The sequence below is a fragment of the Zalophus californianus genome, chromosome 3 (assembly GCF_009762305.2).
Source record: "Zalophus californianus isolate mZalCal1 chromosome 3, mZalCal1.pri.v2, whole genome shotgun sequence".
Taxonomy (NCBI): Eukaryota; Metazoa; Chordata; class Mammalia; order Carnivora; family Otariidae; genus Zalophus; species Zalophus californianus.
This window is the reverse complement of record NC_045597.1, coordinates 182,828,204-182,972,382: the sequence shown is the minus strand read 5'-3', so window position 1 is coordinate 182,972,382 and position 144,179 is coordinate 182,828,204. Positions and strand designations below refer to the sequence as shown.

General features: G+C 37.5%; 1 long non-coding RNA gene and 1 pseudogene across 2 annotated transcripts; both read right to left on the bottom strand.

Annotated features, from left to right (window-relative positions):
• Positions 1-33,650: 33,650 nt before the first annotated feature.
• On the bottom strand, positions 33,651-117,111 carry LOC113919384. Of its 2 annotated transcripts, none has more exons than XR_003518979.2 (3): positions 117,003-117,111; positions 55,648-55,809; positions 33,651-33,763 (listed from the first exon to the last, which is right to left on the bottom strand). It is a non-coding gene; the product is annotated as an uncharacterized LOC113919384 (long non-coding RNA). The 2 variants fall into 2 exon arrangements; XR_003518978.2 differs by lacking the exon at positions 117,003-117,111 and adding an exon at positions 76,407-76,525.
• An 18,861-nt stretch (positions 117,112-135,972) lies between these two features.
• LOC113921166 lies at positions 135,973-136,056 on the bottom strand (annotated as a pseudogene).
• Between the last annotated feature and the right edge of the window lie 8,123 nt (positions 136,057-144,179).

Here is a 144,179-nt window from a genome sequence, read left to right as displayed (position 1 = left end):
TAGTCAATATGCATGGATGAGACTTGACTTTGTTAACGTATTTTAAAGAAATTTTCCTTTTTGGTTGGTAAATAGTCATTGCCTTGAGTTCCAAAAAAACTGAAGCGACCACAATTCCTACTTTACCCAGGACAGTCCTGGTTTATACTTATTATCCTGGTGACATTAAGAGAGTGTCCTTGATCACTCTCAAAACTGTTTTAGTTTGGGTGATAAGTTATGTGGTTACTCTACCAAGGGTCCTCCACCGTATCCTCCCCTCGGATCTCCCTACAAAGAGAATAGGAGGGTTAATGGCAATGCAGGCAGGCCATACAGAAGGGAGCATGGCCCAGTACCAAGGCTGGTAACCCTGCCTCATCAGTTAATAAATATTTTGACTATTATCCCTGCAGATTTAGTCTTTTTCAGATTTTCAAATTCTACAGACGGTTGAGAGAGATTCTCCTTTAGCCTATGGCTATAAACCGCACCCTCCCTTCCTTCCCCGTAGAGAGGAGGACTCAAGTCCTCTCTTGGCTTACAATGCCCTGGATGATGTGGCCCAGCCCATATACCCATATCTCTCTCCAGACTCACCCTTATTCTCTGTCCTCTTGCCATGTGGGCCTCCTCTCAGTTTTATGAGAGCAGCTCTTCACTCTTATTATCCCCATAATGGTCCATCTCTTTCCTCATCTAGCTAAGGCAGCTTTTAGTCTCAGATTCATGATGACTTCCTCAGGCAAGCTTGTCTTGGCACACTGTGGTAGCAGAATTATAAGAGGTACCCAAGAAATCTGCCCCCAGTATATATAAACCTTGTCCTAGTTACTCAGTTTTACCCTAATGTAGGTACTGCTGTCAAGGGATTTTGCAGATATGATTAAGGTCCCAAATAAGTTGACTTTAAGATAGGGAGCCTAATTTTGGTGAGCTTAACCCAATCAGGTAAACCCTTAAAAGGGACTTGTTCTTCTGAAAGAAAGAGCTTTAAATCATGAGAGATTTACCACAAGGAAGATTTTCTGTTGCTTGTTTTAAAGAGGGAGACAACTCTGTGACCAGGGAAGTAGGTAGCCTTTAGGAGTCAAGCACAGTCCCCAGCTGTCAGCCAGCAAAGAAACATGAACTTCAGTCCATCAACCACAAGGAATTGATTTTTTCCAACCATCTGAATGGAGCTTTTTGGTTAATTTGTTCCCCAGAGGCTCCAGACTAAAAGTCAGTCTGGCCGACACCTTGATTTTAGTTTCTAAGACCCTGGGTAGAGAATCCAGCCATACTGTGCCTGAGTTTTGACTTACAGAAGTTTGAGATATTAAGTGAATATTGTTTTAAACTGCTAAGCTTGTGGTAGTTTGTTACATAGCAAGTGAAAACTATATCTACAGTTTAGCTCACATTTTTTTCTTATCCTGGTATAAGATCATATTCTTTCCTTAGTCTCATTTAATTTCTAGTTTTTTTTTTAAAGATTTTATTTATTTATTTGAGAGAGAGAGAATGAGAGATAGAGAGCATGAGAGGGAAGAGGGTCAGAGGGAGAAGCAGACTCCCCGCTGAGCAGGGAGCCCAATGTGGGACTCGATCCCGGGACTCCAGGATCATGACCTGAGCCGAAGGCAGTCGCTTAACCAACTGAGCCACCCAGGCACCCCTAATTTCTAGTTTTGTATTAAGATGTGTGGTGGATTGAATGGTGTTTCCAAAAAATTCGTATCTACCAGGAACCTCAGAATGTGATCTTTTATGGTGATAGGACCTTTGCAGATGTAATTAACTAAGGATTTTGAGTTGAAATTGTCCTGGATTTGGGGTAGGCTCTAAATATATCTGTTCTCCTCATAAAAAAGAGGGCACAGGGACACAGAGGAGAAGGTGATGAAAGTAGAGACTGAATGAAGTGTTTATAACCCAAGAAATGCCCGAAGCTGGAAAGACAAGGAAAGATTCTGTCCTAGAACCTTCAGAAGGAGCTGGGCCCTGCCAACATCTTGACTTCAGAACTGTGAAAGAATAGATTTCTGAGGTTTTAAACCACCTAATTTGTGGTACTTTGTTATGGCAGTGTTGAGAAACTAATATAAGGTATATGATTTAAAAATTTTTGGACTCTCTCTGTCAAGCTCCTTGAGTTAAGGGTTGGGTCTATTTTTGCCCAGGATGGCATCTCCAGTGCCTTACCCAATGGGGTGAGGCATGGAATAGACACTCAAAAAGTAATTGCCATCTAATTAATGTGTATATGATTGTATGAATGGAAAATGACTAAAAGCTTTGCCCCACTTCTCATTATTTAATTTTCCTTTGCAACACACTGGGGAATAAATATCTCTAAAGAAATAAATTGCACAAGTCCAATTTTGAGATCAGTCAGGATGCTGTACATTTGGGGACCACAGCCTCTAATAGCCTCCTCTTGGATTATTCCCATTCAGTGCTAGATGTGGATTTTGACAAAAACATACCTTTAGTCCTGGACATTGAAGGTACTGTGGACTACTCAAGTGCCTGTGCAAATAGCTCAGTGTTGTTCAGACTCTGGGGCTGCACTCGCCAGAAACTGACCTTGACTAATGTAAGCAATAAAAGAAAACAATGGGTATACACTGAGTAGACCACAGAACTGAAGGAAGAGTTGAGCATCTAGACATCTTGAAGGGTAGGAACCAAAGCCTCAAAGATACTTTGGGTATCTTAGAAAAGCACTCATGGCCATCCCATTACATTGTCTGACTCAGCTCCAATCACTTTTTATACCTCAGAGCTAAAGGTTACATTTCCCAGGAGGGCAGATCTGATTGGCTAACCTGAGTCATCTGTTCATCCAGTGGTCATGGTCCCATGATTGGCAGCTCCACTAAACCATGTTCCATAAATAGAGATGGTACTATTACCAAAAGACAGAGAAGGGAAGCTGGACAGATAACAAAGGCAACTTCTTCTTTACCCTCCATGTCAGTTCATCCTCAACTTCAGTGACCTGACCAAAAGTTTTTTCTGTGATTTTTACTTTTCTAGAGTCCACCTTCCCTTATGGTATCAGTGTCCTCTTATTCTTGGACAAACACTTTCTGCATCCGTTTGGTGTGAATGGAGTTCCAGATTTGTATAGGAGACCCTAGCCAGGCCAATTCAAACCAAGGAGTGTCCAAGGATTTTTGTGTTGTTTGTTTTCTGGGAAGTATTCGAGAAAAAGTATTCTTTTTCTTCTGGATGTTGCTAAGAATTTAACTCTTGAAGTCTAATTTCCATACAAAGGGAGGAGACTAGCCGAGAGTGGGCCAACACAGAGGAAATCAGAACTGAGGAAGAAGGGGAACAAAATTGAGCCATAATGATGTGATTTGTGTCCCAAATCGGACCCAAATTCTGGACTTTTCAGTTGAATGGGGCTTCTTCCTTCCTCCCAATTTCCCACCTGTTTTCCTCTCTTCTTCCTTCTTTTTCCTTCCTCTTTCAGCTTCTTTTTCCTCTTTTCAGCCTTGAGCAAGTATGAATTGTAGTTTCTGTTACTTGCAACCAAAAGAATTCTGAGTAAACGGGAGGAAGGGAGAGACAATTCCACTCATACACAGTGAGTCCCCCAACTGGTTTCTGTGGATGCTCACTCTGCTATGGTGCATACAGACAGCGCTGTCTTCCACCTTCTCTCCTCCAGCTCTGACTGATTGTGTCTAATCCCTGGTGTCCTCTGATATGGCCCCTTGAATGGTCTCCCTACTCTTTCTGCAGCTGCTTTGACAGTTGCTTTCACTCAAAAGTCGCAAATGTTTCTCACTGTTGATCTGAAAAGTGGCAATGGTGCAGAGAGGTGATATCTGTCAGCATAGCATCATTGTGAGATTGGCTTGCCAAGTTGGCGAGACCCTTCACATTGTTTCCCTCGGAGTGTGGAGCTTTGTGAAGGTCTGTTTTACTTTTTCTGTAAAGAAGTCAATGCAGGAAGGCACGTGTGCCTGCCCTGTATGCAGACAGCACCTGCCTGCAGCTGTCTGGGTCACAAGGAGGGCCTGCGTGAGGACCCAGCGTCATCCATCACTTTTGCTACAGCTCCTGGCCTCTGCTTTGAGAAATGTGATTTGCGAGCTAAGACCCTGATCTGAGCCATGGTCGAACTAGGAAAGACAAAGTTAGGAGAGGGCTTCCCTGTTTATCCTGGAGCAGCTGTTGGCATGGATGTAATTTCTTGCTGCCTACCTCTGACACAGAGGCCTAGTGACCGTTAGAATGATTGGTGACTAAGTGGAGAGCAGCCATTTGATGATAAAGTAGAACATCGCCTTTATGGAACCTCGAATATATTGTTTTAGCAGACAGGTGGCCTTCCAAATCCATTCCTATGGAGGTGGGATGCCTTTCTCTGTGCAGTCATGAAAGTGGGAGTCTTTCACTACTGTACCGTGTTCATGGCTTTTATTATGATCATGACCTTTGTCTGAACTGATAGAACCATTTTGTTTGTAAGCCCAAAAAACAGCAGTTGCTTTTTCATTTAAAAGAAAGCTTTACATTTCTATCAGTAAGCTGTTAAATCTCTCATGAAGAAATTCTCCATTATAAACAAAAGGCTCCTCAATGTTCATTTATTTATAATTTATAAATTTATTCTTACAAAAGGTATTCTGGTAGAGCTCCCGGAAGAGCATGGAGGGTGCTCTGAGGACGCATCAGGAGTCTCAGAGGGTATTTTGGAGAAGGCTTCTGGAGGAGAATGATTTAGGGAAAGGCAATAAAAGTCACCCAGGTGGAAACAAACAAACAAACAAACAAACAAACAAACAAACAAAACAGCAAGGGCATTACAGACAAAGGCGATGACAAAATAAACATGGTCTTTCCAAACATTCCCATAATATTCATAAGATTCACTCTTAAGAATGCAAGATGCAACAGAAAACTCCTTGACAAATTTTTTCATACAAGAATATTAGAAGTTGGTATTAAATTTTCCATGAAAACTTTCTATCACTTGGACACTTTAAAGCAAATAAAGGAGAAAACACTGTCCTATGTCATGCCAATTACCCTTCATTTGAAGAGAGAACCGGGCATGTCCATCTCCAGGGATGAGCCCACAAATCTGTGCTCTCAGGTAAGGAAGCTCCCTGTCTTTCCAACCTGCACAACCTGGAGAGATCAGACCCAGATTTCACTTTCTACTAGCTCTCTGATCTTTGAAAATTGTTTAACTTATTTAAATGCATTTCTTCATCTGTAAAATGGAGCTAATTATTGGTATCTCCTGAGCTCTTGCTATGGTCAAATAAGAAATTACATTTAAAGTGTTTGTCACTGCCTCTATAGAAAGAATAAAAATAGACCACTTCATCCTTAAATATAACTAAAGAAAAAACCTGAAAGAAAGTATGGAAAATGGTATAACACAGATAAAAGCAAAAATTGTGAATTAAGCAGAAAGCTGACTTGATAAACTCAAGACATTTTTATATTGGGAAAAAAAACAAGATGAATATTCAAATGTAACAAAAACTAGAAAAAAACACAAAAGACAATTTTATGTATTAAATGCTTTAAACGACTCACGTACTTTGATCCGGGATTTCCGATTCTAGAAAATTCTCATGAGAAAATAATCACAGAAGCACATGAAGATTCACAAATGTATTATTTGTTTTAGTAAAGTAATAGAAACAACATCCATTAGTATGAAACTGATCAGATACATTATGTAACTCATTAGGTAAGTAATGGCAGAGCCAAACAATCAAAATCTACGCCGAATATTTATGGGTATAGGAAAAGACTCATGATATAACCAAGTGTAAAATTAAGCTAAAAAGCTATCTACTTGGATACCAATTTGATTTTTTAAAAATCGATATGGATTTGTAGGCATAGGGGATGGGTGTTGGGGGTTAGGTAATCATAAAGCCTGGGATATTCAGGTGCAATGGATGATAGGATTATATAGTGAGTCTGATTGTCTTCTGTATATTAAAAAGATAATTCTAATTTTGGGGCGCCTGGGTGGCTCAGTTGGTTAAGCGACTGCCTTCTGCTCAGGTCATGATCCTGGAGTCCCGGGATCGAGTCCCGCATCGGGCTCCCCGCTCGGCAGGGAGTCTGCTTCTCCCTCTGACCCTCTTGGATCTCGTGCGCTCTCTCTCTCTCTATCTCATTCTCTCTCTCAAATAAATACATAAAATCTTTAAAAAAAAGATAATTCTAATTTTGTGCAATAAGCCTATATTGCTCTAGTATCAGGGAAAAAATACTGAAAGTTGCCAATTTTTTTAAGCCATACTTCAACATAGAAATAACTGAAACATCTGTCTCCCTCCCCCCCTTTCTCTCCCTTCCTTTCTCTTTCTCTTAATTCCCTCCCTCCCTCTCTCCCTCCTGTAAGACACTTTGCTGGATGGGGTAAAGTCCAAGGATTCTTGCACAAACAGGCATTGATGTGAAGAAACTTCTAGGTACAAAAATGATTGCTTTTCAAAACTCTTCAAGGAGCTATGGGGGCGGGGAGGGTGGATGGGTTGAAAGTGTCCATCATTCCCGTGCACATTTCTCACATTCATTTATTTCCTTTTATACTGATTTGAATATCAAATCATATTCACATGACTGCAAATGCAACTTGCATGCATAACTGGTTAATTTTTTAAAAAGCCACCTTCATATTTTGGGTCTCTTTTCATTTAGGAAATTTGGATGGAAAATTAAGTCCATTCAGCAGTTTCCTGAAGAAGTCAGGAGAAAGATCCAGTTTCTACAAAGTCACACAAACTTCATACAGTGGATTCATATCTCTATACGTACGCTTATTTCTTAAATTGGTTTGCATTTCACACTTTTAAGGTTTGTATTTCCTATCAATTTTATTGCCTGTACCTTACAGCAAGGGAGTCCAGCAGAGCAATAAACACGGGGCAAGGGTTGAGTTCCTTGGGTCGGTACAAGGAAAACACTGGATCTTCCTGTACAGCAACATTCTCTTCTGTAAAAGGAGAAGTTTATTTGCGTAAATTCTCTCTTGGTTGTTCTGGAAGGATTAAATAGCCAATGTCTGGAAGCAACATGAGCAATTCTGAAAATAAGGCCCTGGGAATCTGTGATTTTCTTTCTCAGAAGGATTTATTGCTTCAGCATTGGAGCTTGCGTGCATCGTGTGTACAGAGCTGGGAGTGACGTTCCTGGTTCAAGAAAGAAATCTATTTCTTTAACAAACACATGTGTAGTGCTTAGGATGTGCCAAGGGCCATGCTAAGGTCCTTACACATTTTAACTCCTTGAATCCTTGCAGTAACCCTATGAAATAGGCACTATTATTTCTTTTTTCATTTTATAAGGTAAGGAAACTGAACCCCGGAGCAGTTAAGTCATTTGCCCCAAATGTTTCACTTACTGAGTGACAGAACCAGGTTGTAAACTAGGCTACCCGTCTCTAGATGCCATGTTTTTAAACCATGATTCTAGGCTGCTTCAAAGGAAGTTTTGAGAACGGACTGAAAGTCACCATTTTATATTGTCGAGGTCTGTTTGTTTTAAATATAATCTGACTAATGCTGCCTACTTACTGATTTCTAGCTTATATTTATCCCACATGGGAAAGTGATTCCTGAACTTAACTTCCAAGGGTGATTCTTCCTCTTCCGTGAACTCACGAAACTCTTTTCATCACGCGTACTTGAAGGTATTTGAACTCGTAGTTGAGAACTACCGAAGGGGAGAGAGGGAAGGTCCGCGTCTGGATCCACAGAGGAGGAAGTCAGCGCGACTCTCTCCATCAGAGAGCTCAGAGCATGTTGCAGCTAAGCTGTTCTGAGTATTTTAAATCCATGAGCCCAGCAGATTCCCCACTGCACCAATGGACAAGATTCTCTGGACTAGCCCTGCCTCAATGTAACACCATCGGCTTGGTCCTCAGTGGAAATTAGCTTGGCTGTAGATGATATTCGGCATGTAAGGCAGCTGCAGTTCCAAATAACATTTGCTTTTTTTTTTTTTTTAAATCTGTTTGCTGTTTTACCTAACATGCAATGTGGGCCCATTGTGGTGATTATTATTATTATTATTATTAATTATTATTATTATTGCTTTGAACAAGTAATGCAAATGGAAGTACCTCCTTTTTCAATTTAATAAAAGAAAAAAATCCTGAAATGTATGTTGCCATCAAATTATCTCATTTCTTTCTGAATACACACACAAAATTAAGTGCCACCAATCTCAAAATTGACTCTGGGGAACAGAATAAAGCAATCTCCTTGAAATAACTGCTATCTGTAAGAGCTATAATAAAACTTGTGAACATCCTCTTCATCTTCCCTAAGTGACTTGGTATGATATTCTTAGTCTTGGTGGCCCTTTGCAATCGGAATTGTTCTATAATAAACTCTTCCCTAACAACCCCACACCACTCATTCAATAATTAATTTCATAATCCACTTAAGGGGCAGATGAATATTATTACCTTTATAATTCAAAGGAAAAAATTGTCAATTACTATATTTTCAAAGTGGTTGTTAGTGTTAAGGCTATAATAATGAATAACGGCGACAAAGACAATGTTAAAAATCAAACATAGAAGAGACAATGGAACAAAAGAGCTGTTTAAAAACTTCTACAGACAATGGACAATACTTCTTATTTTTATTTTAAAATACTTAGTTACAGAATGCCTCTAACCAAATTCCTCCGTTTCTTTTATTTTTTTGGTGGAACAGTTGTTTTGTGTAGGTCTAGGTTAAACCAAGAGATTTCAAGTAAATTGACAAGGGTGGTATATACTTCTGCTGTAGTAACACTGTTGTTTAATTACAGATTAGATCTAAAGGCTCCTAAGCAACACTCTTGCCTTTTATACTTGCTCTCTGGAAACAGTGTCTCCAACATCTCTGCAGCCAAGGGAGGCTGTGAAGTCCAGCCCAGGGGTAGTGCTGTGCTTCTGCTCTGTGGGTATCAACCCTGATTCCTTTTTGCCTCGTATTTGCTCAACACCTCTTTAAACAATTTCTTGTATTAATGCCCTTCTGTTTAAAATGACTCAATTTTCCTGAGCGGATCCAAAGCTTAATTTCAGGACACTCAAAAAATGAATGGTATTTCTTTGATTTTAATGATATCACTTAGAAACTATTCTTCCACTGGTGCATATTTTTATAAGAAGCTCTTAGAGATATGCTAATAGCATTTAAAAGTTGTTATCAGGCAATGATTAATTAATTGCATTTATTCATTAAACATTTATTGAGGTACACAATATTATATTTACTATATACATCTAATATTTAGTTCTAGATTTTACTGAACTTTCTTCTCTTATTTCTTACTTAGGTTTAACAAGATTATAAAATACGAATTTGATCAGAAGCAGAAATAAATGCTAATTTTTATTAAAACCCTTGTTAACAAGGAACAGTGTAACTCTGATCAATCTAAGCAAGACAGTTAAAAATTTGGAACTGTCCAAGGAGCTTGAAACGTAGCTAGAAAACTGCCAAGCATCTATAAACTTCTAAAGTACATTTTAAAACACCTTCAAAGAAAATAAACATTAATTCTAAAATGAACTTTGCAATTTTCTAATAGTAATATGGTGTTTTTAGATGCAGAAAGTACTGCTTTCAACTTCTCTAAGGCTCATATAAATCTCAAAAAAAGTGGAACTGGTTAATGGTTGGCTTGGAGAATAAGAGAAGCAGACTCAGGTGCCCAGAGGCAGGTGTGGAATCTGTCTGAGTCAGTATCCCGGCCCTGCCATCATTACTTATGAGCTGTGCAGTGTAGATTTCCCATTCGCAGGCGATGACTATGATTATAATAATAGAAAAAACTCACAAGGTTACGGCAAAAATTACATCTAAAGTACTTAGAATAGCATCTGGAAAATAATAAACACTCAGTAAATGTTATTATTAACAATGGTTATTATGGCTGGTATGATCGTGGAGCACAGGCAGCCTAGACATTAGTGAGTAATTTACCTCTGAACAGTATGCTCACCTCAAACCTCTGCTTTCCTCCCTTCCTCCCTCCCTTCCTTCCTTGCCTTCCTGCCTTCCTTGCCTGCCTTCCTTCCTTCCTTCCTTCCTTCCTTCCTTCCTTTCCTTTCCTTTCCTTTCCTTCCTTCCTTCCTTCCTTCCTTCCTTCCTTCCTTCCTTCCTTCCTTCCTTCCTTCCTTCCTTCCTTCCTTCCTTCTTTCCTTTCCTTCCCTTCCTCTCCCTCCCACTTACTCTCTCTCTCTTCCTTTTTCTCTCTGTGAGTGTCATTCTGTCTCTTTCTGTTTTCTTTCACCTCTTTCTTTCCATTACTCTGCCTTCTTCTCGCACCGACTTTCAATCTTCCCACTCCTATTTTTCCCTACCATCTTCCTCCCATTCCCATCAATTTCATTAGTGTCTTTCCCCAACTTGTTATGATCTGCTTGAAATGCCTGTTCCATCACTTAGTCTTTCTAAATAATCCAAAATTTTTATCTCTCTCTTTTACTTCTTCAAAAACAAAGCCCTCAAAACCAACTGAAATTATTTTACACATGCTATGTCATTGCCCTGGTTGGATATTTTTCTTCATGGGGCAATAGCAAAGAAAGTTTTCTACCCCTTCACTGTAGTAAAGCATCAATGGCTTCCTACCCTCAAAACAGTAAAGAGAGAAAAAGGGAGATGGAGAAGTTAGGGCATCTACAGGGTCTAATAGATTAGCACGTGCAGTTTGAATGTCACTGAAACACACGGTCAGGAAGCTGGGCAGCTTGCAAATCTGGGGCCACATGCTCCAACCAGTGAAGGGCTGGCCAAGTAGAGAATGGCCAGCAGCCACGACCAGGCATGTGGCAGGGGAATTCCTGTCTCAGGAAGAGGAGAACCAGAGGCCTTCCCATGACCCTTCTTGGACATTATGAAGGTAACATTTCTGTGTTTTTTAGGTCGACATATCTGGAGTGATGCTTTTCTCTCTTCTTGCCTATATTTCAGAGCAACTAAGACCTTCAACACGATTCAGGATGAGAGGACTAAGAGAAAGTTCAAGTACATTCTAAGTGCTCATGATAACACCAGTATTTGGGAAAGCATATATCTGTGTGCATTCACTTATTTAGTGGAAGGTCTCATACGATACGGAGACAGGAAACTTTTTATTATGAAGTACTTATGTAAAGATACTTTATGAGAAGAGATTATTTTTTCCATAATTTTTTTATCATTATTTCTATAGCTTTTAATAATACACAAGCCTCTCTGTTATAAACAGAAGGGAAGGGGCACCCGGGTGGCTCAGTTGGTTGGGTGACTGCCTTCAGCTTGGGTCATGATCCTGGAGTCCCGGGATCGAGTCCTGCATCGGGCTCCCTGCTCAGCGGGGAGTCTGCTTCTCCCTCTGACCCTCCCCCTTCTCATGTGCTCTCTCTCTCATTCTCTCTCTCAAATAAATAGATAAAATCTTTAAAAAAAAAAAAAGAAGGGAAATTGAAATGGAAACAAAAGTCGCTTTTCCTTCCCCACTGAAAAGCTTTCTACTTGGCACCTCATTCATCTGTGGGTGTCGCAAGATGATGCAGCCTCTATCCAGGTCCCATGGTATGCTCAACAGAATTAAGATGGAAGCCCAAAAAAGTATCAAAGCTAAAATCACTAGCAGGATAACTGTGCAGCAAACTAAGTGTCTCTATGTCCTTATACATTATGTTTTCATCAGAATTCTTAATAGAAAGAGTGATTAAAGGCGGTGGCTGCTAAGTTGCTGTCTTCCGGAACACCTGGTCTTGGATTCTGCCGTGTATCTGACATTTACAGTGTTGCTCACAGCACCCTTCCATCTTTCCACTACTTTGCATTTGTGGAACATATTTAGCTTCATAAAGATCTTTTACATGCATCATGTTATTTTCCATTTGTGGGGTACTTTAGCATTTATGAAGCTCCTTCACCTACATGGAGGTATTTGAGTATCACAGCAATTGTGGTGCATTAAAGAGGGACCCACTGAAGACCAGAAATGATATATCATCCCTAGGTCACACAGGGAAGAGGTAACTCAATCTCCGAATAAGGGCACATTTGGAGACAGGGCTTCTGATTCCTTTTCTCACCGGAAACCACGAATCAGCACAAAAAAATCTTGCACGTTTGTGCAAAGAGGGAATAGTGAACAGAATATGAAGAGAGCAGAAATCACAACATAAAATTCCTCCAGGTGAAGTGCAGCCCTGACTAAGGGCAGAGGTGTTGCCCTTTTCCATATTAAATCATTCCAGCTATATGAAATGCATCAAGATGACGCCAGCAGAGCACTGACTTGATTTAGAACGGAGCCACACACCTGTTCTTCTAAATATAAACAAATTTGCAACCTGAGCCATTGGCAGTCCCTGGAGGGTAAGCGAGTGAGAGCTGGGGCTGGGGCTTGCCTGCAGCCTGGCTCTGGGCTTGCAAATGCACGAGGGCCAAGGAAGCATGATACCAGGCAGGATATTTGGGATTGTGATCTGCTGGTCACAGTGACCTTTCATCTCACCGGAGGGATAATAATTAGCTTTATTATCCTTATTGTTATTTTTAAATGTGCTTAGTTTATTCTTGTGGCTTGGCCTGTACCCAGCTTGTTGCACATTACCAGTCCTCTTGGTTTATATATATGAGCATTGCCTGAGTTGCCATGTTCTAAGGGAAGTTGTTTGCTGAGCTCCAGAACACTAAATTAAATCATGAGGTATTTTTATTGTCTTTGTGAAGGCAATGCTGTTTTGGATTCTATTCAAAGTATGTGACTACTCCTTAATATTGATTGTCATGCCTCTTTCTATTCTTGCTCAGAGGGAACGAGATCATGCTGAGGTCCTCAGAAACATTCTACATTATTCTTAACTGGCAGGATACTACAGAGGTGATGTGGACATGAGGAGCCCAGTGACAGACATGTTATTATGCATGTGGTGGAATATACAGAACTGGAAGCCTTGATTGATCTCATTGGCCACAGCTCTTGAGATGGTCCAGATTATGATCGTCAGTAAGTTCTGAAAACATTATTTCTAGATGCCCAGAATCAGCAATCCCTTAATTCTCTTTCAAAATTAGGAGTTTAAAATCTTTTTTTGTGCAATGGCAGGAGTCTTGCATGTTGAATTTTTGAGTATACAGAAAACTAAAACTATTGCCATCTTTTGTTTGCTTATATGTTCTCCCCACCTCCAACCCAGTAATTTGACGAATTCTACTAGAATGTCTTTTAATGTGACTAAATATTTGAATTCAAGGGGTAAATCTTACTTGTGTATGATGAAATGTTACATATTTGGCCATAGATAGAGGTATGGAGATTGGTATATTCATGTAGCTTGATCCAGCTGTGGTGACCAGAGAGGTATAGTTCATTTCTGCCATTAGTAGTTGGTGGACAGTGTCGGTTGCTGCACCTTGGAATCCACCTTAGTATTAAGGCTCTGGCCGCCTTCTCTTAGTCTGTTCTTGGCCAATGACTGAGCACAGCAGGAGGATTAGAATTGGGCCATCCTGGGGCACCTGGGTGGCTCAGTCGTTAAGCGGCTGCCCTCGGCTCAGGTCATGATCCCCAGGGTCCTGGGATCGAGCCCCGCATCAGGCTCCCTGCGCAGCGGGAAGCCTGCTTCTCCCTCTCCCACTCCCTCTGCTTGTGTTCCCTCTCTCACTATGTCTCTCTCTGTCAAATAAATAAATAAATCTTAAAAAAAAAAAAAAAAGAATTGGGCCATCCTCCCTCGTTCCTCTCCTCCACCAACAGGGTAAATCAAAACAGTATTGTAGCCCAGGGGAATGGTGAAGCTTAATGCCACCATTAATGAGCTGAAAGATACAGGGGCGGTGCTCTTCACCATCTCCTCATTTAATTCACCAGTCTGGCCCCTGCAAAAACTGGATTAATCCAAAAGAATGACTACAGACTGCCACAAGCAATCAAGTGGCTCTGATCACAGCTGCTGTACTAAATATGGTATCATTGCTAGAGTAGGTTTGTAAGGCCTTATGTACATGGCATGTGGCTATTGATTTGGTGAATGCATTCCGTTTTATTCCAATCAAAAGACAGGGGCAGAAACAGTTCACATTCATGAGGAATACATGAATGTGATTAGTTTTGCCTCATGGCTATGTTAACTCTCTCTCCCTCTTCCATAATACAATCCAAAGAGATCTTGACCATCTACATATTCTAAAGAACATCACATTGCTAGTAAATCAATGACATCATGTCGATGTGACAGACCGAGCAAGACGTTGTTAGTACGCTGGAGAACTTGGTGAGATCACATGCACTCTAGAGGCTGGGAATTAAAGCCAGTGATGAATCAGGGATCCATTTCTCTAGTAAAGGTTTAGAAATCCAGTTGGCAGTAGAGTTCCAAGACATAACCTTCAAAATAAAAGCCAAATGGCGACATCTTGCACTGCCTACTACTAAGAAAGCAGGGAGCACAGCTCTTTGCAAACTTCTTCAGGTTCTGGAGGTAACACCCCAGTCCTAGTAATGCAGCTCTGTCCCATGTGCTTGGTGACATGAAAGGCTGCCAACTCTGAGTGGGGCTTGCAGTAAGAAAGGACTCTATAATTGGTCGGGCTGTAGTGTATGTTGTTCTGCCATTTGGGCAATAGCACCCAGTCAACTCTATGTTGGAAATATCAGGGATAGGAAAAGATAAAGTGTGGAACTAAGAGCAAGCCTGACGGGGAGAATTACAGAGAAAATCCTGAAGTTCTGAAGCAAGGGTACTCCATTTGAGTGAGCACCATATGCTTTTTGAAAAACAGATCTTGACATTTGACTGGGGTCTGGTAGAGGCAGAACACTTCACTATGGGACAACAAGTGATCATGCATCTAGAACTACTTATTATGAGCTAGATCCTATTGGGCCACCAAGTGATGCAGTCAGCTGGGCACAGCAGCCATCCATTGTAATGCAGATCGTACATCCGGGATGGAGCCCAAACAGGACCAGATACTATGAGCAAGCAGCATGAGCAAGTAGCTCAGATTCCCATATCTTCCACCAAAGTTGTACCAGCATCCCTCTCTCAGTTTGTTCCTCTGCTACACTGTAGGGAGGGGTTCCCATATGGCCAGCTGAAGGAGCAGAAAAAGCCCAAATGTGATTTGCAGGTGGGTGAGCTTGATAGGTTGGTGCAAACTAAAAACAAAAAGAGGGCTCGTTATTGCTACTCTCAGAGGTCACTCTGAGAGTCAGATGAGAAGAAAAAAATCTTTCCAAAGATGGAGCTGTGGGCAGTGCTCCCATGCCAAAGGAGAAGTAACTGAAGGTGGAGAAGTAGCTAAAAGTGGTCAGAGCCTGTGAGAGAAAGGATGGGAAAATTGGAGACAAGGAGGTCTGGAGCAGAAGCATGTGGATGGACATATGTGTGTGGGCATGGGGTGTGATTTCTGTATGCCTGTCACAAAGCACCGACCTCTGAAAAGACACTGGAAAACTAGGGAGACAGATGATTCTGCCAGTTCATATTAGCATCCTGAGCCGTCCCAGAACTGGCAGAGTGGGGCCTATGAACTGAGTGGCTGAGGTAGAAGCTACGCATGGACTCCCATTTCCTGTAGTCAATGCTACCTCTGCCTCTGAAGGTTCAACCTATTAGGAACAGAGACCAGTGCTGATATCCAGTTGGATACTTTTCTCCGAGAATCTCCTTCTCTACTTGGTAGCAAGCTGGCTACATTGGGTGTCTCCCATTTTGCAGGGCAGATCCTTGCAGGGACAGAGATTTATTTGGTATGGTTTTGCCTTTCTCACCCAAAGGACCTCAGCTGGCACCACTTGTAGGGGCTCATGATTACCTGTTCCACAGACACAGGATGCCACGTAATATAGAATCCAACCAGGATACCCACATCCCAGCCAAAAGGGTGTAGGAGTGAGCCTGTTACTATGGAGTCATGGGTCACGTTGTATACCATCCAGAAAGAGGCAATCTAATAGCACATTAGAATACCCTACTGAAGGCAGAGCTGAAATGTTAGCCTGCTTGCAGTCTTCTGTGAGGCCAAGTGCTATATTTCAGGATGCACGTGCACTGAATAGGAGAGAGTCTGTATGATGCTGTGTCCCCAACAGGAAGACTATGAGTCCACAGGCCAAAGGGGAGAAGCAGGGGCAGTTTGCTAGGGACACTACTGAGTTTCCATTTATATATAAACTATGGCTGGCCCCAGTGCATGGACTCGGGTCTGCCCAGGGACCAGCAGGTAAAAGGAGGTGTTGCTTTCAGTCTAGAGGCAACTGACCCTGACCAGCCGGAGAATGAAAGGCGGCTTTTACATAATGGAGAAACACGTATGGAACCCAGGTGCTCTTCTGCTCCACTGTAACTATGAACAGATTTGTTTAGCAATCCCAGGCTGAGGCTGGTGTCATGACCAAGGGCTCATACCCCAAGGAATAAAGGTTTGGATCACCCCACCAAGTAAACTACCAAGACCAGCTGAGGAGATAGATGAGGATGAGGAGAATTTTAAGTAGAGGTTGGAGAGGAAGAGAATGAGTACCAGATACGGCCCTAGGTCCAGCCACAGAGATGGGGGCTGCCTTTTATCCCACCGACTTCCTTCTCCTGTGTGTGTCCCCAGGAGGAGACGCTGTAGGGACTGTGGTCCTATTGCTCCCTGACTGAACGTTTGAAGTGGGTTCATGAGATGAGAGGGGTGTGTGATGATGGCCGTCAAGTTGTGTCACCAGATGTCACTCTAAGAGAATCGGGTGGGTCCAGTGTGGTTGGCTGACAGCCCCCGGGTGCTGCACTTTTGGACCCACCACCGTGTTCAGGCCATGGCCATGCTCTCTTCAGGTTCCTCCCAGCCAGTAGCTGAGCAGGCAGGCGTACTGGAGCCCAGCTATTCCTGCCCTTCATGGGCGTCCTTTGATTTCTTTGCTCTGGGGCTTCTCATCGGTCTGGCCAGGACTTTCTCTGAGCTGCTCTGCAATCTAAGTCTCTTCCTACAGAAATCTCTTTGCTTGCCTCACGGCTTCAAGTGTCATATCAGTGGTGCAAACTGAAGGCTCTTCCTGTTCTCTCTGGATTCCTCCTCCACTTACCCTTCACAGGCATTTCTCCTTCATGTCTAATCACATCTTGGCGGCCCCTCTGTAAAGACCTGAAGTGACACCTGCGATTTAAAGCTTCAACACGGGCTTCCACACTTTCTCTGGTTCTCCCACTGCCACTCCCTCCCTCAGGTCTGCTTTCCTTCTGTCAGACTTTCATCCTCAGGTCGGCTCTCTCCACCTGGTGGCCTGGACAGCTGCAGGCAGGGCTGGCCTCAAGGGCACGCAAACTGTGCAGTGGCACAGGGCCCCGAGCTTAGAAGGGCCCAGTGTTTGCTTTAATTCTCTGTTGTCACTGTATCTGTCTGCTAGGGCGGCCGGAACAAAGTACCACCAACTGGGGGGCTTATACAATTAAGTCCGGAGGCTGGAAGTGATCGCTTGTTCAAGATCAAAGTGTTGGCTGGGTTGTTTCCTTCTGAGGCTGTGAGGAAGAATCTGTTCCAGGCCTCTCTCCTAGCCTCTGCTGGTTTGCTGGCAATCCCGGGTGTTCCTTGGCCTGTAGATGCATCGCCATGATCTCTGCCTTCTCGTTCACAGGGTGTTCTGGGTCTCTGTGTCCAAGTTTGCCCTTTTTACAAGGACACCAGTCATATTGAATTAGGGCCCACCCTAATGACCTCATCTTAACTAATTATATCTGTAATGACCCTCTACCCAAACAAGATCGTATTCCGAGAGACTGGGGATTAGGACTTCAGTGTATGAATTTGGGGGGGACGCAATCCAACCCATAACAGTCATTTTAAAATTCCTAGTGATTTTCATTTTGGATGGGTCTCCACAAATTATGTAGCCAGTCCTGGCTCTGGACTGTTAATTCCAGGCTTTAATTGGCCTTAACATCTTGGATCCCAGGAGAGAGTGCTTTTTTTTTTCCCCGATAATTACAACAAGTCTCCCTAGAAGACTTGATTTGCTTCGACTGCATCATCTGGACGTTTCTAACCGGTTGTATGGCCACAAAGACCTGGGACTCTGGACAGCCAGGCCGGGGGCTTGTGACTCCCAAATCGCATCACTTGCCCACGGGAAAGGGGATGGCAGCAGTCTTTGGTCCACTAGAGCATTCTTGTCAGGATTTGGGACCAGGTTTATGCTCGTTTTATGGAATAGGGTTAATAGCTTTCCTATAATTTTTTTTTAAAGATTTTATTTATTTATTTGAGAGAGAGAGAAAGCACATGAGATGGGGCGAGGGTCAGAGGGAGAAGCAGGCTCCCCGCCGAGCAGGGAGCCCGATGCGGGACTCGATCCCAGGACTCCAGGATCATGACCTGAGCTGAAGGCAGGCGCTTAACTGACTGAGCCACCCAGGTGCCCAGCTTTCCTATAATTCTTTGATCTGGAATGGTTTATGTTGCTTAAGAAATATCTGTGATTTGAACGTTTATTAAAAAAGCATGAGTGAAGTCCTCTGTTTCTCATTTCAAGATATTTTTTCAAAAATTTGATACATTTTTACATCATTACTCATCTCAGAGTTTTCTGTTTTTTGAGTCAAAATCTAAAATTTGCATTTTCCTTAAAAATTTGCTCATTAATGAAATGGCCATTTTAACATTTTCTCCTATGTGTAGCTATTTATGCCTGTTATGGGCTGAATTGTGGTCTCTCAAAATCCCTATGCTGAAGTCCTAACTCCCAGTACCTTAGTGACTATTTTTTGAAGATAGGGTCTTTACAAAGGTTATTAAAGGGAGGTCATTAGAGTGGCCTCTAATGCAGTGTGACTGGTATGTGTGGAAGAAGAGGAGGCAACATAGACATTTCTGTGTACAGAGGGAAGACCATGTGAGGATACAGAGGGAAGACAGTCATCTATAAGCCTACAAGAGAAGCCCTCTGAAGAAACCAACCCTGCCAACACCTTGATTCTGGACTTCTAGCTGTTTAAGGCAGCAAGTCGAGGTTCCTTGGCTATGGCAGTCCCTTATAAACAAAGACAACGCCTAGGAGTTGTGCTTTCTTATATTTTCTCACTTAAGTCTCTTAAACTTACATTTTTTCCCCCAGAAAATATATTTGGTTGAAGAAGCTCCTGAGGCTTCCCATGTTTGAAAATATCTGCTTCTCTTCTCTCATCTTGCTATAAATTTCTTCTTTCACGGCCATTTTTCATCAAAATTCTGTGGACATGGTTTCATTGTTTCTGTCATGTTGCGCTATGAAAAGAATTTTAGTATAAAATGAATACTTCACCCTCTGCAGACAACCCCTTTATTATTCTCTCTGAATTCATTTGGAATGTTGTTTTATTTCTGAAATGAAAACATATCATAAGAATATGTAGCTTTTTTCATTTGTTTTGTCTGGCAATCATGGGCCCCTTCGACCCCAAGCCTCAAACCTGTCTTCAGGTCTGGCAGAGTTCTCTCTGATGGTATTTTGAGTCTGCCTCTCATCTGCCTCCTGTTTTCTCTTGAAACTGCTGCTACACTTGTGTCCTGGTGCCCAGATATCTTTCTGTGTCCCGTCTTTTCTCTCATCATCTGCAGATCTTTGTTCTTAACTCATGGTTATTGAGTAGTCTCTGAACAATCTCCCTTTATTTAATAAAAAAGCTCATCTCTTCTCTAATCAGCAAGGGTTTTCAGGATTCTCATGAAGGTGGTGCTGCCTCCATGGTGCTTGTAAATCTAGAAATCGGTATCCCTTCTAGATCTCCAAGATGGCCGACTCATACTTCGTTAATATTATAGATTCATAAATGCAATATTCTCTTTAACTTTTCCTCAAATCGTTCTCCTTTCATTGCAGTAAATCCAGTGACATTGAGGAATATTTGCTTGATTTCTTGGAATATTTGCTCATTTCTTTTGGACTGAAGTCTCTTTTTTTGTGTTTGGTTATTTTTCTCTGTTCATCTTTACATGTCCAGGGTTGTCTAATGTCACAGATTTTGGTAAGTTTAATAAATATTGTATGGTCCCTTGTTAGATCTTATAGGCTCAGATGAGGGAAAAGGAACACTTTTATATTTATGATAATTGTATTCACCAGATAGAGGCACAAAGTGTGAGGGATAGTGAGGTAATGAGAGCTTAGCCCTTCTGTCAAGCAGTTTGTTTTGCTTCTTTTCCTTTCTTTTTATTTTTTTTTCAGCTTTACTGAGGTATAATTGACGAATAAGTTGTAAGGTATTTAAAGTGTACAACATGATGATTTAATATATGAATACATGGTGAAAATATTCCCCCCAGCAAGTTAACTAACCCATTAATATCTCACATATTTATCTATTGTGTATGTGAGAGAACATTTCAGTTCTACTCTCCTAGCAAATTTCAATCATACAACAGTGTTAACCAACTATAGTCACCATATTGTACATCAGATCCTCTGGCCTTATTCACTTCATACCTGAAAGTTTGGAACATTTTTCTCTCTCTTTCCCCCACCCCCAGCTGCTGATGACCACTTTTCTATTCTGTTTCTGTGATTTTAATTTTTTTAAAGATTTTATTTATTTATTTGACAGAGAGAGACACAGTGAGAGAGGGAACACAAGCAGGGGGAGTGGGAGAGGGAGAAGCAGGCTTCCCGCGGAGCAGGGAGCCCGGTGCGGGGCTCTATCCCGGGACCCTGGGATCATGACCTGAGCCGAAGGCAGACATTTAACAACTGAGCCACCCAGGTCCCCCAACTGTGAATTTAATTTTTTATTTCTTTTTTTTTTTTAAAGATTCTATTACAAGTGATACCATGCAGTATCTGTCTTTCTCTTTGTGGCTTATTTTGCTTAACATAATGCCCTCTAGTTCATCTATGTCATCATGCCTGACAGGATTTCCCTCTTTTTTAAGGCTGAATAATATTCCATTGTCTAGATGCCACATTTTCTTTATCCATTCATTACACTGACAGACACTTAGGCATGGATTATAGCAAATAATCTATAATGAAATGGGAGTACAAATATCTCTTTGAGATAATGACTTTGCTTCCTTTGGATACATCCCCAGAAGTGGGATTGCTAGATCATAAGGTAGTTCTATTTTTAATTTCTTGAGGAGCCTCCATATTATTTTCAATAGTGGTGGCCCCAGTTTACATTCCTACCAACAGTGTGCAAGTGTTCCCTTTCTCCACATCCTCACAAACACTTATTAGCTCCATCTTTTTTTTTTTTTTTTTTTTTTAGAAAGAGAGAGAGAGCAAACACAAGCAGGAGGGGAGAGGGTCAGAGGGAGAGGGAGAGAGAGAATCTTAAGCAGGCTTCACCCCCAGCCATGGAGCCCAACGCAGGGCTCAATCCCACAACCCTGAGATCATGACCTGAGCTGAAATCAAGAGTCAGATACTTAACTGAATGAGCCACCCAGGTGCCCCATTACCTCTTGTCTTTGTGATAATAGCCAAGACCAGTGTCAAGGAGCTTACCCATTAACTTCAAATGTGTGAAGTGATACCTCAGTGTAGTTTTGATTTGCATTTCTCTGATAATCAGTGATGTTGAATACCTTTTTATGTGCCGCTTGGTCAGCCGTGTGTCTTCTTTGGAAAAAATGTCTATTCAGTTCCACTGCCCATTTTTTAATTGAATTATTTGTTTTGTTGCTATTGAGTTGTATGAGTTCCTTGTACTTTTTGGATATGAACCTTTTATCGGATATGTGCTTTGCAAGTATTTCCTCCCTTATCATAGTTGTCTTTTCATTTTGTTGATTATTTCCTTTGCTCTACGGAAGCTTTTTAGTTTGATGCAGTCCCACTTGCTTCTTTTGGCTTTTGTTGGCTGTGCTTTTGGTATCTTATCCAAGAAATTATTGCCAAGAGCAGTGTCAAGGAGCTTACCCATTTGTTCTCTTCTAGGAGTTTTTTGATTTCAGGTTTATGTTTAACTCTCTAATTCATTTTGAGTTGATTTTTGTGTATGGTGTAAGATATCAATCCAGTTTCATTCTTTTGCATGTGGCTGTCCAGTTTTCCCGACACCATTTATTAAAGAGACTATCCTTTCCCCCTTGTATGTTATTGGCTATTTTGTTGAAAATTAATTGACCATACATACATGGGTTTATTTCTGGAACTCTATTATGTTTTATTTTTTTTGTTTGTTTTGAGAGAGAGAGAGAGAGAAGAATGTGTGTGAGTGGGGGGACGGCGGGGGGTGACTGGGAGGGGAGGGGCAGAGGGAGAGGGAGAGAGAGAATCTTAGGCTCCATGCCCAGAATGGGGCCCAACACAGGGCTCAATCTCACGACCCTGATCTCATGACCCGAGCTGAAATCAAGAGTCAGATGCTTAACCCACTGAAGCATCTAGGCGCCCGTCTATTATGTTCTATTAACCTATGTGTATCTTTATGCCAATGCCATACTGTTTTGATTACTATAGCTTTGTAATATGGTTTGAAACCGAGAAATGTGATGTCTCTAGCTTTGTTCTTCTTTCCCTGTGGCTGTTGGGGTCTTTTATGGTTCCATAAAAATTTTAGGATTTTTTTTTTTTTTTAATTCTGAAAAGATGCCATTAGAATTTTGATGGAAATTGCATTAAGTCTGTAGACTGCATTGGGTGTATGGACATTTTGACAATATTAATTCTTTAAATGCATGAGCATGGAATATCTTGTCATATATTTGTGTCTTTTTCAATTATTTTCATTAATGTCTTACAGTTTTTAGTGTACAGATCTTTTGCCTTAGTTATATTTATTCCTAGGAATTTTATTCTTTTTGATGCAGTGACAAATGGGAGAGTTGTCTTATTTTTTCTTTCTGATAGTTTGTTGGTGTATAGAAAGGCAAGTGATGTTTGTATATTGATATTTTTATCCTTTGACTTTTAAAAATTGTTTATTAGTTCTAACAGTATTCTGGTGCAGTCTTTAGGGTTTTCTATACATAATATCATGTCATCCACAAATATAGACAGCTTTAATTCTGCCCTTTTTATTTGGATGGCTTTTATTTCATTCATTCATTCATTTATTTATTTATTTATTTATTTATTTATTTATTTATTTATTTATTTTACCTTAGTGCTATGGCCAGAATTTCCCATAGTATATTGAATAAAAGAGTTGAGAGAGGGCATCCTCATCTTTTTTATGATCTTAAAGAAAAAGCTTTTGATGTTCCACAGCTAACTATGATGTTAGCCAGGGCCTTTTCACTTATGGCCTTTATTATGTTGAGATATGTTTCCTTTATCTTTGGTTTGCTGAGAGTTTTTATTATGAAAGGATGTTGAATTTTTTCAAATTCTTTTGTCAGCATCTATAGAGACGATATGACGTTTATCCTTCATTTTGTTAATGTGGTGTGCACTTTTATTGATTTGTGGATGTCAAACCATCCTTGCATCCCTGAAATAAATCCCACTTGATTGTGTCGTATGATCCTTTTAATATTGTTGAATCCAGGTTGCTAAGATTTTGTCGAGGATTTTTGCATCTATGTTTATCAGGGATATTGGCCTGTAATTTTCTTTTCTTGCAGAGTCCTTGTCTGGCTTGGTGTCAAAGAAATGCTGGCCTCAAAAAATAAGATTGGGAGTATTCCCTCCTTTTTAACTTTTTTGGGAAGAGTTTGAAAAGGATTGGTATTATTTCTCTTTAAATATTGTGTAGAATTTGCCAGTGAAACCATCTGGTCCTGAACTTTTTTGGGGGGGGATGTTTTTAATTAACAGGCTCCTTACTAGTAATTGGTCTGTTCAGATTTTCTATTTTGTCATAATTCAGTCTTGGTAGGTTGTATGTTTTTAGGAATTTATCTACTTCTGGGTTGTCTAATTTGTTGGCATTTAATGGTAATCTCTTATGATCCAAAAATTTCTTTAGTATCAGTTGTAATTTCTCCCCTTTCATTTATAATTCTGTTTATTTGAGTCCTCTTTCTTTTTCTTGGGAAGTCTAGCTAAAAACTGTCTATTTTTTTCCTCTTTAAAAAAACCCAGCTTTTAGTTTCATTGATTTTTTTTAAAATGTCCTTTTAGTCCTTATTTCATTTATTTCCTATCATTTTTCTTTCCTTACTTGTGTTAACTTTAAGGTTAATTTGTTCTTTTCTTCCTAGTTCCTTGGGGTGTAGTTAGGTTGTTTATTTTAGATCTTGTTTTTTTTTTTTTCTTTTTTACATTTTTCAGTGGTTTTCTTATTTTGACTATATAAAAACTATTGTTAGGGCAAGCATTTTGCTATTGTTACTTTTTATACATCATGTTTTTTTCCTGTAGTTAACAACTGCATTAAAAAATGAGATAATTATAGATTCCTATACAGTTATAAGATAATACAGTAAAAACTTCTTTATATTTTGCCCAGTTTCCCCCAATGGTAACATTTTACAAAACTATGGTATAATATCACAACCAGAGTATTGTTCTGTACGATTTCATTACTGGTGTAGGTTCATATGTTCACCACAACAGTCAATATTCTGAACATTTCCCAACACCACAAAGATGTTTTTGTGTTGCTCTATTATAACCATGTGTTTCTCTCTCGCCTTTAATTCTGTGCCTAACCCCTGGTAACCCTAGTATTTTCTCCATTTCTAAAATTTTTCCTTTCATGAATATTATATAAATAGAATTATACTGTATGGAAACTTTTGGAATTGCTTTTGTTTGCTCATTACATTCCCTAGAGATTGACTGAGGTTGTTTTGTGTATCAATACGTTATTTCTGTATACTGGTGACTAGTATTCGTGGTTGTAGAAACAACATTTATTCCATTCACCCACGGAAGTACATTTGGGTCACCTGCAGCTTGAGGCCATTGCAAATAAAGCTGTCATACACATAAACATTACTGTACAGGTTTTTGTGTGAACATAAAAGCTTTCATTTCTCTGGAATAAATGCCCAGGAATGTCATTGCTATGTTGTATGGTAGTTTTATGTTTAGCTTTAAAATAAACTGCCTAACTTTTCCAGAATGGCTCTATCACTCTACCCTTTTACCAGCAACGTGTGGGTGATCCAGGTTTTCAGTGTCTTCACTAGCATTTGTTGTCACTGCTTTTTATTTTAGCCACTATCATAGGTGTATAGTGGTATCTCACTGTGTGAGGTCTTTTTTTCTCTTTTTGTAGGTATTTATCACCAGAAACTTCTTTCCTATAACTGCTTTTGCTGCATCCCATAAGATTTGGTATGTTGTGTTTCCATTTTCATTTGTTGCAAGATATTTTTTTAATTTTTCTTTTGATTTCTTCTTTGACCCATTGGTTTTTCAGGAGCATGTTGTTTAATTTTTACATATTTGTGAATTTTCCAGTCTTCTTCTTGTGATTGATTTCTAGTTTTGTAATATTGTGGTTGGAAAAGATGCTTGATATGATTTCAGTCTTAAATTTATTAAGGCTTGTTTTGTGGTCTAACGTGATCTCCCCTGGAGAATGTCCCATGTGCACTTGAGAAGAATATGTATTCTGCTGCTATTGATGGAATGTTTTGTACGTGTCTGTTAGGTCCATCTGGTCTAACGACTAGCTGAAATCCAATATTCCCTTATTTTTTTTGCTTGCTTGTTTCTTTATCTTGTTGAGATAATAAAATCAGAGAATTCTTCCATTCTCTATTATTGCTCTCATCACTTGGAAACATGGTGGCATTACCTTCACTTTTGGGGCTAATAAATCAATCTGGGCTGAATTTACATGTGTTTGAATGAATGTTTTTGAGGAACTGGTCTGTTTCTGTGGTAGGTGTTTATTCTACTTACAGTATCTATAAAGCTACCTTCTCCATGCCATCCACGGCCCCACAGCACTGTCTTACAGATGGTGATTTCTTCTTCAAATTTTGATATGCTGTTGGGTTCAAGTCAGTGTGCTCCCTCTTACTTGTGTTTGGGGCATTTCTTTAACATATAGTAAACTGTGTGTTGGCTAATCATCCCTTATTTTAGATTTATCAATACCCTGAAGAAATTCTGTGTTGAAGAAATCCTGAAGTTTCTGGCCTATCAACAGCATATTTCCCTGACTTCTAAAACTTGCACAGAATTTCCCCAATTTTATATTTCTTTGGACTGTTTAAACACATGAGTTTAAGCTGTCAGTAACAGTGTAACGAATCCTTAATGAACTTCATTTTGTGTGAAAATATTTATGATGAGTCACTTTCTTCCTGGCAACAGTAAGCCTAAGAAATGCCTCTTCATTCTGTGATCACAGTAGTTATTACTGATAGCAAATGTGATGATTAAAGACTTTATTTATTTATTTATTTATTTGACAGAGAGATACACAGCGAGAGAGGGAACACAAGCAGGGGGAGTGGGAGAGGGAGAAGCAGGCTTCCCGCGGAGCAGGGAGCCCCATGCGGGGCTCGATCCCAGGACCCTGGGATCATGACCTGAGCTGAAGGCAGATGCTTAACGACTGAGCCACCCAGGCGCCCCTGCAAATGTGGTGATTAAAAGGGCATATGCTTTGGTTTCAGACTCACATACCTGTTTTCAAATCCCGCGGAGTCCCTTACTAGCTGTGAGCCCTTAGGAAAATTATGAAGATTCTCAGAGCCTCAGGACTCCCCTTTAAAAATCAGTAATAACAATAATTCCCTTGCAGGATGTTTTTGGCAAGTTCACAATCATTGCAAATACACATTGATCACTAACTATGTGCAAGCCATTGCTGTAATATATACATGTGTGTCTATACACATATAATGATAAATGTTATGCATAACATATATTATATATAATCTAATGTTATTATATATGATATGTATTATGTTCAACAGAATATTATATTTTATATTTATAAAATTATATTTATATTTTTTATTTTATATATTTATTATGAGATACATAATCATTAAGCCTCACAAGAACCCCATATTAATTCCCCATTTTATAGGTTATACAAATGAAACATAGGAAGGTTATACAGGAGGTAAGTTAGCACAACTGTTGAGTCATGGAACCAAGATATGGCCAAGACTGGTTGGCTCTTAAGCACCGACTTCAAACATCTAGCACAGTCTATCTACCTTACAAATAATATATGCTCCAAATAAGAAAGTAATTTAAATTCAAGTAAGTACCATTGTACTTACTTAGGAGTACCATTGTATAGCCAATGTGTTAATGTGCATAAACATATACACACAAACACACATATAAAAATAATACAAAATCTTGTCTTTATAATATGCACACTTCTAATATAATAGATGAATAGTACAGATGCCAAAATGTTAACCATGACTTTTTAAATTGATTATTGATGATTAAAACATAGGATATTCTTTTTTAAATAAACCTTTTTTTTTGGAACAATTACAAATTTACAGAAAGATTACTAAAATAGTATAGAAAATTTCCATATGCAAGGATGAAGGTGTACATCCTTCATTAGTCTAACACATTTGTTGCAATTTATAAACTGATGCTTATACATTATTTTACATAAAATGCGCATGTTATCTGGATTTCCTTAGTTTGCACCCCAGTTTTTTTTTTTTTTTCCAAGATTCCGTATCAGCTATCTCATCAAACTTAATTATCGTGTGTTGTTAGCCTCCTCTTGGCTATGAGTTTCTCAGACTTTCTTTGTTTTTGCTGCCCTTGACAGTTTGGGGGATCACTGGTCAGGTATTTTGTATAACTTTCCTCAGTTGGGATTTGTCTGACGTTTTGCAGCACCATTTGTTGAAAAGATCCTACTTTCCTCATTGATTTGCCTTTATTTCTTTGCCAAAAACCCACATTTATTGTTATTTATTTGTTTATTTATATTATATTTATTAGTTATTTATTTATTTGAGAGAGAGGAGGGAGGGATGAGCTGGGGGAGGGCTGAGGGAGAGGGAGAAGCAGATACTGCTCGACAAGCAAGGCGCCAGACTTAAGTTTGATCCCAGGACCCTGGTATCACGACTTGAGCAGAAGACAGATGCTTAACTGACAGAGCCACCCAGGCACCCAAGTATGTCTTTTAGTAGGACATTTAATAGGAAGAGTGAGAGAGAACATCCTTGCCTCGTTTCTAAATGTAAAGAGAAGGTGTCCAGTTTTTCACCATTAAATATGTTATCTGTAGAATTTTTTAATGGATGTTCTTTATTCAGTTGAGGAAATTCCACTCTATGTTTGCTGAGTTTTAGGTAACAAATGGTTTTGTATTTTGTTGTATGCTTTTTCTGCATCAGTTGATATAGTCATATGATTTTTCTTCTCTAGCTTATTGATGAGGGGTATTATGTTGATTGATTTTGGATTGTTGGAACAGTCTTGCATATTTGGAACAAAGCTCACTTGGTAATAAGGCATAATTCTCTTTACATTTTGCTGAATTCTATTTGATAATACTTTGTAGAGGATTTTGCTTCTATGCTTATGAGCAATATTGGCCTGTAGTTTTCATTTTGTGTTGTGTTTGTCTGGTTTCGATATAAGGATAGTTTCATAAAATTAATTGAGCATTGTTTCTTCCTTTTCCATTTTGTGGAAGAGATTGTGTAGATTTGGTGTTAATTCCCCTTTAAACCTTTGGTAGACTCTCCACAGAAATCTGGGCTTAAAGATCTCATTTTTAGTAGTTTCTAAATCATTAATTCAATTTTCATAATAGTAGTAGGGCCATTGAATGATTTAATTCACATTGGGTGAGTTATGGTAGTTTTTGTAATTCTTATCTTTGTTTTTCTATGGGTAAGGTGTTTTTTCCTCTGGCTTCTATGAAATTTTTTTCTGTGTTTTGTTTTCTGCAGTTTGTTTATATGTAACTGTTTCTTTTTTTTATTTTTGATGTTTATTCTGCTTAGTATTCTCGCAGTTTCTTGGACCTAGGTGTTAGTGTCTGTCATTAATTCTGGAATGTTCTTGGCCACTGTTATTTCAAATATTTCTTCTGCTCTGTTCTTTGTTTTCCTTCTGATATTTCAATTGTGTGTATGTTATACCTCTTGAAATTGTCCCATTAGTCTTGGATGTTCTGTCCAAAACCATTCATTCTTTTTTCTCTTTGCATTTCAGTTTGGGAAGTGTCTGTTGACCTATTTTCTCATTCACTAATTCTTTCCTCAGTCTGTTGATGAACCCCATTCAAGGCATTCTGTATTTCTCTTCCTTTTAATTATTTTTTTAGTACTTCTATCTTCTGATATCCAGTGTACTGATGAACCCATCAAGGGAACTCATTTATAGAATTTCCTTTGATTTTTTTTTAGAGTTTTCATCTCTCTGCTTACATTACTCATCTGTTCTTGAATTTTGTCTACTTTTCCATTGAATTTTTGACATATTAATCATAGTTATTTTAAATTCTTGTCTAAATAATTCCAACCTCTGTATCATATCTGAGTTTGTTTCTGATGCTTGCTATGTCTTTTCAGACTGTTCTTTCTTCCTTCCTTCCTTCCTCCTTCTCTCCATAGTTCCTTCCCTTTCTACTTCCCTCCTTTTCTTTCTTTCTTTCTTTCTTTCTTTCTTTTTTCTTTCTTTTTTCTTTCTTTCTTTCTTCTTCTTTCTTTCTTTTCTTTCTTTTCTTTCTTTCTTTTTTTTCTTTCTTTCTTCTTCTTTTTTCTTTCTTTCTTTCTTCTTTCTTTCTTCTTTCTTTCTTTCTTTCTTTTTTTTTTCTTCTTCTTTCTTTTTTCTTTCTTTCTTTCTTTCTTTTCTTTCTTTCTTTCTTTCTTTCTTTTCTTTCTTTCTTTCTTTCTTTCTTTCTTTTTCTTCTTTCTTTCTTTTCTTTCTTCTTTCTTTTCTTTTTTTCTTTCTTTCTTTTTCTTTTTCTTTCTTCTTTCTTTTTCTTTCTTCCTTTCTTGTTTGGAATGCCTTAAACTCTTTTGAAAGCTAAATATCTTGCATTGGGTAATAAGAACTCAGGTAAATAGGCTTTTAGTGTGAGGACTTGTGCCAATATGGCTAGGAATTTGACTGCATTTACTGTTTGCTGTAGCTGCAAATACCCAAGGCTCCAAATTCCTCTACTGTCCTTGCTTTGGTTTTTGTCCTTTGAGTTTCCCTAAATACTCCTCCTCACTGAGTGTGCACACTGTTATCATAACTGCCATTAGTTTGATGGTTTGTGTGGGGTAGAGGGAGTGTTCTGTAATCTTATGATTAAATCTCAGTCGTACAGTGGACTTGCTTCTCTAGGCTGTGAGCTTCCCAAGTCTTTTTCTAGGTGGTATCCCTCCTTTCCCTTTAGGTGAGATGAGAAACCTGAAGAGGGCTACAGTGAGGATAATGCCCTTTCCAGCTGGCATAAGGCCTGGTAAATGCCTTTTCCTCAGGGAATAGACCTTTGTTGTGGAGAACTTTCTGGGTGAATTTCACAATGATTTCTCTTCTCCTCCCCTTGTCTGAGCCAGGTGGGGATCTTTTGGGGGATCTCCACTGGAAATACCTTATGTGGTTCCTGCAGGTAAAACCCACAGAAATATGGGGGATCTTCTTAAGTTTGCAGACCCAGGGGTTTCTTATTGTAGTGAACATTCAGCCTCCAGCAACTTATCAAAACTATACTTAAGTGTCCTACTAGTTTATGTGTCCAGCAGTCATGGCTATCTGCTCCAGGTAAGCAACTCTGACTCTAGATTTTTCTCTCTTTCCAGATTTTGGGATGATGGTTTGCTCTGCAACCTCAGTTTTCTGTTGGTTCTGAGATTTTAAGTTTGTTCAGCTATTTTCTCTAAGGATAGTAGTGAAAATTTTCAAGATGTTTATTATGTCAAGGTTGATTATTGAAGTCCACATGTTTTTTGGTGCATTTTCTTACTTCCATCTTTGAATTATACATAGTTATGCTTAATGCTTATATAGTAGGAAGTAATTGTGAAAAAACGTTGTTTTAAATGTGGGAGATACAGCACAAGAAAGAATTGGTACTTGAATGATACAAATGCTTTTATATTATTTACTAGGTCTCAGTGTGCTAAATATCTTCCTTTAATCCATTTAGTCTTCATAACAACCTTATGAAGTAGTTTATTCTCATTTTATAGATGAGGAAACAGAGGCACAGAGATGTTAAGTCACTCTCCTCTATTCTTGCAGCTATGAAATGGCAGAGCTGGAACTTGAACCCTAGTAGACCACCTCTAGAGTCTGCTTGGTTAAACACTACTGCATGCAATCTCTTTTCTTTGTTAGCTGAACACGTCTAAAAGTACAAAAACCTGTAAACATTGTACAAATACCAATGGTAGATACACAGTCTCTCTTAAAGTCCTGATAGTACAGCAGAAATATTTTACTGGGCAATTTTGATCGCACTAGGTTTGTTATTGCTTTAGATGATTTACCTACTTATAATCTTTAAAGATAGTTTTATAGTATTAAAACTACATACAAGATAAAAATACATGTAAGGGAGAAATTGATGAACTAAGAAAACATAAGGTGCACTAAGGGTTAAGTTAGCTCCCATGTTGCAAGGCTCTGCAGGGCTAGAGCTGGCATAATGTAGGTGAAGCATCCTGAGTGACTCCTTGGTTCTTGGGCTTTATGTGCCTCATTGACCTCACTCCAGCTGTCGTCCTGAGGCCATTCACAAAGATATGGATTATGGACTTGTCTGGACTGGGTTTTATAGCAATAAATACAAAAAGGGAAATGTGATAAATTCTACAACTCACAACATTCATAGGATGAAAAACAAAATTAGTAACTTAGGAGAAACAGAAAAATTGTTGGAACCTGAAATAAGAAGAAATTCTCCGATGGTTTCTCATAGAGAGACATTTGTGTAATATCACACACACACAAAAAAATGTTCTCAACCACATCAGAGTGGTAAAAATGAGGAGTGTCATGGGAAGAGGCCCATGGCATGATAATCTAAACGTAATTCAGTTATAGTGGTGACCTCATATGAGGTTTTAAGGCAAGATTGTTCCATGGTTTAAAATTATCCTTTATTGCATTACTTACTTCTAAGTCCCATCCAGGGGAATAAAGGTCTTAAATTTTATTGACCCAGCTTGTTGATTTTATTTAGCGTGACCAAATATAGTGAATAATCATAATGTGTGTGTGTGTGTGTGTGTGTCTGTGTCTGTGTGTGTGTGTGTGTCTTTGGGGTTGGGGAGAGTCAGGACTCCATCACATTTATCTTCAATTCTAACAATATGAAGCACTTCTGAATGACTTTAAGGGTCTTTAACAATAGTTCAGAATACAGGATTGATAAACACAAAATTATATCTAACAATAAGAGGAAATGTGTAATTACTGGAGATGTAGTGGCAGCAAGAACAATAGGAAGCTAGAGACAGTAGCGAACTAACACTGACTTGGCTTGACTCTTGCAATGCAGGAAGCCCAGAAGGAATTAATTGGATAAGTTCTTCAATCACTTATTTATTTAATGATCAGTCATATTTAGTATCATGACAGATGGTAGAGTTCTGTGGAAATCAAGAGAGTTTTGAATAAGGAAATGTGTGAAAACTCAGTAGCTCCTCCTACAAAAACTTCATTAATATTCAGTAATTAGATTTAACTTGTGGTTGAATGTGTGCATGGTTGGGGCTCGGGCTTGTTAGAGATGGAAGCATTTCTGTAAAGCAGCACCAGATTACACAGTGGTAAAGAAATTTAAGTGCTCACACTGTTGGGTATGGGGCTAGGGTAATATTCTCTTGAAGAAATCTGCTTCCTCCCATTACAATTACACTTTTAATTGGAGTTTATGCACTCCTATGGGATTGAATTACTTCTGTTGTATAATTCAAGAGATAAAGTAAAAAGAAAATTATTTCTTAGACTAATCAGACTTTATATCTTTGGGGCAACGTTACTAGGATTCAGCTTCTGTAATTCTCTATTCTCCATTTTGACCCCTACTCTTGAAGGGCAATGCCGTGGTTTTGGAGAGGAGACATATTTTGGGTGCCCATAAAAAGTGAATATTTTAAATGAGAAAGAGTTAAGTGGGTCACAGGGGCTCCATGACTGTATCTGATACAGCAGGGCTGGTTTTACCCACAGTGTTTCCCTTTCTAAGGGTAGAATGGTCCAGCAGCAATTTGGTTACCCCTCTATTCCTCAGGAAAGGTAAAATATCAAAGAATTTAGACTATATATTACATTTAACATCTCCCGAGCACATAAGGTTTTCTTCTTGTTATTCTCCCTTGACATGTTTGGTTTTTATAGGTGGGAGTGTGAATTGCATAACGGATTTGTTCTATTACCCAAATTTTATTCTTTGGACTGTGAGCTTTGCATGGGGGTGGGATGCTTTACCATAGAAACCCTTAGCATAACAAAATTCTGAGTTGTGGATCACATTGTGTTTTTTGGAAACATCTGACTCGTTTATTTCGGTTGATTTCAAATCTCTTCTTAGATTCAACTGAAGTGCTAACCCTTCCACATATTCTTTCTTAATTCCTTTTCCCTATAGCAAATCTTTTAATCTTTCATCCTTACAGTGTTTTTTTTTTGCTTTCTTCCCTGCATTGTAAGTAACAGTGTCAGGGTCTTGTGTCCTTATTATACTGTGTTCCACTTGAAGGCAAGATGGACATTTGATTCAACACTGGATTCTTAAAAAACCTAGCTGTGTCTCCTAGAGTTGGTGTTCAATGTACATTATTGAATGAATACACAAAAGGTGCTAACTGGCCGATGCAAAGACAATGAGTGAGAAAAAGGTAGTCAGCTTTTAATGGGTTTTGAGAATCTTTTGGAAAAAAGGATTTATTCCATACATGGGATATAGCTGAAACTACTGAAAAATGCCATAAGTGACCCAAATGTCAGTTATACCTTCTTCTTCCTCTTGAAATTACCTGTTCATGTTCTCCACATTCTAGTAAGAGAAAATCAAGTGTTAGTGTAGAATCGATTGAAGATGTGCTTTAAAAAGCACAGAATTGGGTTATAGCATAAACAATTTAAAACTTAGAAAAAGTTCATGCATTGGTCTTTCCTTGTTTTCTTCTCCCAAGTTCCTCTTGTCCCTTTACATCTTTCCTTTCACACAGCATCCAGCTTTTCCTAAAATACAATCTCCTTCTCTCAAATATTTCTCAAGGTCTCCAAATCCCTTGCCCCTCTATTAAATGTAGAAATTTGCTTCTCTTGGCTTATTACAGTGTTCAGCAAAATGCCCTCTGGTTAGCATCATCTAACCTCCTTAAACGGTATTGGGGGATTATATTCATTCAATAGTTCAAAATAACCTTTATTAAAATGATTAAATGTTATTAATAATTAATGCTTTAACAAAAATTAACATTATCTGATAGTATGCCTGTCCTAGATGTGGCAGATAGGAGAATTCTGTAATATACACAGGATTATAGTCATTTTTTTTGTTTGAAGAAGATTAAAATAAATGAGCCCAAGGAAAATGCAAGTTATAACCCATCTCAGGAATCTTTCAATTTTGTGGGCCTAAGTGGAAATGAGCAGGGAGTCCCTAATTCTTTGTGAACACCATTTCTGTTAATGAAATACACCTTTACATGTTTGCTGATGGTCAATGGGAATAAATTACTTGGATATTGCTCAACAAGAATAAAGAACATGTGAACTCCATGAAGCCATTTTAAGAAAGATTGCCTGAAGCAAAATTTGGAAGAAGGTTTTACTGTTGTTTGCAGTACCCCCAAGCTCTTTTCTTTCCATACTTTTATCATAAGATGCCCCTGCCTCTATTCTTTTTTCTGCAATGTATTTGATGACTCTGAAAGATAATCTAATTGGTATTAATTTGCATAATGCTTCATTATTTTGCTTATTCATATATCAAATATAATGATTTCCTAGATATTATTATTTTTATCATTATTATTTTTATTAGTTTCAGAGGTAGAATTTAGTGATTCATCAGTTGCATATAACACCTAGTGCTCATTACATCAAGTGCCCTCCTTAATGCCCATCACCCAATTACCCCTTCCTCCCACCCACCTCTCCTCTAGCAACCCTCAGTTTTTTCCCTAGAGTTCAGCATCTCTTACGGTTTGCCTCCCTCTCAATTTTTTTTGCAAATGGCATGGCAAATGGCAAGATTTCATTCTTTTTGATGGTTGAGTAATATTACTCCATATATATTATATATACCACATTGTCTTTATCCATTCATCTGTCGATGGACATCTGGGCTCTTTCCATATTTTGGCTATTGTGGACATTGTTGCTATAAACATTGGGGTGCATATGCCCCTTTGAATCACTATGTTTGTATCCTTTGGATAATTACTTAGTAGTGCAATTGCTGGATCATAAGGTAGCTCTATTTTTAACTTTTTGAGGATCATTATTATTTTTAAAGAGCACAGTTAAGTTCACCATTTTTCAGATGCTTTGTCTTGCTGCAGATATTCTACTGCAATAGATGGTTTCCAATAGATGACTTGCCTTCTCACAAGAAGCTGTAAATGAACCACCCTATGGCTCTTTGTACCTTTTCCTTCCAACTCTGCTTGCCTTAATTCTACTTCTCTACTGTGATCTTTTGAGACCATCAAGATTGAATTTATTTAACATTAACCTGGAAGAATGGAAAAAAATCTCGGTTGGATTTGGTCAGGAAACTGACAGCAGGGGTGTAATAGAGGTTGGCCCATGAGGTTACATGCCTTTATCAGAATGAAAAGGAGCCGAAGGGTTAAAGCAAGAGTAGCCCACTGTTGGTTAAATGTGTCTACTCTTCTAGTTACCAAGGGGATCTCCTTGACCACATTTTAAGAAATAGTCCGGTAGGTTGATAGTCACAGAGTGATTAAAAGGGAGCAAGGTGGCTAAGAGTAGATGACCAGAAGGTAGGCAGGCTTTTAGAAGTATCCTCCCATCTCTACAGGTGCCTCTGTGTAAGAACCACCTGATGCTGAGCAATCACAACTGGAGTGACTCATCCAATGCTTGAAGTAAAATGGCAGAGCCACCAAAAACAAAACAAAACAAACAACAACAACAAAAAACACACACAGAAGCTACAAACCCGTGGTTACTTTTCTGAATTCCCTGTCCTTTCTATGGAATCCCCCATGAATGCCTTTGGTCAGTCCTACTACTGTTCCATCTTATAAATTTAATTTTAAGGCAAACAAATTTCCCTTAAAGGACATAGAGTTAAACACGCTTTATTTTTTATAAGAACATCACTGTTAAAGACATATTTAAACAAACTATAACAAGTATGAAGTCTTTTCCCACACTGCCTTATGGATAACCATAATTAAAGTCATCTTCAAATATGAAGGACAAACGCTTCTCTATTTTAAGAAATAAGTATTTGGGAGTAATTTACACTCCAATTATCTCAACCTGAATGTCAGTTGCATTTAGTCTGCATTGCTGAAAAGGTGAAAAAAGCCAGCTGCTAAACCACTATGATCATTTTTTTAGAAATATTTCTTTTATTAGGTCAATTGAAGAAATTGAAACATCTTCGTTTTCATTCATTCTTTTTTTTTTTTTTTTGAGGAGCAGAAGGGGAAGGCATTACAGAGACAGGATGGCTGATGAATAAGGAGGAAATGCCTATGTCCAGTGTAATAGTCATTGAGGTATCTTCAGTGTGTTATGAAGTTAGGTAGTAAGTAGGTCAGTGAACATTTTGAACTATAATATGATGATGCCAAATGTATCTCTATGGTTCAATTTTAAGAAAATCTTCATTCTTATACATATAGTAGTATTTATTTGTGTAACTTAAAATGTTTTCTTACATTTTAATTTATTTTACAAAACTAGTACTTGGAAAAATATAAGCTCTAAACTTTCTTTTACTTTCTTTACTTTTTACTTTCTTTACTTTTACTTTTACTTTACTTTACTAAACTTTCTTGGTTAAATGTGTCTACTCTTCTAGTTACCAAGGGGATCTCCTTGACCACATTTTAAGAAATAGTCCGGTAGGTTGATAGTCACAGAGTGATTAAAAGGGAGCAAGGTAGCTAAGAGTAGATGACCAGAAGGTAGGCAGGCTTTTAGAAGTATCCTCCCATCTCTACAGGTGCCTCTGTGTAAGAACCACCTGATGCTGAGCAATCACAACTGGAGTGACTCATCCAATGCTTGAAGTAAAATGGCAGAGCCACCAAAAACAAAACAAAACAAACAAAAAAACACACACAGAAGCTACAAACCCGTGGTTACTTTTCTGAATTCCCTGTCCTTTCTATGGAATCCCCCATGAATGCCTTTAGTCAGTCCTACTACTGTTCCATCTTATAAATTTAATTTAAGGCAAACAAATTTCCCTTAAAGGACATAGAGTTAAACATGGGATAATAACACGGGAGAAGGAGAATTTACTGTTATAGTAATTGATGGATATCATTAATCTCAACTGAGTGCTCAATGGACAAATGCAGTTCATTGAAACTGCACGAGAAGCACAAATTTCTGCATTTTATGTATAAAATCTAATTTACTATTTTACCTGGAAACACATTGCAGAAAGCATGCTTTTTGTATCATAGGGCTTTCCCTTTGTAGGCACTGAACAGTTCCTCCACTAATAAAGATCTCCTTGCATCCCAAAACCTCGCCCTTTGTGAGAACATTGCTTTCAGCGCACACATGGCAGTGCTGGAGGAGTGAGCTGAACTGGATCCTTAGGGCTGAGTGGTGGGACAGAAAGAGCTATCTAAAAGAAAGCCCTGAGACCTAATGCAGGAATCTCAAACCATGAGGTGGAACAGAGGAGAGACTGCAACTGTCAGCAGGTTGTTAACTGGCTTCATCATCATGGATTCATAAAATCCCAAAGCCTTCTTTGATTTACATTAAACAAGCAATAAATAAAATAAGCAATAAATAAAAATCTCCTTTAACAATCTGTCTTCCTTGCCAAAAATATAAATATATTTTAAATAAGGTATTTAAGAAATGGATACCAATTGCATATGTAAATAACTATGCATATATATTCGAGATTGGGCTATAATGCAAACAAAAATCAGTTGGATTGTGGCATTTTCCCTCAATGTTCTTTAAAGTTTTTGGATATGTTTAATAAGTACAAATTTTAATTTCTAAAAGCATAAGAAATACATGCTGTTTCTTAGTTGCCTTTTACATTATAACTCTACAGAAATATCTGTTTCAATAACCATAGACGTATGACATTTCAAACTGCTACGTATTATCCCCCGTATCATTATATAGTACCATAATTAATTAACCAAATCACTATTAATGGATATTTACAGTGTTTCTCATGATGTACTCAACAACTTGTTACTATACATCTTTGAATATTATTTGTCTGCATATTTATTTTAAGGATAGATTCCTACAAGTGAAATTTCCGTGTCACTGTGGATAGGTGAAAATTTTAATTTAGTTTTCTAAAGTGCTCTCCAGAAATAGCAAATTTACACTTGTAACAACAATGCATGAAAGTGACTTCCCACATGCATACTGATATCATGTGATATGATTCTTTTACATTTTTGCAAATCTGAATTTTACTTTGATTTGATTTGCTTATTTTACTTTTTATTATCAGTGAGTATAAACATCTTTTCAGAAATATGTTGGCCATTTAGTGCATTATCTTTTCATCTTTCTGTGCTATTTTTATATTGTGGTTTCTAGGGTTTTTTTCCCCTGATATGTAAGAATAATTTGTGTAGTAGAGATATTAACACTGTGTCACAAGTTGCCAGTGCTTTTCTTGCGTGTCATTTGATTTTTGACTTGGTGGGGTTTTTTTGTTTGTTTATTTTGGAAGGAGTTTGTTGTGTGATAAAAGTTTTAACTGTAAGGTAATCAGTCTTCTCCATGATGACTTTTGAAATTAGTGTCATGTTAAAAAACGGTGAAATAACAATTTGGTCTTGGTTCATACTTATATTGTATTAAGAATATATGTTTATATTTTTGGAGTATATTAGCAGTGTATGGGGAGGGGAAAATATGTGAGAAATTAAACTGCCATCTTGGAAAATTGAAAAGATCTTTTTATTTATTTTTAATTTTTTTAAAGATTTATTTATTTATTTTAGAGAAGAGAGTGTGTTTGTGCAAGCAGGGGGAGGGTGGAGGGAGAGAAATTCAAACAGCCTGCCCTTTGAGCAGTGAGCCCAACGTGGGGCTTATTCTCATGACCCTGAGATCATGACCTGAACTGAAACCAAGAGTCGGAGGCTCAACCAACTGAGCCACCCAGGCACCCTGGTATCTTTTTATTTTTAATTAAAATAAGATTATAAAATTTAAACAGTTTATGGAGAGTCCCTTATCCTCTTTATTTATTGTTTAAAGAGGAACAAAAAGTACTTTGAATTCCCATTTTGCATCAATGTATATTAAAAGAAAATAAATCAGTGATTATATGAATGTAAGTGTTTTTTTTCCCTCAATATTTTTTTCATCAGAAGACTGAATTCAGTTATGTTTCCATTATTGGAAAAGTAAGTAGTTTTTAAAAGAGACTAAAATAGTCAATTAAATGGGTAGGTTTTGTATTTAGTTCGCTTTGTTAGGATAAATAGAATTATATGTTATGGCTGGCAAATGAAGGATTAGGCAGATGTTATATAAATTCACATTAGTACTTACATTACTGTGTAATGTAATGAATCAAATTGGCACATTCAATATTTATTAGTGACTTTACAGTGGATTCTTCAGTCTTTGTTGAAAGGCATGATCTAAGTGGTACAACTTAATAAATAGTCTGCACCTAGAATTAATGATGTTTCTTTATCCTTATATTTCATGGGGAAGAGGGGGAGATGACCAGGAATCTCTAAAAATTATCTATTTCTTAGTCCCTGCCCCAAAAGTATGCTTTCTAATGAGAGGTTAAGAATGTATAGAATCCTTAGGGAGTGGGCCAAAGAAAGTGGAAAAACAGTGAGAAATTGTGGCCTGGGCTGAACATTCCACCTATGTATGCTCTCCCTGATCCCTGAGTCCTCCTGGGTCTCTAAGTGATCACCTTTGATAGTGGCATGCCAGCAGACCAAACAGAGGCTGCTGTCGACTTGGCTCCTTGGAACGTTCATTGACCAACAAACTGAATATGCAATGGGCAATCTTTAAATTCTACTCCAAATAATTATATTTACACAGTAGAGATAGAGTACTCATGACAAGATGGAGGGGAGGTACCGAAGGGCCCTGAATTAGCCACTTTGATCTGTGCAAGTGATGGATATATTCCCCACTGCAGGGTAGAACCACGCAGGTTGAGGAGCTTTATCTTCTATTTCAAAACTCTATGGACAAATCTATCAGGATATTTGACAGGTAAATTAAGCAGAGTTCTAGCTTCCAAGAAGCCCAACTCATATTCCTACCTGGCAGCAACAAATCACAGTCCTTTCCACCCACTGGGCTCCCTGTTTAAGAGCTTAACTGGCTTTAAAGCCAGCCTGAGAATTTATGCCTCTAAGTCTTCTTTACCATCCGAGCCAGGTCATTGAGAGCCACCCACAGCTGTTTCTCCTGGATGTGGCTGTTCCCGGAACAGGTAGGCTTTTCTTCTTGCACAACCCACCCAAAGGGCATTTCATTCATTCGCTGTGCTTGGGGAAAGCTGTGGCAGTTGCAAGACACATGACACTGAAATAAGTGAATTCCATTGGGAGCAGAGACACCCAATGTCTTCCACTTAATTTCACTATAATTGGAGAAGAAAACACCCCCAGCGAAGAGGAGGAGGAAGGGGAGAGAAGGGGGAAGGGGGAGGAGAAGGAGGGCTACAGAGGTCAATTTTCTGAAGAGAGGGGCGCCTGGGTGGCTCAACTGGTTAAGCGTCTGTCTTCGACTCAGGTCTTGATCCTGGGGGTCCTGGGATCGAGCTCCACATTGGGCTCCCTGATCAGTGGGGTGTCTGCTTCTCCCTCTGCCCCTCACCCCACTCTCGTGCTCTTTCTCACTCTTTCTCTCAAATAAATAAATAAAATCTTTAAAAAAAATTCCTGAAGGGAGACACTCTGTAGGGAACAGGAAGGCAGTAATAAGCAAACTCTATGTCAGATATTTATTAAACATATAGTGTATCTGAGTACCTGAGACACGATGGTGAATGGTGAATAATACACCTGAGGCCTTATCCACAAGGAATAATAAAATCCCCAAGCCTTATATATATATATATATATATATATATATATATATGTCTTGAAAGAGCTAATATCTAACTAGATGGCTAAGGGCAACGTAAAGAAATACCTGGTCACGGTAAAGAAAAACACCCTAAAGAAATAACCTCTGCCTTTTTCATCATGTGGCTACAGTCTTTCTTCCTTTCCATGAGCCTAGCTCTGAACTAAATATCTTAGTCTAATTTAAGCCTGTAAAACCCTATCAGTTATTTATTATCAGTGTGACTTCACAGGAGAGGAGACTGATGCTCAGTATGTTTCTTTCATCCATTCCTTTCTTTTCTTCAACCTATGTTGTCAGCTATGTGCCAAACACTGTTCTGGGGTCTGGGGGACTCCAAGGTCTCTCAGGCACTAAGCTATCCCTTCCCCTGGTAAGTATGCCCCATTCCATGGTGGAGGGGTAGGTCTAGGCTGGGCCATAATTAGGGGCTCTTGAAACAGGTTAACAGAATGGGAATCATCATTAAACTGAAGGCGGTTTCTATCGCGCCAAATTCAAATGTGGTTTTTTGATTCCCATTTGAGAAATGGGACTTCCGTTGGATTCCTTTGGGCCCTCGCTTTGTGTCTGAGTCCTCTGAGGAAACTGACATGTTGTCTTGATAAGCCACCTGGTGATCTGGTGGTGTTTAAATTGAGGTGCTTTCTGGTTCTTGCCAATCCTCCCAAAGACTGGATTCCTGTACTCACTCCCCAGCTCCATATTAGGAGGTCATCACCACCTCCCACCCCCCTCTGATGGTCTACTCATAGCTCAGAGTCATGTGTATGATCTACTGAGATGCCAGATATACAGAAACCTAGGGGTCATCCTTGACCCCTCCCTCTCCTTCACCCCATAGGCAATCCACCAAAATTCCCTGTTTAGTCCACTATAAAAATAGCCCTGTCCACCTCCCAGCCAAAGTTACTATCATCTCTTTCTGGGCTCCTGAGGAGAAAGACCTATTTTGATCTTCCTGAAGCCAGAGGGACCTAGGCCGTTCTGATAGCTCTCTTCTTTCTGGCCACGCTGCCATGCTCAAAATTTTTTTTTATATCTCTATGTTCTTCTTAGGTAAAGACAAAACTCCACAACTTTTTTCCCCTTTAGGCTACTTTTTTGTTGTTGTTATTTTATTTTAGCAATAGACTTTTGGAATATTTTTAAATTTATATAAAGAAGTTGCAAAGGAAGTACAGAGAATTCCCATACCTTCACCCAGTTTCCCTTAAGGGTAACAGTTTACTGTGGTGTATTTGTCAAAATTAACAAATTAACATTGATGCATTACTGTTAACTAAACTTCAGGCTTTATTAGGGTTTTATCTGTTTTTGCCCTAATGTCCTTTTTCTATTTTAACATCCAATGCAGGAAATATACTGCAGTTAGCCTAATTTGGTTTTTAACAAAGAGAACTATAGAATTTAATGTCTGATCTAGGATATTTTTGAGGAAGGAGACACCATGAGAAGCAGGTGTAACATGATATTGTCCCAGATCACCCTATCTAGAATGGCCAGAAGGTAATGCTCCTCCTGCCTTTAAACTCATCTCACACTCTCAAGGCCTCCATGTTCAAGAAATGCCAGCCTTCTTTCGCTCCTGCTACTCATTTTTCCTTCCTTATATGCTCTTCCCACACATCTTCAGCTAGTCATGAGCCATAAACCTTCCCTGACCTCCTGCACTAGGTCAAATCTCCATCCTCACATTTCCATAGCACCATATGCTTTCATTTCTAGCTTGTCAATTGCAATTCTACTGATTTTTTGTGAGATTATTTGATTGCCTTCTATTGTCTCCTCCATGCCAAGAATACAGAGTGGGTATTGAGAACTCTTTGTTGAATAATTGAACGAAGAAAACTTTTTGACATTCTAGTGCCATTCAACACGTGTCATATTTTCCTAGTAGCACGCTCCTTCTTCTTGGCAGGCATCCCTCCCCCTGGGGTCCTTTGTTAAGCCTTTGATTCACTACTGGGCATGTCTAGTTTTCATGCTTTGTCCATAGTAGGTACTGGATACATAGTTGTTCAGTGAATGAATGTCTATTTTCATATAGTTGTCTTTGCACCCTGTATGAGTCAGGACTCTTTCAGCTGTAAGCAACAAATCCCTATATGTCTGTCAAAAATGATAAGGAAGAGGGAAGTGTATATATATATATCTATATATATATATATATATAGATATATATATATAGGAAGTGTATGGGCTGGCTAGTTTCCATTCTGACCTTGATTCAGGTACTTAGCTGAGGCCACCAGGATGCTCTCTCTCCATTTCTCTCTACTCTGTTTGCCTTTGTGTTGACTCCATTCTGAGATTGGTTTTTGCCACATGGTGAAAATGACCAGTGGCTGCTTCAGAATTACAAGGTCCTTAAGAGTCAAAACTCAGAAGATGAAAAACTTTCATCCTATGAATATTAATCTCCATTCCCCACAGAAGATTCTGATTTGGCCTTACTTGGCTAGCAAGCCCACCCATGAATCAACCTCTATGGCTGGGGACATGACTTATTCTAAGTGGCCACTGGGAATGACACACTCACTTCTCTGGAGGGGAAGCCAGGCCAAGTAATTCACTCTTCTGCTGGATGGGAATGGGAAGATGAAGAAGAGCTGTTATCTGTCATCCTTGGCTTCCAGAAGTCTCACAATAAGAAATATATTTTTAATCCTCTATGTTACTTATTTTTACTAATTTTGAAAAAGTTTTAATAATGGTGATTTTTTAAAGAAAAAAGGAATGAAAGATAATGTTCATTTATATGAAGTAAACTAGTGTTTTTCTGTGTAAAGTACTGATAAACATCTGTACTGACAAACATTATAGAAAGAAATAATTGAGGTAGTGTACATTAATGGTTTGAAAAATCCCATCCAGGTCAGTTTTCCCTGGCTACCTTTCAAGCTATCGACCTTGAATTTATGCATTACTGGTGTTTGGACTCAGTGTCCCGTATTTTATCTGGTATTTTTCTGGCAGTAGAAAAAAAAATTACAATGCTCCTGTTTCTAGTACCCCATTGGGAATCCATTTATTTTCAGAATTTCATTTAAAAGGCAAGTTTGAAAAGAATAATCTCCTAGGTGAGATAGGTTTCTGTTTCCTAGAGTAATCATACAATTGCCTATTATGATTAATTTAATATTCTGGTTAACTTGGATTTACCTATGATACCATTTATAGATTCTCATTCATTCTCTTTATAAAAATAAGGACTCAAATGACCTACTCTTTCATATGTGATCAGGAGGCACTTTAGACACATGTATGTCCTTTAATTTGAGCATCACAGGCAGGTCTCTGTGAGAGCATTTTGGACTTTCTGATTGTTTTGATCAGGAGTTGGCAGTATTTTCTATAAAGGGCGAGATGGTAAATATTTTAGGCTTTGCAGATCGTATGATCATTATCTTACCTACTCAAGAGGGCCAAACAACTGCCATAGACAATAAGTAAATACATGAAAGTGGCTGTGTTCTAATGAAATTCAGTTTGCAAAAACAGGAAGCAGATGTGTTGGCCCATGGGCCACAGTTTGCAGAACACTGTTTTAGATTCAGCATGAACAAAACGTATGGTTGGTATTTTGTGGTCATGGTCAAATGTTGTGTAATTGTTTGCTGTTTCCCTTGATAGCATGGTTTAAGTAGAAAGCCCTGGAGGATAAATGAGCTCAAGGGGTCCTGGGTGTGTATGTTGACTTCAGCCCAATGTCTTAATCCCTTCAAGACTTGATTTTCTAACTTATAAAATGGAGCTAGCAATAACTATTTGACCAATATTCAAATTGATAATCAGATAAGGGGATGTTCAGGAAAGGGAGTGGAAATGTAAACGTTTCTTGCTACTCTAAGGTATTATCATTTTAACTTTGCGACATGGCACTTGTCAAAATATTTGAAGAAAAGGGAAGCATATGCATGAAAAAATAATATGTGTATCAGTTAGGGACCCTGTAGAAACAGTTGGACACTTACATTTAGATGACTTTTGTAGGGTTTTATGAAGGGACTATTTAGAAAGATATGGGCCAAATATGAAGGGACTTACAATGGATAGTGCAGTATTCTGGAATGAGTTACCTCAGAGCTTTGCTGGCCTAAGATCCAGAAGGAGGGAAGAATGACAGGGCTTCCATGAGAGTAGTCATGTCCTCTGGTAGAGCAACACAACTCAGTAGACCCTGGGGAGTGAAAATCCTGCCCTCATCCTCCTTCCCTTTCATCTCCTTTGAATACCTCCAAATGGTAGAACCCAACCAGAAGCTAATACACGGGGGTCAGAAAGTCAGGGCAGGGCAGGATGATAGTTAAGAGAGGGTATGAAGGCACGAATAGAAGCAATCCAAGATGACATGTATATCTTCTTGGCAAGCCTACATACAGCTTATTGATAACATTTGGTGTGCTGCATTTCTCCCCTCTTTCCTTGCTTGCATGTTTACTTGTCGTATAGCATTATTACCTACTAAACCCCATTTTTAAAATGATATGGATTAAAGAGAAGACTTACTTGTACAAGGTTAGAATACCTGAAACTAAATAAATTGGTGAAATTTTAAAAAATAGCCTACAGGTAAAATAAAATTTTGGCGAAAAAAGGAAATTGGATGAAAGGTTCCCTACTATTTGTCCTTGTCTTCTCATATTACTCTACTACTATTACTACATCACTATATATAATTATATTCTATATTGTAGTGAATGGGAAAATCTGGTAAAAGTTATAATGGATTTTTGTAAATAAATGGTTGGGTTAATGAGAAAACTCCTCCCCTCCTTTAGTTACTAATAAAAAATTATCAGTTAAAAATTTGATCAGTTTATGTGTTTATATCATTTTATCATATTTATCAAATTAACCCAAACTCAAGTAACTATGATTTTCAATTTGCTTTTAGAAATAAACTCAAATTTTAAGAGAAAAGATGTAGTTTTATTTTTTTAAATTTTTATTTTTTGTGTTCCAATAAAACTATTTTGGACACTATTTGAATTTCATATAATTTTCACATGTCACAAAACATTGCTTTTATTTTTTAAATTTTTTCAAACATTTAAAAAAGGGGTGTTTCTAAAAAGCCCATATTAAAAATTGGTTCTGGAAACCCTGACAATTTCCATGGCCCAGGATGAGCCTCTGCTCATCTCTGTCTGTTATGCCTTAAAGTCTATGCCAGAATCCAGCATTGGGTAGGAGGCAGGACCTGTCACTTTGGAGATTCCTTCAAACCCAGAGAAAGCAGGAAGCCCAGACTGAGGACTGGAAACAGTGATGCTGGGCATTATAGGGTCCCACAAATAATCATGATTAAGTATATGAAACCAAGGGAGTAAAGAGGGCTACTGCATTTCCACGAAAAGGGACAGAAACAAAAGTAGCTTCCTGGTCAACTCTTAATCTTCAGAACATTCAAATAACCCAGATTCCACATTCCCAGAACATTTTGATTACAATCCCTTGCACATATGCCTTCCCATTCTTCTTAGCTTGTTAGAGTGAGCTCCAGTACTACCACTTTAGAAAGTACTTCTCTGACCATTCTAATATAAGCAAGGTTGTTATACACATACAGGTCTAAGTATATAGTATAGGTTGATCTCTAGAGGTCTGGTTTTAAATAGTAATTATTCTTAGTTATTTGCTTACTTGTTTTTTCTTTTGTTTTTTGTCTGTCTCCCCTACCTGACTGTAAATCTGTGGCTTGTTCCCCATCGTATCTCTTAAACTTGGCTCAGTGCATGACAGAGTGGACCCTCAATAGATACGCTCTTGAACAAATGGATATTTTATCCACAGGTACAGGGCCAGTCAGCATGGCAGTCTATTGAACACATGTGAGGGTAGAGCAATTATTAGACTTGTCTGAATGTCTGTCTTACTGGGGTCTGGAAAGACACCGGGCTTTCTATATTACCCGCTTGCTTTCTTCATTATCATAGACAATGGAGGCTGCTGTTAAATGTGGCTTGTGAAAAGAATGCATATGTCAGGTTCTAAAATATGCAGTGCCACAAATCATGAGGATTGACACACAGACAAAATCTATGTAAATGAATCCCGGATCAAAGATAAACTTGTTAGGAAAGCAGACTTTCCATGACACCAATCTATACATTTCTGGGGTTTTCACTGCATTATTCATTTATAGAAAGTGTTCGTGGGTCTTGGCATTTACTTTTAAGAAAAGTGTATAATAGATAGACTTTGGAAATGTCTTTTCAAACATACTCTTTTCTAAGGGCACGATTTAGAACATTTTGGGATAAGACTATTTGACATATGTTATTTAAACAGGTTTTGGAATCAAACTGCTAAGTTTCAAATTCAGGTGTTATGTGTTATTTAATCTCACTAACCCTCAGTTTTAGTAATAGTAAAAGTGGAAGGATAATATGACAACAGCACTTATCTAATTTGTGTTCTTCTGTGTGTGTGTGTGTGAAAGAGAGACGGACAGACAGATAGAAAGGGAGAGAGACGGAGAGAGCTGAGAAGATCTTGGTAAAAGTACTTAGTACAGTGTTTGGCACTCCCAGTTAATACACTTTTATTTGGGTTCAATTACATGAAGGGGTTTTCTAAAGCTTGTTATTAAGCATCTATTTGTATGAACATATTTCCCTTCCATTTCTCTTTTCTTTTCTCTTCCTCTAATTTACTCCAAAATACAACCATTATTTGACCCTTCCAGGAAAAGGCAGGCCACTGTTTCAGAAAAGTTGAAGCGAGAACATGTAGCTTCATAAGACATGCATGTGCTGGTGGTGGTGTGTGGGTGGGTGAACCATGAGTGATCTCATCCAATGAAGTCATTGTCATCTTTTAGATTAGTTGTCATGTTAGGAAGTACAGACTCCAGTGCCTAGCAGGGCTTGTATTCTTGATTGATTTATGGAATTCATGGTCATCACTCTTCAGTCATCCCTGTAACCATTCTCTTTGTCATGTGAGTTGTAGTGCCTCTCATGAAATACCTGGGGTGTGTTTCCCCACCCTCTTTGTTCTGAGTTGGCCATGTGTTTTTCTCTGAACAAAAGAATGTTAGTGGATATGACTCTTGCAGAGACTTAAAAAAGCTCTTACACGTTTCTCTTCTTATTCCTCTACCTCCCTGTGAGAACATGCCCAGAGTTGAGACACATGATGTAGTCTCCCCAGCCAAAGTCATCCTAGAACAGCTAATTAATGACCAGCAGACCCCCAGACATGTCAGTGGGTCCAGCTGAGACCAAAAGAATATGCAGCCTTCACCCACCTGAAGATTCACGAGCCAAATAAATATTCATTGCTTTAAGCCACTGAGAGTTGGATAGTTTGTTACTCAGCATTATTGTGGAAATGTATACCTGATATTGAATATGTGATGAAGAGTCTCCTGGAATCCAACGTAGAATCTTTCCAGTGTATACCTAATTCTATCGTGTCATATTTAAATGGCTCTACATTAGTTAGGCCCTGCCTGTGTCATACCTTTTCACCCCTATACCCCAAACACTATACTTCTCTCAAAATAATACTTGTATTTCTGAATATAGCTTATTACCTCAGTATCAGGCCCTAGATTGTGCTGCCTGAAAAGATTTCTTCCATTCCCAGTGAATTAAATTTCATTTGTCTCTGGTTTTCATTTTAGGGATCATTTCCTTTGGAAAACCTACTCAGGCTCATTTTTTAAAAATTTGTATTTATTTAAATTCAATTAGCCAACATATAGTACATCATTAGTTTCAGCTGTAATGTTCAATAATTCATCAGTTGCATATAACACCCAGTGCTCATCACATCACGTGCCCTCCATAATGCCTATCACCCAGTTACCCCATTCCCCACCCACCCACCTCCTCTTCAGCAACCCTTAGTTTGTTTCCCAGAGTTAAGAGTCTCTCATGGTTTGTCTCCCTCTCTGATTTCTTCCCATTCAGTTTTCCCTCTTCCCCTATGATCCTCTGCACTGTTTCTTATATTCCACATATGAGTGAAACCATATGATAATAGTTTTTCTCCTATTGACTTATTTCACTTAGCATAATACCCTCCAGTTCCATCCATGTTGATGTAAATGGTAAGTAGTCGTCCTTTCTGATGGATGAATCGCTTATCCATTCATCTGTTGAAGGATGTCTCAGCTCCTTCCATAGCTTGACTATTATGGACATTGTTGTTATGAACATTGGGGTGCAGGTGTCCCTTCGTTTCACTACATCTGTATCTTTGGGGTAAATTCCCAGTAGTGCCATTGCTGGGTCGTAGGGTAGTTCTATTTTTAACTTCTTTTTTTTTTAAGATTTTTTTTATTTATTTGACAGAGAGATACACAACGAGAGAGGGAACACAAGCAGGGGGAGTGGGAGAGGGAGAAGCAGGCTTCCCGCAGAGCAGGGAGCCTGATGCGGGGCTCGATCCCAGGACCCTGGGATCATGACCTGAACCGAAGGCAGATGCTTGACAACTGAGCCACCCAGGCACCCCTATTTTTAACTTCTTGAGGAACCTCCATACTGTTTTCGAGTGTTTTTACCAGCCTGTATTCCCACCAACAGTGTAAGAGGGTTCCCCTTTCTCCACATCCTCAGGTTCATTAAAAGAAGGTTACGTGACTCTCATTGAGTGCCCATGGTGTTCTGTGGTTTCCCATTCCTGGTACTTATCATATGTTGGTGTCAGTGCCTGTTTCCCATTCTGCCCCCTGGGGTCCATGTTCTTAGAGGATAAAAAACATGTGCTTTGTGTTTTATGAGCCATTCTATCCTAGGATGAAGCTCAATTCCTGACACACAGTATGTGCTCAACTAACAGTCAAGGACGTGAGTGAATAGATATTGAATTCATGGGTAAATGGGGAAAAGATGATATTGTGAGGGCCCCATGCCCCAAAACAAAGATAAGTGGAACTGACAGAAAAGAGAATGTTAGGCTCATCTGCAACCTGGTAATATTCAAACTGCATAGAATCGCTTTCCACTCTGTGGATCTCTTATATAGGTTTCAAATAAAGATCCAACACCATCCAGAGTGCTAAAATAAAATTAGAATTTTGGGTTTATAAGTAAACCATCTTAAAAGGAGTAATCGGAATGGCATCTGCAAGCTAGGCAGCAGGGACTGAGCTTCAATTTCTTCTCGAAGTTAAAGAAGATGAAAAAGAAAGATCCTGTTTAGAATTCCCTTTACAAAGAGCCACTTCCAAATTTTGGATATTATTTTAGGCATTGCATGTACAGATTTAAAAACAAACACAAAGAAAATGAGGGACACAATCTTCTTTGCAATAAAGATCTATTCTTATGTTAACAGGAGAATTCATGAGTCAGTGACTTAGAAATGCATAATCTTATGGCCATAGGATTTTAGAGAAAGAGAAAAATCATTAGTATGATCTAACCCTGAGTGTTTTGGAAACTAGTGGAGCATATGTTTGATGCCTTATGTCTATTCTGACCCACTTCTGCTACAACAATTAGAATTCAGCCCCTCTAGGCCTTTCCTTTGGACCCCTTACCCTTGTTTTCTTGAGAATTTAAGCCATTAAAATTTGAGTTTTGACCCACTAGTTGAGTGTTCCCTTTCTCACTTTCCAGATAAAGGAAATAATTCACCAAAGTTGTGATTGCCGGAGTTAACCCAAATGGTAATGAGAAAGGTAAAATCCAGATCTAGAGACTTGCAGCTTATCCAGTACTATTTTCACTATGGTGCACTCTCTTTGACCCCTTTCCTCACACATTCCATTGAGTTGTACAGAATCTGCATGGCTGGAATGAATACAAGTTGAAGGGGAAGTTAAATCCATCTAAACTTTAAAATGTAGGGGAGATTTAACATCCTTATGTCCTTTGGAATGCTATGGTGCATTCATGGTTCATGCAGTCAGCAAACTAAAGGTCGGGCTTTAGTTGGTATTCAGCATAAAGTGTGTCGTAACATCGACAGGCTATATTTATACAGTGGTGCTGAAAGATTAAAATAAATATATACCAATGTTGATCCTAACAAATGTATTCACTGCAGCTGATAGAGTTCACATCAGTTTTTGAGTTTGTAATTGTTTACCCATATGTTGCAAATGGCAGTTTTTCCAAGATATAATAATTTGGCACTTCATTCTGTGGTTTTTTTTTTGGAGGAGGAGACTATAATATCTTTAATATTGGAAGGCCTCGATTTCTAGACAATATTAGCGAGGGGAAAAATTAGGGCTTGGCTTTCAATCAACTCTTCAACCAGTTTTATGAGAATTCCATCCCTACAAACCTTTGTAGACAGCAATTTACACTCCTCCAAGTGCAAAAGGAATAAATACTGCACGCTCTCTAATTTTTCACAAGGGAGCACGTCAGGGGTCTATGGTCTTTGGATCTGTAGGATAATGTATTACTTGTGCTCCCGATCTGTGCCCACATTTCTTTTGTCCCTGGTGCCCCAGGGACCCCAAACTCCTGACAAAAAGGTTGAATCCATACTCCACTTTCTGCTCACATCTCCAAAGCTAATGACATGGTTCCTATGCGTCTCTTGAGAATAACTGCCCCCAGGACAAAAGATTATTCTTTTTCAAGATGATGGTTCTTTTGGTTCAACTGGTGTGAATCTCTCAGCACTAAAAGGTTGCCTTGTCATATCCACTGTGGAGCTCTTTCCTATGAGGTCGTTGACAAAGAAGCACATCTGGTAGCTATTCAGTACAGCTCCACTGGATCCTGCTGCCTGTGACACAGATTCAGTGTCTCACAGCTGTGCACATGCCCTTCTTCTCCTCTCCATGTCCCTGTCTCACTGGGGGACACTCCCGAAGAGCTGACAGCCTTCAGCTTCCCTCCTTTGCATTCAGTCTTAAGCCTAATGATCCAGGGAGCATTCCTTTTCCCAAGCAGCTGAGTGTATGTCAGGCAAGTTGTACCTCTGGTATCCTTCACTGATATCCAAGAGCTCTTGAGATCCTTCTCTGGTTTTCTATATTGGTGATTCCCACCCCCACCACCCCCCGTGCCAGGTGAAGTGTCTACATTGACATTTTAATATGTGCTGGGGATAATGTTTAAATTGGATATAAATGTGTGATTGTATGGAAGGCTATGTAGGCCAGTATAAGGGCGGTATACTATTTAATAGGCTCCTTATCTTTAGACTTATCAAGAGATTTAAAATTTCCATCTAGGAGACTATTTCTATTGTTTTTAACAATCTCTTCCTGGACTACTTTTCCAATCTAACATTCTAGTTTTTCTTCCTTTCTAATTCTTTATCTATATGTTACCATCCCCTATGTTCAGTTGAAGGAGGCATTTGTTTGTCTTTACTCATGGTGTTTCCCACCCAAAATGCCTTTCCTGGATTTTCCACTTAATGAAATATATTTAAATGACAGGACACAGGCAGATGTCCCAGAAGTTATAAGCAAACACTTACTCATTATCAGTCAGAAGGAATTGTTTCCTCCCCTGTACTCCAACTGCATGTTACTCATATTGCTTGGAGTTTGTTTACCCTATCATGTACTGTTATTTGTGTTGGGTGTATATATATAATATATTGTATGTATATCTATAATAGTTAATATTGTGTATTTATATATAATATTATCATGGATTCACACAGGGCCTTAAAAATAGAAGGTTCTCAAAAACTATTAAATAAATGGATATTTTGTGGCAGGTAATTGAACAGATGATTTTATTTCAAACCAACTTGATTAGATTATTTTAATGAACAAATATTAAAATGAGTAGAGGTGACTATTTTGCTAACAGCCAATTGTTGACCATGATTCTCATGAGAGTAACCTATGTCTTCTAGAAGCTTATATTCATTCTGAATTTCCTAAACAAAATTTTAACAAAGCACTCAACTCTGGACCCACATCATTTCATAGAAAAATAAAAAATAGTATAGACATTTGCTGATAAAGTTTAATTCATGAGTGTCCATGGGAATTTTTTTCCCCTCTTATAAATGTGCTGTCCCCATTGGATTAAATATTGGTGCAAACATTTGTGTCATGGAGCACCATAATAGGAAAAAAGGCAAGGGGATTACTGAACAGAGATGAAAATATTGTATTCTACCAAGAGCCATGGATTCTCTCTTTAATAATAGAAAAATAGCAAAGACATAAATAAATAATAGTTTAAAAAAAGAGATCAGGAAGGTGTCGTCTACAGATGGCTATAATTTTTGTGCTGACAAATTAGGCAGAAGGAAAATCACTATTAGCCCCTTGACTTTCAAGTACTGAACACAAAACTGTAGACACTATGAAGCCTAAGAAAGCATTTTCATTAACAAAGGTTGCAGGCCTCTCCAGCTACTTGGCATCTTCTTGAGTTTTCTGTGCTTTCTGTCAGTTGTTCCAGGCAACCCAGGACAAGATAGAGAAAGGTCTTTGACTAGGTGAAGTGCTGGAGAAATCACCCATGGTGACCACCCATTGAACTGCTTTCATCACCAACTGAGCTATGAAGAGACTAGAGTACAGGACAGTAGTGTATCATTATGGAATTCAGGTGGATCTGGAAGAATGGTTGTTGTTTGTGAAAAATATTTATTTATAAGCAATGTTATGGTAAAGAAATATACTTATTTGGAGTTTAGGGTTTGTCAGTTATTTTCCTTATTGGAGTCTCATTTATCCTAATCTACAACATGGGGTCATACTACCTACATGGTAGAGTTGCTCTGACAACTAAAATAATATATAAAGTGTTTAGCCTTGCACTTCAGGCATAAAGCATTTTCAGCTCATGCTTGTTCTCCTAATGACAATAACATTGACTTAACACTTACTCTTGCAGGTGGTGTTTTAAGGACTTCATTCTCTTAACAAACTCTCTGAGTCCCCCAAATGCTAAATATAAGAAGTTTAGTGTAAGCTTTGTCTGCTGATTGCTAAAGTGGTATATGTAAAATATCCTTCCATAATTTAGTGCTCAACGATTAGCTCATAGAGTCAAAGAAATTCTACTAATGGGGCTAGAGCATATTATGCTCATTATTAGAAATATTATGATAGCATAACAATTTCTTTACAATTGTTTTACAGTTATAAAAACTTTTCTCAATTAATCTTCAGAATAGTTTTAGTGAATAGGAAAAGTGGTTACTATTGTCACTCTTTACATTTGAAGGCACTGAAACTCAGAGATAAAGCAATCTACATTATCACATACTAGAAATGAAAAACCAGGTCTCTAAATTCTCGTGACATTTCAGGTGTCATAATGGTCCAAATCATAGCATCCCCCAACATTCATTCAATAACTAGTTTATCATACAAGATTTATCAACCATCTAGCACTCCCCAGGCCCTGTGGCAAGTGCAAGGGTATTGTGGGCTACCTTACTATGGGAACTCCCTGGATGGGAAACCAACTCTTTTCAGAGAAAGCCAGACTACCCTGTTTCCAAGATCTATATGCATTTCCCAAACACACAGCTAAACCACATTTCCCAAACTCTCTTGCCATTAGATATGGCCATGGGCATGCATTCCAGTTGATAGAACGTGAGCAGAATTGTCATGCAGCTTCTTCAATTTCATTTGTCCTTCACTGTCTCAGTTCAGATGATTACAGGGATTGTGGAAGCCACAAAATGGAAGAAGTCTCTGTCCCTGAATCACCGTGTGAGGAAGCTGGCCAGGGATACTTCAAACAGGAACTGAAATTATTACCTAAGTGAAAAATAAGCTTCTCTTTGTTTGAGCCATTATACATTTTGAGACTTAAGTGTGCTAGAAAGCCTTCCTTTTCTGAAACTCAGGGACTATTAGGAGGGGCTTCCTGAAGCAAGGGATTACTACTCAGAAATCTAGGAATTACATAGGTAAAGCAGATGGGGAAGAATAAGAAAACACATAAAAAGTACAGCAGATGTAAGAGCTTAGGATCAGAGAGAATGTGATGTCCATTCAGCCTTGCTACTCAAAGTGCATCAGCTTCAGTGTCACCAGCTTTTAGAAATGCTGAATCTTGGGCCCCAGGTGAGACCTACTGAACCAGGATTGCATTTTAAGAAGATTCCAGGGCAATTCATATGACACTAAAGTTTGAAAAAAAAAATGCTTTAGGATGGTGTAGTTGGCACACAGAGGATGAGGTGTGGGAGAGGGAGGCAATAAGCCGTAGAAATAAGTAAAGGCCCAAACTTCCAGGGTCTTGCAAGTGATTCCTATACTAAAATAAAAGGAGTGTCTTACTCAGCTAAGACTGCTATAACAAGATAACATAGACTGGTGGTTTAAACCACAGAAATTTATTTGCTCAACAGTCCTGGAGGCTGGAAGTCTAAGATCAGAATGTCAGTGTGGTCAGGTTCTGGTGAGATCCTCTTCCTGGTTTGCAGATGGCTGGCCACTTTCTCACTGTGCTTTTTAAGGTGGAAAGAGAGAGAGAGATCTCTGGTTTCTTTCTCTTCTTATAAGGACACTAATGCCATCATGAGGGTCCCAGCCTCATGTCCTCATCTAAATCTGATTCTATCGAAAAAGCCCCACTTCCGAATACATTTACATCGGGGGTTAGGGTTTCAACATATGAATTTTGAGGGAACAAAAACATTCAGTCCGTAACAAGGAGTTAATATTGCCTTAAAAAATAAGTTCATTAAATTTTTGTTACATACCTGGCACTATGAGGGACATAAAAGGCAGAAAACATGATTCCAACTGTTGCCAAAACAACTTCCCTGGCTACGTGCTGCTGGTTGAGCTGGGAGTCACCCTTGTGTTTGCCTTGAAACTCCAAATCCTTTCTCTTCAGTCCCACTGACGCCACGATGAGAAGCCTGGATGAAAAATGCACACTGAATTGAAGATTTAGGATTGTAGCCAGTAGGAATTAGTTAACGTTATCAGATCTTGAACAGAAAACAACTACATTGGAAGTGATAGTTCAGAAAATTTAACAGGGGAGATGTGTGCAAGATCACTTATAACTTATCCCTCAGATAGTTATTGAGTACCTACTATGTTCTGTGCATGTATCACTTCCAGCCTACTCCTATATGTATCTTTCATGTCTATGTGCTTCCTTACTAATGGAAGATCAGATGTTTCTGAACGGTAGAGAACAGAAGAGGAAAGAGAGTATTGGGAAGGGGAGGGAGAGAGAGGGAGAAAGAGAGAGAGCAGAGAAAGGGGGAGATATTGAAATGAGAATTTTTTCACATGTGCATACAAGCACACATTCTTATAGATCTTGAACAGTAATCTTATCTTGGAGATATATATGTTCAACGTCTAGAATATATACAACAGATGAGACTGCATGACACTTTCAATGATGAGAGAGACTTTAGAACATGTTTATTTCCCCCCATCCCTTCTACTCATGCATGAAGAAAATTAAATTATTTTCCCAGGGGAACTTATGCAGAGACTGGCAGACATGAGATTGGCAGTCAGGTCTCTCCACTCTCAACCAGAAATATCACTAGATATTCAATGAAACACTATTTCTACAATGAAACAAAGGGTTTCATGGACACATACATTTTGGAACATTCTGGGTTATACAATGTATAATAGGTTCATTTGCAGCAGAACCTCTCAGGGCCTTAATTTAATGCACCAATGAGCTCTGTGAGTCTCCCAGAGGGCAGCACACAATTTCAGAATTTTCCAAAGTAATTTGTTACTGGAAATCAGTGGTCCACAGGACATACTTGGGCTCCACTGCACCACACTGAGCTTTTTCTCTAATTTATACACTACTTCTCTGTGTGGTGAAAAAAGGAGGCAAGATCTCTTTACTGTCAGATTGACTCTAAGCTGGCAACTAGTTATTTCTTTGGGTCTTAACTTTCCCATCTATAAAACAAAGGGACTTATTAAAATAGTTTTCTTCTAAGGATTTCATTATCTGTGCTAAATGTAGATCAGTTGTATGAAGAGGCGAACCATGCATGTCAGGATATCTCAGGGTCAAGTTCTGGCTCTGTCACTGTCAGTAACAAGCCTGGTGATTCATAGAAGTTCATAGTACCTCTCCAGGCCTTGGCGTTTTTATCTGAAACCCAATGGCATTGAACTACATAGTCTAGTCCACAGCAACTTGCTTGAGAGGCCAAAGGCTACATGTCCTACAGAGCCTAGACTCATACTAAAAAAGTGAGTTAAAAAAAATAATGAAATATACAAAATTGATGAATCCAACCTCAGGTAAAAGGGAGACTGCTAATGTTTGGAATAATGTTGCCTGTGTAATAGGAGAGAAAATGGTGGTGGCCCTTTTTTTTTTTCTGAGAAGGAGGGAAAAAGAGAAGAATGAAGGAAATCAAAGATGGGTGTGTAAGTATAAAGGGGAAAAGTCAAGGTGTTGTTAGAAGTGTTTTGGCAACTTTTGAAATTAACTCCTTTATCTCCTATAACATCACAAATTTTATAACATGAAAAGGTAAAATCAGAAAGTGTAACAACTTTACATAATTGAACTGAAACTAACATAATCAAAAAATGTATTATCAATTCAAATGACTTAGCTGAGACAAACCAGGTTCCAAATAAATCAATGTCTAAAATATAAGCTAACAAACTGTAAATATTGCCCAATGCATAATTACTAGTTTTGGGGAATGGATAGTGTTCTCTGATTACAAAGTATTAGTACATGCTCATTAAAAAGATTAGATAATACAAAAAATATAAGGAAAAAAATGAAAATTATTTGTATTCTCATTAGCAAACACAGTTAATATTTAGTTACAAATTCTTAGGTTTAATTGTGCCTATTTATATATAAATTCTACATTGATAGCATATATTGTTATTAAAATTACAATAGAATGGAACCATACTATATATAATATTTGACAACATACTTTATTCATTTAAAATATATAGAATTTTATATATAGAATTTTTCACATCAATAGATATGGATTTCCTAATTTTTATTAGCTAAATGGTATTTGATGATATGCCATTATATATATATTTTTTTAATCTTTTTAATATTTTTTTGAAGATTTTATTTATTTATTCATGAGAGACACAGAGAGAGAGAGGCAGAAGCAGAGGGAGAAGCAGGCTCCCCACTGAGCAGAGAGCCCGATGTGGGACTCAATCCCAGGACCCTGGGATCATGACCTGAGCCAAAGGCAGATGCTTAACAAACTGAGTTACCCAGGTGCCCGATATACCATTATATATTTGATCAGTCTCTTATGAATGTCCATTATAGCCACTCTAATGGACATCTTGGTGTTACATATGTTTTAAATATATTTGTATATAAATATGTGTATTTATCCCATTATCTCCTTGTAATAAAATCCAAACAGTGGAACTGCTAAGGCAGAAGCTATGAACACTTAAAATATTGACATGGATTACTAAACTGCCCAGTAAAAAATTGTACCAATTTTATTGCCACTGACAATAGACAATAGAATCATTTATTTATACCATTTCTAGTACAGAGTATTTTTTATTTTAATTTTTGTTAAACTAAAAAGCAAATATTGTCATCTAATTACTTAATGAGAACTTAGTTATCAACATGGTTTAACCTCTTTCTGTAAATGTATTGAATATTTACATTCTTCTGCAAGGTTTGTTCACTTCTACTCATTTGGGGTGTTGGTCTTTCCTTTCTAATTTGTAAAAGTGCTTTCTATATTAATGTTGTTGATTACTTGTACATATATTGGGAATACTTTCCCCAGGTTATCACTTAGTGTTTGATCCCTTATATAATTTTACAATAGAAAATATTTTTTAGAAATAGATGTCCTTTACGGAATTTCCCATTGATGCTGTCCATACAAATTTCTCTCACTTTAAGATTATAAAAGTATAATTTGTATTTTCTTTAGTTTATGGCTTTTTTTTTTTTCCAATTACATTTTTGATCCATTTGGGAGGGTTTTTCTTTGTGATAAGGAGTAAGGTAAGGATAACCTCCCTCTTTTTCCCCACATGGCTAGCCATTTGTGTCAAAACAACTTACTTAATAAGGCGTTATTTTTTTCACTAATTTAAAACGCCTTTCAAAAGAAGGAAACTACAAAGAAAATAAGGAAGTAACATTTTTATGTAGTTAAATCATCAATATTATCCTTTGTAGTTTATTTAAAATTTTTTAAATTTTATTTTATTATGTTAATGTTAATCACCGTACATCACATCATTAGTTTTTGATGTAGTGATCCACGATTCATTGTTTGCGTATAACACCCAGCGCTCCACGCAGAACGTGCCCTCTTTAATACCCATCACCGGGCTAACCCATCCCCCACCCCCTCCCCTCTAGAGCCCTCAGTTTGTTTCTCAGAGTCCATCCTCTCTCATGGTTCGTCTCTCCTTCCGATCCTGCCCCCCTTCATTTTTCCCTTCCTTCTCCTAATGTCCTCCATTGTAGTTTAAATTCTGAAAGAAAACTATTTCTTCTACTAATTTTATGAATGTGTATTTTACTTTGTTTTCCAAAAGTTATTTGTAGTAAAAGGCATGAGAAAGAAATTGTTTTATTTATTATTTATTTATTTTTCTTTGCCAGTGTTTACCCAGTTCTTTCAGGACCATCTAACCATCCTTCTCCCACTGATTTCAAATGTCATCATTCTTGTACAATAGAGTTTGCTTTTGTTCTTTCTGCTTTATTTATGTGCCATTATTACACCTTTGAAATTACTGTAGATTCATAAGATATTTTGATATCTGATTGCTTTAATTATAAATAGCTGGTAAAGTCCCTCTCATTATATTTCTTTTTTTCTCTGAATACTCTTGGCTATCTTCATATTTATTTTTAGATGAAACTTATTATCCTTTTTTTAATCTCAGTATATACAAACATTATTAGATGTAGAGATTTTCATGTCCTATAGGATGTTCTGAGATATAATAGGGAAGTTCTTATAAAAAAAAACTTATAGAAGTAAGTCCCTTTGCTTTTGATCAATAATCTGTCTGAAGAAGAGCAGAGGACACTTATAACAGCAAGATTTGGTTTCAAGGACTCTGTCTATATATCACAGAATAACAGAAAATATTACTAACACTCAGCTTGTATGATGCCCACAATCTCTCCCTTCCCTTCCCCACTTACAAACAGATCACCAGTTAACAGCTATTCTTGTGGTTCTATTTCGTTTTCTTTGAGCACTATTATAATAGCTCTTTCTGATGATAACCAGCTTAAGTAGAAAAGAAAAAAGTGAGTGAGAGTTTTCCTATAAACCAAATAGAATCAAGGATGCCACAATCAAGGATTAGCAGTGTGCTATACTGAAAGAATCATGTCTAACAACCAGTATTATTACAAATTAGTGCCAATTTTTACTTATTTTTTGAAGACTTTTAAAATGGATTCAAGAAATCGTCCCAAACACAACTTCTTAAAATCCTTTTCCTCTGTTCCACCATTCTCTGAAGCCCAAAAGCTTCCCCAGAGTCTGAGTATTCAGGGTCCTCCCGTCTATCCACAGTATTTTCTTCACTAATAACCTTACCTGCATAAAGTCTGTCTCCTCTTTTCTCACTTTTTAAACTTACTTTTCTTTTTCTCAGTGTTTCATTTTTAGTTTCCAGTCCTTTCTATGCTCTCAAGTCTGCATCACATGATTATTTTTTATTGAAGTATATAACTGATGTATAACATATTAGTTTCAGGTGTATTATATTATGCTTTAATATTTGTGTATATTGCAAAATGATCACCAACAAGAAGTCTAGTTAGCATCCATGGTTTTATAAACTAACCAGACTTAACTCTTCTTTAAAGAGTAAAGATTGGTGGTAGGAGGAAGGGGTGTGATGAGCTAATACAAGATTCTCCTTGACAGATTGGCAGGGCAGAGATAGTTCAAAGCTAAGAAAACCTGCATATTAAATAATTTTGTCACTGTCACATTTGTACAGATTAATAGAATCCTGTCTAGGTCATATCACGTTGTGCAATTAAGACTGGCATCTGTCGAAGGAAAAAGACATTCATAATTATTGCTATCTTTTACTTAAGGAAAGGATTGAAGTTTTCTGAAGCACAACTTGGGAAGAAATAAGACAAATAAAAGATGGGGAGAGCTAGTAATAGCTCTGATTTATGAAGTGATTACCACATTCTATGCAGTGGGCTAAGCGCCTTATGTCATAAACAACAAGACTTTGTGTATTTGTTCTTTTCCCAATTTTTCAAGGACAAAACAGATAACCAGAACTATAATCGGGTTGTCTCAAAGAATATAACTAGCAGCTGGTGATCAGTCTTTCGTTGTATGTTCTCTGGTTCTACATTTATAAGAATTCCAACAGACAACAAAATAGGCAGACTATAGTCAAAGTAGAAAATAGAAAGTAAAAGCAGCTATTGTAAAATATCCACAAAATTTTCAGTGAAGAAAAACTGTATACTCTTTCTAGTACTGAGAACGTTCAATGTTTTTCAGTGAAATGAATGAATAAATGAAAAGACAAATTTCCTTAATCATTGGGACTGTGAATCTATTGTATTGTATTTCATGTTCTGGCTGATTTTGTTTATTTTTTCATCTTGCTATATTTTATGAAGCACTAGAAGTTACCTTAAATTATCTTTGTAATGATGAAAGGGTTGTAAATAATTACATGCAGTTTTAACAAATCATGTGAGTCAGTTTATTGGGCATAATTCAGAAGTGTTTACTGTTGGATTATTTCTAATTTTTACATTGCCTTGGAGATATTATTGTGAATCAAGCAAATCAAGAGCTATCCACTTAAGGCTTTTCCTCAGAATTTCTGAGAAAAATCCATAAGATGTTAAATTCCCTGTTGGAATAGAAGCTCATGTTATTCATAATCACATATTTGGATATAATCAGGTTAATATGTAAGTGACTTTGAATGTGATCTATGGTGTCCATATTTTCTTTCAAAGCTTCGGCAAAGTCTGTGTTCTCCAGAGACAGTGTAGTCAATATCTGTGACTTACACGAGCCAGACATTTAAGGAATCGAGTGCCATAGAAGAATGGATTCTGTTCTCATTTGCACACTGCACAAAGATTAGCAATCATAGTAAAGATGACACCAGCATGAAAAATCCTTCCTCCCGATTGTAGGCTGGACTTGCTCTTCCATTAGTTCAATACAAATTATTTCTGAGCAATTCCCCCTGCAATTACCTGATTAGCAATCCCAATTGCTTCTCCCTGTTTCGAAGACCTTGATTAAATGATATCCCCTCCTGATTACTTTATCAAGTCCAGCTACTATGGATTATTGACAGCTCTGTGTTAACTCTCTTGTTTCTTTGGCAAGCCGCCAGGCAAATGGCAAAGCAGCTGTTTCTTGAGATGGGGAGAAGAGAAATGCCCATTGATAGGATCCTTATGGTTTTTGCAAACTGACAGACCATTAGCTGACCTTGAAATTGTTTTGGTGGTTGTTATGTGTTTGACATCCCTTTGGATTACCAAAGATTGACAACTAGATAGCAGAGGTGGTTGATACTCTGATCAAACCCCCATCACGTTACAGCTTGTAGAAAGCAGGCATATTACGGGTTGTTCGGGAGGTTTGCGTGATGGAGGAAATGAACTGCTTTAGCCTACTTCTCACAGTTTCGACTGCACAGATTGTCCAAAGCCACAAGGCTTAAATTCAACTTTTGCCTTACTTTTCTGTGGAGCTGAAATCATGTGTGAAGGCTGCTGAACATGCTGATTCTTATCAAATAGCTCTATAGAGCAGGGATGGCTATCTTTTTGTATATCTTACAAACTGACAGAGGCTTTGACACATGGCCAAGGATGACTTAAATCTCTTTTTAATCATCCTCCCACATGATCTTTAAGTATAGATTATTTCATTTTTAGTTGTTTTTTTCTCTTTCAAAATATTAAGTCCCTTTTTGTGTCGTCATCTCCTCCTCCCCCTCCCCCTCCCCCTCCCCCTCCTCCCCCTCCTCCCCCTCCTCCTCCTCCTCCTCCTCCCTTCTTCTTCTTCTTCTTCTTCTTCTTCTTCTTCTTCTTCTTCTTCTTCTTCTTCTTCTTCTATTTCTTCTTCTTTTTTCCTATTCCAAATGGCCCTTCAATCTGAATCTTGTAGAAGGTGGGCAGGCAAAATGTTGAGAAAGAAGGCAAATGTTGAGAGAGAATAAGACCAATGTATTATTTAAATACAACAGTGATGTTTGCCTTTCCTTGCATTTCAACTACACTTTTTTCCTTTTCTTTCCCTCTTTTTTTTTTGTTTAAATAAACTTTATTTCAGAACAGTTTTGGATTGGCAGAATTTTTTCCTTAAATATCCTATATTGGTATGGAATATTTGTCATACTTGATTAACCGAAGGTGATAAATTATTACTAAATAGTTTATTCATATTTCCTTAGTTTTTACCTAATGCCTTCTTTCTGTCCCAGGATCCAATCCAACATATCATATCATATTTAATTGTCATGTCTCCTGAGGTTCCTCTTGGCTGTGAGTTTCTGACTTTCTTTGTTTTTGATAACCTTGATAGTTTTCTTTTTTAAAGATTTTATTTATTTATTTGACAGAGAGAGAGACAGTGAGAGAGGGAACACAAGCAGGGGGAGTGGGAGACGGAGAAGCAGGCTTCCCCCCAAGCAGGGAGCCCAATGTGGGGCCCGATCCCAGGACCCTGGGATTATGACCTGAGCCGAAGGCAGACGCTTAATGACTGAACCACCCAGGCACCCCGATAACCTTGATAGTTTTGAGGCATACTACTCAGATATTTGGAGACTGACTGCCCCTACATGTAAAGATTTTACAGTGGAGAAGCCTAACAAACATACCTCAAGCCAGATGAACAAGGTCAACATCAACAGTTATAAATCTTGGTGGTGGTACGTACTCTTGATATGATGTAATGGGAATAGCACTTTATATCTGTGGTTTTCTTTCCCAAAACCCATTATCCCAATCTAGTCATGAGGAAAATATCAGAGAAATTCTAATTAAAAGACTTTCTATAAAATTCTTGAACAGTACACCTCAAAACTGTCAAGGTCATCAAAACCTAACTAACTAGATAGATGATAGATAGATAGATAGATGATAGATAAAGGAAGGAAGGAGAATAGACAAATTTCTTGGACAGAAGAAATTTATGTAGATATTTCATCTTTACTATGAAATTATGAATATTTATTTTGTACTTTGGGTTAGAGTCCAATACCACTGTACTTATTTTTTTACTTACATTCTTGCAATTTGAACTCTTTTAGGTGACTCTTGCAAGCCTTTGACATATCCCCAGCATTGTGGGTGGTGGTTTTTTTGTGGGAGGGGAGTACTTTACTACTCCAATAACATTTTTTTAATTTTTTTATTGTTTTATTAATCACCATATATTACATCATTTGTTTTTGATGCAGTGTTCCATGATTCATTGTTTGTTCATAACACCCAGTGCTCCATGCAGAATGTGCCCTCTTTAATACCCATCACCAGGCTAACCCATCCCCCTACCCTCCTCCCCTCTAGAACCCTCAGTTTGTTTTTCAGAGTCCATCATCTCTCATGGTTCGTCTCCCCCTCCGACTTACTCCCCTTCATTCTTCCCCTCCTGCTATCTTCTTCTTTTTCTTTTTTTCTTAAAATATGTTGTGTTATTTGTTTCAGAAGTACAGATCTGTGATTCAACAGTCTTGCACAATTCACAGCGCTCACCGTAGCACATACCCTCCCCAATGTCTATCACCCAGCCACCCCATCCCTCCCACCCCCAACCACTCCAGTAACACTCAGTTTGTTCCTGAGATTAAGAATTCCTCATATCAGTGAGGTCATATGATACATGTCTTTCTCTGATTGACTTATTTCACTAAGCATAACACCCTCCAGTTCCATCCACGTCGGTGCAAATGGCAAGATCTCATTCCTTTTGATGGCTGCATAATATTCCATTGTGTATATATACCACTTCTTCTTTATCCATTCATCTGTCGATGGACATCTTGGCTCTTTCCACAGTTTGGCTATTGTGGACATTGCTACTATAAACATTGGGGTGCACGTACCCCTTCGGGTCCCTACATTTGTATCTTTGGGGTAAATACCCAGTAGTGCAATTGCTGGATCGAATGGTAGCTCTAATTTCAACTGTTTGAGGAACCTCCATACTGTTTTCCAGAGTGGCTGCACCAGCTTGCATTCCCACCAACAGTGTAGGAGGGTTCCCCTTTCTCCACATCCCCGCCAACATCTGTCGTTCCCTGACTTGTTAATTTTAGCCATTCTGACTGGTGTGAGGTGGTATCTCATTGAGGTTTTGATTTGGATTTCCCTGATGCCGAGCGATGTTGAGCACTTTTTCATGTGTCTGTTGGCCATTTGGATGTCTTCTGCCCATTTCTTGATTGGATTATTTGTTCTTTGGGTGTTGAGTTTGATAAGTTCTTTATAGATTTTGGATACTAGCCCTTTATCTGATATGTCATTTGCAAATATTTTCTCCCATTCTGTCGGTTGTCTTTTGGTTTTGGACTGTTTCTTTTGCTGTGCAAAAGCTTTTTATCTTGATGAAATCCGAATAGTTCATGTTTGCCCTGGCTTCCCGTGCCTTTAGCGATGTTTCTAGGAAGAAGTTGCTGCGGCTGAGGTTGAAGAGGTTGCTGCCTGTGTTCTCCTTTAGGATTGATGGACTCCTGTCTCACGTTTAGGTCTTTCAACCATTTGGAGTCTATTTTTCTGTGTGGTGTAAGGAAATGGTCCAGTTTCATTCTTCTGCATGTGGCTGTCCAATTTTCCCAACACCATTTGTTGAAGAGACTGTCTTTTTTCCACTGGACATTCTTTCCTGCTTTCTCAAAGATAAGTTGACCATAGAGTGGAGGGTCCATTTCTGGGCTCTCGATTCTGTTCCATTGATCTATGTGTCTGTTTTTGTGCCAGTACCATACTGTCTTGATGATGATAGCTTTGTAATAGAGCTGGAAGTCCGGAATTGTGATGCCGCCAGCTTTGCTTTTCTTTTTCAAGATTCCTCTGGCTCTTCGGGGTCTCTTCTGGTTCCATACAAATTTTAGGATTATTTGTTCCATTTCTTTGAAAAAAGTGGATGGTATTTTGATGGGGATTGCATTGAATGTGTAGATTGCTCTAGGTAGCATTGACATCTTCACAATGTTGGTTCTCCCAATCCATGAGCATGGAACGTTTTTCCATTTCTTTGTGTCTTCTTCAATTTTTTCCTGAGTATTTTATAGTTTTCTGAGTACAGATCCTTTGCCTCTTGGTTAAATTTATTCCTATATCTTATGGTTTTGGGTGCAATTGTAAATGGGATCGACTCCTTGATTTCTCTCTTTCGTCTTGTTGTTGGTATAGGAATGCCACTGATTTCTGTGCATGGATTTTATAGCCTGCTACTGACTGAATTCCTGTATGAGTTCTAGCAGTTTTGGGTGGGTTTTCCACATACAGTGTCATATCATCTGCAAAGAGTGAGAGTTTGACTTCCTCTTTGCCGATTTGGATGCCTTTGATTTCTTTTTGTTGTCTGATTGCTGTGGCTAGGACTTCTAATACTATGTTGAATAGCAGTGGTGAGAGTGGACATCCCTGCTGCGTTCCTTGACCTTAGGGGAAAAGCTCCAATAACATTTTTAATTGTGGTAAAGTACACAAAACATATGATATATATACCATCTTAACCATTTTTAGGTATGTAGTTCAGTAGAGTTAAGTATATTCATTGTTGTGCGACCAATCTCCAGAACTTTTCATTTTGCAAAAATGAAACTCTGTACCCATTAAACAACGACTCCCTCTTTCTTCTCTCTCCAGCCCCTGGAAGCCACCATTCTAGTTTCTGCTTCTGTGAATTGGACTACTCTAGATACCACAGACATCATATCAGTGGTATCATACAATATTTATCTTTTTGTGACTGGCTTCTTTCACTTAGCATAATATACTCATGGTCCATCTATGAGTCAGAATTTTCTTCCTTGTTAAGGCTGAGTAATATTTCATTGTGTGTATATACCACATTTTGTTTATCTATTCATCCATCAGTGGACACATGGGTTACTTCCACCTTGTGACTACTGTGAATAATGCTGCTATGAACATGAGTGTACACATTTTTCTTCCAGACCCAACTTTCAATTACTTTGCACATATGACCAAGTGGAATTGCTGGATCATATGATAATTCTATTTCTGTTTTTCTTTTTAGAAATTGCCATACTGTTTTCCATAGTGGCTACACCATCTTACATATCCATCAACAGTGCACATGGGTTTCAATTTCTGCACATCTTGCCAAACTTGTTATTTTCTCTCTCTTTCTTTTTTTATTTGATAGTAGCCATCCTAATAGATGTGAGATTATATCTTATTGTGGTTTTGGTTTGCATTGTGCTAATTATTAGTGATATTGAGCATTGTTTCATATGTTTATTGGATATTTACATATCTGTTTTGGAGGAATATTTAAGTCTATTTCAGTCATTTTCCCATTTTAAAATCAGGTTATTTGTTTTTTGTTGTTGTTGACTAGTAAGATTTCTTTATATATTCTGGATATTAATCACCTATCACAGATATATGATTTGAAAATATTTTCTCCCTTTCTATAGATTACCTTTTCACTCTGTTGATTGTGTCCTTTGATGCACAGTAGTTTTAAATTTTGACACAGTCTAATTTAGCTATTTTTACTTTTGTTACCCATGCTTTTGGTATCATATCCCGGAAATCACTGTCAAATCCAACATTATGAATCTTCCCACCTATCTTTTCTTCTAAGAGACTTATAGCTTTAGCTTTTACATTTAGTTCTTTGATCTATTTTGAGTTGATAATTGTATATAGTATAAGGTAATAGTCCAACTTCATTTTTTTTTGCTTGTGTATATCCAGTTTTCCGACATCATTTAGTAAAAAGACTGTCCTTGCCCCATTGAATGGCCTTGAGACCCTTGTCAAAAATCATTTGACCATATCTGTGAGGGTTTATTTCTAGGCCATTTTTTTCTATTTCTTTGGCAATATGTTTGTCTTTATGGCAGTGCCACACTGTTTTGATAACTGTAGCTTGGTAAATAAGTTCTGAAGTAAAAAAGTGTGATGGCTCCAACTTTATTCTCTTTCACGGTGTTTTGGCTATTCCATATGAGTTTTACAATATATTTTTCTACATAAAACACCACTGGGATTTTGATAGGTGTTGCATTAAATCTGTAGATCACTTTGGATTGTATTGACATCTTAACAATATTGTCTTCCAATCCATGAACATGGGATGTCTTTCCATTTATTTGCATCTTCTTTAATTTCTTTCAGCATTGTTTTCTAGTTTTTGGTGTACAAGTCTTTTGTCTCCTTGGTTAAGTTTATTCCTAAGAATTTTATTCTTGGGGCACCTGGGTGGCTCAGTCAGTTAAAGGTCCGACTCTTGATTTTGGAGCAGGTCATGAGCTCAGGGTCATGAGATCAAGTCCTATTTTGGGCACCACGCTGGACATGGAGCCTGCTTAAGATTTCTCTCTCTCTTCCTCTCTCTGCCCCTCATCCCCCCCCAAAAATAATAAACAAAATTTTTTTAAAAGAACTTTATTCTTCCTAATCCTATTGTAAATCGAATTGTTTTCTTAATTTCCTTTTGGATTGTTCATTGTTAGTGTATAGAGATATGCTGATTTTTGTGTCTAATAACATTTAATTTTAATTTAACTCATAGCTTCAGAAAACAAGTATAGAATTTTAAGATCTACTTTGGAACTTATTAGTTTATCTGAAAAGGAATCTATGACCTCAGTATTTTGATTTCAGTTCTTTCAGTCATGTATGTGACTCAGCAACTAATTTATTTAAATTGGTTCTTGACTTAAGGACTTTTCCTCTTACTATCTTGCTTTCATTTTCATGAGAGTGGATATGCTTGTCCTTCTCGGTAATGGGAAAAAGACACACAGGATTAGTCTCATCGTGTTGGGCAGATTCTCTGAGATAGTGATGGTGTCTTTGCTACTGGCAGAAAACCTTGTGTCACATGAGCCAATCAGAATGTACTTAGTTGCTAGGAATATGGTTTTGAGGTTAGATAAATCTGATTTCATTCTAACTCCAAGATTTACTAGCTGTGAAAATTTGCTGAATTCCTTACTATCATTAAAGCTTAATATTATTATTATTTATTAAAATAGTGAAAATACTAATACCTACCTCTAAAACTCTTATGTACATAATCTAAGCATAAACATGTGGAATGCAATGCATTGCATTAATTGCTATCATGCTTGTCACCTGATAAATTGTCAGGTAGTACGATAAATTTAATGTTTAACACCAGAGTTTTTCAACTTCACTATTACTGAATGCAGTAGAAAGAAATACTAGTCTCAACTGGGAAACCCAGTAGCATTAATGACTTTTTTTTTGACAGTGGTGGAAAGGATTTGCACCAGAAGGCATGACCAGATAGCCATGTTTCCTAGTCTTGTCTTTTTATTTGGAAGTTGGTTGAGAAAGATCAGCTGTGGCAAGAGGGCTCAACAAGGATAACACATGTAACAGGGGACAGAATGTGATGTGTGGTGCAGAATTCATAATCTATGATGATTAGAAATTCAGATACCAAATTTCACAAACTGGCGCCATTCCAACTCTCCTGAACGTGTGCCTGAATCCAAATAGCATAGTTAAAGAGAAAAGAACAGCAAAACTGTGAAATGTGCAGTTTAATGAACTTCCCAAATATAGGGCCTCAAAAAACCCAGCTCTAAATGAAATAAATAAGTGTGCGCTAAATGAAATTCTATCTTCCAACACTCTGAAAGCCACTTGTCCAGAAGTCCTCCTACAGCAAATATGCTTGGGATTTTCTTAGCAAATGTGTATCACTTCAGATGAAAATAGTTGAAATGGAAACAAGTGGGTGAAAAAGTAGAATTAGAGGAGTGAACAGATGGTATGTAAGTATAATGATGATCCAATTGCACCATATTATAAATGAGCTATCACAGAATCTCGGAGGAGCTTCTGGCCAAATACTTGAACATAATGGAGAAAAGCCCTACTTGTATCTCCCCTCTTTTTTTTTTTTTCTTTCACAATTTAAGAACGTTGCAAACAAATGAAACAACTTACCAGAAAGTGTAACACAGGATACCTACTCACACAAGCCAAATCCTTCCTAACATCCTCTACTGGAAACTGAAAAAGGCCAGGTGGCCCTTGGTCAGAATAAGATGTCCAAAAACTCTTTCTGTGGATCTTGCAGCACAAAGTGTTGATCACTGAAAGGGCTTTTAGAACAACAAGATACCACAGCACTTTCCCTTTCCTGATCTCTCAGACAAGCTATGCATTTCATCTCCCTCTGTGGTAGTATGGTTTTCTGGCGTCTTTTCTAATTTCCTCAAATTGTTGGTAGAGATTGCTTCAGACCACTTTGTTATCTCTCTCAGATGTTCTCACTGAAACTGAAATAGATATGTCATCTGCAATCATTTAACAGTTTTTAAAAGCACTTGTCTGAGAACTTTAGAACATAATTTTGCATTCAGTTCAAGTCCTTTCAGCTAGGCGGAAACACTAGCAGAAATATTTGCAAGGGCCCAGAGATTATTCTATTAGTTTGAACATCAAATTAATTTCAATTCTGTTCAGCAAATAATTCCATAACATCTACCATCACCTTAGACCTGAGTCACACAAAAGGTCTACACGTTCTTAGGGGACACTAGAATTTCCATGCACAGGGGAATCTGTTGAGCCTAAACAGTTCACACTAGCAAGTGTCAGAAGAAGATATGAATGCTTATTTACAGCTGAATCCTCAGTTATAAGAATTGGCATAAATACCTATAATATTAAATGATGAATTTTGAGGATTCCTGTAAAAAATGGTTTCTCAACTTTAGCATTACTAAGTTCAGGGTTCAGTTCTTTGTTGGTGATGGTGGAGGGAGCTGTTCTGTGCATTGGAAGATATTTATTAGCATTATTGCACTCTACCCACTAGATGCGAATAGTACCTCCTTCCCTGGAACCAACCAAAATGGTCTCCAGAATTTTCTAAATGTCTCCAGAGGGGCAAAATCATCCCCGGTTGAGATGCTGCTATAAAAGATGTATCCTTTGCCCTCAAAGAGTTTCTATTCAGTGGGAAAAGAAATAGTACACATAGTAAGTGGTTAAGTCAATAATAGTGCTAAGATGATTCAGTGCTGAGTGAGACAGACCAAACATACTATAGAATATATGATGCAATCCTGAGTTCCCTAAAGGAAATCTGCAAGAGCTGGTGGATATGTTTCCTAGGAAAATTTTGACTCTGTGGTAGAACAAAAACAAAAACAAAAACAAAAACAAAAAACCAAAAATAACCTGTTGGAAGTCACTCTCCTTCTTTTCTTTGGTCATAATTTTGTGAGGATATAATGTTTGGAGCTACAGCAGCCATCTTGGAATGATGAGGGGACAACCAGAGAGTCACAACACTTGATGAATGGCAGAAATGAAAAATAATCAGCCCAACATCCTTGGTGACATAACTGAGTGGCTGAATGATTTAATCCTGTATTTGCCTGCCATCATACTTCTTGTTAGGGAAGATTATAGATGTGCTTGTAGGAAAAGCTTCTATTAACAAGATGTTCTGTGAATTGTGGCTAAATTTTTTTCAGATAATATTTCCACTATATTCAAGCCACAGTGTGGGTGAAATTAAAAACCAACAAACAAGCAAAAAGAATGACAAATCCTGTCTTCAAGAATTGCATTTTGACATTATTAGGGGCATTCTGTTTCCAAATTAATTATTATTATGTATTCAGAATAACTCTCAACTTAGAGAGGACACAGATAACACAGCATTTTGTCAACTTGATCTTATTATATCTATTATGGGTTGAAATGTGGTCATATGTTGAAGTCTTAACATCCAGTCCTTGAGAATGTGACCTTACTTGGAGATAAGGCCCTTACAGTAGTAATCTAAGTTAAAGGGATGTCATTGGGCTGGGCCCTAGTCCAATGTGACTAATGTCCTTATAAAAAAGGGAAATTTGGACCCAGCAACACACAAGGAAGGAAGATACTGTGAAGAGACAGAGAAAAGATAGCTGTCTACAGGCCAACAAGAGAGATCTGGAACAGATCCTTCCCTCACACCCCCAGAAGGAAACAACTCTGCTGGCACTTTGATTTTAGACTTCTAGCTTCCGGAGGTGTGAGACAATAAGTGTATGATATTCAAGGCACCTTATTTGTCTTACAGCAGCTTAGCAAACTCATACAATGTCCAAACTGAAGTCCTCAAATGCTCTCTCAAACCTGCTCTTTCACTGTCTTTTCATCTTAGTTAATCCTTCCAACTCTATCCCTCCCAAGCTCTGGCAGAAAACCTTGGCATCATCTTTGACTACTTCTCTCTCACTTCACATCCAATCAGTTGGCACACTCTTTTGGGTCTGCCTTCAAAGTTATTCGAGTTTCTTTGTTTCTCACTGCTCTGCAGCCACTACCCTAGCCAATGCCACCGTTGTCCTCCTATTTGATTATAGCAAAAGCTGTAGAGCTGGTCTCTTTGACCCCAGTGCAGTCCCTTTCTATCTCTTTCCTTGTTAAAATACAATATGGGTCATGTCAAGATCCAGTGCAGAATCTCCAATGCCTCCCATAGCACTCAAGTGAAAACCAAAAATTTACCAGCAATGCCCTGTGACCGCTCTTACTTTTCTCTTACTATGCTTTCCCTTGGCTCAGGCCATACTGGTGTGACCTCTTTGAGCTTCCAGGTATTCTCTCTTGAACTTGCAGTTCTTCTGCTTGAGTAATTATTTCTCCCAGATATTTGCTTGGCTCATTCTTATCTCCTTAAATAAGTCATTTGGGAAAATCTCATTTTTTAGTGAGATCTCTCCTGACTACCTATTTAAATATGTAATTGCTTCCCTTTCCCAAACCTAGACAGAACTCACTCCCTTCCTGAATGATTATTTGTTCCGATAGCATTTGTTGCTATCATATTATATATTTTTTTCTCATTTTTTTAAAAAAAATCAATGTCTGTCTCTTATTATAATGCTGTATTTATGAAGGCAGGGGCTTTTGTCTACTTTGCTTACTGCCTTGTCTCTAGTGCCTACAGCAATCTTAAGAAATACAGATGCTTAAAAACTATCTGTACGATAAACACATGAGTGAACAAGAACTCACTTTACCACCATTTTTTACAATACTAGGAGTTTCAGGAAGTTTGGCATCATCAAGAAATTCTTATGCTTTGTAGCACGTTAGTGTTAGCTTTGAAAATTAAAATTTCTTGCAGGATATGTATAATGTTTTAATGCCAGGGAATAAGTAATTAAGTGTTTACTATGTAAATTTCTGTCACATAAGCTCACAATACCACATTTAAGACATATTAAAGGTTTAGAAAAGTTTTGTTTAGGGAGTGAAACCAAAAGTACTGTGCTTTATTACCTTAAATATCACACTCCCTAACTCTCTGAGTGACTAAGATAAGTGAAAGTTATTATTCTTATTGTTTTTCCTCTTTATTCAGAGCTGTTCCCAGGATCAGGGTTTGAGAGTTATCTGAATAGAAAGCTACATTCGTAAATAGTTTCCAGTCTTTCTTGATGCAAATAACAGACCTAACTTTTGTTGCTACATAGTTATAATTTCACTGGGGGAGGTAACATAAAATAAATCTGTTTCTACTTTAGATTCTTCCAAACCCTCTGAACAAGAATAAAAATATCTCCCTTTGATTTCTAGCAAATACATTATATAGAAATATTTAGCGTATCAGCTGTAAACATTTTGTACAAAAGCCGCATAAGTATCCTTTTTCATCTGTCTTATGCTTGATACAGATTTAGATTCTGTGATTTTAAGCCCTGTCATTTACCTGAAATCATCCCTCAGAGGGGATTTCCTGCGGAATTCTGAGCATGGTCATGAACTCAGGTTAATTTACACTCAAACCATCAAGCACAGGTGTTTTACAATTTTTATTTATTTTTCTTAAAGAACTTCCAGGGTAAGAAAATCTACAAGGGCCTATCTTACCTCCTGAGTTTAAATCATGCCTTAAAAAAATTCTATATCTAACTTAAGTCATTCTTCATTCATACATTTATTTTGTTGTTGTTGTTCAGTTCTTAGTGGATAAGGCTGGGCAATGTCATAAGTAGAAAAAACATACTTCAAGGTTATCCACAAAATATAAAGGCAAACTTGTAAACTATAGGCTTCTGGCAAGTGATACCCATAGAAATTCTTGCCAGAAATTTTGTAATGAAAAATACTGCAACTCTTTTTGGAGTAAATCTATGTAGAGTCATAAAGGAGAGATCTTTGAGAATGTCTCTCCTCTCTCTAATGTATCAATTCCAAGACCATACCTTTTGCATGATAATTAGTAATACAGGGGCAACCATTTCCATTAATTCTTTCTCCAGGCTGTTGCCAGACGAATCATCTTCAAGCACGGTTGCTCTAAAACTTTCAATAGCTCCCCATTGCTTTTTTTTTTAAATTTTTTAATTTAAATTCCCCATTGCTTTTATAATGCAATTGAAATTTCTTAGCTTGGCACTCCTGACAGTGTTAGGTCAGATCCCCTAGAAGTGAATATGAGATAAGAGTTCTTGTGCAAGTAAATGATTAAGGAGTTGTTCCCAGAAGAACCCATTAAGGAAGAGAGAGGAGCAGAGGAGGCCAAAGGAAGAAGCTAAGCACAGACATGCTTTCAGCTGACATCTAGCCTTGGCCTGATCCCAAGGGAGCTCTGGAGTATGAATGCTTTAGTTCTTCCATCTTGAGGGCAAGGAGACTGCATTTTGTTCCTTTGTCTCAGGGGCTTCAGCCCACTATGGATGCAGCAGGTCCTAAGCATCTCCAGCTGAGGCAGCTCCCTTCAACCATCAGTGATTTTCAGGGAATGCTATGGCTGTGAACCTTTGCCACCAACACTCATGTCACTCATGGGATGGGTGCACCAGCCCAGTGATGGGACCCTGGGTGGGGATTCTTAGGAACGAGTACATAGTCTCCTATGACCTGGCTTCAGTCTTTTATATCATTGCCCCTTTTCCATTTCCCTCTGCTCCTTCCTGTAAACATTTATTCCCCCTTCCTCTTCCTTTATAAATATTAGGTTTAAGGATCTACAACTTCTTTAACCTACCCTTCAGGGACCTGGATGATAGTTCACTGGGATATTCTCTTGACAGTTGATAAACCAGGAGAGCATTTATGACACTATGTGTGCGTCAGATTGGATCCTCTGATAGCTGCATGCCTGATAACCATTCCCATCTCTCTTCTTCCTTGTGGGCAAGACCCTCCCTCCCCCCACACCATTACAAAGGCTGGAAAAGCTGGAGACTCCATTTCTCAGCCTCCCCTGTTGCCATAACATGGGCATATGACCTAATCCCGGCCAGGGGAGTTACGGAGTTGCCTGAAGACTGGTGGGAGGAGATACTCTCACCCTGCTGTTGAATTTGGACAATATCGTGTGAAGATAGGATGCGTGAAACTGTTTCAGAACTTTCACAATTCCAAGACAAAGGCCACAGAATCCATCTGCAGCCCTGTTGTCGAGTCTCTGGATTAACTCTGGGGTCTGCCATGGATTTTTTTTTTTTTTTTTTTTGTACATAAGTGAAATTAATCCCAACTGTTTAAATCATTTTTATTGGGTATTTTGTTCTTTGCAGCTGAAGGCACCCTATGTTCTCTTTTGTAGAACTTTCTGGTAAGAGCTGGATTAGAGAATGTGGGCCTAAGATCATGAGGATATTTCCACTCTCACTTTTCTGAATTAACGGCAGCTGGACCCATCCAGCTGTGTGGATGTGGACCCATCGAGCTGTGTGAAATGTGGGCCTATTTCATATAGGAGGGGAAAAAGGGATAAAGGCTCCAGCTTCTATGCCGAGCAGAAAGGAAGCTCAAGAGTACTACCAATGAGAGGTCCAAATGGTCTTCTGTGCTCAAACACAAGCAGGCCAGAGAGGACCCGGCACTGGAAGGTCCTCCTTTAAGACACAGTGACTCTGCCCACTAGGGCCACATGTCCTGATAAAGACATGTTCTACCCCTTCAGGCTGGGCATGCTTTCTCCCTGGGAGACGGAAGTCGGGTGGGGGGAGGGGGTAGAGAAGGGAGGTACAGTGAGTGTCTGCAATACTCTCCAAGAGGGAGGGGACTTTTGATTTCTTCTCTTTGGTCGGAAAATAGAAGATAGAGAAAGTAATTCTCCTGTGACAATTAATCATGGTAATAATAATTGTAAGCCCATCCTGTGTAAGGCACATTTTGCTCAGAGCTTTATATGAATTATCTCCAGCCAAGTTCAAAATAACTTCAGAAATCTGCTGCTTCTTTTCCCACTCTGACTTTCCTTTATGTTCTCTTCCCTTAAAATGTCTTCTCTTTTGTTCTGGCCTGTACAAAACTCACCAATATTCAGTTCTGATGCATCTTTGATAGACTCACCACCAGAAGCAAAGTTCTCTTCAACTGCAGTGCTCCGCAAATCTCTCCCCTTGGTTTTGTGTGCAAGGAAAGGAAAGACGGGGAATTAGGATAAGAGTGATGGACGAAACAGCTCCTGGATGAAAAAAAAAATAACCATCTTTTTCTCTTTCCAGTCCTTCAGGTTTGGGAACATTTTTATTATTTTATACATTCCTGCAGGTTACTTAAAACATTTTATACAGACCACAGTAAAACATGTGCAGTAGGAAATATTCACTATTTTGTAGAGCCTGAAACTGGAACTACAACTAAGTATAGAAAAAAAATTGATGCAAGATTATTCTTGCAGAACATTTCCCATGAGATATTAATAGATGTTCTTTGGAAAAGAGTCCTTTAGTAAAATAAATTTGAGAGCGTTCTGGATTTCACTAAATGAAGGAATTTTAATTCCTCAATGACTGTTCTAGACTTGTCACACATTTATCCTAATTACAACTTTCCAAGAATGGGATGCAGCCCGAAGAGTTGCTCAATTGTATCTGACCATAAATTCCATTTGATGAGGAGCACCTATTAACATTTCTGGAATGAGTGTTCTGTTCATGATGCTTTGGGAAATGTTTCTTCAGCAGACATGAATAAGCTTCCTCACGAAAATTCCTTATTTCCTTATACTGATAATCTATTAACATCACAATATGCACATTGATGATCATCAAAAGTGCTGCCTCAATCACACTGACATGTGGAAATGTACATCACTTGATGCTCATATTTTCTATTATTAAGACCACTTACACAACTTTCTTCTTTTTCATTTTCTGTTGTTTGTCCATTTTCTTGCCTTAAGTTAAACCAATCAAGACCATTCAAATATGTTAAAAAGATACTTCAGTAGAAATGAGAATATGCTTTTTAAAATGTGAATTAAGCTCTAACACAAGAAAGAGAAAAAAACTATCAAAAATATTATAAATTTCTCTATCTTGAAGAGCATGGAATTAACTTTTCTCTGATCTTTTTTAGAAGTTATTGTCCCTTGTCAGTAACAGGCAAATTAGGACCAAATAGTCCTAATATTAATCCTAGATTTGATATATATCAGAGTTGTGTAATGGCATAATAATTCATAGAATTTATCAATTCATAATAATCCATATGATTCAAAGATAAGGACAGCTTGGAATGCCTGGGTGGCTCAGTTGGCTAAGTATCTGACTTTGGCTCAGGTCATGATCTTAGGGTCCTGGGATGGAGCCCCCCACAGGGCTCCCTGCTCTGTAGGGTGTCTGCTTGTCCCTCTGCACCTCCACCCCACTCATGCTCTCTCTTTCACTCTCTCTCTCAAGTAAATAAAATCTTTTTTTTCAAAGATTTCATTTTTTTATTTGATAGAGAGAGACACAGTGAAAGAGCGAACACAAGCAGGGGGAATGGGAGAGGGAGTAGCAGGTTCCCGCCTAACAGGGAGCCCGATGCAGGGCTCGATCCCAGGACCCTGGGATCACGACCTGAGCCGAAGGCAGATGCCCAACGACTGAGCCATTCAGGTGCCCTTCAAGTAAATAAAATCTTGAAAAAGAAAAAGGACAGCTCACTTTTTTATATTCTTAATTTATTAAGCAGATAGGCAGAGGCTTAGGATACGGAAAAAGCCCATTACAATATTGGTAATGCCAAGAAGATGAGAAACAGGGACTAAGAGAACCAAGAAAAATGAGTAAGAAATTGTGAAATACATAGTGTAAGGGGAATAAAAGTTGGTATTCTGTTTGGGTAAAACTTGAAAAGTATCTTCTGTATTTTTACCATTATTGTATACATTGTAGAATAAAAACTCAGAAAGCTGCACTCTGAAAGTTACAGGAAGTATTCACCAAGATGTGAGGCTCATGAAATACCAGAAAGGTAATAGGAAAAGTATAGGCCATAGTATGAAAATAAAGGGGTTCTAGGCCTGACATTATCACAGAGACAACTGTGCTCTCTTGGAAGAGGGTTGTGGGCTATTAGATTATCATGAAGGCCAATGCCATTTCTAAATGTTTGCCATTACCTTAAAGGTATTTGAAAATAACTAGCTAGATGCTAAATGTGTTGGGTAGACATAACTTTGTTATATTTATATTTGTTTGGGCTTCCTGAGAATGTCGTAATTATATGTTAAACATAATTGGCTATCTCAAGAGATATGTGAAAGAAACCCGACTACATGAGAGGGGAGTGACATAAAACATGAATGCATGGTTATGTGGCTTGTGATTGTTGTGTGTCACCTTAGAGATGCTTCAGTCTAATTGGTCTTGAAACTTTCTTCACAAAGCCCTCGATAATGTAGAACTTGGTAAGGTGTAGGCATTGAGAGGAGGTGTCTTTGGGTGCTTTTGTGTTCCATCTGACTGGCCAGTACAGCTGATTTTCACACTGGCTCCAAAGATGTCTTTTTCAACCAGGCAGGATTGTCTTACATAAATGGAATGCTTGCCTTTTCCCCTAAATCCTTAAGAAGGGATAGCTGGAGGATGGGCTGAGGGTTGGTTTTCCTTTCAAATATATAATTATTCATGCTTTACCTATAATCACTCTAAAAATCTAATTTTGGGAGACTTAATGTCTGTACTGTGGCTGGTTAAGTGACAGATGATGACAAACAGAGCAGCTTACCATCTATTTCTCATCTCACGGTTTCTGGGTCTGAAGTTCAGGCACTGGTTCCTTGCTCAGAGCCTCAGAACATGGTTGTGTCCCTTTCTGGAGGCCCAAGGGAGAAATTCATTTCCAGGCTCATTGAGGATGTTGGTTGAATTCAGAGCCATACAGCTGCTGGCTGAAGGTTGTTCTCAGCTTCTGGAGGCCACCTGCATGAGAAAGGCTCTTGGCCTCCTTCAAGCAAGCAATGGAGGATGGAGAAATCCTTTTGACACTTCTCATTTCTCTGGCTCCTCTCCTTCCTTCTTCGGCAACATCCGTCTTTGGACTCCAGCCAGAGAAACTTCTCTGCTTTTAGGGATTCACATGTTGAGATAGGGCTCATGTGGCTATTCCAGGATCATCTCTCTATCTTAAGATTCATAACCTTAATGACAATTGGAAAGTCCCTTTACAAAAGTACCTCAATTAGCGTTGAAAAATCAGGAGATTTGGATTTTTGGAGGCATCTCTTTATAATTCTGCCTACCACAGTGGCATAGTTTGGAATTTCATTCAATGTGAATTTTAACGCTTATGTACGAATGAACAATTAAATGTCATTCTCCTTCCATACTGATTCGTTCATTTACTCATTTAGTGATGATTTCTGGAAAGCTTCTTTATTATTTTCCAGGCACTGATCTGGGCATTGAGAATATAGTGATGAATGACACCAGACCTATGTTAGACAGTAGGGTCGCCGCTAACCACATATATGGTTATGGCAAGCTTTACTGTGGCTAATGAGACTCAGGAACTAAATTTTAAATTTCATTTTATTGTAATTAATTTAAATTTAAATAGCCACATGTGTTTGGTGGCTACTGTACTGACAGCACAGATAAAATACTTTGATCAAAGCAGAAACTTATCTTGACAGTGCTGTGTTAGATAAATGAAGTTCCTGCCCTCTTGTAGTTTATATTCTAGTGTGGAATTGATAGTTTTTTTTTTTTTTTTCTGGAAAGGGCTAGATAGTAAAATTTTAGGCTTTATGGGCCAAATGGTTTCTGTTTTAACTACTCAACTTTGCCATTGTAGCTGGAAACTGCCAAAGAGACATTGCAAATGAATGAGCACAACTATGTCTTTCAATAAATATTTTAAATTAATTAATTTATTTTTTAAGATATTATTTATTTATTTGAGAAAGAGAAAGAGAGAGAGAGGGAAAGGACAGAGGGAGAGTGGGAGGGAGAAGCAGGCTCCCCACTGAGCAGGGAGCCTGATGTGAGGCTTGATCCCAGTACCCTGAGATCATGACCGGAGCTGAAGGCAGACATTTAACCAAATGAGCTACCCAGGAGCCCCTCAATAATTTTTTTTTAAAGATTTTATTTATTTATTTGAGAGAGAGAGATAGAGCAGAGGGGGGAAAGGGCCAGAGTGAGAGGGAGAAGCAGGCTCCCAGCTAAGCAGGAAGCCCAATGCGGGGCCCGATCCCAGGACCCTGAGATCATGACCTGAGCCAACGTCAGATGCTTAACCGACTGAGCCACTCAGGTGCCCCTGTCTTTCAATAACATTTTATTGACAAGAATAGGTAATGGGGCAGATTTGTCCAGTGGGCTCTAGTTTGCACATCCCCAGTTCTTGTGGATGATTCCCCCATCCCTCATCTTCTAGCTGTTGCTGGGTCTTCTCCACTTTTCTCTCACCTTCACTTTTCTCACTAGACCAAGTATTCTAACTTTATTTTATTTGGCGTTCTATGGGATTTCAGCCTTTATCAGTGTCAAGGGCTGCCACAACAAAATAGCACAGACTGGGTGGCTCAAACAACAAAGTTATTTTCTCAGTTCTGGAGTCCAAGATCAAGGGGTTGGCAGGTTGGGTTTCTTCTGAGGCCCCTTTCCTTGCCTTGCAGGTGGCCACCTTCTTCCTGTGTGCTCACATGGTCATTCCACTATGGATGCCCTTTCCTGCTGTCTCTCTGCATGTGAAGATTTCCTCTTTTTATAAAGACACCAGTCGATTGATAGGGCCCACCCTAATGGCCTCATTTTAGCTTTATTACTTCCTTAAAAATCTTATCTCCAAATATAGTAATATTCTGAGGTTCTGGCAGTTAAGGATTCAACATGTGAATTTGGGGGCACACAATTCAGCCCATCAGAGGCCTGAAGTTTTAAATATACTTCTTTTCAAACTTGCCCCAAAGTAGGACCACTTGAGAGCTTAAAATAATACATCCCTAGGTCTTCCTTAAGAGGCTCATTGAGTACATTTGGAATATGGTCTGAGAATTTAGACTTTTAAAGTTCCCTGGATAAGAATGATGATCAACCAGGTTGGGAATTACTCTTCTATCATGTATCCAAATGCCACATACTAAGAAATCCAGACGTACATGTGTGATGTACCATATGTGACTCTTCAAAGGCATGGTATTTGCATCTTTATGCACCAGTTGTGAAAATTAATTCAACTTAAACAAATTTTTCTCAAGCTTTTTCCTGATCTATAATACTTTTGAGCAGAGCCAGGTGCACTTGGGAAAAAGATTAACTTCCAGGGATGAGGCTAGTTCCCCAGAATGAAGTGGGTTCTCTCTGTCTGCTTTTTTTTTTTTTTGCTTTTCTATAAGTGATACTGCTCACATGCACAAAAGTAGTGATGATGAGGGCCCCAGATAAAGACACTCTCTGTATGCTGCTAAAAATATTTAAAATTATGATGTGCCCTTGATTCTGAGGATCATTAAAATTATGAGTAACTGAAATCATTAGCATGTATGCAATGGAGAGCCCAAGAGCAGGTGGCCCCAAGCTGTCTATTCTGGTTCACTTCCCACCATTCTTATATAGGATTGCTCTGTTGCAACCACCCAGCACTTCTCACTATGCCAATACACATGCTTTCCTCTCTATGGAAAGTTATTTCCCTTATATTATGCCTTCTGTGGTATATATATCTACAATGGACTATTATGCAGCCATCAAAAGGAATGAAATCTTGCCATTTGCAACGACATGGATAGAACTGGAGAGTGCTTTGCTGAGCGAAATAAGTCAATCAGAGAAAGACATGTATCATATGACCTCACTGATATGAGGAATTCTTAATCTCAGGAAACAAACTGAGGGTTGCTGGACTGGTGGGGGGGTGGGAGGGATGGGGCGGTTGGGTGATAGACATTGGGGAGGGTATGTGCTATGGTGAGCACTGTGAATTGTGCAAGACTGTTGAATCACAGAGCTGTACCTCTGAAGCAAATAATACATTATATGTTAAAAGAAGGAGAAGAAGAAGAAGAAGAAGGAGGAGGAGGAGGAGGAGGAGGAGGAGGAGAAGGAGAAGAAGAAGAAGAAGATAGCTGGAGGGGAAGAATGAAGGGGGGAAATCAGAGGGGGAGACAAACCATGAGAGATAATGGACTCTGAAAAACAAGCTGAGGGTTCTAGAGGGGAGGGGGTTGGGAGGATGGGCTAGCCTGGTGATGTGTATTAAAGAGGGCACATTCTGCATGGAGCACTGGGTGTTATATGCAAATAATGAATCATGGAACACTACATCAAAAACTAATGATGTAATGTATGGTGATTAACATAACATAAAAAAAGAGCAAAAAAATTAACATTTTTATAAACTTTAATTCAATTAATTAACATATAATGTATTATTTCTTAAATTTTTTAAATTTTTAGTTTTTTAAATTTTATTATGTTATGTTAATCACCATACATTACATCATTAGTTTTTGATGTAGTGTCCCATGATTCATTGTTTGCATATAATACCCAGTGTTCCATTCAGTATGTGCCCTCTTTAATACCCATCACCAGGCTAACCCATGCCCCCACCCCCTCCCCTCTAGAACCCTCAGTTTGTTTCTCAGAGTCCATTGTCTCTCATGGTTCGACTCCCCCTCTGATTTCCTCCCCCCTTCATTTTTCCCTTCCTGCTATCTTCTTCTTCTTTTTTTTTTTAAACATATAATGTATTATTTGTTTCAGAGGTATAGGCTTTGATTCAACAGTCTTACACAATTCACAGTGCTCATCATAGCACATACCCTCCCCAATGTCTATCACCCAGCCACCCCATCCATCCCTCCCACCCCCCACCAGTCCAGCAACCCTCAGTTTGTTTCCTGAGATTAAGAATTCCTCATATCAGTGAGATCATATGATACACGTCTTTCTCTGATTTGACTTATTTCACTCAGCATAACACCCCCCAGTTCCATCCACGTCGTTGCAAATGGCAAGATCTCATTCCTTTTGATGGCTGCATAATATTCCATTGTATATATATATACCACATATTCTTTTTTTTAAAGATTTTATTTATTTATTCATGAGAGAGAGAGAGAGGCAGAAGGAGAAGCAGGCTCCCAAGGAGCAGGGAGCCTGATGCAGGACTCAATCCCAGGACCCTGGGATCATGACCTGAGCTGAAGGCAGACGCTTAACCATCTGAGCCACCCAGGCACCCTATACCACATCTTCTTTACCCATCCATCTGTCAATGGATATCTTGGATTTTTCCACAGAAGTCAGCTCCGCTGAGGGATGTTGCTCCAGTGGCTAAGTGGAGGTTGGAACACTCATGGGACAGTGTGGTCTTAGGACCCTCGGGGTCACAGAGTCTTCCTCAATTTCTTTCATGAGTATTTTATTGTTTTCTGAGTACAGATTCTTTGCCTCTTTGGTTAGATTTATTCCTAGGTATCTTATGGTTTTGGGTGCAATTGTAAATGGGATCGACTCCTTAATTTCTCTTTCTTCTGTTTTATCGTTGGTGTATAGGTATGCCACTGATTTCTGTGCATTGATTTTATATCCTGCTACTTGACTGAATTCCTGTATGAGTTCTAGCAGTTTGGGGGTGGTGTATTTTGTGTTTTCCACATAAAGTATCATATCATCTGCAAGGAGTGAGAGTTTCACTTCTTCTTTGCTGATTTCGATGCCTTTTATTTCTTTTTGTTGTCTGATTGCTGTGGCTAGGACTTCTAATACTATGTTGAATAGCAGTGGTGATAGTGGACATCTCTGCCGTGTTCCTGACCATAGGGGGAAAGTTCTCAGTTTTTTCCCATTGAGAATAGATGGCTTTTATGATATTGAGGTATGTACCCTCTATGCCTATACTCTGAAGAATTTTGATCAAGAAAGGATGCTGTACTTTGTCAAATGCTTTTTCTGCATCTATTGAGAGGATCCTATGGTTCTTGTTCTTGTTCTTTCTTTTATTAATGTATTGAACCACACTGATTGATTTGCAGATGTTGAACCAATGTTGCAGCCCAGGGATAAATCCCACTTGGTCGTGGTGAATAATTCTTTTAATGTACTGTGGGATCCTATTGCTTAGTATTTTGGTGAGAAGCTTTGCATCCATGTTCTTCAAGGATATTCGTCTGTAATTCTCCTTTTTGATGAGGTCCTTGTCTGGTTTTGGGATCAAGGTAATGGTAGCCTCGTAAAATGAGTTTGGAAGTTTTCCTTCCATTTCTATTTTTTGGAACAATTTCAGAAGAATAGGTACTAATTCTTCTTGAAATGTTTGGTAGAATTCCCCTGGGAAGCCATCTGGCCCTGGGCTTTTGTTTGTTGGGAGATGTTTGATTACTCCTTCAATTTCTTTAGTGGTTATAGGTCTGTTCAGGTTTTCTATTTCTTCCTGGTTCAGTTTTGGTAGTTGATACATCTCTAGGAATGCATCCATTTCTTCCAGATTATCTAATGTGCTGGCATATAGCTGCTCATAATATGTTCTTATAATTGTTTGTATTTCTTTGGTGTTGGTTGTGATCTCTCCTCTTTCATTCACGATTTTATTTATTTGGGTCATTTCTCTTTTCTTTTTGATAAGTCTGGCCAGGAATTTATCAATCTTGTTAATTCTTTCCAAGAACCAGCTCCTAGTTTTGTTGATCTGTTCTACTGTTCTTTTGGTTTCTATTTCATTGATTTCTGCTCTGACCTTTATTATTTCTCTTCTCCTGCTGGGTTTAGGCTTTCTTTGCTGTTCTTTCTCCAGCTCCTTTAGGTGTAGGGTTAGGTTGTGTATTTGACACCTTTCTTGTTTCTTGAGAAAGGCTTGTATTGCTATATACTTTCCTCTTAGGACTGCCTTTGCTCCATCCCGAAGATTTTGAACAGCTGTGTTTTCATTTTCATTTGTTTCCATGAATTTCTTTGAATTTCTTTAATTCTTCTTTAATTTCCTGGTTGACCCATTCATTCTTTAGTAGGATGCTCTTTAGCCTCCATGTATTTGAGTTCTTTCTGACTTTCCTCTTCTAATTGAGTTTAAGCTTCAAAGCATGTGGTCTGAAAATATGCAGGGAGTGATCCCAATCTTTTGGTACTATTTGAGACCTGATTTGTGGCCCAGGATGTGACCTATTCTGGAGAATGTTCCATGGGCACTAGAGAAGAATGTGTATTCTATTGCTTTGGGATGAAACGTTCTGAATATATCTGTGAAGTCCATTTGGTCCAGTGTGTCATATAAAGTCTTTATTTCCTTGTTGATCTTTTGCTTAAATGATCTGTCCATTTCAGTGAGGGGGGTGTTAAAGTCCCCTACTATTATTGTATTGTTTTCGATGTGTTTCTTTGCTTTTGTTATTAACTGGCTTATATAATTGGCTGGTCCCATGTTAGGGGCATAGATATTTACAATTGTTAGATCTTCTTGTTGGATAGACCCTTTAAGTATGATATAGTGTCCTTCCTCATCTCTTATTATAGTCTTTGGTTTAAAATCTAATTTGTCTGATATAAGGATTGCCACCCCAGCTTTCTTTTGGTGTCCATTAGCATGGCAAATGGTTTTCCACTCCCTCACTTTCAATCTGGGGATGTCTTTGGGCCTAACATAAGTCTCTTGCAGACAGCATATTGATGGGTCTTGTTTTTTAATCCAATCTGATAGCCTGTGTCTTTTGATTGGGGCATTTAGCCCATTTACATTCAAGGTAGCTATTGAAAGATATGAATGTAGTGCCATTGTATTGTCTGTAAGGTGACTGTTACTGTATATTGTCTGTGTTCCTTTCTGCTCTACATTACTTTTAGGCTCTCTCTTTGCTTAGAGGACCCCTTTCAATATTTCTTGTAGGGCCGGTTTTGTTTTTGCAAATTCCTCTAGTTTTTGTTTGTCCTGGAAGCTTTTTATCTCTCCTTCTATTTTCAATGAGAGCCTAGCTGGATATAGTATTCTTGGCTGCATATTTTTCTCATTTAGTGCTCTGAAGATATCATGCCAGTGCTTTCTGGCCTGCCAGGTCTCTGTGGATAGGTCTGGTTGCCAATCTAATGTTTCTACCATTGTAGGTTACAGATCTCTTGTCCCAAGCTGCTTTCAGGATTTTCTCTTTGTCTCTGAGTCTCGTAAGTTTTACCATTAGATGTTGGGGTGTTGACCTATTTTTATTGATTTTGAGAGAGGTTCTCTGTGCCTCCTGGATTTTGATGCCTGTTTCCTTCCTCACATTAGGGAAGTTCTCTGCTATAATTTGCTCCAATATACCTTTTGCCCCTCTCTCTCTTTCTTCTTCTTCTAGGATCCAAATTATTCTAATATTGTTTCTTCTTATGGTATCACTTATCTCTCAAATTCTCCTCTCATGATCCAGCAGTTGTTTATCTCTCTTTTTCTCAGCTTCTTTATTTTCTATCATTTGGTCTTCTATATCACTAATTCTCTCTTCTGCCTTGTTTATCCTAGCAGTTAGGGCCTCCATTTTTTATTACACCTCATTAATAGCCTTTTTGATTTTGACTTGGTTAGTTTTTAGTTCTTTTATTTCTCCAGAGTTTCTCTAATATCTTCCATGCTTTTTTCAAGCCCAGCTAGTATCTTTAAAATTGTCATTCTGAACTCTAGTTCCAACATCTTACTAATGTCTGTATTAATTAGGTCCCTGGCAGTCAGTATTGCCTCTTGTTCTTTTTTTTTTTTTTTTTTTGAGGTGATTTTTTTTCCATCTTGTCACTTTGTCCAGAGGAGAACAGATGAATGAGAGAACAAAACGCTAACAGGGTAACAACAACACCAGAAAAATATACAATAAACAAATCAGACGAGACCTTCCAGAGAGTGGTCGCTTTTCTGTTCAGAGAGTTGCTGTTATTCTTTTCTTTGATCTCCTGTTGAGTTCATCGGTGTTCAGAATGGTTTGATCCCCATCTAGCTGAATTCCTGGGGCCAGACAAAATTTAGGTCTCCTACTCCTCTGCCATCTGGCTCCTCTCCCCCCCCCAACCCCCATATAATGTATTATTGGTTTCAGAGGTACAGGTCAGCGATTCATCAGTTTTAGGTAACACCCAATGCTCATTACATCACATGCCCTCCTTAATGTCCATCACCCAGCTACCCCATTCTTCCACCGCCTCCCCTCCAGCAACCCTCAGCTTGTTTCCTATGATTAAGAGTCTCTTATGGTTTGTCTCCCTCTCTGGTTTTGTTTTGTTTTATTTTTTCTTCTCTTCCCCTACGATCCTCTGTTCTGTTTCTTAAATTCCACACATCAGTGAGATCATATGATAATTGTCTTTCTCTGTTTCACTTATTTTGCTTAACTTAACACCCTCTAGTTCCAACCATGTTGTTGCAAATAATTATGCCTTTTTAAAAAAAAAATGCCTCCATAATTTTGGTGTCTTCCCTACATACTCAGGCCGAATTACTTATTACTACTGTTTATTACTGCTTACCCTCTAATATTGTAAATCTTGTTTATGTGTTGACACTGCTCAAGAGATCAGAGATGTCATCTGGCACCCTTCATCTCCACATTCATTGTAGACATTGATAGTCTATTATGGCACTCTTGCCTGCTTGGATATGTGTGACTCACAACCCCGTTCAGCAAAGCGCTCTAGGAAGCCACCATTAACTGATCATTTGGCTTGTGAGATTACACATGCTTGCCATTCAGGTATTGAATGGACTCTTAAGAATAGAGACTGACAATCAAAACTTGACAAATACTAATTGAATTAATGGAAATTGACCTAAAAGAAAGCAAATGTAGCTTTTTAAAAAAATTAAACTTTTTATTTATAATTATTTGTAGGTTCATAAGCAGTTGCAAGAAATAATATGGAAAGATCCCAGGTACCCTTTATGCAATTTACCCCAATGGTAACACCTTGTATAACTGTAGTATATCACAACCAAGATGCCAACATTGGAATAGTAAGATACTGAACATTTCCATCACCCCAAGAATCCTTCTTGTTACCTTTTCATAGAGATCCCTACCTTCCTCCCATCTCCACCCCTTCCTTAACCCATAGCAACCACTAATCTGTTTTCCATTTCTATAACATTTGTCATATTGAGACTATTATATAAATGGAAACTTACAGTATGTAACTTGGACTTGGCTTTATTCACTCAGCAGAATTCTCTGGAAATTCATTCAGGTTGTTTATGTACCAATAGTTTATTCTTTTTTGTTTGTGACTGGTATTCTATGGTGTGGATATACCATAGTTTGTTTAACAATTCACCTGTGGAAGGACATATGAGTTGTTTCCAGTGTGTGGATATTATGAATAAAGCTGCTATAATATTTCTGTATATGATTTGTATAAACATATGTCTTCATTTCTCTGTGATAAATGTCTAAAATACAATTCAGAAAAGTAGTTGCATGATAGATTTTTTAAAGAACTGCTAAACTATTTTCTAGGTGGCTGTAGCATTTTACATTTCTACCAAAAATGTATGAATAATTGTTTTCCCACATCCTTCCTGGTATTTGGTGTTGTCAATCTTTTTAAATTTTAGTCATTCTGATAGGTGTAATTTTGGGAGCAATGAAAACATTCTGAAGATGTGTGGATCATGTGCAGAGTCATGTTTCAAGAACAAAATCAAGCTATTGAGTGCAGAATAGATTGAAAAAGTAAAAACAAAAACAAAAACAAAAACAAAAAACAAAGGAAACACAGGGATAAATTGTGAGCCTGTTGGCAAGTTCTGGAGACATATAATTAGGAATGGATTGGAGTGTGGTGGAAGGGTGGTAATGATGGAAATCTACAACTTTCTCATTCCATAGCAAGGTTATGTGGGTAGATGTTAATTATAATTCTTACTCTCTTTCAGCCATTATTTTAACTTAAGTTATATGTTTTCCTTTCAAAAATTAGAAAACTAAGAGGTTCATAGGTATAGTTCAAGTCCATCCCTTAAGTCATGTCCTCCATAATACCCCTTCCTTCCTAGTTATTGCAATTTTAAGTTCCCGCAAAATCATGCCCAGTTCTGCGTTCTCCCCATTCCTTTAACTTTGATGTACCTTTTTTTTTCATTTTTCAATAGCATATATCATCTTCTAACATAAAATATGTTTTGCTTTTTTATTACAGCTGTTGTCTCTCTCCTCTGTTAGAATGTTAAGTTCTACAGGGTGGATATAGTATGAGCTCAATACAAGTTTGTTGAATGCATGCATGCATGAGGAATGAATGAATGAACAGTTCAGTTGCAGAGCTGGAATTAGATTGTACAACTCAGTCTTTCTAGACATGCTTCTCTGGCATTTTCTTTTATAGGTTTAATAAAGTGATAAATAACTTGGAAGATATTCTATTGATATTTGCAAACTACAAAACCATTATTGTGCAGTAAGTAATTATATTGGAATTTGAAATATTCACCTCAATTAGACTCTCCAGTGATATTACAAAAACAAAGTTGAATTAAATTGTGCACTCATACAGATCCTTCAGTACTTATCAGTCACCTGTTACATATTGACAAGGGGAATTCTGGGAGGGTCACTAAAAACAGATGACCTTTCACATCACAGGCCACACCTTGGAAGGTGTGCTCTACAAATCTGTGGCCATATGACTATGCCCTGGTTAGCAAGCAGTCCTTGTGGGACCAGATTTTGGCTTACTCAAAGACAACAAAGGAAGCCAACCATATGGTGTTATTTCAAGGATGTCAGAAAAAAACTGTATGTACTCCCAAATGCTTTTCCTGCCTACTTGTTGCTGCGCTTACAAGGAGGGGGAGAAAAAAAAAAACCTTTCTACAAATACATATGTGACTTAAAATACAAATTCCTTTGGCCAAAGTACAACTCCAATTGAAAAATTCATTAAGGTATGAATGATAGCAACCTTTTCCCTAGAGGATGTTTTAAAAAAAGTGGAGATAGCAGTTCAGAGGCACCACAAGCCTGACGAGAAGGAAGTTGAGAATGCCAAAGCAGGGGTTTACATACAAAGAAGGAACTGAGTGCATTCAGGGAAGCATCTTTCTCCGCTGCAACATTAATAATTTCAGGCCTTCCATGTGTTCCGGAAGGTGGATTTACCTCTCATAGTCCTCTTCTTTGGGTCATCTGCACAGCTGGTTGGTAGAATGCTTGTCTCATGCAGTTTATAGAATAAAATATTCTGATGTTCACTTGTGGTAGGTAAGTCACCAAATAAACTAAGCACCTTTTCTAAGGTTCACTGGGTTTAGAATAAGACTGAATTCTCTCTGCTCTGGGTAAACTATTGAATGGAGGGTAAAAGATCATTAACTCCCAATATTAACTAGTTAACTAATACACAGTCCTAAGGAAATAGTTTCTTGTGTCTGTTACTCTTCACATCTCCATCTATTAGCCAGAGGGATAAGGTGGCCTCTAACTGGCCTTCCATCTTTGAGATACTAGACCTCTTTATTTTTGCCAGCTCATGAGTAAAACAGATAAAGCCTGACATCAGTGGACAAGGTCTCTGAAGGAGCTACGTTCTAATTCCAGGACAATTTTGTTTAAATGCATCCAACTCTGGGGGCACCTGGGTGGCTCATTTGGTTAAGCGTCTGACTCTTGATTTCAGCTCTGGTGATGATCTCAAGGGCCTGGGATTGAGCCCTGTGTCAGGCTCCACGTTGAACAGGGAGTCAGCTTGAGGAGTTTCTCTCTCCCTCTGCCCCTCCCCCCTCTCATTCTCTCTTTCTAAAATAAATAAATAAATCCTTTAAAAAATAAATACAACCAACTCTGAAATGTGTTTTATTGTGTAACAACTATCTTTGTTGAGTCTCAGGTTCCCCTTCTATGAAATGAAAATCTTGGACTATAGATTCTGTTTCTTTCTGATGAATATTTCACATTTCTATAGTTCTGACATCAACATTAGGTTTTATAATTGAAACAAGTTATGTAGTGATTTTGTACAATGAAATAATGGGGCTAACATTAATTAATGTAGTCTTTGATTGGTAGGAGAACAGCTGCCTAAAATCCCTTCTGTTCCCTTATAACCCATTCAAGGTGGTAGGAAAATATATACAAAAATTATAAATTTAAAATAAACAGGAAACCCATACATAAGAGAAACCCATACATAAGAGAAGCAAGCTGAAGAATTTGATTTGTTTTTTATAATTTAAAGTTATATTGTCTACCTTGATCTTAGTATATAAGATTTCTTTTTTAATCAATCTGGAAATGTAGGCAGATCTTCTCAATGAGATTTGAGTAGCACAGATTTTGGAAGTCCTTTTATGTAAGAAAATTCAAGGGAGACACAGGTATATATCTGATCTCATTCATTTATTTGAGCATCCTCACAAATATTTTTCTAATCCATTTTATTCTAGAAGAATTGAAAAGGTACCGTTTTCATTCTTTTCTTCTATGTTTCACTTCTATTAGAATTTACAATTCTTAAATCACTGAAGTCACTATTAAACAAAGATGGGCCCGTCACTGTGTTTTCCAACATTTTAATTTTGAATTCTTATAGATTCTACTTGTAAAGGTTACATTTCAACTCCATCATGTTCAACCTCAATTTATTAACTAGCAGATTCTTTTCTGTTAGCCAAGCTCCTGCTTGCCAATTCCTTCATCCTTTATTTAATTATTTCCATCCATTTTGTTTTGTTCATCTGTCTACTATAGGGGAAATATCCTCCAGTCAGCAGATTTTCTCAGAATAATCTGTGAAGAGGGGGCTGAAGATCTACGTGCTTGCTGGTCATGAGAGGGGTGGGACAGCGCCGAGGGTATCCCCCAAGTTAAGAAGTCATCTCATTACCAGATTTGATAGACTGAAACCAAGGTGCTGAAGTAGATGACATAGCAATATCTGGCTTTTGGTGCAGGTAGAAAAATGAAATGGCAGACCTTCTATCAGGTTCCCAGAAAGTATGAGTTCCTGCAGATGGGCCTGTAATTGTGTCACTGTGCAGCTCAGCACAGTGGAAAACATTATTGCTCTGTGTCCCTGCAACTCCTATTTGCATGTTTCCTGGATGACTGTGCTGGCGATAATCAACCACGTTCTCATCTTGGCTGGCTCATGCCTCACTAAAGGCCCTTTATGACAACGTGCTTTGTTGTTTACCTAGGTGTGTTTTCTGTTTTCCTAAAAGGAGACGTTCTGAGGGAAAAGGAACAAAGGGACAATGTGCCATTCAGGAATGGGTTTATGTCAGGCCAGTTCTGTGCCAAATGCCAGGGAAGTCACAGGTGTGTTCCATCTGGGACAATAGAACCCATGTGCTTGGGCATATGAGTAGGTAACTGTGATAGGATGCATCCATCATGAAGACTCAGCTCCATTAGGATGGCATTTTTCAAATATAAATCAGGTTAATAAGTACCATTTTAAATTTAAAAAAAATCAAGATCCAATAGGGATTGGGGAGGCTGCCAAAATCCTCATAAACTCCAACAATATAAAAATGTTGTCTACAAAAGAGACAGTCATTTTCTGGTTATGGTTTGTTGTCATTTACATTCTCTTCCCAGAACTAGCTGATCTCCACTGATTTCACTCTGCTTTTTAAGAACGGAGAGGCCAGGATGTCTGTCAAATTCATGCTTGTTTCACAAAAACTGGGCCCTCATACTAGATTTTGCATAGAGTTCTAAGTTGATATGAGACTTTTATTTCTTTGAAAAGCAACTTTCTTTTTCACAAAATAATAATACCTTCCTTTCGTGTTTTTGTTGCTTTATAATAATAAACTCATTTTCACATATTTGCCCATTTAAGCTACACAGCACTCTTAGAAACTTTATTAAGCAGTTTTCATAGGATCATTAATTTTTATTATTATTTTATTTTCTATATTTTCTGTAAGTCACCTCAAAACGTTGAAAGAATGAAATGGACATTATTTTTTAAAATATAAATAAATAAATAAATAAATAAATAAAGCCAGCCAGCATAGTGGTCCTAAAATAATCCTGATGGGGACTCGGGTTCTTTAGTGCTTGGTTCAGTCATTTCTGCCGATTTAGGAAGGTACTCAGAATTAGTCTCACTCAGCAGTTTTCATTCCGTGACCTCTTATGCCCCACAATAACTGTTAGAATAAACGTTTACATTGCTCTCAGAATTAACATTTTTAATGACTATTGGGAAAGTTAGGGTTGAGGAATCTGACTGGCTCACTTCTGGGACACAAAATGAGAATGGGAAGCTTGTCAAGGTACATGCGTTTCCTCAGTCACAAAGTCCTCCACTAATTTAAGAGGGATTAGATGTGATTTGTTTTCCACATGGTGCTACTTGTGTTTAGGACCAAGAGATGTAAAGAACCATTGTTTCTATTCTCTACTGACTAATACTACTAATATGAATTGCAGTTAGCTGTTGTATTTTTACATGGTGGGCAGTACATAGGTGGTAGTTAAAGCTCTGTGGTAGATAAGGTCATTTCAGTAAATCACATAAAATGAGAGGGATAAAGGACTGAAAGTCAAACTCCGGTAAATAACAACATTTACATATTAAATGGACAAATAAGATTAAACATCTGAAAAGAATTGGGAAATTTCAGAAAATAATGTAACGGTGTCATGAGCACTAAAGTAGGGGAGTATATTAGTTTCTCGGGGCTGCCATAATCAATCCCATAAACTGGGCGGCTTAAAACAAGAGAAATGTGTTCCCACAATTTAGAGGCTAGAAGTACAAAATCAAAGTGTCAGAAGAACGATGCTGTCCTCAAAACCTGGAGGGGAGGATCCTTCATTGGCTCTTCTAGCTTCTGGAGGTTCCAGGCATTACTTGCTTGTGGCTGCATCACCTCTGTCTCTGCCTCTGTTTTCATATGGCATCTACCCTCTATGTCTGTATCTTCACATGGCATTCACCTCTGTGTGTGTGTCTGTATTCAAATTTCCCTCTTTTTTTTAAAGATTTTATTTATTTGAGAGAGAGAGCATGAGCAGGGGGAAGAGGGCAGAGGCAGAGAGAGAAGCAGACTCCCCGCGGAGCAGGGAGCCCGATGCGGGACTCAACCCCAGGACCCTGTGGTCATGACCTGAGCTGAAGGCAGATGCTTAACTGACTGAGCCAACCAGGCACCCTAAATTTCCCTCTTCTTATAAGGACATCAGTCACATTGGATTAGGACCCACCCTAATGACTTCATCTTAATTTGATTACATCTGCAAAGCCCCCTTTTCCAAATCAGGTTATATGCACAGGTACAGGGAATTAGGACTTCATTATGTCTTTTGAGGGACATAATTCAAACCATACCAGTGTTTCCAGAAGGAAGGACAGTAAAACATATGAAATGAAGCAGAGAACTGGTAAGGTGAGGACTAAATGTGTCTGCTGGATTTCACGAGTAGAAGTTGGTTAATAACCTTATTTTCAGCAGACTCATTAGAATGAGGAGAACTGGGGCAGATTACATAGGTTTGGGAATTGGGTAGTGTAGAAAATTCCGTGAAGAGGAAAAAGAGAGGGTAATGACGGGAATGAGATGTAGAGATGATGAGAGTTTGTGTGAGTGAATAGGAGTGTGTGCCGTGGGGCACTCACATGTGTATGTGCATTAGAACAGATTTTCCTGCTTCCTTCAATCTCGTTATTCCTTCCTATCGGTCTTTATTCCTAGGTAGTAAGGAGTTTTTGCCATAATAACACTTAAGTGATGCTCTTGAGGTCAATATTTGTGAGAAGAAGGTCTGCAGCAACCAAATGAGTATACCAGCATGAAGCCAAGACGATTCACCCAGAATGAGTTGATACAAATGATGAGAAAGCAATGAGATCTTCCACCCTACTTGTCTGTAAGGATTGTACACTTGTGTGCACTGTAGCTGAATAGAGTTGCCAGAATAAATACAGGATGTCCAGTTAAATTTAAATTTTAGGTAAAAAAATAATGTTTGTATAAATATATCGTGCAATAGTTGGGACATACTTAGATTAAATATTTTTCATTCTTTATCGGAAATTTAATGGGATGGCTTAGTGTTTTTATTTGCTAAATTTGGCACCCCAATAGCTGAGTGAATATGTTTTAGTAGGGGAAAAGGGAGAGAGAGATTGAGAGAGAGAGAGTCTATGAATCTAAGAGGAGTCCTAGACAATAGGAAGGGAAAAATCAGGAGCTCATGGGGAAGAATTAACTTGAAATATAAAAAATAATAATTCCTTCACTGAGGCAGAAAGAAAAAATGTGGATTAAATATAAATATATCCAATTAGGGGAATAGGAATTTGTGAGAATTCATTCTTAATCATCTCTACTTTTAGCTGAATTAGGAGGCAGAGCCATCTTCTAGGGTTGAAGAGGTAGACATGAACTTGGGAGGAGGAGCTTGGGGGGGAATAGTGAACATTCGTAATAGCCAATTTGGGGGACTATATCATAGGAAGGTGGGGGTGATGATTGGTGGTCTAGGAGACCACAAATTGAGCCTCCCTGTTGTGCAATATGAGTAGCAAGAAGAGCAACCTGACTTCTCAAGAGGCTGAAGAGGAAATGGTTTAAGTTGTAGGGTATGGAGAATTGCCAAGCTGGCAGGTCCCCAAGTCTGGAAAAGGGATTGGTGAGACTGGAAAGGGGAGAGAATACTGAAAAAGGATAATCTCTCTCTCTCTCTCTCTCTAATATTTTCCTTTGTGTTAGTTTATTGTTAGACAGGCTCTTCTATCACTGTTGCAAGATGCCAACAGAAGCCTTAGTCTTAGGCTTGCATATTAGGTTGATGGAAACAGTTGATTGGCTAATCCTGGGGATTGGCTCCATGGACTAGGATTGGGGACCAGGGGCAAGAAAGACTGGAGTGCCATATTGTTTAATGGGCAGTTATAATCTGTCATATACGTGTCCAGAGTTTGGGGAGGACTAGAAAGACAGAAAATGACATTGCGGGGAGGGGGCATAAAAGAGCCGAACATAAATTGTATACTTTGGCCTAAGGTTTCTCCTCCTTTTATGATTTTATATGTCCACTTCATATTCAACCCAATCATATAGAACTCATGGATTGCAAAGGAGAATTATGGTGGACATAAGAAGTACCTTCCTATTTGCAGGTGAAACTGAGCTGAAGTATTTTAAGTTGTTAGATGCCTGTCTCATTCTTCTAGATCCATAATGGCATCCTGGCTAATAGTTATCCTACGAGAAACACAGTAATCTGTGGTATTCTGAGTAATAATGGCACGATCTAAATAAATTCAGCAATTCAATTTAACAAGCATCTACTGCATGTCTACTACGAAAAAGTCACTGTTTTAGAAATTAGGGAATATGGTGTGCTATGTACACAGGTGTTCTCAGAAGATATTGTTGAATGGATTTATTGCTATATGTGAGGGACAAAATTAATAAGTTACATGGAATTTTTCTAAGAAAAGTTCAATACTAGTAAGGATTTATGTGGATGTTTTTGAGGGAATAGTTATCAAGAAGATTTAACTTTGAAATCTCTTCTTGTATAAATCAAGATAGTGTAGGTTATACTGTCATAAGGGAAAACAGTTTTTCCAAATTCAGGGGAAGAAAACAACGCAGCCCTCATTTTTTTGCTCATGTACATATCCATTTTCATTAGCAGCGTGCTCTGCTCCATGTGGTCCTTACTGAAGGTGTCAAGGTGGTATGGGCTGTGATCATCCAGTGATGATTCAGTAAATAGTTCAGAAGAAAGCCAGGATAAAGGATAATGCAGGGACTCTTATGTGCTTCCACCTAGAAATGACACTTCTGCTATATGTCAATGGTCAGAGAAAGTCCCATGGTCACACCTAACTTCAAGGGGGCAAGGAAATAGTCTTTCCATGTGCATGGAGGTAAAGAGAAGTGAAATGGTTGCCAGTTTTAATCTATCTCCATTTCTCAAAGCTGGGTTAAAATATTCAGTCATTAGCTGCTTCATGATGAGGATATCATTATGAGATTTTAATGGCAACCACCACTTATAAGCATCTGTTAAATTCCAGGTATTACGCTTGCAACACTGGATGGTTAATATTGGCTTTCTCTTTTTGTAGATGAGAAAAGTGAGTTGCAGAAATTATATAGATTGTCCACAGTCGCAAGAGCTAATGCATGACTATATAAAAGGTTCATATTGTCCAATTCTGAGAGAATTCACAAATACCTCAGATGTTGTTACTCAGTGCCTGATAAATGCATGTTGACTAACATTCACTTAGTAACTAGTAAACCACGGACCTAAACACTGCCTGTGTATTTTCCCATTTAAGGGATAAACATCTGCCCAACTGCACCAGTTCTGTAGTTTGCCCTTTCCTTGATGAACAGATAATAAATTATTTCATTGCTAGAGTCTAATTTATAAATATTCAAGTAGGCCAAAAAGAACACTCAAAGCAGAGAACATTACACAGAAAGAACCTTAGACTTGGTATGGAGACTTCACTCTTCATTTCATCTCCATCTCTCACTCTCTGAATGAATCACTCAACCTTCTTCCACCCTCGCTTCCTTTCCTATAGTATGAGTGGGTTAGATCAGTAACCACTATTCACCTTGTTGATACTATCTATGGTGGTTTTTCTTTATTCACTCAATACTCATTTAGACTAATTCAACAAGGCATAATTTGAAGTCTCTATCAGTTTTTAAAAAGGGTCTCTAGAGCAAGAAAGAAGAAAGACTACAATAATGGTAAGAATCAGACAAAGATACGTTCAGTCCTCAGCAGAGGTTACAGCCTAGCAGGGCACTTTTGGTTTATGTCAGGTTTCGAGGGATTACCTTGCAGAGGAATCAGCATGGCTAATTAAAGCAAATGGTACTGAATTACTCCTTGGGTATAAGGTAGACCTACCTGCTTCTCAGCTTGTTGCAACTTCTCCTACAGCCTGACATTTTCTGCTTGGCATCAGACTTACTACTGTACAATAAATCTGAATTAAGTGGGAGGTGAAGTCAGAAGGACGTCAAATAAAAGGTTAAAATAAAATCCAGCCATTCTTCCCTCACTTCCAGCTGTTTCATTCCTTAAAGGCTTTGAGCTCATGATTCTCAGTTGGTGACTGAAATCATCTCCTCTTCATGCTCCTACAATATTAAAATACCACATTTCTAAAATGAAGTGCTATACCAATGGTATGAAAAGTAGGCTATTTTATAGAGTCAAATAACAATTTTCTCTCTAGACAATAAACTTACCACACCAATTTTTCTTAAGTGACAACAAACATACCAAAGAATGACTTCTTTTCCAAAATTTTAAAGTTAAGTGTTTGCTAAAGAATAGGTTATATGATATGAAAAGTGCATGCTGCATATAAAGTAAAGTTGTAATTATTTCAGGTCAATCATAGCATTATGTAGAAAAGATCGAAGCTATTGTATAAATTCAGCTACAATGACCAACTGGGTCTCCAAACGTAGAGATTCAAGAAATATTGAACTACTTGGGAGCATTAATAAAGTATTTCAGGTGTCTAGCCAATTATTACCATAGATCACATCCAAGGAGTACAAATGCCTTAATATAGTTTGCAGGCTCCAGTCCACTACTTACTACTTCAGATAAATCAGCCAGATTTTCTTATTAAACAGAAATAGCCAATATTTCTATAGCTTTTTTCTATATATATTTCTTTTCAGAAAAGTTATTTGATAACAGTTAACACCAAAAAGAGGGTATTATATTAATTCTCACTTTAAAGGTAAGGAAGCTGAAGTTCAGTGTCCAAAGCTCAGGTTGTAGTAGTGAGACCACGATACAAACCCAGGTCCATAGCCTCCAAAATCTGCACCCTCTCGCTGTCACGTAGCCCTAAGTTGACCATTATATTATCTATGGCCCTCAAAGAAATAGTGACAAATGAAGTAGGATACTTCTGATATAACCCAGATATACTGGCCAAGACAAATAATTAATTCAAGAAGCAGATATTTATTGAGTGCCTACTATGTGCAGGGCATAGCAATGGGCCAGACAGATCCAAATGCCTGCCTCATGGATTTTATTTTATTTTTTGAGAGAGAGGATAGGGACAGAGGGAGATGCAGAGAGATAATCTTAAGCAGGCTCCCCACCCCAGTGCGGAGTTAGGGAAGATCTCCCTGAGAATGGGGTATTTAGCGATAATTTAAGTCAAGGGGAAGGAGACGGAAATGATGGTAAACTGTAATTTAAAAGATTATCAGGAACAAAACTGAGAATGCAACTCTATCACAGCCTCCCAAACCTCCAAAATCTTCCGCATTTAACTGAAGGTAGAATGTAGGAGGTAAGCCACGCTCAACCATCAGGCGCTAGGGGGGAAGTGAACTTTGGGCTGATTCCGGATGGTGTCAGTGGTGAGTGAAGTGCTGGCAGTAAAACACAGGGAGAGCCAAGCTGACAAAATGCCATTCCCTTGAGGGAACGGATGCTCTTCCATTTCCCATGTTGGGAGAGAGTTCCAGGACAAGGCTCTAACTTTTTCTCCCCCTTTTTTTCCTAAACACTTGTCCTCTTTGCTGTTTTTCTCTCATCTTTGATTTCTAATTTCTATATAATAGGAAAAGGAAAAGATTTTGAGAAATGGTAATTCCTCTTCTCCCACCCCCTACTCCTAACAATTTTACTCATAGCTCATCTTAAAAGTTGCTTTTTTTCCTGACTATATCTAATTCTCTTTTCTCATGTAAACTCCTTTAAAAAATAAAGACTATGTTTGCATGCATAAACAATTGATTCCATCCATCTGGTGATTGATGAGTTTAATCTTGGAAGGATTCAGCCAAAACCATTTTAACCCTTTGTTTGCTTTTATTTAGGGAAACATACCATTTCACAATAATTACAGCTAGACTGTTTAGTTTATTTTGCCAATTGTGGGCACATCCTACAAAAAGAAATAAAATTGAACCTAACCATCCATCTTCAGTTAATTTGGACTATATAAAAAGAAGTTGCCAAATATTTTTACTGTAATATTCCTGGATAATATTGGAAGATAAAAATATTCTCACTTTCTCCCTCCTTCTACCTCCAACAGGTGTATTCAATATTACACCAGATTGCCTTCTGTGATGCTGTCCCAGTGAGTCATCCATCTGGGTTGCCTTTATCCTTTTTAAATCACAGTGATGAATACCTGACTTTAAAATTTTACAGATGGTGTCTCGTTTTGGTTGGCCTTACTTTAAAAGAAAATTTATGATTTATCTGGGGGAAAAACAGCTCCTCATCTCACAGGTTTCTCAAAACTTTCCAACATTTTAAATATTTGCTGCTGTAGAAATAAATGTGATGCCCTAATCTGATTCATAGATGCCAGTAGGGTTAAATTCTGGGCTTAAATTATGTATAGAATTGGAAATGACATTTTGAAAATTTAGAGTTTCCATAAGCTTAGAAATGCACAGACTTAGAGAAAGTCTAATTGAAAAGGCTATTAGTAGTCATCAATCTGTACTCTTACTTGATGTATAAATCCAGTATATAACGGCCCAATAAATGGTTGTCAGTTCATGCTTGAACACTAATAGCATGTCTTTCAAAATATACAGGAGGCTCATGCTGTGTTTGGTTGAGAAAAACAGAAGAAGAAGAATTAATTAGAAATATGATACCCTTTACTGTCTCTATAGAGGTGAATACCTTTGTCCTTACATTTAAAGTATCCAGTTTCAGGACAAACCTAAATATCCTCATGTGTTCTCAAAGATTTTGAAAACAAACTTGGGTTTCTAAGAGGGTAATGACTGTATTTTTTAAACAATAATAGCCAAGAAATCTAATTTCTGCAAAATTCTAATTTGGTCTATTTTTTCAAATGCAGATACATCTCTGAAAAGGATTCTAAGGTTGACATCTTCTTTGAACATCTTTTCCCTAATTACAATGAGAACATAAAATGTGTTTTTATGAAATTATATTGCTGAAACTATTAAGACCAATATGTGAACTACTTAATTCCTCTTGTCTCTGTTTGAAGCACATGAAATTATTCTCATGCATTTTTTATTGCCTTATACATGTATTAGTCACATTTATTTAAAAATTGAATTTAAAATTAAAAAATTAAAAAAAATAAAAATGGATTTCTCAGTATCAGAACCTGTCTTGAAATATCTAGCTTCACCTTACTTACTCCACATATGGTATCTCTGTACCTTAACTCATTAACAATTTGAGATAAGAGTAATTATGTCATGGAAAATAGTACAACCTTTTTATTCTTAAGCAGACAGTTGATGTTTTCTACAGGTTTCAAGTGATTTTAAAGACTTAGTGTGTATTAGTGTTGTGGTTAAAAGCTCAAGCCCAAGAGTCAGATATCCTGTGTTTGAATGTTGGATCTTCTACTTTTTCATTATGTGACGTGAGCTAATTACTGAATCTCATCCTTAAGATGTGTAATAATTATACTTCTATTATAAAACTAGATTTAAGAACGCTATATTCCATGTGAAAGTGTTCATCTCTCTGCCTATCACAAAGTAAACTTAAATTTTAGTTATTACTACTTGTAATTTTTCCTAAGTACCAATTCGAATTGATAATGCTGACAAAGGATAGTTTTCTGAGTCATGCCACATTGGTCAAGAGTCAACAATGTCATCTGTCCATTTGCTTGACCAGTTCATCCCAGCTTCCCAGAAACTTGCTGAGTGTTAGTGCTGACAGCCTAACATCCTGGATCCTTTCTTTAACCTGGGCAAAGAGGGATGAATGGTAAGCCTACCTCCAGCCTGGATTTATGATTTTCTGGTCCCACTTTCATCTCTCTATTTTTTTTCCTATGGAGTAACTCCTGGATTATGATAATTAACTTTAAAAACAGCTAAAATCTTACAACATGTATCATCTAGGAATGTAAAGGTTTACTCTAATTTTTAAGTTCTGGATTAAGAGAAACATGCTACCTTATTATGACAGGTATTATTAAAATGTGTGAGGGTTATTATTTTTCTCCCCCACACTCTTGTGACAAATTTAGTGTTGACTGGTTCTCAGGAATGGGGTCTAGAAAGCCTGAGCTAGCTGAAGAAACCTCAAAGTATAGGCTGATTTTACCCCAAGTAGTGATTATTTTCTTGGTAATCTATGAACTGACGCTCATGGCTGACACTCAGGGTATCTGGGAAAATCTTAAACATGTAATAAAATATACGTGCATATGTTTGTGTAAGCATTTTTCAGGGAGAATACTCATAAGTTTCATCAGATTTCAAAAGGAAACAATGGTGCCCAAATGTGTAAGTTTCACTTACTGGAGAAGTCTTGAAAAACTAACATTTGTGCAATTTGGGTCTACTTGTTGCTAGGTGTACATACTCCCAGTCCCCCACCCCCCCACAACAAACACACTGATCCCTTTAAATCCTTGGATTTAGTGATTGAAATCCCCAAGAATCATTTTAGAATAACTCGATTCAAATCCTCTTGGAGATTCCTTCCTTCACTCAACATTAGACAAGTTCTGAGTTGGTCACAAATTTGATTTTATGAGGGGTGCCTGGGTGGCACAATTGATTAAGCTTCTGACTCTTGGTTTCTGCTCAGGTCATGATTTCAGGGTTGTGGAATCGAGCCCTGCATCAGGTTCTGTGCTCAGCATGGGGTCTGCTTCATATTCTCTCTCCCTCTCCCTCTGCCCCTTCTGCTTGTGCTCTCTCTCTCTCTAAAAGAAATAAATCTTTTAAAAAATTTGATTTTACCATATGGAAAGCCTGTATTTTGATAGAGCATTTCTGTAAGGACTTTGTTGTTAGAAACAATGATTAATATTATTATTATGACAGTAACAGAGAGAATGTGTTAGAAGAGGGTAGACAAGAAGTCTGCTCTAGGTTGTATAGACATTGTGTTATTTACCCTAATCATGGTCAGTGATTAAAGAATACTTCTAATTTTCTTTTTTTAAATTTTTTTAGATTTTATTTATTTGACAGAGAGAGAGAGAGGTAGAGAGAGAGAGGAGAGAGAGAGAGAACAAGCAGGGGAAGCAGCAGACTCTCCACTGAGGAGGGAGTCCAGGGCTACATGTGAGAATAAGAGCACTAGAGGAGCATTTTTATGTGGTGACAATGCATGGGTGCATGGATGGACATGGCAATTTACAGGGGTATATATTCAAGATTTCATAGAGATGTAGCAAGAGATGAGTTCTCTCTCATCCAGGCAAAAACGCTTCTTGTTGGACATACTGAACTTAGTTGAAAAAGCACTGCATAAAACTTATCAGATTACCTCTAAATTCATGGTCGTTAATGTTAAATGGAACTTCAACATTGCTTGGCAGACCTGCTCCTTTTTTTTTAAATTGACTTGAAATTCCATAAAACATATTATTTCAGTATTTCACAGTAGTGTCAAACCTCTAGCACTCCACCATTTTTCATGCTCAGTAAATGATTACTTATTGCTTCACAGAGAAAATATAAGCTGCTAGAGAGGAAGGCGTTCAATTCCTGAAACCAAAAATGCCCATCTGCTACAATGGAAGTGATAGATCTTCTATGCCTTCTTCCGTTCAAGTCCAGCTTCTTCACTGTTGCTCAAGTCCCTCTCTTCCTGCCACCACAGGAATCTTGTATGTTATCTACTGTCTTCTGAGTCTTGTTACTCTACTTGAGCTTTCTTATCTCAGCAAAACTTGCCTCTTTCATTTAAATGAAAGAGAAGAAAGAAGAAAGAAAGAAAGAAAGAAGAAGAAAGAAAGAAAGAGAAGAAAAAGAAAGAAAGAAAGAAAGAAAGAAAGAAAGAAAGAAAGAAAGAAAGAAAGAAAGAAAGAAAGAAAAGAAGAAAGAAAGAAAGAAAGAAAGAAAGAAAGAAAGAAAGAAAAGAAAGAAAGAAAGAAAAGAAAGAAAAGAAAGAAAGAAAGAAAGAAAGAAAGAAAGAAAGAAAGAAAAGAAAGAAGAAAAAGAAAGAAAGAAAGAAGGAAAGAAAATCTTCCCTCTGTTTTATTTCCTCCCACTCTTCTGCTTTACTTTTATTCCCTCCCAGTCAAACGTTTTAGTTGTCTCTACTCATTGTCTCTACCTGCTACACTCCATACTATCAGTGTTCCACTCCCAAACTGGCTATGCTAATGCCACCAATGATCTCAGCATCACAAAGTCCAAAAGGCAAGCTTTCATTGCTATCTTAGTTGAAATCTCAAACATATTCAATGTATTTGATTTTCCTTGAAAAATATTTCTTTTTTTTTTTTTCCTTGAAACAATTTCTTGATTTGACTCCACTGACACCAGAAACTTCTGTTCTTCACTCAACTCACTGGTCAATCTTTGCTGGTCCCCCCTTCTATCTCCTTCTCTTCCACTCAGTCTTCAAAGGTTGACATTCCTTCCAAAGCTTGACACTTCCCTCTAGTGCTCCCTTTCCAGGCAATGTCTGGTCCACCCTTCCTTCAAACTCAACTGTTGACTTGGTCCATGTGTTAAATGCCTCAAACTCAAATCTTGAAAACCTAATCAGTTCTCTTTTACCACTCAGGATTCTCCATCTCAGTAAATGACACCATCAACCAGTATTCTGTTCAATGTAGAAGCCTGGTTATCACATTTGATGCCTCCTTCCACCCCCAACCACACTCATTTACTCTCCATTCTCTCAATTTTGCTTACCTCTCTTCATATCTAACATCCTTATCTAAATCAATGATGTCCTGTACTTGTTCTTTTCCTATTCACTGTTACTCCTTCAACAACCTGCCTCTTTTTCTTTCTTCTCTAAGCAGCCAGAGTGGTCTTTACAAATACAAAGTTTGTATCATGTCATTCCTCTTCTATTATCCATCAACGTTTTGCCACTGCTCCTAGAATAGCCTTCAAAATCTGTAACATGAACTACAAAGTCTTGAAATTATGTCATGCATTGATCTCTTAGCCTCATATCTTACCATCCCCCAACACACTGTCTATGATATAGTCACTTTGGCTTCCTTTCAATTTTTCAATTACCCTGTGCTCCTTCACACCATAGAGATTTAATGCACATCTAAGCAGCTTTTTACCCACCCTGGCACCTAGCTTATTCATCCTTCAGTTCTTAGCTTGTGAATCATTCCTCTTGACCCAGATTAATTTTCACTGTATCTCTCTTTCTTAACTTGTAACAATTGTCATATATGTAATTATTTGTCATTATTGGTTTAAAGACTTTATTGCCAACAAGATAATAGGCTCCATGAGGCCAGGCATTATTTGCATTATTTACAGCTGTATCATTAATCATTCGTTGAATGAAAGAAGAGACACCAATCAAATTCCATTTGTGATAACTTCTTGATTAATCTTGTTACCAAAAAAAAAAAAAAAAAAACACTTGGAAAGCTAATACAATAAAGCCACTGCTTTTAAAGTCTTCTCATGTGGCAGACAAAGGTACTTTAAGAATTCTTCTCAACTGTTTGTAAAGTCCATTTTTTAATGTGTGTATTTATTTGTTTGCCTGTTTGCTTATAAATATTATAAATATTGCAAATAGTATAAAAAGCTTATATCAAGCAAACAAAATGCTGTGCTCCTGTGATTTGCAAAGTATTATAAATAAATAACATCATCAAAGAGTTTAGCCAAAAAGAATCTAAATTACAGTTGTGTGAGCAGGGGTAAGGAAACCAGCTAAGGATGGGGACACACCTGGGATTAGCCACAGAGTGAAACAATCATCACACAGAGGTCTGAGGGGGGAAGGGAAGTGTTCCTTGAGCCTGAAAGAGGGGTCTCTTACCTGAAGCTGAGACATGAAGGAGAACAGTTTCTGCTGAAGCGTAGTAGCGAGACTGAAAGTGTGCAGCAGCAGGGTATGTGGAGGGGTCATTCCTTCTCCTTCTCACACATAACTGCCCTTCAGTCTCTCACTGATGCCTGCCATTGGTCTAACCCAACAGGAAACCAGGGGACAAGGGGGAGAGTGGGGTAGAGAAAAGTAGAGAATAGTCTGCTGGATCAAGTTTGAGTAGGAAAAAAAGCTTCAGAATTCTCTCAGCATGCCTCCTTTCTTTCTTAATATTGTGTGAAGGTGGTTCTTTTTGTTGTTGTTGTTGTTTTTTAATTTTTTTATTGTTATGTTAATCACCATACATTACATCATTAGTTCTTGATGCAGTGTTCCATGATTCATTGTTTGTGCATAACACCCAGTGCTCCACGCAGAATGTGCCCTCTTTAATACCCATCACCAGGCTAACCCATCCCCCCACTCTCCTCCCCTCTAGAACCCTCAGTTTGTTTTTCAGAGTCCATCGTCTCTCATGGTTCGTCTCCCCCTCTGACTTACTCCCCTTCATTCTTCCCTCCTGCTATCTTCTTTTACTTTTTCCTTAACATATGTTGCATTATTTGTTTCAGAAGTACAGATCCGTGATTCATCAGTCTTGTACAATTCACAGCGCTCACCATAGCACATACCCTACCCAAAGTCTATCACCCAGCCACCCCATCCCTCCCACCCACACCACTCCAGCAACCCTCAGTTTGTTTCCTGAGATTAAGAATTCCTCATATCAGTGAGGTCATATGATACATGTCTTTCTCTGACTGACTTATTTCACTCAGCATAACACCCTCCAGTTCCATCCACGTCGTTGCAAATGGCAAGATCTCATTCCTTTTGATGGCTGCATAATATTCCATTGTGTATATATACCACTTCTTCTTTATCCATTCATCTGTCGATGGACATCTTGGCTCTTTCCACAGTTTGGCTATTGTGGACATTGCTGCTATAAACATCGGGGTGCACGTACCCCTTTGGATCCCTACATTTGTATCTTTGGGGTAAATACCCAGTAGTGCAATTGCTGGATCGTATGGTAGCTCTATTTTCAACTGTTTGAGGAACCTCCATACTGTTTTCCAGAGTGGCTGCACCAGCTTGCATTCCCACCAACAGTGTAGGAGGGTTCCCCTTTCTCCACATCCCCGCCACATCTGTCGTTTCCTGACTTGTTAATTTTAGCCATTCTGACTGGTGTGAGGTGGTATCTCATTGAGGTTTTGATTTGATTTCCCTGATGCCGAGCGATGTTGAGCACTTTTTCATGTGTCTGTTGGCCGTTTGGATGTCTTCTTTGGAAAAATGTCTGTTCATGTCTTCTGCCCATTTCTTGATTGGATTATTTGTTCTTTGGGTGTTGAGTTTGATAAGTTCTTTATAGATTTTGGATACTAGCCCTTTAGCTGATATGTCATTTGCAAATATTTTCTCCCATTCTGTCGGTTGTCTTTTAGTTTTGTGGACTATTTCTTTTGCTGTGCAAAAGCTTTTTATCTTGATGAAATCCCAATAGTTCAGTTTTGCCCTGGCTTCCCGTGCCTTTGGTGATGTTTCTAGGAAGAAGTTGCTGCGGCTGAGGTCGAAGAGGTTGTTGCCTGTGTTCTCCTTTAGGATTTTCATGGACTCCTGTCTCACGTTTAGGTCTTTCAACCATTTGGAGTCTATTTTTCTGTGTGGTGTAAGGAAATGGTCCAGTTTCATTCTTCTGCATGTGGCTGTCCAATTTTCCCAACACCATTTGTTGAAGAGACTGTCTTTTTTCCACTGGACATTCTTTCCTACTTTGTCAAAGATGAGTTGACCATAGAGTTGAGGGTCCATTTCTGGGCTCTCGATTCTGTTCCATTGATCTATGTGTCTGTTTTTGTGCCAGTACCATACTGTCTTGATGATGACAGATTTGTAATAGAGCTGGAAATCCGGAATTTTGATGCCGCCAGCTTTGCTTTTCTTTTTCAAGATTCCTCTGGCTATTCTGGGTCTCTTCTGGTTCCATACAAATTTTAGGATTATTTGTTCCATTTCTTTGAAAAAAGTGGATGGTATTTTGATGGGGATTGCATTGAATGTGTAGATTGCTCTAGGTAGCATTGACATCTTCACAATGTTGGTTCTTCCAATCCATGAGCATGGAACGTTTCTCCATTTCTTTGTGTCTTCTTCAATTTCTTTCCTGAGTATTTTATAGTTTTCTGAGTACAGATCCTTTGCCTCTTTGGTTAAATTTATTCCTAGGTATCTTATAGTTTTGGGTGCAATCGTAAATGGGATCGACTCCTTGATTTGTCTCTCTTCTGTCTTGTTGTTGGTGTATAGGAATGCCACTGATTTCTGTGCATTGATTTTATATCCTGCGACTTGAAGAATTCCTGTATGAGTTCTAGCAGTTTTGGGGTGGAGTCTTTTGGGTTTTCCACATACAGTTTCATATCATCTGCAAAGAGTGAGAGTTTGACTTCCTCTTTGCCGATTTGGATGCCTTTGATTTCTTTTTGTTGTCTGATTGCTGTGGCTAGGACTTCTAATACTATGTTGAATAGCAGTGGTGAGAGTGGACATCCCTGCCGCGTTCCTGACCTTAGGGGAAAAGCTCTCAGCTTTTCCCCATTGAGAATGATATTCACTGTAGGTTTTTCATAGATGGCTTTTATGATATTGAGGTATGTACCTTCTATCCCTATACTCTGAAGTGTTTTGATCAAGAAAGGATGCTGTACTTTGTCAAATGCTTTTTCTGCATCTATTGAGAGGATCATATGATTCTTGTTCTTTCTTTTGTTAATGTATTGTATCACGTTGATTGATTTGTGGATGTTGAACCAGCCTTGCAGCCCAGGGATAAATCCCACTTGGTCATGGTGAACAATCCTTTTAATGTACGTTTGGATCCTATTGGCTAGTATTTTGGTCAGAGTTTTTGCATCCATGTTCATCAAGGATATCGTTCTGTAATTCTCCTTTTTGTTGGGGTCTTTGTCTGGTTTTGGGATCAAGGTAATGGTGGCCTCATAAAATGAGTTTGGAAGTTTTCCTTCCATTTCTATTTTTTGGAACAGTTTCAGGAGAATAGGTATTAATTTTTCTTTAAATGTCTGATAGAATTCCCCTGGGAAGCCATCTGGCCCTGGGCTTTTGTTTCTTGGGAGATTTTTGATGACTGCTTCAATTTCCTTAGTGGTTATAGGTCTGTTCAGGTTTTCTATTTCTTCCTGGTTCAATTTTGGTAGTTGATACATCTCTAGGAATGCACCCATTCCTTCCAGGTTATCTAATTTGCTGGCATAGAGTTGCTCATAATATGTTCTTATAATTGTTTGTATTTCTTTGGTGTTGGTTGTGATCTCTCCTCTTTCATTCATGATTTTGTTGATTTGGGTCCTTTCTCTTTTCTTTTTGATAAGTCTGGCCAGGGGTTTATCAATCTTGTTAACTCTTTCAAAGAACCACCTCCTAGTGTCATTGATCTGTTCTACTGTTCTTTTGGTTTCTATTTCATTGATTTCTGCTCTGACCTTTATTATTTCTCTTCTCCTGCCTGATTTAGGCTTTATTTGCTGTTCTTTCTCCAGCTCCTTTAGGTGTAGGGTTAGGTTGTGTATTTGAGACCTTTCTTGTTTCTTGAGAAAGGCTTGTATTGCTATATACTTTCCTCTCAGGACTGCCTTTGCTGTATCCCAAAGATTTTGAACAGTTGTGTTTTCATTTTCATTGGTTTCCATGAAGTTTTTTAATTCTTCTTTAATTTCCTAGTTGACCCATTCATTCTTAATAGGATGCTCTTTAGCCTCCATGTATTTGAGACCTTTCCGACTTTCCTCTTGTGATTGAGTTCTAGTTTCAAAGCATGTGGTCTGTAAATATGCAGGGAATGATCCCAATCTTTTGGTACTGGTTGAGACCTGATTTGTGACCTAGGAGGTAATCAATTCTGGAGAATGTTCCATGGGCACTAGAGAAGAATGTGTATTCCGTTGCTTTGGGATGGAATGTTCTGAATATGTCTGTGAAGTCCATTTGGTCCAGTGTGTCATTTAAAGTCTTTATTTCCTTGTTGATCTTTTGCTTAGATGATCTGTCCATTTCAGTCAGGGGGGTGTTAAAGTCCCCCACTATTATTGTGTTGCTGTCAATGTGTTTCTTCACTTTTGTTATTAACTGGCTTATATAATTGGCTGGTCCCATGTTAGGGGCATAGATATTTACAATTGTTAGATCTTCTTGCTGGATAGACCCTTTAAGTAGGATATAGTGTCCTTCCTCACCTCTTATTACAGTCTTTGTTCTAAAATCTAATTTGTCTGATATAAGGATTGCCACCCCAGCTTTCTTTTGGTGTCCATAAGCATGGTAAATGGTTTTCCACCCCCTCACTTTCAATCTGTAGGTGTCTTTGGGTCTAAAATGAGTCTCTTGCAGACAGCATATTGATGGGTCTTGTTTTTTAATCCAATCTGATAGCCTGTGTCTTTTGATTGGGGCATTTAGCCCATTTACATTCAGGGTAACTATTGAAAGGTATGAATTTAGTGCCCTGTATTGCCTGTAAGGTGACTCTTACTGTATATTGTCTCTGTTCTTTTGTGATCTATGCTGCTTTTAGGCTCTCTCTTTGCTTAGAGGACCCTTTTCGATATTTCTTGGAGGGCTGGTTTCGTGTTTGCAAATTCCTTTAGTTTTTGTGTGTCCTGGAAGCTTTTTATCTCTCCTTCTATTTTCAATGAGAGCCTAGCTGGATATAGTATTCTTGGCTGCATATTTTTCTCATTTAGTGCTCTGAAGATATCATGCCAGTGCTTTCTGGCCTGCCAGGTCTCTGTGGATAGGTCTGTTGCCAATCTAATATTTCTACCATTGTAGGTTACATATCTCTTCTTCCGAGCTGCTTTCAGGATTTTCTCTTTGTCTCTGAGACTCGTAACTTTTACTATTAGATGTCGGAGTGTTGACCTATTTTTATTGATTTTGAGAGGGGTTCTCTGTGCCTCCTGGATTTTGATGCCTGTTCCCTTCCTCACATTAGGGAAGTTCTCTGCTATTATTTGCTCCAATATACCTTCTGCCCCTCTGCCCCTCTCTCTCTTTCTTCTTCTTCTGGTATCCCAATTATTCTAATGTTGTTTCATCTTATTGTATCGCTTATCTCTCAAATTCTGCCCTCATGATCCTGTAGTTGTTTCTCTCTCTTTTTCTCAGCCTCTTTATTTTCCATCATTTGGTCTTCTATATCTCTGATTCTCTCTTCTGCCTCATTTATCCTAGCAGTTAGTGCCCCATTTTTGATTGCACCTCATTAATAGCCTTTTTGATTTTGCCTTGGTTAGATTTTAGTTCTTTTATTTCTCCAGAAAGGGTTTCTCTAATAACTTCCATGCTTTTTTCAAGCCCAGCTAGTATCTTTAAAGTCATGATTTTGAACTCTAGGTCTGACATCGTACTAATGTCCGTATTGAGTAGGTCCCTGGCTGACGGTACTATCTCTTGTTCTTTTTGCTGAGGTGATTTTTTGCATCTTGTCATTTTGTCCAGAGGAGAATAGATGAATGAGAGAACAAAACGCTAACAGGTTAACAATGTCCCCAGCAAATATACTCTATACAAATCAGAAAAGACCTGAAACCAGGGGAAAGAAAAGGAAAGAAAGAAAAAAGAAAGAGAAAAGAAAGAAAGAAAAAAAACAAAAAGAAAAAATAAAAACAAAAGCAGAACAATACAAAAAAAAAAACCGAATATGATCAAATATGATCAGGCTAGTGCATAGATCAGTGCCACACACTAGATTTTGGGCGTATTTTGGTCTGTTAGAAAAAAGTGCCTCCTAAAATTTTAAAGAAAGAAAGACTTATATATGTACAAAATAATGGTTGATACAATGAAGGGATGGAAGATGACTATAAAGATGAAAATTATAAAAGATTTTATAAAAGAAATTGATATGATAAGAAGTTGTTTGAAAAAAGAAAGAAGAAGATTTAAAAAAAAAAGGGAGAGAATGTGATCAGGCAGGAGACTAGAACAAAGCCATACACTAGTGATTTAGGGTATATTTTGATCTGTTAGAAGAAACTGTATCTCAAAATTTTAAAGAGAGAACAACTTATATATATATGCCAAAATTAAGGGTAACTACTATGAAGGGATAAAATATGACTCTAAAAATGAAAAATAAAAAATGTTTTTTTAAAAAAGGATTGGTAAGATGTTGGTTGAAAAAGGGAAAAAGAAAAATTCAAAAAAAAAAAACAGTTAAAAAATTAACTTTGAAAAACTAATGAATCATGGTGAAAAAAGCCATTAATTCTATGTGCAGTATTCCCCTAGCGCTGGAGTTCTCCCGTTCTCCTTGATGGGTAAACTTGGTCTTGGCTTGCTGGCTGTTCGTGCTGATCTTCTGGGGGAGGGGCCCTTTGCCGTGGTTCCCAAATGTCTTTGCCGGAGGCGGAATTGCCCCGCCCTTGTCGGTCCGGGCTAAGCAAGCTGCTCGGGTTTGCTCTCAGGAGCTTTTGTTCCCTGCAAGCTCTGGTACAGCTTTGGAGGACCAAGGTGAAAATGGTGGCCTCCCATTCTCCACCAGGAGGAGGTGAGAACTCGGGGCCCTGCTCCTCAGTGCGCCCCCAGAGAAAAGCTGTCACTCCCGTCTCCCCGGTCTCCGGCCGCACTCCGTGCTCACCCGGCCTGTGACCAAGCGTTTCTATCTCTGGCACCCGACCCCCTGTGCAGTCTCCAAACCCAGCAGATCCCTGCGGTGCGCTCCCACACTGCTCCTCACGGGGGAGGGAGGGGAGTCTCCCCGGATCTGCCGCTTGTTGGGTCCCTGCTGGAGGAGCAGTGGCCCGACTGGGCCGCAGATCACAGTTTATGGCCACCCCAAGCTGAGAGCCCTCGCCTCGGCTCCGTCTCTGCAGCCGGCTTCCCCGCTCCGATCCCCGGGAGCTCTGCCACCCTCAGGCACCCCCGGTCTTTCTGTGACCCCGAGCGTCCTGAGACCACACTGTCTCGCGAGGTTTGCACCCCCCGCTTAGCCACTGGAGCGACGTCCCTCAGCGGAGCCGACTTCTAAAAGGTCCGATTTTGTGCTCCGCGGCTCTAGCACTTGCCAGAAGCGGCCGGCGGAGGCCCCTCCCCCGCCGTCTATCCTCCCGAATATCGCCTCGGATTCACTTCTCCGCACGTCCTACCTTCCAGTAAGTGGTCGCTTCTCTGTCCAGAGAGTTGTTGCTACTCTCTTCTTCGGTCTCCTGTTGAGTTCGTAGGTGTTCAGAATGGTTTGATTCCTATCCAGCTGAATTCCTGAGACCAGACGAAATCCAGGTCTCCTACTCCTCCGCCATCTTGCTCCACCCTCTCCTCTCTTGTTGTTTTTTAACGTCTGTGGTTTTATCTGTTCCAGATAGCCTAACAGTACAAATTTAGTTTTCTCGTTTCTAGTATGACCCTTAAGAATTTTTTTCCTTAGATTCTTTCCATACCATACTGAATTAGGGAGGTAAGATGACTAAATAAGGATTTTTTTAAATTAACAGTACAACCCATAAAATGTAACTTTGCCAATGGAAACTTTTTTCAGACCACCATATGAATAAGATACAGGAAGAGGATTTTATGAAGATATGACCAACATGTAACTGGTGTCATCATGACTAAAAGAAAACTAATGTCATGTCTTTAAGCCAGAGGTGAAATTTATTTGGATCAGGCAATGTGGTAATAGGCAAGAAATAACCGAGGTAGATCATAGTCAATAAAAGAATTTGTAACTAGAGCATAGGATTTAATTCTACCTTAGAACCCACTTAAATACTATTGTAGGTCAAGACTCTTATTAGTTTGCAGTTTGGATAGCTGAGCCTCTTCTTGTCGTCTCTATTACTTGGACAATTAAGCAAGAATGGTGTGGCCTGATAATAGACATTCTGTTAGGTTAACCCTTATGAATTGCTGATAATTGCCCATTTTGACCTAGAAAAACAGTTAAACAGTGGTACCATCTAATATATAAATGCATGTTAGCTCTGTGAGTTTTCAAATAAATAGCTAGATAAATACATGCATTCTGGCTTTCTGAAGTTTATTAGTTTCATCAAAGTGCTTGGCTTTTTAAAAATGGTATTCATTTATTTGGTAAAATACTAGCAATTTTTGAAGGAAATATATAATACTGGTATTATAGCCAACAAATAATGCATCTGTGCCAGAATTAATCTCTTTGACATAGTACTTTCTGGAAGTAATTTGTTTATCTCTTCCATAGTACATGCTAGTACAAAATTCTTTTGCGAATATAACACATAGACTCATCTTTTTCATTAAGCTCTTTGAATGTAGCCAGATGCTGTGGTGATGGGGGAATTTCAAATCTCTCTAATATATTTTAAAAAATAGCATAGCTACTATTTCTTCTTTGACACTTTTACTATTTATAAAAATGCTCTATGGATATATTCTCTTATTCAATTTTAATGTTTTCACTTCTGTAGAATTTAACAGGATCAGAGAGTGTTAATGAGAAAATCCTTTGGCAGTATTTTTCAAAGCTTTGAATCCAAAGACTTCTATTTCTTTATTATTGGAAACAAACAATAATTTTGATGTGTTAAAGACTTAATAAGAAGCATGTATAATGTTATTTTTAATACAAACTTTCTCACATTGGAATTATATACTGTATTTTTGTACAAGGGAGATATGAAATACCATCTAGAGAGAGGTTTATATTTAGGCTTGTGACAATTTGTAAGGTAAATAATTTGCTTTTAAATTGATATTCATATGATAAAATGCAATTGAAATTTCAAAAAACCACTTTCTACTCTAATAAAATGTAGTGTTTTTTTTTAATGTTTTTGGGTCTCAAATAAATAGGAGATTGAAAGTGAATATAAAATCCTTAATTTCATAAACTATTAATTAGCACATCTCAAAATCCTATTTCACTAAAAATGAACTTCACTGTAAGAAAAATAAATAAAGAATAAAAAAAGAAAACTCAAAATCAATACAAAATAATGGCAGGAAGTATACCCCAGGGTGCTGGAGAGTTTACTGTACATGTTTCCTAAATAGGCTTCACCCTTTAGTTGAGTAGAGATGGCAGGTGACACTGACCTGGGTCATGTGTGCTGGAGGTTGATAAAAAAGCCAGGAGCAAAGCCCTCCCTCATTGCCTTGGCAGGCATTTCCCTCTACAGCACCATGGTTCCAACTTTTGTTTTCAGGGGCGAAGTTTCCATGAAAGCAAGGAATCTGAGGTTACAGCCAAACATGAAGCAGAGGGAGTTACTATAGCAATTGCCACCTCTGCTCAGGTTTAGCTTGGATGTCAGCTCGACATTTGCTCCGGGCAGGTGGTCTCAAAGATTTGGCTTACAGAGTAGTTTTTCAACCCTTGATGGAACTGGAGAAGCTGCCAAAAATAAGACAAGAGTAAGAACCAGGCTAGCTGGACAACTGATCAACCCTTCTCTATGTGTTAGTAATTAAATCATTTCATGTCTCTGAGCCTTCACATGTAAACTGGTCTCAGGGCAGTGTTACAGGCTTAGATGAGAAACTATATTCAAAAGTTCTTTAGCAGCTACCAAGTATTAAGGAGGTAGAAAGTGTAGGGTTACAATTATATTTAATAACTAATTTGAAGGCATTGATTTGGAAAACTTCTCTAAAAAAGAAACAGAAGGCATTATTTCAAAGAAAGTGAACTAAACCATTTGAACTTTTGAACAGTCTCTACTCAGAGTAGAGTATTTATCTTTGTATTTATTTCTGTTGTGAGGATTCCGTCTATTGCTGTGGGTCTTAAACATAAGAAGTATCTGATGCACTTAATAAAAATTCGATTCCCTAGTAATTCCCTTTGGTATTCAAAGTGAGTGCATTTTCTGAAGTCTGGTCTGAAGTCTGGTAACTCTGGTGAAGAGGTCAGTATGCAGTGGGACCATTCAGCTTCTGTGCTCTTATGGAATATCCTAGCATTTAAGGGTGTTAGCCTTTGGTTAACTGTGATGTTTATTACCTATATACTCTTGGGCAATGGTATGGACTGCATTTTTTGTTTCCATAAAATTCATTTGTTCACCAATGTGAAGGTATTTGGAAATAAAACCTTTGGGAAATAATTTGGTTATGAGGATGGAGCCCTCATGATACGATTAGTGTCACAATGTTTATTTTTCCATTCATTTATCATTCATTCATTCAGTATTTATTGAGCATCTACTATGCTAAATACTGGGGACAAAAACAACCAGATTGAAAACTCCTTCCTCTTGAAATTCTGATGCTAGTGGTAGAAAGGCAGATAACAAGCAAACAAAATTGAAGGACAATTTATACTAGGAGACTATCCATACATGTTTTAATAGAGAATAGTCAGAGGATTTATTTTAGTAAGGTGGGTAGAGTTAATGAAAACACAGTATTATTTGGTCACTGACCATTTTAATGATGTTCATTCTGAGATTACAAATTTTTTAAACATTCTGTTTTCTCATCTGTAAAATGAGAATAAATTTGGGAACTATTTCAAAGAGTTGTTGGGAGGATTAAATATGATCCCTGTAAAGCATTTAGCAGATTGTCACGTAGATAACAAATGTTCAATAAGGGTTAGACATTACTATTATTATTATTATTTTGGCTTTTAGTGTAGCTGAGAAACAAAAAGCACTAAATAAATAAAACCAAACTATTAGGTAAACAATGTGATCAGTTTCCTCCTTTTTGGAATTTTATTAGTGACTCAAGAGAGAAAATCGCTATATGATAACAGATTTAGACATTATGTAAATTAAAATGTATACATATATATCATATATATCTGTATATATATAATATATATCTGATATATATTATATATATGTACATACATATTTTTGATTATATATAGCCACAAGTTATAGGAAAAAAAATCTGTTTAAAGTGATCAAATAAGTAGATTTCATTACCTTGCTGAAGATAAGGCTGGGATTAGGGCTTCAGGTTGAGGACAGACCAGGAGTTTCAATCAGACTTCATTCAGATCCAGTTTCCCATTAGTCACTGGTCCTGCTTGGCTCTTCCAGTGCTGCTTCATTCAAGCAACAAAATAGTGATAATAGTGCCAGTCCTCATATCTGAACCCAACTAGATCCAGTGGAAAATAGATGAATGTTTCCAAAGGATTTTTCAGAAGTGAGAATTATTTTCTTTCTCAGAAACCTCAAGCAAACATCTCTTCATCTCCTTTGGCAATCGGGTCACTTACTTATTCTTGACCAATCTCCCTAAGGAGGAGAAATGCCATTTGCTCATTGGCATAGACCTTCCCTTCCTTCTCTAATCACTGTGGAAAGGGCAATTATCCTAATTGTTGTGGGCTAATCAGGGCCAAGCCTACAGTTTGAAAAAGATTCTTAAGTCACTTGACTATACGATGCAGAAGGAACTGTTGAGACCGCCACACACTCTATAAGTAATTCTGGAATCCTTCTTTTATTCTCACATCCTTATTCTCAATCCTATGACTATTCTCTATTAAAACATGTATGGATAGTCTCCTAGTATGAATTGTGCTTCAGTTTTGTTTGCTTGTTATCTGCCTTTCTACTACTAGCATCACATGGGGTTTTAGTGAGTTGGGTTATATGTCTAAGGGAACCAACTTGAAGCGCTCAAAAAACAAGTAAAGGTGACTTGAGGGGGCAATACTCTGACCTCAAGAGCAGAGTTGTTGCTGATGGTGTGTGTGTGTGTGTGTGGGCGTGTGTGTGTGTGGGGGGGTGTGCACGCGTGTGTGTGTGTGGTGTCAAGTTGAAGTTCAGAAATGTGTAGGGATAAAGCAGTTGTTCTTTCATTCTTACATTTATTAAGTGCGTGGACACTAAACGCCTGGAATGCAGAATCTACCTTCCGGGATGTGGAGATGAGAGTGAGAAAGGAGTGAGGAATAAAAATGGAGTATAAAACTGGGAACATAGAAAAATGTCATGTTGTTAGTTGAAATTAGAGCTACCGTTCGATCCAGCAATTGCACTACTGGGTATTTACCACAAAGATACAAATGTAGGGACCCGAAGGGGTAGGTGTACCCCAATGTTTATAGCAGCAATGTCCACCATAGCCAAACTGTGGAAAGAGCCAAGATGCCCATTGACAGATGAATGGATAAAGAAGATGTGGTATATATATACAATGGAATATTATGCAGCCATCAAAAGGAATGAGATCTTGCCATTTGCAACGACGTGGATGGAACTGGAGGGTGTTATGCTGAGTGAAATAAGTCAATCAGAGAAAGACATGTATCACATGACCTCACTGATATGAGGAATTCTTAATCTCAGGAAAGAAACTGAGGGTTGCTGGAGTGGTTGGGGGTGGGAGGGATGGGGTGGCTGGGTGATAGACATTGGGGAGGGTATGTGCTACGGTGAGCACTGTGAATTGTACAAGACTGATGAATCACAGTTCTGTACTTCTGAAACAAATAACGCAACATATTTTAAGAAAAAAGAAAAAGAAGAAGATAACAGGAGAGGAAGAAAAGGGGAGTATGTCAGAGGGGGAGACGAACCATGAGAGATGATGGACTCTGAAAAACAAACTGAGGGTTCTAGAGGGGAGGGGGGTAGGGGGATGGGTTAGCCTGGTGATGGGTATTGAGGAGGGCACGTTCTGCATGGAGCACTGGGTGTTATGAACAAACAATGAATCATGGAACACTGCACCAAAAACTAATGATGTAATATATGGTGATTAACATAACAATAAAAAAATTAAAACAGAAAAATGTCATGTTGTTGCAGCCGGTAGATTAGTTGCATCATTCTGAAAGGTAAGTTAGGCTAAAAGAGGATATCTGATACCCCCTATGTCCAGAGAAAGGAGACAAAGGGACAAAGGGAAGGAGGGTAATTGTTTTACTGAATGATGTTATGATCTGTTGCACAGTCTTAGTCCTTTGAGTACCATGTTTAGAGTATTTGTCCAAATCCACATGTCATGTAAATCATTATTTCCTTACTATTTTCCTTAAATAAATTCTTTAAAATTAATTTTATTTTTATCTTACTAATCCCCAAACTGATCAGTTTAATATGCTCACTATATTTTAATATGTATCCATTAAATGCATAATCCAATTTTTAATAGGTAAAATGAAAAAAAGTCTGCATACCACTTGAAATAATCTTCCACCAGTGGAACCTGTCTCATACTTCGGGAAGTGTGGCTTCATTCTGGTCATTCCTTTGGGAGCCCCTAGATTTTAATTATAGCATGCAACACATCCACAGGGCTCTAAGTCTCTAGGTTTGGATGTCTTTTAGTTTAACAACTCTCAGGGAAGTATTTTCTGGGAGTTTCAACTTTTGTTTTTAAATCTCCCTAAGTCATTTTCACTCACTCTTGTGAGTGAGACCTGAGAAAATTCCCTTTATTCCTTTCCCAAGATGGAGTTAGAAGTCACATGCCTTTAACCTCCATCCTCTGGTCACAGCCCTGATGCCCTGGACGCAGCATCTGGAGTGAACATTTTCTTCATTGTAGTTTGGTCAATGTATCAACTATGACATTTGCCTTTTACAGATTGAGAAAAGAAAAGATGTCCCTTCATGTGTCACTTGTGCTAAATCTCCTGACACATTTATTTTTGATTTATTGCATATTAGATTTCAGGTCTTCAATTTGTACCTTTCTGGCAAATAGATAGTGTCAGAAGGTTATGTCTTAGCATATGTCTGGAGCGGTACGTACATAAAACAAGACACATTCAAATGGCAAAGCTCAAATAGGGAAACAAAGGAAACATTGTAAGAGTTTAACCGAAATTGTTTTACCCTTTCTGTTGCAGAAGTGTCAGAATATAAAGGTTATAAATATAAATATAAATATTTATATTTTTATAAATATTTATAATATATTATATATTTATAAATAATATAAATTATATAAATATTTATATTATATTATATATTATACTTTATATATATAAAATATAATATATATAATAATATGTATATTATATATATTTATAAATAATATAAATTTTATAAATATTTATATTACATTACATTTTATATATATTTATATTATATTATATATTATATTATATATATTATTTATATATATCTTATATATATATTTTATATATATTATATATAATATTTTATATTATATATATTATATTTTATATAATATTTTAATATTTTATATATATTATATATAATATAGATTACATTATATATATTTATATTATATTATATATTATATTATATATATATTATATTATATATATTATATATTATATATTTTATATATAATATATATGTTTTATATATTTTATATATTTTATATATATTATATTATATATACTTATATAATATATTATATAAATATATTATTATATATTATTATATATTATATTATATTATAAATAATATAAATATTTTATAAATATTTATAATAATATATCTTATATATTTATAAATAAATATAAATAAATATAAATATAAAATATTTATAAATATAAAATGATGCCCATTTAAAGGTACTATAGATTATTTCTGAAGTTATTCGTTGGTAGTTGTGTTTTGTCCTGTACTTAAGTTGAAAGCAATGACTGACTTTTGGAAACATGTTTTTTTATTGCAAAATATACAACATGTACCAAAGAGAAGCTTTTAAAAAAAGTTCATGTAAATTTTCAAGTTATGTCATGATGAATAAAATCAGGAAAAACATGAACAAATTCCTTCTATCAGGAACTTCATCAGAATCATTTATAAAAGCAGGTTCTCTCTCCTCTTTCATGCAGTTAAGAATATTATTTAGACAATGATAACCATACAGGAGGATTAACTATTTAGTTTGAAATTCCTTATTTTGTTATTAATAAGCTTAGATGACTGGCTTCTGACTAACATTTATCAGTTAGGAATCCAACAATCTGAGCTGGGCACAGTCTCTCAGACTCTGTTTCCTTAAATGGAAAATGGGCATAATAATAATTGAGTTAACAACTGCCTTGTAGTCTTGTTAAGGGAATTGACTGAGGAAATTTATTTGAAATGGGTTTGTAAATATGGGACTATAAAATGTACAACAACATTGTAACACATATATAGCACACATAATTTATTTATAAATTACATAATTTATATAATATAAATTAGCATATATTACAGTTATTTAATGAAGGTCAACAATACCATGCAACTTCATACATTTAAAGTGTGGCCAGGATTCATAAACATGCTTTCTATTTCTATTTAAAAATATTATTGTCTAGCTGTGTCTGAAAGGGCACTGACGTGTAGTTGTTTTTCTGGTTCTGGATTATTTGTGATTAACATGGATTTTAATACTGAATTAATTGCTATAATTGCTTAGAGTTTTAACTTTTATTTTGTGTGTTTTAAATGTCTTCTGCCAGAGTCATCTTGTTAAATTGGGCTGCATAAACATGTAATTATTTATACCAATTCATGTTAGGGCTATGGTGTAAGGACTGCCAATTTCCCACCATTGCAATTATAGCCATAACAGGTCTTAAGTTATTTGAATTAAACAGTTCACTGTCTTGAAACCATACTTTTAAGATTTTCCCTGCAAGTCATACCTTCATTAAATTTTTAAAAGCAAAATTCCTTTATACATATATATGTTATATATACAGAAATTTAAACTGTGTGAGAGATGTATTCACAATTCTTAATAAGTTGGTAATTCTGACCTCCAATATATGTTTCAGAAACAGTAAATAAAACTTTTTCTTAAAAAGATGTTCTTCATACTTTAAAATAACTTTAATTTCCTTGGATGTGAGTACTATGTAATTAAGTAACCCCTGTTGTACAGAAAAAAAAAATGTTAGATGTAAATACATAATTCTGCCACCACAGTTAACAGAAATGTTATCATTAAGGGTTTTCTACATTCTTGAGGAAAGTAATAAATATCCCCAGGCCTGTCCTTTTTTTTTTCTTTTAAAGGAACATTAATCATATTGACTATAGAGTTCTAGCAGAGAAACAGGAAAACAAAGAAGACATAGCTAGCAAGAAATATTTTTGAGGGAAAACATTCTGTTTGTCAAACTCGGCTAACATGCATGTCATTATTAACCAAGATTTGCTTGGTATCATAAAGTATCTTTTATAGTTCTCATAATTCTTAATTCTATAAATTGAAATAGATGTTCTTTGCCATTTTACAATTACCAGATTTACCCCTGGTTTTATAGATAATTTTATTTTCTTAATGGATAATTTTTACTAATTCATTTGATTTGCCTTATGGGATATAACTAGTGTATGGTGGTTTGACTTCGTTCTAAACTTGAACTTTTACCTACTTCTGAATCATCAGCAAAATTCACATAATTGTGTCTAAGTAAACTCAACATCTACTGAATTTAGTTGTGTTTTCACCATTAATTTTGGCAAAACTTTTTTATAGCAATGTGGAATGTTGGCATAATTAAACTTTTCAGGGTAGATCAAAGAAGTTTATGTCTGAGAAAGGAAAGGTTGACATGATGTGCTATTACATTTCAGAGCCAAATATGTACATTAGACCCATTTTCAACAAGCCCAAGCCACTTTCAGATTGTGCCTGATTTGGATCAAATTGTCTTTTTTTTCCCCCCTTCAGAGCTTGGCTTCACTTATCTCTTTCATATTTTTCTTAGAACAAATGAGCTAAGAAATTCCTGAACAAAAGTTGTGAAACTCCATAATCACCACTAAACGAATTTAATTTAGCAGTTTATCTGAAAACTATTCAACAACAGGGGAAAAAATACACCAGAAAAACACTTGTGGGTCTGTGTGTTTTTCCAACGTCTCTTAAATGAATTTTCTTGTTTGTGTATGCTGAATCATTTGGAGGCACACATAAAAGAAATTTGACATACATGTAAGTGATTTGTAGGCAGAGACAATATTTGTGCTCAAATTTAAGCTAATTTTCTCTATAGTTCCTTTGCTTTGCACTCATAAAAGATTGCATTTAATTCATTCAATTCAGATGATTTCAGACTTTGTCCCTGTAAGTAATATTAATTGTATTTGAATTGCAAATGACCACATAATCTCATTTTTAATTTCAAGCCTGGGGACCAAAAGATTCTACTAAAATCCAAACAGATGTTCAACATGAAGAATGCTTACAGACTTACTGAATATAAAATGTTTTTGGTCACTAAACTTTTTTTGATATTAACAAAAGGTTTTTACAAAAAGAAACCCATTTTTCTGTGTGGCCACATTTACACAGCAGTTGTATGTGCAGTCAGTTATTAACAATTCTTAGTTTCTACATTATAGAGTTGGGAGTACATAACAATATATTTATAAAGTAAATGTCAGGACTTCTACTTTTGGCAGGATAGGATAAAAGGGACAACTTTAACCCTCCAGTGTTCAATAAAATTTTATTTATTTAGGAAAAAGTTATATGAGACAATGGTTTTTAGATACTGGACAACAAGCAATGAAGGTCAGTGATACTGGAGAAGAGGGAAATAAAGAAGCTAAGTTCTACGATTACCCCACCTTACTACTTGGAGAGTTTCCAGATCATGGTACAGGAGGAAATGGAGGCAAAACCATGTGGTTACCCTACAATAAGGAGAAGAGTTGGAAGGTTTAAGAGGACCAGTAGTGGGGGTTCCTCGGACAGGCAAATGGTGAGGAGAAATTTGCACAGAAAGAAAATGAGCTTCAGAAATATGCCAAGGGTTCCCTCTTCCCCATCCTTAGCTGAATGTCGATCAGTGCATAAGCAAAACTGCCAGCCCAGGAAAAGAGAAGACAGAAAAATCCTGGAGTTATACTGAATCTTTAAGAGTTGATGTTCTCAGAAGTCAGGATGTAAAAACTTCATAAAACATGGGTCATGAGTAGAGTATTATAAAATAGTATAGCCTCAGTAGTAGAGAAAAATCAACGCTGAACTAAAAGCTTTTCTGGTCCCACCTAGCAAAGCTCACAAATAAGCTTTTAAAAAGGTCAAATTTTCCACATGACCTGAGAGTCCCAGAAAAGAATGAAAAGAAGAAGAAGAAGAAGAAGAAGAAGAAGGAGAAGAAGAAGAAGAAAAGAAGAAAGGCTCGAGTATTTTTTATTTTTTTGAGTATTAAAGAAAAACACAATATTTGAAGAAATAATCAGAAAAATTTCTAGAAAGAAAAAAGGAAGATCAGAAAAAATAAAACACAGAAAAATTACTGCAACAAGACACATCACAATCAAACTGATTAATACCAGTGATAGAGAAGAAAATCTTAAAAGCGGCTAGAGAAAAAACACATAGTATATATAGAGAAATGAGAATTAGGAATACAAATGATTTCTTTCTGGAAACAATGCAAACCAGAAGACAGGGGAGCAATATTTTTAAAGTACTAAAAGAAAAGAAAATTGTCAACCTGAAAGTTTATGCCCAGTATAAAACCTTTCTAGAACTAAGGTAAAATAATATATTTTTCTAGAATACAAAAGATGTAAAAATAATTACTATTAGACTTTCAATATAAGAATGTCAAAAGAAGTTCTTCAAACAGAAGGAAAATTATACCAGATAGATACATGGATCTACACAGAAGAATGAAGAACATCAGAATTAGTTGCATGTTAGATAATTACAAATTAATTCTTTTATTTTAATAATCATTTTAAAAGATAATCATTTAACCAAAAATAATAACAGTGCATTGTGGGGTTATAACAGATGCAGAAGTAAAATTTATGACAATAATATTAAAAATGCTGGGATAGATGAAACGTGAATATTCAGTTATATTTATAGTAGTATAATACTTTTTGAAGGTAGACCATAATGAGTTAAAGATAAATGTCCGAAAACCTGAAAGCAAGTACCAAAGAAATACATATAGGTAGTTAAAACTATTAAACCAACATGGAGATAAGGTGAAACGGTAAAAGATAATTAATTCTAAATAAGGCAGAAAAAGAGAGAAAAGAAGAACAAAGAAGAGACTGCATAAAGCAAAAAATAAAAAATAAAGAATAAAGAATAGTGTGGTAGATCTAAACCCAACTATGTCAGTAATCACATTATATATAAACAGTCTAAACACCTCAATTAAAAGGCAAAGATTTGTCACTTTGTCAGACCGTAAAAAAAAGCAAGGTTCTCCTATTTGCTGCCCAAAAGAAACTTACCATAATGCCACAAAAAAGTTGAAAGTTAAAGGATAGAAAAGGATACAAGGGATGGAAAAGGATATATCATTCTAATACTAATGAAAGTAGTAGTGTCTATATAATATTAGAAGATGGGATTACAGAGGAGAGTTTAATTAGTGATAAAGAAGGTCATTTGGTAAGGATAAAGTGGCCAATTATTCATGAGGACATTAACAATTATGAATATTTATCTAATAACAAACTTTCAAATACATGAAGCAAAAGCTGTCATAACTAAAAGGATAAATACACCAATTCACAGTTATATCCAAATATATCAATACCACTCTCTCTACAATCAATAGGAAATTTACAGTGAAAATTAGATCCGTAATGATTTGATGCAAAAGACTTGAACAATGCTTCACCTAGTTGATTATCACTTCACTTGCTATATCAGGATATGTGTCTTTTCTAGCACATACAAACATTTTCAAAGTGGACTATATTCAAAGCCATAAAACAAGTCTCAGCAAATTGAAAAGTATTCAAATAACACAAAATATGACCATAATGGAATTAAATTAACAATATATAATAGAAAGATATCATTAAAAGTCTCTGCAGTTTGGGAACTAATAACCTACAGCAAAGCTGAAGAGTAAATAAAACAGAAAATTAGGAACTATTGTGAACTGAATGAAAATGAAAATAACATATCAAAAATTGTGCCGTGCAGCAACAGCATTTTTGAGAGGAATTTATAGCAATAAAAAAGTCCAGAAAATTTATAACATCATTAAAAGCTAAAACATTAAGAGTAAATTAAACCCAAAGTAAGGAGAAAAAAGGAATTAATAAATATAGCAAAAGAAACCAAGGAAATATATAACAATAGCAATAAAGAAAACCAAGGAAGGCTGCCTGGGCAGCTCAGTTGGTTAGGTGTTTGACTCTTGGTTGCAGCTCAGGTCATGATCTCAGGTGGTGAGCTGGAGCCCCGCATAGGGCTCTGCGTTCAGCAGAGAGTCTGCTTGGTACTCTCTCTCTTCCCCTTCCTCCGCCCCTACCCCCACTCCCACTCAATAAATAAATAAATACAATCTTTTAAATAAATAAATAGAAAAGCAATGACATCAAACTGATTTTCTAAGAGAATCAATACAATTTAAAAATCTGTAGTCAGACTGATCAGGAAAAAGTGATATGACACAAATTGCCAATATCAGAGATGACAGAGGGAAGATCACTGCAGAACTTAGGGGAAATGGGTAAGGATTATAAGGAAATAGTGTAAACAAATTTGTGTCAATTTATTTTATAATTTAGGTGAAATGAAAAATCCTTTGAAAGACACAAACTACTAGAGCTCCTCAAAAACACAGACATACAGATAGAAAGGATAGATAAATATAGATAACATGAATAACCTACATCCATGAAATAAATTGAATTTGTAGTTGCAAACTCTCCCCCAGAGGAAACATTGGAGCCTGATGACATTACTGGTGAATTCTCCTTAATATTTAAGTATAAATGATGCCAATTCGCCACAAATTTTTCCCAAAAGTTAAAGAGGAGGAGATACTTCTCAACTTATTTTATGAGGCTAGCATTGACCTGACTTCACAACAAAATAAAGACATTAAAAGAAAACTGCAGAACAATATTCACCATGAACATAGATGTTAACATTTTAAAAATTTAACAAATCAAGAAATGGTGCTAACACTGTTGGATACATATATGTAAGACAACAAAACCCCAAACCAAAGAACCAAAAAAGACTGATCTATACCTCCAACCATATACAAAAGTAACTCCCAATAGATTATAAATCTAAATATAGAGCTAAAAATTATAAAACTCCTGTAAGAAAGTATGTGAGAAAATATTTGTGACCCTAAATTAGGCAAAGATTTCTTAGATTCAAGACCAACAGCACAATCCATAAAAGAAAATTTGATAAATTGAAATTTATCAAATTAATAACTTCTGTTCTTTGAGAGATATTGTTAAGAAAATGAAAATGCACACAGACTGGGAGACAATATTTGCAAGTCAAATATCGTAAAAATGACTTATATTCAGAATACATAAATTTCAAAAGTCAACAAGAAAGCAACCAGTCAAATAAAGAAATGAACATGAGGTTTAAACAAACTTTTCACCAAAGGAAGTACAGGAATGGCAAATAAGCACATGGAAGGTGTGCCACTTTGTTAATACTTACAGGAAAGCAAATTTAAACCACAGTGATTTTAAAACCATACCTATAATAATAATAATAAAAATAGAACAAGAATGCCAAATTCTGGTGAAGATGCAGAGCAAGTAAAATGTTCATACACTGCTGGGAGGAATGTAAAAGGGGGAAGCTTCTTTAATCAACAGTTTGTCAATTTCTTCTATTCTTAAACATACAATTATCATATGGTTCAACAATCCTACTCTTTATTGTTCAAGTGAAATGAAAAATTATGTTCACCTACAAATCTGTACTCAAATGCTTATAGCAGTTCCATTTGTAATCATTGAAAATGAGAAGCAATCCAAATACCCTTCAATTGGTGAATGGGTGAACAATGTGTGATACATCCATACAATGGAATAAAACTCAGCAACAAAAAGAAATGAACTATGGATATATACAGTAACATGGAAGAATCTTGTATTTGTTTGCTAGGACTGTTGTAATAAAGTGCCACAAACTGGATGGCTTGAACAACAAAAAGGCATTTTCTCACAGTTCTGGAGACTAGAAATCCTGAAATCAAGAGGTCAGTAGAGTTGGTTCCTTGTGAGGGCAAATCTGTTTCATGCCTCTCTCCTAGCTTCTGCCAGTTTGCAGGCAATCTTTAGTGTTCCTTGGCTTGTAGAAGCATCACCCTGATCTGTCTTCATCTTCACATGGCATTCTCCATATAAGCCCTTCTGTATCCAAATTTCCTCTATGACACCAGTCGTATTAGATTAGGAGCCCATTATATGCCAGTATGACCTTATCTTGACTTAACTAATTATATCTACAGGACCCTATTTTCAAAATCACATTCCGGGACATGGGGGATTAGGAATTCAACATATGAACTTGTAGGGATGCCCTTCAACTCATAACAAACCTCACATGTGTCATGCTAAGAGAAATAATCTAGACTCGAAAAGCTACATACTATGTTATTCCATTTATATGACTTTCTGAAAAAATAAAAACCATAGGGACAGAAAACAGAGCAGTGGTTTCCAGGTTGCTAGAGAGGGGAAGGGACAGACTGCAAGCAGAGCTGGGGGCATTTTTTAGAGTGACAAAACTGTTGTATATCTTGATTGTGGTGGTGCTTATATGACCACATTTGCTTGTTAAAACTTGTTAAACTGTACCGGAAAAGGGTGACTTTTAATCTATATTAATTGTATTTTAATAAAAGAATGTGGAAAAAAGAAATGGTTGCCAGTTATATTTTTCATGTAAAGCTTTGAATTTCCATGAGCAGGAATTATCTTTATTGTATAATGAGACTGGAAAAATAAGTACTTTCATTCATCCTTGGCCATCAACTAAGTACAAAATTGACACAAAGGAAAGTATTTGGGCAAACTAAAAATCTCTATATATGCACAGATTTGAACAATTTGTGGAAATTATTCCTAAGGAAATAGCGTTTTGTGTTATGAAAGAAACACAATTTAGTCATCTCGGATGAAAGACAAATATCAAAGACACCTCACTGAAAATGTTTTCTAAAGATTTTATTTATGCAAATGTTAGGGACCATATGCTGAACCTTGCAGTGTAGCATGCAGAGAGCTCATCTTCCAATGGCCCAGGGGATCTTGCCCAGATTTATGAAATTATTTAAAGTTATTTCAAATAACCAAATCTATTTAGTCTATAGAACCAAGTACAGTGTTAAAAAAAATCTATCCCAAGTAGGAAGAGGTCAGCTACATTATAAAAAACCAATGTGTTTGTTACATTTTTAATTCTCCTTTGGGTCAATTATGTCTGTATGCATTAATATTACTTCAAGAATGAAATCTATATTGGCCTGGAGCAGAAATATTATTCCCTCTAAGATCCATCTGGCCATTTGCAGTTTTGCCTATTGGCAGGTTTCCAAAGAAGATCCAACATGCTCCAAAAATAGATTCCCTCTTATATTTAGGATTGCATATAAACTTTCAAATGTGTTGTCAATGCACACAAAATGCTTAAACTTCTTAAAAGGCTCTCCATTGGTCAAGCAAAATCATACCTTAAAAAAATGATTTATAAGGTCCTCTGTGATCTGGGCCATTGCTTGCCCAACTTTTTCGAACTGTCATGATTGTCTCTCCCTCAGTATGCTCGAATTAAACTGGATTTATTTCAGTTCCTAGATTGTGTCACACTTTCTTGTTTCTTGTGCCTTTGTACATGCTGTTCCTTATGCTTAGAACATACTGCCCCTTCTTCTAGGCAACTTCTACTCAACTTTGAAGGCTTGGGTGAGATGTTCCATTCCATCTGGGAACTAACAACATCATAGCAGTTTTCACAGTGACGATGGTACAATCACCTGTTCACCTTGGTAGGGGATAGGAGTTGAGTCTCTCATTCCCCATTGCATCTCCAGGTCCTCACATACAAAAGGTATACATTGAATACGTAATGATGAAGATCACACAGTTTGTTTTTGAACATTATTATATTTTCACAGGATGAATTTGATTCTTCCTTTAAAATGGTAGCTAGAAAACACCAAGAGATGTGGAGCCAAAAGGTTCTGGTGCTTGGGTCCTGCATTTGCTGTGAATGTGATCTGTAATGAGTTACTCAATCTCCCTGACCCTTAGTTTCTTCAGTTGTAAATGGGGCCAATAAAAAATATCCTTGTCACTAGTTTAACTTCAGGAACCAATTAAGTCATGCCTATGAAAGCATTTTTTGAAACGATGAAGTGCCATATATACATCAATTATTTTATTGTCCACGTTTCAGCAGAAGTCACATGATTAACATTTGGTGGTAGTTGACTTGTCACTTCTAAAGCTCTATCAGTATCTATCAACAGTAATAAATGGATGTACAAACTAAATAAAAGCAGTATGTTTGGTTATGCAAATACATTGTCATACACCCTGAGTTGCTAATTTCAAATGTATTTTTGCTCCACCTATAAAAAAATTCCAGAGGCATCACCATCATAACCTGCAAGTTTCTTATAGCTGCAAGCATATATCAATCAAAACCCATCCCACATGGGTTTGCTTAAAATTAAGTTGGCCAGTTCTATTATGGAAATTTTTTTTAGTCTCCTTGTTCTATCATTGAATATCATTGAAGTGAAGTTTTGAGTAATGAAAAAAGTATAATTGGGCATAGAATTAGCACCAAGATCAATAGAGGAAAAACTATTTTTTAAGGGATTTTCAAAGGGTTATCTATAAAAGAGCCTCCATTTAGGAAACAGTGACATTTGACTAATTAAAACCTGAGATCTCCAATGGCTCAGCTTCAACACTGTCTCCTCTTTTGACTGTCAAGGACTGTCTTTAAATAAGGTGTGTTGGGCTCATTGATTTGCATGAATTCTTCTGGCTTCTGTCATCTAAAAGTCTAAAAGTCATGTCTTACAATTTGGAATGTTTATGAGTTTTGACAGTTCCCATCTGCTGCAGGGATGTCTAAGTGCCCCAAGCCTAGTTGGCAAAACTCAGTTAAATCTTTGTTTTTACTTGATATAATTTAAATTATTTATAGTGGTTATGTCTCACTGATTATTAGAGAGATTTTTTTTTTTTTGATGACACAAGGATTTCCTGTCACCATTTTCCAGATGATGAATAAATGCAAGGTAAAATGACACACACTTCTTATTAACATGAAATTTCTGATATTGTGATTATAATTAGTTGGACTGTAGTCCCTTCATTAGTTATTTATTTATTCACCTTCATTTTCCACGTCATTTTGGAAAGGATTTGTGGTGTTGTCATTTCATTAACCAAAGTGCAAGGGCAATTGGATCAGAAATGTCAAGTATTCAGAAATTGACGACCTTGAAATAATCTCCCTTACAACTCCGCAGAGCAAAAACTTTAACTATGGCAGAATGCCTTTCTACAAGAAAGGAACTAGGGTAGAGGCCAGCCATTAATGTCACATGTGCCGAGATGGCTGACTCACATGCCGTAGTTGTTGGTTATTTATGCCCAACTCATGGACTTTCATGCTCTCTGTACTGTTTTACTTAATAAATATTTATTAAGAAACTACTGTGTGCCAGTCATTGTCCTTAGTATTGAGTAAAGATAAACAAAACAGAGAAGATAACTATTCTCATGGAGCATACGTACTAATAAAACAAGTCAAACAATAAATTATAAGCAAAAAAAATTTTTGAGGAGTTCTGTGAAGGAAATAGAGAGAACTATGTCTGAGAACAATGGAAATGGGAGGTCAGGCAGAGAGACACTCTCCTGAATAAATTTCCAATCGCTCTGTCCCTATGTTTGTTGTAAAATACCCTTTCAAATTAAAATGTGAGGTTGTGATATTATATAAACAATGGACCTTGTGCTCTAATGTTATGGATTTAGGTCCAACTTTTCACTTGTTGCAAAATGATCTTTCTTCCCAAAGATAATATTGGCTACCTGGATGTAAGCAATATTTCAATTCCAATTACTGGCTTTGTAATAATAAAATTATGCTTCATAATATTTACTAAGCTCTTATGCTAAATCCATTCAATCTTCACAGACCATTAGATAGGTTATTTTTTTTAATATTTAAGTCCTCCTTTTTTAGCAAATTTCAATTACACAATAGTGTTATCACTGTTACAGTCACCACATGGGGCTCCTGGGTGGCTCAGTCCGTTAAGCATCTGCCTTAGGCTCAGATCATGATCCCAGGATCCTGGGATGGAGCATCTCACTGGGCTCCCTGCTCAGTGGGGAGTCTGCTTCTCCCTCTCCCTCTGCCCCGCTTCCCTACTTTGTGCTCTCTCTTGCTATCTCTGTCACTAGCTTTGTCTCTCTCTCTCAAATAAATAAATAAAATCTTTAAAACAAAAACAAAACTAAAAAAATAAAAACAAACAAACAACAAAAAAACCAAAACTAGGGTTATTGTTTTTACATTGGATTCTCAGACCTTATTCTTCTTACACCTGAAAGTTTGTAACTTTTTATCAAATTCTCCTTATTTCCCTTACCTTTTCCCCAGTCCCTGGCAACCACTTTTATACTCTCTGTTTCTATAAGATTGACACTTTTTTAAGATACCAATTATGTTATACTGTATTTTGTCTTTTTCTGTCTGGCTTATTTCACTTAGTGTAATGCCCTCAATATCCATCCACATTGTTACAAATGGCAGGATTTCCTTCTTTCTTATGGCTGAATAATACTCCATTGTGTGTGTGTGTGTGTGTGTGTGTGTGTGTGTGTGTATATCTAACTATATCTTGATATATATATTATATATACTAACAGGATATTATATATATCAATATATATATGTATATCTATATCTATATACTCATATCTACATATATGTACACATATACATATATTTATATCACATCTTTATCCATTCATCCATTGATGGGCACTTAAATGCTTCCATGCATTGGCTATAGCACATAATGCTACAATGAACATGGGAGTGTGGATATCCCCTCAACATCTTTTCATTTCCTTTGGATATATATCCAGAAGTGGGATTGTGTGGTCATATGGTAGTTATATTTTTTAATTTTTAAGGACCCTCCATACTATTTTCCACAGGGGCTGCAACAATTTACATTTCCACTAACTGGGCACAATGGTTCCCTTTTCTCTACATCCTTACCAACACTTGTAATCTCTTGCCTTTTTGATAATAGCCATTCTAACAAGTGTGAGGTGCTTTCTCATTGTGGTTTTGATTTGCATGTCCCTAATGATTAGTAATGTTGAGCAACTTTTCAGTGCCTGTTGAGCATTTGTATGTCTTTGGCAAAATGTCTGTTCAGTTCCTCTGCCCATATTTTAACTGGGTCATTTGGTTTTGGTTTTGGTTGTGCTTGTTATTGAGTTGTGTAAGTTCTTTATATTTTTTTATATTAACCCTTTATCAGATATATGATTTGCAAATATTTTCTCCCATCCCATAGGATGCCTTTTCATTTTATTGATGGCTTCCATTGTTTTGCAGAAGCTTTTTAAATTGACATAGTCCCACTTGTTGATTTTAGCTTTTGTTGCCTCTGCTTTTGATGTTAAATCCAAAACATCATTGCAAAGATTGAGGTCAAGGAGCTTATCCTTTATCTTTTCTTTTAGAAATATATGGTTTCAGTCTTTTAATTTAAGTCTAATACATTTTGAGTTGATTTTTGTTCATGGTGTAAGATAGGGGTACAGTTTAATTTTTTTTTACGTGTGCTATCCAGGTTTCCCAACACCATTTATGAAGAGATTATCCCTCCCCCATTGCATATTCTTGGTTCCTTTGTTATAGATTAATAGACCATGTATGCCTGTGTTTATTACTGGGTTCCCTATTCTGTTTGATTGATCTGTATGTCTGTTTTTATGCCAATAGCACAGTGCTTTGGTTACTATAGCTTTGTTATATAGTTTGAGATCAGGAAGTGCAATACCTCTAACTTTCTTTTTTCTCAATATTGCTTTGGAAGTTTGGGATCATTCATGTTTTCCTTTTGGGTTGTTTTAGTATCATTTGTTACATTTTTTAATCATTTTGTTCAAGTATAACATGGAAGTAATAGAGTGCACAAATCTTAAGATTTACAATTAAATAAATTTTTATGATGTGAATACACCAGAGATAACATTACCAGTGACCAGAAAATGCCCTTGTACCAGCTCCAGTTAATACCTCCTCCTAACAGCAGCTACTTTCTTGAGTTCTATCACATTTGATTAGGGAATTTCTTGTGACTATGCATTCTTTTATGTTGGGCTTACTTTTTTCTCAATGATATATCTTGAGATTCATCCATGTTGTTGTATGAAGCAGAAGTGTTTTTCCTTTTCATTGATGTATGTTATTCTAATGTGTGACTGTACCATGATGGGTTTATCCCTTCTACTGTTGATAAACATTTGATTATTTCCAGCTTTTGACTCTGATGAATAAGAACTACGGGCACTTTACTTCATGTATATTTGTGTACATATGTACTTGTTTCTGTGAGTGGACAGTTAGGACTGGAATTCCTGATTCACAAGGCATGCATACGTTCAGCTTTAGTAGATACTGATAAATAATTTTCTATCGGTTGATGTTTTGTCAGAGAAACCAAACCATAATGAGTGCTATAGAATAAGAAATTTATTATAGTAGTTAGACTTTACTCATTAGTGGAAGCTGGAGAAGCAGTCTATTGAAGATGCTGTCATGTATAGTGTTGAGCTCCCAATCACTCAAAGTCAGCCAGATCAATAGCTGGAAAAAAAGTTGAATTCAGAAGTGAATAATAACAAACTGGAACTCACAAGGAAGAACTAGAACCCTTGAGGAAATGTTGGAACCCTTGAGAAGATCTCTAACGTGTTAGGAAAAGGCAAAACCTGTTTTTTGTCACTTACCATCTCCAATCTTGATGATGTGGATCATCTATAGGAATAGCTAGCATTGTTTGCCATGGAGGTGCACACATATTTGGCCCAGACCTTGGAGAGGCTGAAGGAAGAGATCATCCAGAGCTGACAAACTGTGAGTGAGCTGGAGATCAGTGACAACGCATAATAACTGCCACCATGCCTGACTTCCTACAGTGACCCTCAGAACAAAGGGGCTATGACTGCTGATTTACTCCTGTCTTCTAATAGCACTTGTAATGTCTTTTCTGGCAATGTTAACCAAGAATCCTATGAGAAAAGGACTTCTATAAAACCTAGTTTCAGCTTAGTTGAGTCAACAAAGGACAAAGCCACCCATGTCATCTTGACATCCATACATACCTTTTCTAACTATACTTAACTTCTTTTTTTTAACTATCCTTAACTTCTTTTAAAAAAAGAAAGGAACATAATCTTTCTACCTAACATAATTCAACTATCTTTATGCAACTCAAAATGTGCTATCCATCTCCTCATAACCGCATAAAACCCTTTAATTTATTTTTTTAGGTTGTGTTATTTACTCTTCTAGTTGAATTACGTGCTTATCTTGAAATTCTGAGTTTAAATCCTCAGATATAAGTTCAATGTCTATGGATATATCTTATGGGAGGTGGTTGAGAAATGAGAGAGAAAAAAAGTTGATTAATATTTATACAAATAGAGTCACATAAAAATAAAGAAGGGATATTCGTAACTTTCATAGACTTCATTTCCCCAACTAGCCACATCATTGCAGCTCATATCTTTCAGCCTCTTACTTAATTTTACCCTTAGCAAGCACTCAGCTGGTCCCAGTTCCCTACTTGCTGTGGTGACTTAAACTTTTACTCCTAAAGGATCTGGGCTATTTATAGTCTTGCCTCCAGTGCTCATCATATCATGTGCCCTCTTCAATTCCCATCACCCAGTTACCCCATCCTCTCACCTACCTCCCTTTCTGCAACCCTCAGTTTGTTTCCTGGAGTCAAGAGCCTCATATGGTTTGTCTCATTCTCTGATTTCTTCCCATTCAGTTTTCCCCTCCCTTCCCCTATTGTCTGCTGCACTCTTCCTTATGTTCCACATATGAGTGAAACCGTAGGATAATTGTGTTTCTCTGATTGATCTATTTCACTTAGCATCATACCCTCCAGTTCCATCCATGTCAATATAAATGGTAGATATTAAAAATATGGAATGCTTCATGAATTTGTGTGTCATCTTCTCTGTATCGTTCCAATTTTAGTATACGTGCTGCCAAAGCAAGCACAAATAGGAAGATTTTAACGATCATCTAGACAATATGACCCATTCTATGGAGGGCAGTCAGATTTCTGCAGATGCTGCTGTCCTTGTCCAGTAGATCCATGAACAAAGTAGCTCTGATTTCAGGGATGAGCTTTACACATGGGCTCAAACACATAAATTACCACCACTAATGCAATTTTGGCTAAAACACTGCTGAATGCCCAAACTGCCACCAGCAGAACAAATGCTGAATCCCCAGTATTGCACCATCCCCGGCCCCCCATTTCCCGAGGACATCAGTCAGTAAACTGGTACACGTTGATTACATTGGACCATCCTACAGTGGGAAGAGCAGTACTATTCTCACTAGAATAGACACTCTGATTACGGATTGTCCTTTTTTGCCTGTAAGTCTTCTGCCAAAAACCTTCATTCGAAGATTTATTGAAAACCTTATTCAACATCATTGTATTCGACACAGCTTTGTTCTGATCAGGGACACAGTCTCTTACCATCTCTCCCATCATCCTGAAGCAGCTCTACTAATAGCACGGTGGAATGGCTTTTTAAAGACTCAATTATGGCTTCAGTTGGTGAGAACATCTGAAATAGGGTCCTCCAGGATGCCATGATATCATGATGGGGGCACATGATATGATGAACACTGGGTGTTATATTCAACTAATGAATCGTTGAACATTATATCAAAAATTAATGATGTACTAAACCTTGGCTAATTGAAGTTTTAAAAAAAGAAAATGGAAAAGAAAAGAAAAAATAATTTAAAAAAATCCACCTGTTTGAGGTTACTCTTTGTAAGTGTTCACATGAAGAACAACTATCTTCACAATCCATGCATGCCCATTAACAGAACCAATATTGCAATTATATCCCTTTCAAGTTCTCCACCATTCATCTAATCATTACTCACTCTCCATTAAGTAGTATAGATTCACACCACTGGTCATTTCTTTTTCCTTCCAGGCAAAGCAAACAACCAGGTGCATAGCTCAAAGCTTGGTCTACTGGAGGATTTTTCTTCATCACTATTCTCCAGGGCCACTCCAGAGTAGGCCTGTATAAATGCCCCCATCTCTAAAAGAGGCCATTGTTTTCTCAGTCCACTGGTTAGAAGGAAATCTCCATATTGTTATGAGGGAAGGTTGAGAAGGGGGAGTCGATGCAATGTGAATACGGTCTATGGGCATATGAGCGAATTGCTCAGTTGATCTTAATCTTGTACATACCACTACCATTTGACAATGAAGTATTGTTGTGCTGCCCAAATTTATGGTTTGAGGGTCAGATGACACCTACTTCATAATGTGCAGCTAAGGTCTTATGATAATCTGGTGGTCTATGATCAAGCATTCATTTGTTGCTTGACCCCGGCAGTAAGCCTGAAGCTGTTTCTCAAAATGATGATAGTAGTGTACAGACGATGACACGGTTTGGATCCAAAATTTTAAATGTTTACTATGTGATCTAATTATAGAGTCTTGCCAAAGACTCTGTAAAGTATCCTAATCTGCCACAGATGTGTCAAGCATCATCAGACCATGCAAGGTCATACCCAAGTGGTAGGGAAACTAAAGAATTGTCTTTTCTCTGGGGCCTACTCAGATCTAGCAGATTATCAAGCTACTCAATAAATTGGTCAGAGTAGCATGCCCAAATGAGGTTTATAGTTCTGCAAATTTGAAAGTGGCACACTAAGCATCCTTTTTAAAACAATAGAAAGAAGCACATGCAGCAGTCTTTTATTTTAAAAAACAGTATCTCAATATGCCTCAGACCACTTTGTCCCTAAAAATTCCATTGGGGCGACAGGCCTCTAAATTTTTGTGGGATTTCTTTCCCTCTCCTCTCTCATGCATGTATTCTACCAAAATGTCTAGAATAGCTGCTGCTTCCTGCTCATATGGCCCAATCAGCATGATCTCATAAATGTAATAGCTTATCAATGTAATGATGCGTTGTGGAATGAAGAGGCCATAATATAAGTCCCTATAGACAATATTATGTCATAGGGCAGGACATTTAATATGGTTTTGTATTACTGGCCCTGCCAGAGGAAAGTAAATTATTTCTGATAATCTTTACTGATAGATAGGAGGGAGGAGGGCTGGGGGAGAGAGAGAGGTGAGAGAGAGGGAGGGAGAGACATTTGTCAGATGCCAGGACTATGTTGATTTGTTCCAATAATGATGCTACATCTGGACCAGCAGCTGCAATTAGATTTCCCCACCTTGTTAGGTTTTCAACACACTACCATCTTCTAAGTCCCATCTGTCTTCTGCTCAGGCCAAATAGGGAAGTTGAAGGAAAATGTGGTAGGATCATCACACAATATCTTTCAAAACCTTGTTGATAGAAACTATCTCTGAAATCCCTCCAGGAATATGTTATTTGTTTTGGTTTATTATTTTGGTAAGTAGAGGAAGTTCTTCCACAAGTTTTCATCTGAACTTTTCTACTATATTTGCTATGGAGCTACTCATGTACTTGGTACATGCCTATAAGAAGCAAATGGAGGCGGTCTTGGGGGAGCAGAAGGAGCTGAATGTCGACTGCTGCCCCATGCTAACTAGGTGAGCTGGCAGATAAATGACAATATATAAACTGTCCCGGTGCCTGTGCCCTGTGCTGGCTTCAGAGTGTGAGAAATATGACCATGGCTTTACTTTGCCTTCTAAATATCATCTCAAAATCATGAAGATATTTTTTTCTATTTTATTTTACAGAGGATTTATTGTTTATTATTCAAACTTAGATCTACAATCTACCTGGAATGGATTTTTATATGTGGTTTAAGATAAGCACCGAAATGCATACTTTCCCCATATTGATTCCCATTTGATTCAGCACCATATATTAGAAAGATCATCTTTTCCTCCATTGCATTGCTCTGTCACTTTGGTGATAAAACAGGTAAGGGTACATAGAATGGAATAGAATAGAATTTTTTTACTTTAATAGGAAGTTATGATGTCATGATATCTGGCAGTTCAAGTCCTCTAAAATTTTTGTCTTCATTATTTTGTTCTTTGCCTTTCCATATATATATATATTTCAGAATTCATTTGCCAATTGCCACAAAAATTCTTATGGCTTTGTTTGGGGTGCACTGAATGTAGACAATAATCTGTTGAGAATCAACATTTTGTCAGTATTGAGACTTCCAACCTATGAACGTGGTGTATTCTTCTATTTTTTTTTAAGTCTTCTCATTCTTTTAATACAGTTTTTTTATTTTTTTGTCCAGAAGTTGTATGCATGTTGCTAGTTGGATTTATTCGTAGGTATTTTGTGTTTCTGATGCTATTGGAAATAGTAACTTTTTAAGAATTTTTAATAATTTTGTTACTATTTAGAAATTGTATATGATCTTTCACCCTGTAATTTTCTCCATTTTATTATTAATTACATTTACTAATTTGCTTTTTCTCAATTATGCCAAATGAAAATAATGACCCCTAAATTTCTCCCTTTCTGATTCTGATAACTTTTTTTTTTTAATTTCCTTTTTGAACTGTCTGGGACCCCAGTACTCTTTTGACTAAATGTAATGATAATGGACTGTCTTGTCTCATCCATAGTGTTAGCTATACATTGTTACTGTGTTTTGTATTTTACCAGATTGAGGTATAGAGAGTTTAAATAAATGATTAAAGCCAGACAGTGATTTAGAGTGAGGGAATTTGATTCAAGAATATATTTCCATAACATTAAATTATTAAATAGCAGTTGCTGATTATGTTTTCAGAAAATGGTATGTAATGATGCTGTTGCTCTGTGAAGTCCCATATATTAAATTTGTATTTTTCTAGAAATTATACCACTTTGGCAAGTGTGACAGTTAATTCTATGTGTAACATGGCTGGACTAAAGGATGTCAGAGAACTGGTAGAACATTATTTCTGAGTATGTCTGTGAGGGTGTTTCCAGAAGAGATTAACATTTGACTTGAATGGTGAAAGATCATCCTCCCTAAGGCAAATGGGTGTCATCTGATGATGATGGGCCTGAGTAGAGTAAAAGGACAGAAAAAGGATGAATTTGCTGTCTTTGAGCTGGGACATCCCTCTTCTATGTGTGCTCCTGGTTCTTGGACGCTCAGACTCACCTGAATTATTCCACGGGCTCTCCAGATTCTCCAGCTCAGAGACAGCAGATCATGGGGCTTCTTGGTCTCCATAATCACATGAGCCTATTTCTATAATAAATTCCTTCATATATATTATCTATAATACATATTATATATATTATGTTATATCCCTAAAACAATATTATGTATTATCTTGATTCCAGTTCTCCAAACAACCCAGACCAGTATTGGCAAATCTTACTTTTTTACCACACAGTGGTAATGCATTTTTACCACAGCTTATAAAAACCCTAAATAGTCTATTTTCCTTCTTTTTCTTTAAAAATTTCTTTTCCTTCACATGCACATACATTCATTATTATTCTTCAGCCACGCTTTACCACTTGCCAATTTTTGAATGCCAAAGCCAAGTGAGCTCCTGTTCATGTCATCGCTCATGCCATTCCCTTTGCCTAGAACTTTCTCCCTAGAGACATCTGCATGATTCATGCTCATTTCCTCCACTTCTCTACAGAAATGGCATCTCATTAAAAAGGACTTCCCTGACTCATGTCACTTCTTGTGTAGATTATTAGCAGAGATACTCAGAGCCATGCTCCTTCCTTCCCTGCTTGCCCATAGACTATTCCTCTTTACCAGTTCCCTTTACTTGTTTCCAGCCTCCGCGGCCCATATTGACACCCAATATTTTAAATTTATTTCTCTAACTTCTCCAAAATAATCTAAACTCCTTAAAAAGACAGGACTTTATTCTGGATCTATTTCCAGAATAGATGTGTATATGATATATTATATTTTTTTACAGATATTTATTTTCTGAATGAATGAATAAATGAATGAATGAGTTTCAAAGTGTCAAAAGTTACCTAATTTCTCAGAAATTTTGCTAATTATTTTTTTCCTGTGAATCAAACCCTGAAGAAAGACAAGCTTGGGGCCTTCATTATTATCTTCTTTTTATAGCAATGATGCAGAAGGCATTGATAGATATTTAACACATCTTTCAGATGCATCCTGACTAGGCCCAAGGTAACTTGGAGGTGGGAGCATTCATCATTTGCCATATGATAAGCTTCTGTTGTTTGCTTGTAGTGCAAGGAGTTCATAATGCCCACTTTATATGCAATATGCTTGAAAAATGAAAGATTATTGTTGATATTAAAGTAAGATATGTAATATTATATGTAATTCATTTTCCTCAATGTATGCCCTTTAGCTATATTCAACCTTGTCCTTCACACCTAGCCCTAAGATAAATGTAAAAGTGGGATTCTGTATATAAATGGTACATCTATCTACAAAATTGATTTCTGGGGCCAAAGAAATAATTGTAATTTATGAGATACACTTGTGATAGTCATGAATGTTAAGCAGAGTAGATAGGTCTGGGTGACATGACTTTGATTTTTAATTATAGGTCAACTCAGCTTAATTCCATAGTGTGACACTTCACCCTTCTTTTTTTAAACTGAAAGCTAAAAGTGCAAATGAACTAAACTTTGAATGTCAACCTGAGTTTCAGCCGCTAAATATGCAACTCTGAGCAAGTAACTTGACCTCCTGGGCCCTCAGTTTTCCTGGCTTGGCCCACATAATTTCTAATGTCCATCCTTAAATCTGCAAAAATGCAATAGTTCTTTATCATCATTTGTTAAGGGAGCCAGCTTGGGAATTAGAACTTAGGTGAGAAGCGTTTTAGTCCTAAGTGTAATACAGAGGTTTCTGATAATAAGAGAAGGAGGAAGAAAGGGAAGAGAGAAATAGTGTGTGTGTGTGTGTGTGTGTGTGTGTGTGTGTGTGTGTGTCCTACATCAGAAATCTTTTTATTTTATTTTATAAATTTTTAAAAAAGATTTTATTTATTTTTTATTTGAGAGAGAGAGAGTGCAAGCAGACTCCACACTGATCACAGAGCCCGACATGAGGCTTGATCCCACAACTGTGAGATCAGTTGTGGGAAAACCAAGAGTTTGGCCCTCGACTGACTGAGCCACCCAGACATCCCCATCAGAAATCTTTTTTAAAAAATACAACCCCAGTTTTAAAAACACAACCCCAGTTTGCCAGACCTTGCCTATTTGGGAGAACAGATGGGGTCAGAGTCACAGAGTACTCAAGTTTTATTGGAACTTTCCTTCGACTCCAGAATCTCACTGTCTTCTTGAACATCAGTCTTCCTCAGCATTAAGAGGTTTCCCAGAATCCCTAGGGATTGTGCTTAGCTGGGAGTAAGGGAGTTGGGGCAAGCCTGAGGGAAAGAAGTTTCAGTGATGTCAATAATAAGCATAAAGTTACCATTACCTGAAGGAGTTTGGTCATTAAAGATAGGATGTAGTTAGATACTAGGGAGTGGGGGTGGGAGGTGGGGGAGGTAACATAAGATTAGAAAGTGAGGTGGGGCTAGATCAAGCAGGGGTGTGTAGGACAGCTATTTTAACTTTCATGTGTGATACTTCTGCTTACCATAAGTCTGGGTAGAGCTGAGGTAGAAGGGAAATTTGAGTGCCAGACACCATGATGTATTGAGATAGATCCTTCTCTCACTGCCAAGGGTCTCCTCACTAGTTCATGTTCATCCTGGGTGGTTCCTTCTTACCTAAGTGTAAGAGGCCTCCCAGCAAGTCTTAGATCTTTTACAGATTTCTTGGAGATTGGCCCTGCCAACTCACCAGGTATGCCCAGTCATGTCAGAAGCACATTTTAGGTACAAGGCAGAAAAACCTGTACTCAGACTACATCATAATATAATATAATCAAAATGTGTGATGCCTTCAGGAATCTAGAAACTTAAATCCTAATACACAGAGGAAGCCAATCCTCCTCTTGAGCTAGATCTTCTCATTAGTAGAACAAGCTCGTACCCCTGGGACAATTTTCAAACTCTGACAGAATATAGGCAACCCCTTGCAGAAGGGCTGACAGAGAAGTAGCTGGCCTAATTGGAAGCTGATATTTAAAACAATGATATATAGAATCTTCTGCATCACCTTAAAGGTTCACTGACTTTATGCAAACATGCCAAGGGTGCCCTGCTTTCCCATTAGAAAAGATGACCAAATATGTTCTCGTATTATGTATATGTGGCAAGGCAAGTTGGTAATGACTAACAAAACACTTGTTTCAGCCACAGTGATGAAAACAAATGCCTGCATTTGGGGAAGGTCCACTAGTAAACCAATCATTTCAATGAAAGAAATTATGTACTGCTGAAGTTGTGTCCCAACATAAAATGTTCATTTCCGGAAACGATGCTTTATTTAGCAATGCTCTCAAAGCTCGATGAGGAAGTGAAAGGATCAACAAATGGAAGTGTAGTATGAATTTCTTTGCAAAATATTTTATGTGACTGAACTATTTTGTGGGTTGACTTAAGTGTTCTTTTGTTTATGAAAAATTATTTAATGACAGTACTCTTGAAATTACATGTCTCTAGAGAAGGTCACAATTGTCTGACAATAAAGTTTGTTTCTGAGGGAGTAGAGAGCCAGGCTCACTTGAATAGCAGTTGGGAGTCTGGGCTCCTTTGTGTGTAATGTGATTGCGCTCTTGGTTTGGTTTTCAGTGGGGGATGGGCTGAGAGAAAAACAGTTTTAACTAAAAAGATATGCACAGTTGATTAAAATTTACTAAAGAACAAATCTACATTTTTAGGCTATCTTTCAAAATCAGTCCTCTGTTCTGAATTATCCATTAACTTGCAGATTCAGGTTCACCCCCTTATTATTAAAATACATATTCATAAACCTTTCACAGTTGTGATGTTCTAGTTACAAATAGCTTCTACTTTTCTAGGACATAATTTCACTTTGTTTAAGCAAGAATTCTTGACTTGAGTGTTTTTTGTTTTGTTTTTAAAGGGAAAGAAACCATTTGCTGATTTTTTTCTCCTTATTGGGCTCATCAAATGATTTCAGGCACATTATTTCAGGCCCTTTGTTGATAAGCTCTTATTGGGTTAGCATTGTATTTATTTGTTTCTAAGATTTAATTCTGTGGATGTTTGAGATGAACTCATTAACATCTAGATTTTTCGTGAA